This window comes from Mytilus edulis, chromosome 4 (genome assembly GCF_963676685.1).
Source record: "Mytilus edulis chromosome 4, xbMytEdul2.2, whole genome shotgun sequence".
NCBI lineage: Eukaryota > Metazoa > Mollusca > Bivalvia > Mytilida > Mytilidae > Mytilus > Mytilus edulis.
In genome coordinates this window covers 63,150,540-63,294,718 of record NC_092347.1, presented here as the reverse complement: position 1 = coordinate 63,294,718, position 144,179 = coordinate 63,150,540, and the positions used below count along the sequence as shown (strand labels likewise).

General features: G+C 31.9%; 5 protein-coding genes and 1 pseudogene across 5 annotated transcripts; 2 read left to right on the top strand and 4 right to left on the bottom strand.

The window, feature by feature from the left end:
• Window positions 1-969: 969 nt before the first annotated feature.
• LOC139520188 (protein Wnt-4-like) lies at window positions 970-16,557 on the bottom strand. The gene is made up of 4 exons (XM_071312660.1): window positions 15,753-16,557; window positions 3,630-3,886; window positions 2,892-3,160; window positions 970-2,294 (listed from the first exon to the last, which is right to left on the bottom strand). The coding sequence occupies exons 1-4, from the start codon at window positions 15,830-15,832 to the stop codon at window positions 1,833-1,835; spliced, it is 1,068 nt and encodes a 355-aa protein (XP_071168761.1). The 5' UTR covers window positions 15,833-16,557; the 3' UTR covers window positions 970-1,832.
• A 51,932-nt stretch (window positions 16,558-68,489) lies between these two features.
• On the bottom strand, window positions 68,490-77,227 carry LOC139520187 (NADH dehydrogenase [ubiquinone] 1 alpha subcomplex subunit 13-like). Its single transcript, XM_071312659.1, has 4 exons — window positions 77,072-77,227; window positions 73,075-73,153; window positions 69,779-69,850; window positions 68,490-68,775 (listed from the first exon to the last, which is right to left on the bottom strand). The coding sequence occupies exons 1-4, from the start codon at window positions 77,160-77,162 to the stop codon at window positions 68,571-68,573; spliced, it is 447 nt and encodes a 148-aa protein (XP_071168760.1). The 5' UTR covers window positions 77,163-77,227; the 3' UTR covers window positions 68,490-68,570.
• A 3,865-nt stretch (window positions 77,228-81,092) lies between these two features.
• Window positions 81,093-100,606, bottom strand: LOC139520185 (vacuolar protein sorting-associated protein 45-like). Its single transcript, XM_071312658.1, has 14 exons — window positions 100,447-100,606; window positions 98,255-98,450; window positions 97,061-97,140; window positions 96,470-96,538; window positions 95,607-95,744; window positions 93,922-94,032; window positions 92,204-92,338; window positions 91,103-91,213; window positions 90,087-90,254; window positions 87,972-88,130; window positions 85,942-86,049; window positions 85,114-85,235; window positions 84,067-84,198; window positions 81,093-82,578 (listed from the first exon to the last, which is right to left on the bottom strand). The coding sequence occupies exons 1-14, from the start codon at window positions 100,537-100,539 to the stop codon at window positions 82,503-82,505; spliced, it is 1,698 nt and encodes a 565-aa protein (XP_071168759.1). The 5' UTR covers window positions 100,540-100,606; the 3' UTR covers window positions 81,093-82,502.
• Window positions 100,607-100,614: 8 nt separating this feature from the next.
• LOC139520186 (nondiscriminating glutamyl-tRNA synthetase EARS2, mitochondrial pseudogene) lies at window positions 100,615-107,734 on the top strand (annotated as a pseudogene).
• Window positions 107,735-109,308: 1,574 nt separating this feature from the next.
• On the bottom strand, window positions 109,309-119,260 carry LOC139520184 (sorting nexin-24-like). Its single transcript, XM_071312657.1, has 6 exons — window positions 119,140-119,260; window positions 116,961-117,050; window positions 115,288-115,398; window positions 114,581-114,660; window positions 113,702-113,790; window positions 109,309-113,105 (listed from the first exon to the last, which is right to left on the bottom strand). The coding sequence occupies exons 1-6, from the start codon at window positions 119,197-119,199 to the stop codon at window positions 113,026-113,028; spliced, it is 510 nt and encodes a 169-aa protein (XP_071168758.1). The 5' UTR covers window positions 119,200-119,260; the 3' UTR covers window positions 109,309-113,025.
• On the top strand, window positions 119,254-128,224 carry LOC139520182 (zinc finger protein 354B-like). The gene is made up of 2 exons (XM_071312656.1): window positions 119,254-119,540; window positions 121,010-128,224. The coding sequence occupies exons 1-2, from the start codon at window positions 119,390-119,392 to the stop codon at window positions 123,568-123,570; spliced, it is 2,712 nt and encodes a 903-aa protein (XP_071168757.1). The 5' UTR covers window positions 119,254-119,389; the 3' UTR covers window positions 123,571-128,224.
• The last annotated feature ends 15,955 nt before the right edge of the window (window positions 128,225-144,179 follow it).

Here is a 144,179-nt window from a genome sequence, read left to right as displayed (position 1 = left end):
GTAAAGAAATCTTTTACTTGTAAATAAACTCTACTCAAGAATTGATATAGACCAGGAGACATCTCCGTAGTTTGTTCTTTATACCAAATTTATTAACGGGATTGTTACATTTAAAACTCTTTTTCAAATATCTCAACGTCAAGTTTAGTTTAGCAGATCGTATTACAGTGTTGTTATTGTGTATAGATACAATATTGTCACTTCCTATTTGAATTATAATTTGATATGGTAATCCATCAACATAGGCCGCGTCAAGTCGGAACAAAGACGGAACAAAATCCTAAATAAACTGAACTTAGAACTTACTTGCTAAAATAACTAAAACAACAAAATAACATATAATTTACCTCTTATCTACATTCGCATCTACCTGTGAACTTAATAGAATATTTGATCCTTAAAGAAAAGAATGAGATACCTTTTCATCGCAAAAATTGATTTTTGAAATGATAGGCTGTGTGTGCCTATTCCTAAAATCAACATGCCTGTCCTGAAAAGAAACGCATTCAGTTATTTTGTTATTTTTTCATTAGATTTTAAAATTAATCTGTATTTATGTTTTTAATTTGAAAGTTTTGTTAATGATGAAGCTTTTTTGTGGTTGTAGTTGTATGGACTAGATAAATGAATATTAGTGTCTCCTATTATAAAATCATACTTTTCTAGTTTTGTTATTTTATACATAACCTGTATTATTCTAGTAAGAATATTGTCTGTACATAAGCGACAAGCTGACTTAATTTCCATTTTAGTTACATGTAGGGGTTAAGCCATTGGATCTTGAGTTGTCTTGTACTTATGTGTCTTTATTGTTAATCTACATCGGAAGAGCAATCCGTTATTTGTTTTGAATCATTTCACTTTTTTTTCTAAATATTGAACGCATACTGTGCGATATTGGCCACCGTACATTGTTCAATGCACGACTATCTTCATTTTTCTATGGCACCACATTAAACAAAACTCTTCTCATTAATAATGCTTTACTTTTACGTTTAAATTTGTCAAACGCATGTTATGTATATATTTACTGTACATCAATGTAAAGAAACTAACATAAACATTAATATAGTTTATTAAATTAAAACAATGAAAGAAAAACATGAGCAAATATGTGAAAGATAATGTAATTTATCTGTACTTTTACAGTTTATGCACAAAAAGCACAATTTCATTTAACAATATTGCTCATTGCATTTTTTAATGTAACAGTAGACATTTTCATTAATAATGTACCTCTAACATCAAAGGAACTTTAATTAAGGAAATTATAACTAAGTGATCGTATAAAGAATGAAAATAAAATATATACTGAACATTTTTATACATTGATGTGAAAAATACAACAAAATGTTGTATACAAGTGTCTACGTAAAATAATGTGTAAAGTGTAATTAATTTTTTATTTTAAGCTTGATCTCTGCTGGTGCCAGCAGGTGTACAAAATATATATATATTTGCAGTGTTACTTCTTAGCGGGGAAAACACAAGCAGTTGATGTTACCCACATTTAGAGCAAAAAGTGAAGACGAAACGATGTCCTCAGATTATGACAAATTTATATATGTATAAAACAGTGCACTGAAAATTCAATATAGTAGGCAAAATTAATGTTTAAACATGAAAATTTACCAAATACAAAAACATCAATGCGCTTAGAAAAAATCGTACCCGTTTCAATATATTATGTTGAATTTATATGACTGTATTTACATATTTAAAAATGTCTTCATTTACAAAAAATATCAGCAATTTCATCTATAGCACATATACATTAGCAGTTGTATTTATAACTGCAGTTAGTTCTACTGACGTCACATAATTTGTTTTACTTAATTGCAATAATTCTCTTCCACAACTTGCGTGCATTGTTTACAGTCTACTCGACAACACCATACAAATTTACAGTCACAATCTTCTTTGATTTCTTTTATGATGGTATAATACCCTCTTCCACAGCACATTAGGGTACATCCATCAAGTCCGAAACTTGTTTTATTACACTTTCGTCCTTGAGTGCCTAACGACCCAAAATTAGGGTTCTGGTTACAAAAGTCTGGAGATTCATGAAGATAAACTAAGTCTTTTTTCGTAGGTTTTTTCATATCTCTATTTATTCGCTTTAGTTTTCTTTTATTTTTAATAAAACGGACTAAACTTGCACCGTCAAATTTGTCTTTTAGTGCTTTTCCAATAGCTTGAAAGTTTTTCAATTTTTTCCAACAAATTTTTACACTGCAGGATCCGGATACTCCATGGCATTTACATAGTAAATCCATCTGTGATTTAGTGGCCTAAAACACAAATAAAGATATATATGTTTAGTTATTTTTTAAGAACGTACATGTACAAAACAACGAATAAAAATTACTTCAATATAACGGGAGTCAAGCTCAAAGTGTTTTCGTTGAAAAAATTATCATAGTTTCCATTTTCTTTGGCAGCCCCAAGAAACTTCTGACTTTCTAAGATGAAGTTTTGACCCTCTTCTTTCGTCATAGTTTTATACAGTGTATATTAATGTACTGCAATTTTGATTTTTTTTAATAGTATATCCTGGTATTCATTCCCGATTGAGCATGCAACAATAGCAAAATGATTACGTAAAAGTTCATTGTTAGTATTGTCGCATTCTTTTCGAAAGAATGAAAACACCAACGCCTTGGAATTTAGAACTAATCGTTAAAATGTAATTTTAAATTCCCAGGATATAAACAGTATATTGCATTTTTGGCAGAAAGTATAGAATAAAACTGTACTTGCAGCGAACTTCGCTTTTTTCCTATTTCGAAAGCCCCTATTAAAAATATATGATTTACAATTTCCTACAATGAACACGTGTTGTCTGTTACATGTTATGCTTGCAAGGTTTAAACATTTTATATGGTTACCTTTCGACCAGCTTCATTGTTCCACAAATTCATAAGTCCATCTTCTGATGTTCTGTGTTCATTGGTGTCTACAAATTCTTTAGAAAATTTACCACCATATCTTGTGTTTTCTGAACAACCTCCCCATTCAAACTGTCCATCTGTGTCTTTTTGACGCACTTTTGTATCGCAGCCACACCTTTCTAAATCTCCTCTTGCACATGCCCTAGTAACAGCATACATGATACCAGCTGACTGGATTGCATAGATATATGCTGTTTCTCTCGTCTCTGCAGGAAAAAGGTATAAATCTTTATTCAACTCAATGCAGTTATGCTTATATATGGCATAGTATTACTTTGAAGAAACATTATGTGCAGTTTAAGCTTATCTTAAAATATGAACACAACTATAATTAATTCAGGTGGGTTTTTTTAACCTTTAAGACGAAATTAAATTTAAAGTACACCATCAAATAGATTGGTTGATTGATTATTGGTTTATTAACGTCCAGTGGTTGATTGATTATTGGTTTATTAACGTCCAGTGGTTGATTAATTATTGGTTTATTAACTTCCAGTTGCAAATATTTCAATCATTTTCAGGGCGAGTGACACTTAAAACAATGCTAACAACTACAGCACAGTAAGATTAATCGTAAAATAACTAGCTCTACTCGGAAATAGGAAGACGATCAACAATAACTAAGTAAACCAGCAGTACTCATACATGTTGTTTGAATATCTGACATTTACTTACTTAATTGTAAAACTTTCCCGAAAACATCAGTGGTATTAAACGTGGAACAGTTCCATCTTCTATTTGAGAACTGGTTTTGACATTCGGCAATGCCTCTTTTGGCGCCTTCACCTATGACTTTATGTAGCTGTACTTCCTTACTACATAGTTCTTTCTGTCTGGGTGCTAAGAATTTAAAATTTGAACAGTCAACATCTTCCTCATTATGTGGTTCACTGGGTAAATCTGTCTGCGAACTGCTGATCAGTCCTAGATACCTACAATACAATAAAAGTTTGCAATATGAATACAAAGAAATGTTGGGGTATACAGCAATCATTATAGGCAATCAATTATAAAAGTAACCAAAATAAATATAGAGGTTAACACTTTAAGTTCACTTGCAGCTTTTAGGACCATGCGAGATTTACTGTACTTTTGATTAAAAGATTTATATTGGTATTTTACATTCAGTGTGTATACCCAAAGTGAAGCTGGTATAAGAAATGTCTGACTTTACAGTCTGTCCACAAAACCCGTGCTACGGATGTGTCACATTCCTCACGTGGGTATTAATATCCAGGCAATGTTAAGTATGAAAGTATAAACATACATGTAACAAAAACCAAGACACTTGTTGCGAGAACCATTGGTAAATTTTGCAAAGTTTATGTAGTAGATTTCGTATTGTTTATCAAATTTCCTCAAGTTCATTTATATTTTCTTCATATATGGGATACGTTTTTTTGTGTGTAGTAAAATGGTAATATTTTTTTTTATCAATACTACAGTTGAAAGTCCCGAGGAGCATGCATTGCCAATTTTCCTGTTTTGTAATCTCTTTCAAACATTTTTTTGTTATACCGATAATGTACGTATATTTTAAATCCATACTTATCTCTATTTTTTATCTTATGCCTTAATTTTCATAGTTTGTATAAAGACCTAGGCTTTTTCCTTATCTAACTTCAATAAGGAAAGATATATGAAAACAATCCACTTCCTTTAACTATTTTTACAAATATATTTTTAATGAGTAAAATTTAGAAAATGTTTTTAGTCGAAATAAAAACACGCACTAGAAGAACTTACGCTAAACCAAATAATAAGTCAATATTGACTTTTGGCTACGATCATTGTTGTTTTTCTAGCCTGACCACCTACCAACCTTAGAAGTACTTATGAGGCTTTCAACCCACTTAAGATATTTTCCGAATGTCATTCCCAACTAATCCAGTTCTCAATTCAATAGTAAACCCATTTAAGACCTTTTCATACCTTATGAAAATAATGTCAAAATTTTAAAGGTATCTATACTCGAATTAATATTTATTGTGAAAGTATACAAACATTTGTCTGATAACGTAAAGATACATTTAAAGTCACTTTGCTGGCTAATTTAAAGTTTTAATTTTGATAGTATAGATTTAAACAACAAAAGGAAAAATGCTGTTTCTACTACTAATTGAATCAAGATTTTACAATAAATGAACTTTTAATATGAATATAAAGGAAAGATTGCACCAAAAAAATCTTATATTCAAATAAAAACGAAAAACGTTATGATTGAAAGGCTTCGCGTATGAAATAAAGTTTTTATTATTTAGACGCGGATTCAGATGGTGGTGCACCGAAAAAAAATGTTTTAACGAAAAATTAAAACAAATGTTGTGTCAAAAGAAGAAGGTCCTCTGATATCTAATTCTCACGAGCGCCTCTCCCTGCCACTTCTTAACATCAAATACTGAATCCGCGCCTGATATAAATTGTCATTACTCTTTCTTTATGTTGTAACAGAATTTTACAAGAATAGAAACAGAGCAGTAAGTCAAGTGCAGAAGTGTAAAAAGTTCTTATAAATTGTGATTATCCTTTCAACAAAGATTCTTCCTATATCAATACACATAGCTGTGAACATAAAACACATGTTAAGCTATCTTAGTTTTTTTGTTACAATTCCGTATCCAAAGAAAATATTTAGTTATCTTCTAAAAACACTTCATGCTTTTGAAAGTTTAACACGGTAATGACCTATATCACTAACGTGCGTTTTTCTGCGACAACCTTTATTCTATGTATAGTAGAGGAAAGGTTTGCTGAGAAAAGAAACCTGGGCTTATCTGTAGACTTTGGGGTTTATCTTTCGGATGGTTAAGTTACATTTACACTCTTTTAACTGTTTTTGAAAACATAGGAATCTAAAGTATGTTTCGTTTCTTCTTTCTTTAGTGTATCTTGTTACTTATGTATTAAAATATCACTTTCAAGGTACGGCATAAGTTTCTTTGTTTTATACTAATGAGAATGTTCCGTCAAATTTTAAATTATTTTGTTTTTGTTTTTATTGTAACGGTATCTTTTAATATATCTTATTACTTGTGTATACAATATCTCTTTCAAGTTACGGCATAAGTTTCTTTGTTTTATTATTTTAAGAATTTTCCGTCAACCTATACATTTCTTTCTTTTTGTCTGTATTTGTAGAATATTCCAAATATTCGTTGCATGTCCGACACAATTTAATAAATTTATAAATGTCAATACCATGCAGTACGTTTGGGTAAAAAATAAGAACAACATAATTAATGAAATCCTTCTCACCGCGCAGTGTAATTGAAATTTAAAATTCAAAATATGAATATTTTCCCTTGTACTTTGCGTAAAACTGTATTGGTTCATTCAAGATTCACATAACATAATGATTTTTACCAAATTTCAGAATCTACCTAGCATATATATATACATTTATTGGAAATGTAATATATTTATCAAATCTTAGACTTAGGTATCTGTTTGACTTTCTATACACAGTACTAACGTTAGAAAGGTAGAAGAAAACGCAAGCGTTGTGATTGTACAACTTATTAATCAGTCATCACCCTAAAAACAAGTAAACAATATTGGCAGCACCATCGAGTACTACTGACAACTGTGTCGTCCTTCTACATCTGTCAACTGCTTTGCCAAGTACGGAAACTCGAGTGCATACCGATATTTTTGCGATTCGGTTAATAACCACCTCTTAAAGAGGAACGTCGCATTCTGCAAAACTCGTTTTAATATGATGGCACTTTGTACACTTATGTACACTTATGTTCACTTAACATTTTACACACTTCAGAACAAGAAAAGATCTTGTAAAACCACAACCTTACATTAAAACTATCTGACCCAAGACAGATTCAAGTAGAAAGACGAAATTAGGCAGCCATCTTGAAGTGGATTGCATTGTGACGGTGAAAGGTTAATAGCACATCAAACGTTTCACTAATCAAGCTAAATTAAATGATAAGCATATAATAAGCAGTAAAATGAAAATCATGTACATTATTTTCAACTACATATTGCATCGGCAGCAATCATTATAAACCATTTTCCAATTCAACGGAAAACAATTATGCTAAGAGACTCTTTATGTTTTGATTAGAATTAACACAACAAATATTTTACAGTTTTTGTATTTTATTTGTTTGTTTATGAAAATAGCATTGAACTTTCACACATCGGACGAAGTTGGTGCTTTATTTTTGGTAAATAATTAAAGATTTGCAGCACGTAAAAAATATGTGTACCTGCTCCTCTTGCAGGAGTGGTTAGTTAAATTTCTTCCATAGCCTATCGTTTGGTTTAAATACTTATATGTTTTGGTTTATTGAAATTTAAAAGTGAAAGAATTAAAGGTCTTTTTTTCAATGGATATTTTTTAAAGTGCACACATCTATTGTATCATAAAAATCAACAGCTTTCGATTTAATCTTCATTTAGAAACTATAAGATCATTGTTCATTGATACTTGAACCGTTTGAAATTAACACTGAGTTATCCGGAGACGAGATAGTATTTACTTTGAGTGATGGTTCGTATCAGAAAGGGATAGTTCAGGACAATTAGCAGTAACCCATTCATACAAAACCCATGAAGGTTATCAATTATATCTCTATGTAAAACGATTGTTCTCAAGAAAAAGTTCATTCATTATTTAAAAAGAAACAATTAAAAACTACGTTGAAAGTCGTTTGAAAAGTATCATCAAACACGCAGTTGTAATAATTATTGAACATCTGTTTCTCATATTAAAGGTCATTTTTCGTTAAGAAAGTGAACCCGTTAAGTGAAAAAGGTCGAACCCGTTAAGTGAAGAAGGTCTTTGATCACACACATACTTAGTTTGCCAAGTCTTTAATTTAACAATTTGCTTCTTCTTTTTTTTTTTGTATCACGGAAACTGTGTCAAGAGATTTATTTTACTTGTTAACAGATTTACGGTTTCTCACCTAGATAAAAAAAAAATCGATCAATAAAAAATAAAGTTTCTAAAAGATAAATGTCGTAGGATTGAACTAAGATTCCTGACAACTTTCATGAAAGAACACCATCCATCATAGATTGAAATTGAGAAAAACAATACTTTAACAGATATAGATATAGGTCAATGTGGATTCACTATTTCAATATTATCATTATTATATTCCTTTAAAAGGTGATTTGCTTATTCCCGGTGTAGATACAGGGATATCTTCTTATTGTTTTCACGCACCCTCCAATCTATTTTTTTTTATGTTTTATCCCCTCATAGAAATAATAGAGGTGAAATGATGTTAAAAAAATACATTATGTTGTGATAGGACTTGTCAGTGCCCATCATGGCGACAAGAGAATTTTATATCAGTCAGAATGACCGTTTGGAAGCTTTGGCTAATGAGAAGGAATTCGGACAATATGAAGCACCGGTGCACTTAACCTTCAGTACGAGAAAATTCTCAAGTTCCCTCAATAAATGAATGTCTTTTCGATTAAACTATATATGACGGTTAACGTGTTTGGTGTGGGGTCTAAAGTGCAACCCACCTTATTACAATTTCTATGTTGCAAAAGGAGATCTTCAGTTTATAAATATCGGTTAAACGGATTTCTTTCATACTTTTCTGATATTAAAAATATTATACAACATATGCTTCGACTAATTCAGAAAATTACCATCAACAATCAAATGTCAAAAATATTGGCAACAATTTCACTGCTGAAACACATAACATGTGTTCCTATAATTTATTTTACAATAATATTAACTATCGTTTTATCATATCAGCCCTCGACAGTAGTTAAGTTTACGACCATTTCGGCAATTTCATGTTGGTTGCTAATGTTGTTATTTCTTTTTCTGAGTTCGGAATTGACATGACGTTTATATGGCAGAACGAGTAAAAATGGGATATCCTCAAATTATCATGCCATTATATTTGACATTTATTTCAATATATAATTGCCGAATGAAAAGCGTTGTATACTGGAACATAGTGTCTGTCAAAAACCATCATTTCCGGTTATGTGCTTATGTTTCCGCTGTTTAAGCCGATGTTTTTTGTCAGAAAGAACATATTCAATGAAAGGTTTCCATTTTTATATGATTTATGCAGATACTTAAATAAGCACTCAATTCAGAAAATAATCCAAATATGAGTACAATCGAGTGCACCGATGAGGTCGTACGCACAAACCGAGTGCACCAATGCGGTCACACGTACAACCGATTGCACCAATGAGGTTGTACGGGCTTGTACGTACAATTGAGTGCATAAATGAGAATTCACGTGAAATATCACAGTTTTCAGAATACATTGTATAACGAACTAGAGATAATTTTATTGTTTATCCGCAATTTATTAGATTCTGAAACAGCTAAATTTGACTCAATAAGGCCAATTGACCAGCAATCTGCATTTTATTAAAATCTTAACTAACTTAAACATTGACAAAGTTCATGTTGGTATCCAATTCAGTTTCAGGGTTTAAGTAGAGTCTATAGAATAAGAATATTATAAATAAAATTTAAGCCTACTATCTTTATCATATAGTTTTCAATGACGCAGAATGAAGTGAAAATATATCATTTTGTTATCATATCCTTTAACGCCTTGTGAGGGATCAATATTTGTCAAACTTTTTATCAGATAAATTTTTAAAACAGCTTGATCTGCACGCGCTAAGATTTTGCCTGTAATGCAGCATGAACGAAGACAATCTTAAGTGTTGTATGTTGTTATGTTGTTTTTGTGGCCTGTTGTCGCTGCGTTTCAAGAGCGTCTTGGACTAGTTTGAATATCCCTTGGTAACTTAGCAACCGTGCAGGCTATCCGGGTGCCATTCCCAACCGACATACTGACCAAATTTTACATATTTTATCATCAACATTCCAAATAACTTTATATATACAACACGAGTGCTGTTTTTTTTTCAAATTTCAGTTGTTTTCTCGGGGCATCCTCTTATTTTGTTCATTTTGAATGTATAACAAAAACTCTTTTTTCCAATAACATACAAGAATGTTTTTTTAAACCATTTTCTTTTTTTTTTTTTGCTTAATTAATTTCAATAGAAACAAACTATTTTTTTCATTAAATTTTGAAAGATTTCTTTTTTCAAAATATCAGGCCCTAATCCGACCTAATCATGTTTATCAACCCAACTTCCCTTTCCTCCCCCTCAATATAAATGTATTTGTATAAATTTAAGAGGATGAATGGTCGGTGCAATATAATTCGATAAAAGCAAAATCCTACTATAAAAAATGTATTTCAGGAAGAATTGCACTTTTGCAGACTGTACTTTTTTCTAACAATTAATCGAGTCAAAAAGTGCAGTTCCGGTCTCTTCAGAGGTGTTCTATTATAGATTAAACGAGGCAACTAAATTTTACCTTGAAGTTTTATTAAATTTATTTCGTTTCCTATATTTCTAATTGATCATTTTCTTTAACACAGAGTTACTAAAACCCTGCAGTCATGGTTTTGATTTATTAAGGGAAATTTGATATGACCTTTGAAATTATTTAATAATTTAACACGAGAGGTGCTATCTACCTTTCAATTCCTATCTCTCACCTTTATGGCCAGGTGCAAAAATTTAAAATTAGTTCATTTTAATATGTATCATTTTAACCCCCTGGACAAATGGTCGTCATTTTGTTGTAACTTTAAGGTACATTCGTATAAAATTTAATTATACTATACTGTAATTACCCTTCGTGGAGTTAAAATGAACGCATGAAGTTTCAAATTTCATAATTTTAAGATAATTTATCAATTTACAAAGTAAAACATCTAATTTACTTTAACACATACATTTTTGTTGGAAAAAAGATAGTACCTTGTATAATGATAATTTGACAATAATCTCCTGTTAATTTACACGTTCTTTATGTGAAATTTTTGGCATCTATAACTAGAAAACGTTACTTTATAGCTTTTCTGTATCAGTACTGGTTTATTAAATCAAATAATTTTGAAGTGTGTCGGTTTCATTTCAACCTCCCACATCAATAAAAACGTCCCTGTACAAAAAAGAAAATAATTTAAATGAAACGTTATGCTATTTGTTTCATGAGTTAGAATTATATGCTGTAATTTAATTACATTAGATTTTGTCGGGAAGGGAGTGCATTATCAAACTAGAGCAAACGCATATCAAATTAAGGCAAATGCATTTTTTAATGTCTCGTTTAAGTACATATGAGTAGTACATTTCCAATAGAAATAGTGTTGAGAAAAATAAGCGTTACTGATATATCGGTGTTTAATATCCAGTGACAAATATAACATTTAGATAAGGATTAATATCAAATGAATATGAATCGGCCTGTTTTGTACCCAGACGAACACGATAAGCAAGATTTTCTACTTGCCTTTCCACAATCCAAGTCCACAAAAAGACAACTAGTCTTATATGAATATATATATATACCCGAACTTATATTGTTCAGTGATTCATAGTGAAACAGTCTTTGCTCTGACAATTTAATGCCACGTGCTAAGCGGAGAAGCAACCTCGAAGAAGCAACAAATATATTTGCAACTCTTAAGTTTGCAACGGCTGGGACGGTGATAAAACATCTAAACCAGCAAAAGGTACAGGTCTTTATACCACTAAAATGTATGCGTTGTCTTATTTAGTGTTTCACCTATACGTATGGTAATTAGGCTATTGCCAGTCCTATTTTAACCTATAACGTGGGGTTGGGGTAATTCTTATGATACGAAAAAATTGATCATCGTCTTATGAGTTGCATAGTGTATATGAAGTTATATGAGTGTTATAGACTAAGAGTGGGAGGCATCATTTATATTACGGTCATATTCTATTCACAATACTTGATACCATGTAAACTAAAAGGCAATCTAGTTCTTTACTTTACATTTGTATTATTAATATAAAGTAATGGTGTGTAACTGTTGATAGTAGACTTTGTACTTTTAATCTCTTATAAAGATGTTTGATAAAACAACAATAACGATTTAACAAAAAAAGTCATAAAAAAAATTATGCCAGTTTTTCCAACATCAGGTTCCTTTTCTAATTTTGTTAAATTTCTTTTTTTTCTTCTTGCTAGATCTACTGGATTGTATTTTGTACTCTAACCTGTGAGTTAATCTTGATGTTATATGTTTAATTCGACAATATAGAAATGGGAATAATGTTGGTCTTTGCATTGTTCCTATCTTAACATGTGTAGGCGATATTCCTAATACAGCAATAATACATGTTTCTAAATTATGCAAAATAACTTAAAAGTGAACCGTAAAACACAGATAGAAATACATGTTTTGAATGTTCGCGTGTGTTTCAAATGCATGAACAGAAAATGAAAAATAATATCTTAACGATCCTATTTCTTATGATAGACAGGTACGAAATTTAAAACAATATTCCAGGTATTGTTTAGTTTATTTTCATCAAGATGTTCAAAATATAAATGTCTGTAATTGTCTGATTTCGGGATGATTGATAATTTACAAACAACCAGATTGTATGCAGCTGGCTTTGTTATCAAAATCTGTACAACTGTTTTAAAGAATTGATTGATTATTACGAGAATGGTCCATCCATCTTCTTGTTGCCACTTAAGAAATTTGCTGTAATAATGATTATATGTTCGTTTCATGTATTTTGGATGTCTTCTGTCATTAGGGGTTCCTTGTGTTAATTAATTATGTTTTCGTACCCTCTCCCCCTTTTTTTAATACGAAGAATGCTTGAAAATGCTTTTAAAAGAAATTTGTATCTGACACCCCTTCCCCTTTTTAATACTTTCTGAAGACTTATAGATTATGATTTTAAAGAAATTTGCTTTCTTTTTTTAATAAAAACGACAACAAATTTAAAAATGAACAAAAAGTGTCAATTTCAGTTAAGAATTAAAGTTTAATTAATCACTTAATGGATTATTGTTACAAGAAGGAAAGGATTACCTAATCCTATTTTTACATGTTAGTGACATTTTAATGGATATTTATTCAGTGTGGGAAAATATTATCGATAGTCTTAAATTGAACAAGATGGCATTTACAATATATTATAAAAATATTGTTATCTGATAGCATAATTGGAATTTAATGGTAATCATGCAAATGTACATATGATAAGTTCTCTTGACATATTCAAATAGTCAAGAACAGTCTTGCAAAACCAGCATTGAAATAACGTTAGCATCATTTTAATTTGATTTCACGACGGGTATATCTCGACTCATTCAAACAAATTTACACAAGACTGTCGCCTTTGGTCTATACATCTGCCAAACTACCCTGAAGAACTTATCATCCCTTCTATATTACATAACTCATAATCCAATAATTCTGTTATATCGCACATTCCAAATAAACTATTGTAATATACCAGGTTTGGTGTAAAATGATATCGGCTTCTGTGTGATAAATCTATTTGTTCAATTTATCTATATTATAGTGATATATGTATGGAAATAAACAATATACTCCAATATTTATCAGGGGGAAAGTTGAAGTGTTTGTCGACAGGAACCTGAGGCAGATTGGTAGCGTTGATCGCGTTCTTTAGCATTTTTAAGTCAAAAAAAGTTGAAGGTAGTCTTAAGATAAATCATGGCTTCCCCTCAAAACACGCGACAATTCAAAGTCTGTTTTATTCATGATCGGGTAATGTGCAGGGAACCTTATTTCAATCGGCAGAATTCCACTTCGCATGACGTTTTGGGATTATTTTGAGATTATGAAGTGAACAATACCAGTTACCCACCCTTTTATCCTCCAAAGCGCATAAATTTTACATTCATCGTTAACCGTTCTCTTCTTCTTGTTTGCAGCTGGACATTAAACTAGCAACATTCAATCATTAAATTGAGAGGCTCGTCACCGACATTGTGATGAGGAGGTTGGGGAGGGGCTGTGATCTCAAATATATATGTACTATTCAAAGAACGTATGCGGAAAAAAATGACAACAGCATGATCCAATTTTGAATACTTTTTGTTAAATTTACCAAACTTTTCTGACAGTTTACATTATACGCCTTTATTTCGCCAAGACGTGAATGCATATATATTTATGCATTCTTCCCAACCGAATGGAAGATCCTCTTAAGTGTGGGTTTTACTGTCGATTCATTAAACTCAGAGTAACATGATAACTAGACCCTATTCAATCCAAAAATAATTGATGAACAGGAAAACGGAACATTTGTTTACCTTTTATATTGGAGTGTTCCAAATCTTATCTTGGCAAATCTTAGGTCGCATTAAATATGATAACTCGTTACAGCTAAAGAATTATGAAACCCACGAAGAAAGGATTTATGAATTAAACACAGGACATACCATTGCAATTATGGAGTCTTAAATAATTATGAAAAGTTATCATACGATACATTTATCACTATACATGCTTTTTTTATTTTCCGTTGGTAAAATAATTTGATAAAACATTATATTATTTGCATCTGGAATCTTTCAATAGATTATGAAAATATTATTTTGGTAATTGGTAATTACAGCGTATTTGGTTTCGTTGTTTTGATGCAGAAACAAGCGAAACGTCTAGATGAAAGAGAAATTATACATGTTTCTTCATCTGTTCAAAGATTTCAAATGTTAATCTATATTTTGAATAACGTGCAGACAGCCAGAATGTGTAGTGCATTTGCCAGAAATGTAATCTCAAAAGCCAATAAGTTCACAAGCATTCATTAAAAAACGATAAAATTTCAAAATTAATAAGTCACGAAAAATATTTCGAAATTTTCCAACAAATGGCCATTATTCTGAGATAAACTTTTTCATCTTATTTAGAGTCTTAACTTATCACGTTTTCCTGTATTTCACAGGTTTTTTTTATAGACAAAAATGATTGATGCTATAAAACTGCATCTTAAACTTTAAAATTTCAGTTGAATTATTATTCACATTTGAAAATTGCCTTTTTTAAACGATGAATTGCACTAACATTGTTATTTTGAATGTTACATAGTCCAGTTTATTAATAATTATTGATAATTCGTTTAGGCGTTATGATAATATAGTTATCATATCATATTTATTATTCTAGGTCTAGATGTTTTCAATATCTTAATAATGTTAGTTTCAAAATATTTTAATAAAATGAATTCACACCTTTCTTTTAATACAATTTCAATGATTAAAATTTACTTAGACGTATTTCATTAACATTGAAGTTTGAAAAAGGGGTACTTGAAATATTGCTTTATAAATTTCAAGATGGTTTATATCAGTGAAGAGTACCAATAGTACCTCAATTAGGAACCCATATCACCAATTCAATTAAAATTAAAAATTAGAAGCCTTCAACATAGAGAATATTTATTGGGTTTGACAAAAATAATTAAAAACAAGGACAAAAGTAAAATAGAATTTTGGATGACATAAGTCTGTACCGAAAAATCTGGCTATACCAGCAAAACAATCATTCGGAAAATTCATTGAAATGAATAGAGAAGACTGTATACATATTAATAGATATAGGAAGATGTGGTATGAGTGCCAATGAGTTTCAACAAATAGTCCAAGTGTAGTTCAAAAAATTAATCAGTATCCAAGATAAAACTCAACAATTCACTATACTGCAAAAAAAATCAAAATGCCTTTTTCATATGATTTACACGTTAAACGTCCTCTGTACTAAATAAAGTCTTCTGTTTGATAATACGCTTTCAAAAGTTATTTTTTCAATGTATATTTCATTTATTTTACTTATCAGTAGTATTTTTCAAGAATAAGATCGTTTTATTGAAAAAATATTTCGGACTCAATTGTGATTAAAAATAGATTCATACATTTTAAACGTTTAAAGATAAAGTAATTTAAAAATGTTAACTTACCACCAAGACGGTTGAACTGTCTTTATTAGGAGAATAAAGAAAAAAAGAATTCTCTGGAAGTCTTGTAGTTTAGGCCTCATTTTTTCCGATACGAGCACATTTAGTTATTGTTTTAGTATATATTCACATTTTTAAATTTAAGTCATTAAATTAAGACATTTGTTTCAGTATAACACATCCACTTATTTAAATAAATCTAAAAATCCTTTTCACTAATAGGTTGCAATCCTAGAGTTGGAAAATTACATTTAAGAAAGCGTCCATGTAGTATATTACTTGTATATTCCACTAATGTCTTATCTAAAAACTTTCGGTGAATAAATAGTCAAATACTATATTTTTTTAGTTATTCAAGTCCTATAGTCAAATAATGCTGAACCGCGACAAAGGATCTAACTAATCCTGTTTGATCGTCTTGAAACGGACACTTTTGATTGGTTATAACAATCCCATAAATCCAACGTGTAAAATGTACATCAAACTTTCTTCTGTGATATAACAAACTTTTGATGTTAAATAAAGGTTTAATTTATCGGAAGTTTTTAAGATCACTAATTGATATTGGTACTACCAGCACATATATTACTCACTGGCTGTCAAAGAGTGAGTAGTAAAGTACTCTAAAATTAAAGTAATATTTAAGCCGTACGACTGGCGCATGTCCGTTTCAAATGAAATGGCTGGAACGCCAATGTTTTTATAAGAATTAGGGAAAGTCTGATAACGTACTCTAGCGAAAGCCTTAACCGTATTAAAAAGACAATCTGATTTAACAAGATTAAAACTCGGCGTTAGAGTCGTGTATGTTTATTTTAAATTTTCTACCCTTTATATCCCGCTAAGATAAGTAATTACGCTTTGACAAGATAAACTATTTCAACCTGGTTTGACGAGTGATTGTAGCGTCGGTACCCTATAGTAATTTGTAAACCCAATCATGTAGTTAGGGGTATCAGATAAGTTAATTATCTTTATTTCGATAATTAACCGCAACTGATAAATAACAAACATTTCTTGTCCTCACATTTTGAGGAAATTCAGTGAAACTTTTAAATATAAATCAACTGCGGTTTGGTATCGGATTTCCATACGGCTGCATTTTTTTTTATGAATTATTGAGTTTGGGTTTTCTGTTTATAGTCGTCGTTATGTGAAATTGACACAGGATTTTTGGTTAAATATTTTCAAAACTATCAATCGCATTCATTTAGGATGACGTTTTTCACTAACTGGTTAAATAAAATATTAAAGATTTTTTTAAACAGTAGAAATAAAATTTGAAATGTAAAACTGAAATAAGAACGCATTTAAGAGACGTAAACTTGTCATTACGCAGTGGCGGATCCAGAACTTTTCATAAGGGGGGCCCTCTGACTGACCTAAGGGGGGGCACTCCAGTCATGCTTCAGTGATTCCCTATATAATCAACAAAATTTTTCCCACGAAAGGGAGGGGGCGGCCCCTCAGGGCCCCTGGATCCGCCTATGTTACGTCCTCCTTAAAAGTATAAAATAGGCGTACCCTCTTACCAAAATATAACGGGTGTATTTGCTTCATTTATCTATAATTTCTAGTCGTGGTTTGCTACAATTCTTCTTCTATTTGATTTTAATTCTTTTTTGTAATTTATTCTGATAACAACTTATGAACATTTATTTTGAATATAACAAGACTGTCTCGTTGTTTCGCGTGTTTTCAAAGTCATTTTCTTGTGATTGTAGCAATTACAGGTACTACTCAGATGTCTGCAATTTAACAGCTAAATTTAATTAATTGAGTTTTACGATGTATGCTTATTAAATTCATAAAACACCTTGTATGTACAACAAACACATCAAAGATATAAACAGACATTTATGGTACGATATACATGTCTGTGGTATGTTGATTGAACCGATGATAATTGAGACAGCTACCCAACGCTTCAAAAGTCACAACAGTAAAGATAGCGTGCTATTTACTTATAATGATTTTATTGTCCTTGTACTTAACTACTTTGAAGGATAGATAAAGGTCAGTACGTGAATAGTGTAACCTGAAACGCTAATTAATCAACGATAATTAATAAGACCAAACTCTAAGTATTTATGGTGATATTACTTTCAAGTAAAGTTATGTGAACATTTTGTTTTCACGTAATTTTCCAACATTCCTGCCAACTTTCCTTCAATTGTGCCCAATTATCGAGATATTTTTTTATTTTTTTTGTGATTTGCAATCGGTATCACCCTTGTGGAAATTAAACTATTTAAGAGATAATTTAACTACCACTATATTTATACAAATTCTTCCACCTCATTGAGTGTAAACAAGACAAGATTAGTTCACTATCATCGATATCTGATTCAACAATGCACATCTGTCGACATGCATTCATGCATTGCATTAAGTTTGAACCGCTAAATGAAGAAACAACGTTATGTAGATATAAATAGATATAAGAAGATTTGGTGTGAGTGCCAATGAGACAACTCTCAGTAACAATCTACAAAAGTAAACCATTATAGGCCAAGGTACGGCCTTCAACACGGAGCTTTGGCTCACACCAAACAGAAAGCTATAAAGGGCCAGAAAAATTACTGTTGTAAAACCATTCAAACGGGAAAACCAATGGTCTTATCTTACCTATATAAAAACGAAAAACGAGAAACACTTATGAGCCATATAAATAGACGACAACCACTGAACATCAGATTCCCGACATAGGACAGGTGCAAACAATAAATGAATGATTAACGCATCTAAGATAATAAGAGTTATCTTAAAGATATTTGACAGAAAAACATCACACCCAAAATCCGACTCCCCGGCGTAAACACAAACAAAAGAACATATATATATGTATAACACGTACATGCATGTCACAGATAACGCAACTTGGTCATACATTTTAATCCCTTTATTAATAGGGCTCTACTTGTTTAAAAAACCCAGTTCCGTATTATAGAATTGAGATGTGGTATGATTGTCAGTGACACAACTAACCACCAGAGATAAAATGAAGTGGTGGTAAGCAGTTGTAAACCATCATACGACCTTCAAATATGGGAAAAACCCGTACCGTAAAGTCGACTTTAAAATGCCTCGACATGAAAACTGTGCAACAATTCAAGCAAAGAAACTGATGGCCTATATGTCTCTCTTCCGGAGAACATGAGATCACCCCAGTTTGTGGTGGGGTTTCTTAGTCTTTAGTTTTTTACAGTTGTGTCTTCTGTACTATTATTTGTCTGTTTGTCTGATTTGTATATAGCCATGGCGTTGTCAGGTTATTTTCAATCTATGAGTTTGACTGTCCCTCTGGTATCTTTCGTCCCTCTTTTATAACAAAACTTTACGAAAGCAAATATGAAGGCATAAAACAATGACAAACTCTTTACTACAGATTCATGACTTGGGAAAGACACACAAAGAATGTGGCGGGGTAAACCTATTTTTTGAGCGCTCACCCCTTACCTGGGATAGTTTTATAACGACACAACAAAGTGTAAAAATCAGTTGAAATTTGACTAAAAAGATCTTTGCGAGACACAAAACCACTAACATAAAAAGTGGACACAAAACATCGAAATAAGAGAACTTGGAGTTTCCGAAAGCTAGTTCAAAGCCGATTACAACCCAGCATGGTATGAGGAAGAACCGGAAATGGTTAACAGATACGATGTGTCTGTCTCGATTCACAAAACACATGTTTTCGCGGTCTTAGATCTTTAGATCTCAGAAAAATAGTCTGGTTTTGAAGTCATAAAACATTTCGAGTTATTTTTTTGTACTCATACTCTAAAATCAACCAATCAAAATGTTCAATTTCATGTTTCAAGCATTATTTTTGTGCTCCAAAGTTTTATGACTTCAATTTCAATCGAGTGGCTATTTTCTTATTGTGTGACATTTTGTTTGAGAATATATATTGATGCGTATGGCGGTTGATGCCGTTTGCATCTACAGTCTCCTTTACTTTAAATGCGATATTTCTTATTTGTTCGACCACAGAAAGAGTTCACAAAATTTCGGAGCTGTTGACATTTTCATTTTACCAATTCGGAATAAAGAGCGACATGGCTTTCGGTTTGGCTGTAAACATCATTTAAGGTAGTTGTAAGGTGACAAAAAACTGAAAAAAATAAAAATTATCAGCATGATTGTCTTTATAAATATGTTTTACAATCCTTTTACTGTTTAATCTGTTGTTTTGGAGGTATCCGTTTGACGTGGCTCAGTACTTGTACATCCCGTCATTGTGTTATTGTTATATGATATTTTTTATATTCTTGTCTTTCATTTTTGCTAATATGCTTTTTCTGAATGCCTTTTTATGTTTCTTCGTTACATATTACGTGGTTCTGTACTTAAACATCCCGTCATGTGTTATTGTTCTACGATACATTTCTGTATTCTTGTCTTTCGTTTTTGCAAATGTGATTTGTCTGTGTGCCTTTTTGTGTTTTTCTTTCTTGCATGTGACGTGGCTCTGTACTTATACATCCCGTCATTGTGTACTGTCATGGTAAATGTTTGTTTGTATATCTATTTTTTTATATAGTGATTAAGATAAGTTCACAACGTTGATTACTGTACCCCTATTTTTTTACTTTTTTACTTATTATGTTTGTTTGGTTTTTTTCATTCATCGTTGTCAATATAATGGTATTTCATGCGATTGTCATACAAGTGAGAGGTTTAAGAATATTTCATGATTATTTAAAACTTACATATTTACAACCATACCAGCTTTGTTTTAAATACATTTTGAGGACGGATTTTCGATAAAACGCTTTTTAAAGATAATAAAATACAGTTAAAGATCCATTTTACAAATTTTATCTTGATTTTTTTTTTACATCTTTGGGGTCATTATTGATACTTTTTTTTCTCAGGTTTTAGATGTATACACAATTTTATAAACATACGAAATATTTCCAAATTGCGTATACGTTGCCTTTTAAATTTATCTCTTTTTACGTATACCCAAAAATATTCGTTTAATAATAATTTTGAAAAAAGCTGAGAAACATTCATGTTAATTGTGACTTGGGTGGAGAGTTGTCTCATTGGAACTCATACCACTTCTTTCCATATCTAATTGGATGGAGAGTTGTTTCATTGTCACTCATTCCACAATTTCCTATATCTAATTACATATCTTAGACAGTTACATTATAGTCCATAATTCAGTTTTGCGCTTTTCAAACTATTACGTTTAGAACGGAAAATGACAACGAAAAAAACCTCGGGTGTTTTACGATGTACAGTGATTCAACAAGCAAACACATGATGTCTATAAAATCATATATTTTCTTCTTCTAATAGTTATCAAAGGTACCAGGATTATAATTGAATTCGTCAGACGCGCGTTTCGTCTAAATAAGACTCATCCGTGACGCCCAGATCAAAATAGTTATAAAGCCAAACAAGTACAAAGTTGAGGAGCATTAATGACCCAAAATTCCAAAATGTTGTGCCAAATACGGCTAAGGTAATCTATTCCTGGGATACTAAAATTCTTACTTTTTCGAAAAATTTAAAGTTTTGTCAACATTAAAATGACCATATAATTTATATTCATGTCAACACCGAAGTGGTATCTACTGTGCAAAATTCATTAGAGGTTTAATTTACGTTTAGACAGGAATGTGGTTAAAATAACCGCTACCGCAGTTGCTTCATGAATTAAAGGGAATAGCAGCATTCGTAAACACGTTAACCCCTTGCCTTTACACATCAAAGAATAAGATAAACAGTATACTTGATTCTTTTTTATGGATTTTGGGTGCTTGCCTTGTCACCCGCGCCGCACTAATTGCAGGTGGGACGGACATAGATACTTGACGTCTGTGTCATTTCGTTCGGTCTTGCCAGCGCTTTTCGTGTACGAATCTTCAGTGTCAGATGTTTAAGAAATCAATAACACAGATGGTTTTGTGTAATGTTTCGAACAAGTTCTAATATCGGGGCCGATTTAATACTTTTATATATAAGTTGTGCCAATGGAAATGTTAATCATAGTGTATGCAACATTTCATATCAAGCGTTCTCAAATCTCCATTTCTTGTCTGAATTTTATTAAATTTATATCAAAGGATATATCAGGAATTTCCTGGACTAATTTTAATTTTTGATGTCCCTTGGAATATTAATATTATTGGAAATTGCATTGTATGCGTTCTCTAATCTCCTTTTCTTCTTGTCTTATTTTTACAAAATTTATACCATCAAAGGCTTGTATCAGCAATTTCTTGGACGAGATTGAAAATGTGTGTTGTTCAACAATATTTACAGGAGTAATCATTGTGAGAGATCTCACGCCTATTTTTGAAAAAAAAAGTTTAAATGAAAACAATTACAAAAACATATTAGAGTTGTTGCCCTTGGACTAATAAAATGTTTGCATTTGTTGCAATAGGATATTACCTTGTGTTCTATACATGGTTGTTGTGGATCCTTCGTGGTACGAGTATGCTCTTGGTTTCAAGATCTTGGGCGTTTATACAGAGTTGTTATATAGATTTTACTCGTTTACATGTAGAATATTATCACTTGCACGTCTATCCCATATCTTAAAATTCCGCCCCTAATTTATCAATAAAATTGAGAATGGAAATGGGGAATGTGTCAAAGAGACAACAACCCGACCAAATAAAAAAACAACAGCAGAGGGTCACCAACAGGTCTTCAATGTAGCGAGAAATTCCCGCACCCGGAGGCGTCCTTCAGCTGACCCATAAACAAATATATACTAGTCCAGTGATAATGAACGCCATACTAATTTCCAAATTGTACACAAGAAACTAAAATTAAAATAATACAAGACTAACAAAGGCCAGAGGCTCCTGACTTGGGACAGGCGCAAAAATGCGGCGGGGTTAAACATGTTTGTGAGATCTCAACCCTCCCCCTATACCTCTATAACCAATGTAGAAAAGTAAACGCATAACAATACGCACATTAAAATTCAGTTTAAGAGAAGTCCGAGTCTGATGTCAGAAGATGTAACCAAAGAAAATAAACAAAATGACAATAATACATAAATAACAACAGACTACTAGCAGTTAACTGACATGCCAGCTCCAGACTTCAATTAAACTGACTGAAAGATTATGATTTCATCATATGAACATCAGGCACAATCCTTCCCGTTAGGGGTTTAGTATCATACCATCATAACATATATGAGAAGAACATAACCCGTGTCATGCCAACAACTGTTTTTAGAATAAATGTGTTTAATTCCGATGCAAAGACCTTATCAGTGACTCAATATTAACGCCAAAATATGCAATCTTTAATGACTTGACAACAGTATCGTAATTATATCCCTTCTTAATAAGCCTATTCAAAGATTTTGTAAGTTTCTGAGGTGAATACTGACACCTTTGTGCTTTAAAAAGAATATTTCCATAAAAAATTGGATGTGAAATACCTGAACGTATTAGAAGTCTGCATGTTGAGCTATATTTAGGTTACTTGTTAAAAAAAATTATCTCACCCAACGGCTTCGTAAAGGAATGTATAATAAAGACAATTTGGAAAAGTTAACAAGGAAATTGTTCTATAAAAATGCATGTAAACCTATAAATATTGAAAGCAATTTCTTAATTACTAGATATCTGCTGAATAACTTATTTTTTTACATGTATGGATTCCATACTGAATTGTCATCGTTTTCAGAAACGACACTTACAAGGCATATTGTCAAATGTAGGAACACACTAACAGTTGCCTAAATTGTGATAGAAAATAATACATCCTATAGATGTAATGCGGTAACACGAAATCTCAGACTTGTCAGAGCCATAAAGCTTTAGTGTTGTGTATTTTGTTTGTTGAATAAGCAATGAGATAAACTCTATGTTTTAGTCACCAGCGATTCTCATCAAGCTTCAAAGCTTAATTCAGACATTTGGGAAATTTCTTCAAAATAAATGCAGAGATTGCATTTAATAAATCGAGCATATAAACTTGAATTAGACTATAATACAGTATTAAGGCGATTTCCAAATCTCGTTAATCGATTTAGAAGAGACAAAATCAATGTAAGTTAAACGCACAAACACTGGGAAAGTGTCTCCTGCTGTGCATGCATGAACCGCCAAGACAATTCACACCCAGCCAAAATGTCAAGCTGGATCAGGAAACAATCGATTAAGTAATAATGATTGTCTTTATTGTTTATGTAATGTATCTGTATTTTTCGATATTATATATCATCGCTATTTTGTGCATTTTTCCTTTTTTAATATTATGCTACTCGCTTGAGACGGAAAATTATCGCTAGAAACTAAGGTGGCACGTGGCGTTGCTTATGAAATTGACATGAAATTGACAACGTCGTCATGGGAAAAATAGAGATAAGCAGATTATCATTGGTCATCTCAACTCGATTGCTTTTCTCGCTTTCGCCGTACTGGCTCAAGCAAGAAAATCAATCTCGTTGAGATGATCAACGACAATCTATAAGTATTTTAATTAATTCATTACAAAAATCACATCTAAATTATAAATAATGGAATTTGTTCATATTTTGCCAAAACGTAGTATATATTGATAAATGTTCAAAAATATGATAAAAATGTTAGGTCACCGCGCAATTATTCAAGCAACAGATTATGACAAAATGACAAATTTTGTATGGATTATACAGGAAAACATCATTATGAGATTAGAAGCTAAACAAAATGATATAACTATTAAATAAAATACGAAAAGATAGCTTTAAGAAATGCTTTGAGAATATCATATGAAAGATAGGGTCACCGTGCGCTTTTTTCGGCTAAAATTCAAAAGAGCAAAATTCCATGTAGATTCCTTCAGAAAATGCACTATTTCAGAGTAACATCCCCTTAAAACGACAATTTAAAAAACATTAAAAATAAAGCTAAAATAATTTACACTTGTAAAAATATTAATATTTATAAGTTATAATCTTATAAGTTGCATGGTTCTTTTAAATGTGAATTCACATTAGCATTCCTGCATCAAATTGTACTAACTAGATTGGAAATCTGGACCTTAGATCTCTGTTTTTCACAATCCAAGATGGCGAAAGACACTTATACCACTTTAAATACACAGGAATACAAAAACAAACTCTTTTATTGCATTTATGCAGTAGCATGTATCATTTTGAATTGACATTTACCAACTTTTTGTATCCGTTTTATTTTTACCGCTCTCAAGTCTTGTCAGACAAAGCGGCATAACTCAAAACCTGTATATATAGGGTTTTACTTATACTGGTGTTGAACTTAATTACCAATAAAAATAAGTTCAGCCTACCAACTTGATGCTTTAATAATCAAACTCTGTAAAGGAAGATAATAAGATTGTACAGTTGATCGATTTTTTTTCTTTTCTTTTGGCCATGGAACACAGGGTTGATTAAGGTATAGACATTTAGTTATTCTTGCATTTCTTTAATCCGGTGATTAAACCCTTACTAAGTGGGGTATTCTAAATTTCTCAACATTTTGTTTCCGGAATTCTGTTCCTCTAATTATAACTGAGAATATTCTAGAGATAACAGTTTACCCTCTACTGTACGGTATCCAATCATCCCACAACAATACCGTGTCACATGGATTGTTAGATTTTCCAAATCACGTTACAATGATATAACTCTTCCAATAAGGGACGATAAAAAAAAACATCAATGAAGGATACTACAACTTAATTCAAATAATTTGGGGTAAAAATTGCTGCAAGTTTTGTTTAACTTACATCGGTTTTACATATATCCTTATTGGTCAATCATTTTTTCCCAAATTAAGTTAAGAGGAGGGTAGGGGGTAGGCGGGGGTCAGTAAAAAACTATATGAATTAAGTTAATTTATCCTACATTGAACTTTTGATGTCGTCCCTTACTTGTGCTAACTAGAATGAAATTCAAAACAGTGTGGCTGTGGCCATTGATTGACACATTAAATTCATCCATTGACTGGGACAATTAAGGTGAACGTTTGTCTGAAACGACCACTGTTCACGACGTACCTACGATAGACATTTAAACTGTGGGGACACCAAAGGTTTCTTAACGCCTTTAAATATAAAATAATTCGAAAAATTAATCAGGAATAACCTTTATGTTTTGATTTATATAATTGATGTTAATTAAAACATCGTGTTATTTCTGATTAATTTTTCGAATTACTTTATTTAGGTGTTGAGAACCTTTGGTGACCTCATAGTTTAAGTGTCTTTAAAATGTACATAGTGAGCAGTGGTCGTTACATACAAACGTTCACCTAAATTGTCCCAGTCAATGAATGAATTTAATGTGTGAATCAATGGCCACAGCTACACTGTTTTGAATTTCATTCTAAAAGGATTAGTTCAAACATCGTATCGAAGCCATTCAGCACATCACGCATTCCTCTATCAAGGATTTATAATATTAATACTTCGGAGGACTTCCATATAATACTCAACTATTAAAAAACGAGACAAAATATATTAAAAAGCATTCAAACTTAGTCGAAAATAAACTTGACAACGCCATGGTAAAAAAGGAAAACGATCAAAAGACAAATAAAAGTATACAAAATACAATATTGATTAAAACTCAGCTTCACGAATCCTTAAAGTAACGGGGATGGTCTCTTCTCTTGGAGTGAAAGCGGGTCCTTCTCAACATGTTGCACCCATCGTGTACCTCAATTGAGTAAAAACCCAGTGATGAGTCTAATTCAGTAGGTATCATTCGAGGTAAAGAGGGTGGTATTGTGGGTATGACAATTTGAACATATCCGTCGTTATCTGTGAAGTATATAGACAATAATAGTGCATTGACTTGACATATCAACGATATAAGGATGAGGCTTAGAAACGGGGAAATGCGAGGCTTTTTCTCGGTTTCGGGCCGAAACCTTATATAACCGTTGATATGTCAAGTCAATGCACTAGTATTGTCTTTATACTGCAATCTAGAAAAAAAAACGTTTTCAATTGTTGTTTAATGTGTTAATGTTACTTATTTGATATAAATATTGGGAAAATATTCTCTTTAAAGAGGCCTCATACCAAGCGGAGAAATATACAACACAATGAAATGTACATTACCTGTTGAAACCCGCAATCGATGGTGTACGAATTCGTTTTTGAGTATGGAGTAAAATATCAACAGTAAGCATAAAACATAATGATTTATAGGTTTCAAACAAAACATATTAACCAATGAAATATGATTTTCCCAAAATTGCAAAACAAATCAGTTCGAGTCGTTGTATACATTGGAAACAAGAACAGGTTGAAGAGGACGTATGCATTATTAAATATTTTAGGCAACTTCTATTTAAATATTCATGAGAAAAAGTGACATCGAGTCAGTGACTGTATATAACATAGAAATATACAGCCAACGCATTTTGACTGCTCAAATAGAACGAGTGCAGTATAAGTATTCTTTCAAGGTCAACCAACTCGTGATGTAGTCCGTTAAATTGTCAAAGGTAGGATTTAAACTTAAACAACTGAAATTCTTGGTTTGTCAGCTTCCTTATGAGCAGAAAGCCTCTATCAAAAAAATCACTTAGGAAATGCAAGGTATAAAGTATTGTGTCAACTGGGCGGTATACACTACACATGTTGCTAAATAGAAATGCGATTCCATAACAATCGTTTAGATAAGGAACTATGTTCATCAAATTTTGTTCTCCAAAAGTTCTCGTCTATGATCACGAAAGGATCGCTGAGTACTGCATTCTATTTTTCCATTATTCGTCAGTTTTACTTGTTTAAAGTGATATTCGTCGGACAATATGGAATAACTCAGAATTATAGTGGTAAAACCATATGTGTTATTCTAGCAATATTTTTGTTCTCTTTGTTATAGGTATCCAATAAAAAAAAAAAGAAAATTTGATACTTATGGTATTTTTGGTGATTGTGCTGTGTGTTTACTATTCATGGTTTTCTGATTCTTTTATTGTTTATTATGTCACCCTTTTATCTGGCTGGAATATTTTATAACCCTTTTTTATTCACTCACTGTAAAACAATGAAATCAGAGCATCTACAATGATTCATTATCAATTATTGAAAATAGATCTCATGAGCATCATGTCTTTACAAAAAACGCTTTTGAGGAAGAATCTACAATACACTCAGTTATGTGCATTTCTTACTCTAGCTTTACTTGAAAAAACATACGAGAGAAGACACTTAAAATAAATAAAATGTACGAATGTAATCCAATTACATAAGTAGTTCATAAGTATATTATGCGACGTATAATAAACATTTTGTTAAATCCGGTTTCTTCATACACTATTCAAAAGAACCAAAGTCGAAGCTTTTGCCAAGCCATTTGAACATCGTCCTTCTCGATCGGCCATTGGATTAAAAGTACATCTTTCCAAATAGCGGAAAATTCCATTGGAATATCATCTAAAGGGATATCTCTTGTAATAACAACAATCTTTTGCAGATTTTTGGTAAACTTTTCATACTTTGCCCGCTCAATTTCAAATCGAGTCCATTCATTTTTTACAATTGACGGCGTTACTAGAAATATTATGTGTCTACATCTGTTAATAGACGTAGCTCTTTCACTAGCAATTGATTCGCCTATAATGAAATCTCTATCTTCAAAGCAGATTTTGAATCCCCATTCGTTCTCTACCTTCTCTTGTAATTCTTTCACGAAAGAAACGCAGTCATCGGAATATGAAACATAAACGTCATAATCAAAAGTTAGCTCGAGACCTTTCTCAGCAAATCTCCGAAAATTTCGAAAGAAAAAGAAAACTATTCTCCATCTAAAATTGTATAAAAGAGCAATACAAAGTACACTAGATAAGACACACACTAATAATGACATGCCTAACTTGATCCAGACGGTAGTATCACATTCAACGAAATAATGATGAAAGTCTTCAGCGACATTTCTTGTATAGTTGATACTTTTTCTTGAAGAAACCCAACAAGAGTAATTACCATTATAATCTAATACTTTTATTGTCAAAATCCAACGTAGAAATGGCCTGGTGTCACAAGAACATATTAATGGGTTATGACTTAGATATAATTTAAACGTTCCATGTGTGTGATTCTGGGAATTAATCCACTCTAGTATATTCTTTCCAATTGTTGTTAATTGATTGTATGATAAATCGAGTTCGACCATGTTATTAAACGATGTAACTACATCCGGAACAGTTTCAAGCAAATTATGAGATACATTGAGCTGTTTCAAATTAAGAAGTTGTCCAAGTGAATTTGCTTTGATTTTCCAGATATAATTATATGATATATCCAAATTCATTATATTTGGACAAAACCTGAATATTGTTGTATTAGTTTGTAAAATATCATACAAGTTTGTATCTTTCAAGATAAGTGTTTCAAGATGGATTAAAACTGGAATCTTGCTTTCTCCAATAGTTAATACTGAACTGATTCCTGACAAATCTAAATGCTCCAAACTATTGAATCCATCAACGGTTAAGAGTGGAAAGATATGTGTTTCAAAGTAGGATATTTCAAGGTGACGAAGAGAGCTGTTTATTGTTTTTATTTCCCTAAATGCATTTATACCCATAACATGCGTTATTCTCACAAACTGAATTTGACTCGGAATGATTACTGTTATTGGTATGACCTTTCGCCTCCATTTGCCCTGAACATGTTCCACTGTTGTATGATTATTTCTTGTTATGACGTCAAGGAAAACTGGATTTTTAAACCGTAATGGAAAATATGAATAATCAATCATTTTAATGTTCGTCAGCGTGAATAAGAAAATGAAGAAATCAACTGCCCAGTTATCCAAACTGAAACTGTTCGCAGACAACATAATGTTTTCAAAGCACTGTCGATGTTGAAAACTTATTAACGACCTGTTTTTAACTAGTATAATGTCATTGTCGGAAAGATCAACTGTTTTTATACATATGTTTTTTATATATTTCATCATCTCAGGCGTAAGAATTACTGCGTCTAATCCATGTTTATAATCAGCAAAAGTTATTCCACGAAAGAGAAGTGCGTCCATGGATTTATTCTGAAATGGATGTAAAATATTCAGAGCCTGTGTTAAGTGAATATTGCTGCTAGTAAGATTCAGGACTTTTAGATGTTGAAATGGAACTAAGACGCCACCTTCAATGACGACAAAGTTTTTACAAGTGGTCATGTGGAATTCCTTTAAATTTATCGGCATTTCTAAGAATGTTTCATTGTATAAATAATTTACATGGCAATAATCAAATCTCAGTATTTGTAAATTGTACAACTTCTTGAACTGCCGTCCAAACGTTGCATTATATACAAGATCGATACTCAGCTCATGCAATGTACTGAGTTTACTGATAGGAACTTTATACGGGCTGTTTTTTGAACGTTTCATATTTTTACTTATGTCTAAAACTGATAAATTCTGTAGAGACTCAAACACTTTATGATGATACGATTTAGATACATCTAGATTATTTTTGGACAAAGACAAATGTCTCAATAATGATAAGCCATAAAAAGCATTAGAATGCAACATTCTGATGACGTTACTATCAATTATTAGCTCTTCTAAATATTTATATCTATAAAATTCGTCGGCATCCAGTCTTGTCAGTCGATTATAACTTAAATCCAGTTTCTTTATGTCACGTGGTAAATTCCTCGGAACTGATGTATATCCTTGGTATTTGCACAAAGCTTCCTTGTTAGCAACATTTCCTGTGAATTTGCATTTTGCAAGCACATTTCTATACGGATAAACTAATGTAAAACACAAAACTATGAAAACGAACATGTTATCCATTTGTCAGTATAAGCGATTGCAATTTAAATACTTCCTGATTGTAAGAATGTATATTTACTTTCATCTAAACTTATGTTACCATGATCTGATAACAAAATATATAAATTGATCACGTGATTAAATTTAGCGACTTTAATTCTAAACACATATTAATTTATTAGACCTTTTAAACATCTCTCGACACCGACTAATGACACCTACAGTTTACAGGTAAAATGGATGGGTCGTCTCAAAGACAAAAAATCATCATGATTATCATTACGTAACATATGGGATTGGCGGTTTTATACTGTTTTGACTATATAGTTTAAGAATTTATATCAACCAAATAAATAAATAAATATATGTATGGAGGCCGGATGCGGCCATTTATTTCGCCTTTTCGTGTTTTCGTTACTTCTCCTTTCATTTTGCAAACGCGAAATTGGGAATTCGAAAATTCGAGAAATCAAAATCGAGAAATTGAGAAATCGGGAAATCGGGAAATCGAGATATAGGGAAATCGAGAAATTGGGAAATAGATGAGATCGGGAAATCGAGAAATCGAGAAATCAAGAAAGCAAAAACGCCAAAACACGTAAGAGAAAACACGAAAACGCGAAAACGAGAAATGAATTCTCGATTTTGCGTTTTTGCTTTCTCTATTTCTCGATTTCCCAATTTCTTGATTTCTCGATTTCTCAATTTCTCGATTTCGCTTTCTCGATTTCTCGAATTCCCCGAAAACACGAAAAGGGGAAACGTCCGCATCCGTCCACCATACATATAATATTCTTATTTTGTATGTATCTGCACGACATTTCATGTTAAATTGATTAAACAAATATTCCAATCATTCAGAACCCTAACCCATTTTCTCTTCACTTTTGTGATTATGTGAGTCTTTCGCCAAATATTTGCCGCATGCCAATAACGATTTAATTTGTTGGTGTAAAAGCTTTTATGATTTTTTTTCAAAAATGAAAAGGAATACTGGAACGTCCGTCCGTATCACACTTGTGAACACGTCCAACATTGTGTTTTTCCACCGATCTTCACCTTAGTTGATGTACATATCAATTTTTACATAATTACATATTGATTTTTTAGGTCGAAGGAAAATATCACGTTTTTTTTTGGGGTTTTTTTTTTTTTGGTTTTTTTTTTATCAACGACGGTCTTCTCCGCTTCAAAATATCTTGTTAGAGGTAAAGTTTTTCCTTGATGAATTTTGAAAAAAAATATAATTGACCCCTCGTTTTAATGTTACAACATTTAAGCAGTGATTGGTGAATACAGAATTCTAGTGGAACACCAAATTGATGAATTGAAATGATACAAATTATTGAGTACATTATGGAGGCATTCAAGGCCAAAACTAACAGACATGTGCCACCCTTGTCAACCGACATAATCATTGTTTAATAAATATCAACTACAATAAAACATGATTTGTTCTTTTCGTTTTCCAAATTCAACCAGAACAGCTAGAAGATAAACGTCTAAAAGATGAAATGTGACTTAAAGTCTATCATTTTCTTTATAATAAATTTTAAAAAAACATGTCATTTGGACTCTGTAGGAAAGTTTTATTATTGTCAATGATTGAAAGCAATAAATCAATAATGATCTCATTTTTTTTTTTTGATTTTTGAGACGACCCTTCACATTTTACCTGTCGTAGTCGTTCTCAACTGTAGGTGTCGAGAGATGTTGAAAAGGGCTTATACCAAATGATATAATAAATACCGATAAGTGTTTTGTTCGCAGAATATTGATTGTTGTTATCATCAAGGGGCAAACTTTTAAAAACGAAAAATAACTTATTCAATACTATTTTCCTGCAAAGTATGTTTTCATAGACGAATTTCGAATACAATTTTCATATATCACTTTTACTTCAGTAGATTCCTCTTTCAAAAAATTCCAAAGCTTACCATATAAGTAAAGTGATTGATCACGACCATTTGGTCGGGTCAAATAAATTCTGTATATATATATTTATTGATTCTTTATGGGTCCGAACACAGAGGATAAATTTGGTAGTTCTATGAACAATAAACTGGACTAATTTAATTCTTTATTTGGGGATTCGAAATCAGAAGTCGTTAATGCATTTACATAAAATTGATCAGAATTGGCATGTATGCTAGAGATATGCTAATCAAACATCTGATTAACTTCAACGTCAAAGCAACACTAATTGTTCCTAGATGGGTTTATTCCTCATTATGGTGCTTGTTTTTTAAGAGGAAATTGATATATCAAACATATGTTAGAGAAGTATTTGATTTTAGTGATCATCATAGAATAAATACAAAGGTAAATTACTCTAATTCTTTATGGTATGGAAAGATCTCATATTTTGGTTGTGGGATTGGATGGAAGCATAATAAAATGACATGATTAATACGCCAATACAGCTTTCTCGTGAAGTTAATCAGGTGTTTGAAGCATTGCCATATTTTCAAACGGATATTTGATCAACTACCTCAGAAAAGTTGACATTAGGTGTATTAGGCGAATTTTTAGGTTCCTTTTACCTTTGCCATATTTTGGCACAACTTTTTTGAATTTTGGGTCCTCAATGCTTTTCAACTTTTTACTTGTTTGTCTTTATAACTATTATGATCTGAGCGTCACTGATGAGTCTTATGAAGACGAAACGCGCGTCTGGCGTATTGAATTATAATCCTGGTACCTTTGATTACTTTTTGATAACAAAGTTCTTCATTTATTTCTTTTCGATCATTATACATCCTTGGCTTTCAAATATTTCGCTTCTTATGTAGACGAAACGCGCGTCTGGCGTATTGAATTATAATCCTGGTACCTTTGATTACTTTTTGATAACAAAGTTCGTCATTTATTTCTTTTCGATCATTATACATCCTTGGCTTTCATATATTTCGCTTTGAGTGTTCCTGATGAAGGTAATCCAGAAAAGCGCCTCGGACGTTTGAAATTTACATGTTGTATTAAATTGTTTTAGTTGATGTTTACTTTTTAATATTTAATTATGCGTCAATATTTTATTATATTATCATCAGACGTGGACGATATATTTAGAGAAATTTTAAATATAAGGTGTGTCATGGCATGCACATAATATCAATGGATATTTTAAAGACATAGCACCATGCGTATTTGCATATGAAAAAAAATAAATATATAAGATCATAGAAAACTGATATTTCAGTATGAGTATTGTGAATAGAAAGATTATCAAGAGTAACCAATTGATAGCAAAGTCAATGTTATTTGCAAATTTAAACATTTCTTTTCATTCAGATCATGTAAGTCATTTGAAAAAAAAACCTATTTAAAGAGGGAAAACCGGTTTTATTTATGAGACTAGCAAAATAACAAGTTATGTGACCTGTGATTACTATTTTACAAAACCGTTTATTGGCACCAAAGATGTCTAGAGACAATAACAAAAAAGGAGGTGTAGACAAACGATAGTCTGTAATTAAAAAAAAAGTTAAATTGGTTTGAGCCCTATCTTAAACATGAGTGACATCAAATGTCATACGCGGAATGCACCCTAAACTATTGATAGGCATTTGTTTCTTAATAATTCTTTACAATTCTGTTTTCAGATTTCGGTGAAAAATGTAGTTTCTGTTGTTTTGTGGGCGGTAAGGTGCTGATTTTGTTTTTGTTTTCTTCCTGCAATCAAGGAATCTCTTTCTCTATCGTTACTTGCCGACGTTCGTATGTGTTTTGTTCAATTTCAGTCGATTTATGTTGAATGAGAGGAAATGTTAAAATAATGTCCAGATTATGCAAGCACAATTACATACCACAATTACTTACACAAGTTGTTTCCATTCAAATAACCTAATAAGTACACACATTAACAATTGAAATAATTTTTACTTCCCATTATATGTTTCCCTTTATCACTAATTTTAACAATATTTGATACCGCATTCTTATACTTGATTTCTACTTAAGTTAGAATTAAGGTTTGAACTAACTTTGGGTTATGCCGAATACTAGTATTCTCAGATCGTTACTTTATATCTTTTGTCTTGTCGCCATATCGATCTGATACCTGCAGGTCATGGAGTTATGAACATACTGACGATAAAGTTGCTCTTATTTTATGTTTTACACTTATATCATCGGTTGAACGCTCACAAAGAGGTTAATCCATGCCAGTGTTCAATACAAATTTAAACGTAAAGTCCTTTATCGCATGGCATGAAGTTCAAACTCATCAAACGAATGGAAAACAGCAGTATTGTGTGCACAATTGGTTGCCTTTTTAAATGAATGTCATATGATAACTTGTATCGTAGGAGTAGTCTCTATTCTCCGTTTATCCACACTGGAGTAATCGTGTTCAATGATGACTGCTGTACCCCTATTTTTGACATTTTTTCTTATTACTAAAATTGAGAATGGAAATGGGGAATGTGTCAAAGAGACAACAACCCGACCAAATAAAAAACAACAGCAGAGGGTCACCAACAGGTCTTCAATGTAGCGAGAAATTCCTACTAGTATGTTTATGTTTGTTCACAAAGTGTTGTCAATATAAAGAAATTGTATTCGACTGTCATACAAGTGAGAGGTTTACCTGGCTATAAAATTAGGTATACCAAACCATTTTCTGCATAAGAAAGTGTCTGTACTAATGAAGTCAGGAATATGACAGTTGCTATGAATTCGTTTGATGTGTTTGAGCTTTTTATTTTGCCATCTGATTAGGGATTTTCCGTTTTAAATTTTCATCGGAGTTTGGTATTTTTGTCATTTTACTTTTTTTTAGACTGCTCCCTTAATATTATTGTCTGCATACATTGTTTAAACTACAAGACGAATATTTCACTAGAAGAAGGCAAAACCTATGCTTTCTTAATTAAAAATAAAAAGAAATATTTTATTTAGTTTCCCGTATATCAAGATAGTATGTTAAAATACACATGTCCAATGGTTCTAAATTTGCTCTTTCTTCCCGAACCTTGTCAATAAAGTTGCTACTCTTGTAACGACGAAGAAAACTACAATCGGGCGACCACCAGGCATGTTTATACCAAGGATTATCATCTTTTTTCCAGTTTCTTACACCATAACCACAATGGTAACACACCACTTATCTTCTAAATGTGTAAAATAAAACCCAGCTCTTGCCAAATTACTTGGGTAATGACATGATTTAATTGGCCAGTTATCAAATGTTTTCAATCGGTTGTCATGCTCTTTATACTCCACATTGTAAACATCATTTTGTTTCAATTTTGAGAATCTACACTTATTTATAAATTCTTCATTTTAGAAGCACGTACGTATGGACAGTTAAAATACCACTTTGCATGTCTTGCCCATCGTCAGGTTTGAGATCCCATGACACACCATCGCAATAAAAGTAACGAAGAATGGTATTTTTAGGGTCATAAAATTAGCCAGCTCCTGCCAACGTTTCCTTTTTAGGTTCTTTATTTTTTTGCCAGTTCACAAACAAATCAATTCTTGCATCTAGAGATGAATTTCGAATGGGAAACTGTTTGTACATTTTGATTTTCTATCAGTGCATCATGAACTAAACTTCTACATTCGTTACGGATCGTCTTAGTTTCAGTTCCTTTCATCTTCCACATTATACCCCAAAGTTCGTTCTTGGGTGGCTTTAGAACACACCTTACTAGTTAATTAAATTCGTTTGTTTCCTTGACATCATCTCTATGTAGAATATTGGCTTGTTTTTCCAGAATTAAACTTCTTTTTTTAATGTTTAATTTCTTAGTAAATTCTTTGAAGCAATGTGCTATTTGATATGGCTTCTCTATAAACTGTGAACATGTTTTCATAGTTAAAGATACCTGATTATCTTTAAATGTAATACCACAAGTATTCATGGCAGACGAAAAAATCTCAAGTCTGAGTGTTGTGACAAAAAAATGTAACAGATCATTTGCTTTTGGTTTTGCTAAAAAAAATTGAGAAGACTTCATAAACTGGTGCCCAATGCAATTTTTGACATAATGATGAAGCTACTTCCTCTATTTCGTTTTCTGCACTTCGGCTGTAATCTTCTGCAAAAGAACTAAATCTATCATTACTTTCTATACCTCAGTCTTGTTTAGAAAGCCATGTGCTTTCGTTTTCTGAAATGTCAAACACATTAAGTGGTTTTAGAATTCTAGGTATGGTACAGTTGTCCAATACTGCAGGAATTAGTACAACAGTTTAGCCATCTTCACCACGATTTAAACATTTCTAAATCTAAATCGTATATGCAACGAGGACTTTCTAAAAATGCCTTACTCAGAATAACTATAACTTTCATTGATTGTTCTCAACTTTTTATACTGTATTTGCATACGAATGATCCGCTAAAAATCTTGTCCACGATACCAACAAATAACCCCTGCAGACTATCATATGTTGACTGTAATGTTAATCTACTGTCTATTCATTTCAACACCTCTGTAAAGAAAGCATGCATGATATCTTTTCCCAAATGCCAAAAGCTTCCATTGTCTGTCAGGAATAAAGCTTGAATTAGTGACTATAAAGTTGAATAACCAAGAGCTGCCATTTATTTGGGGTATCTAATCTAAAACGTATTTGAATAATATCAACATGATTATGTTTTTTAAGTTACATAATCATTTATGCATAATTATTTAATTAATCACAATAAATGTCTTTAAGAGTCAAACAAACATATTTTAATTCACTTAGAATTAATATTTTAGCCTGTTTATACATGTTACCATCGTCATAAGTATATACTGCAGACATTTACCCAAAATATAGCATACTTTGAATAAATCAGAATAATTGTCCTTTTCTAGATTTCCAGTATCACACGGAAAACTGTATCAAAAATGTATGACAAAAAGGAGATTTTTCACGAGACAATATTTTGTTTTACCACATAGATTTAGATAGTTCGTTTCCCCACATAAATTTCAACACCCCCTTTATAAGTTAAAAAGGCTACATTAGTGGTATTGTGAATCAGGCCATTACTCCTCAATGGTATTAATGCATACGTTTCCAAGTTATTGGGTTTTATATATTAAAAAGGGGAAATTTTCAAGTTTCTGATAATGCTATCAACAATTATTGTTAAACTTTGGTGAATTGTTAATATCTATTGATGTAAACTCACTGTTTGATTTTCATAAATTTCTAATATGACGTCATTGAGAAGTAATCGAACTTTATTCTTAGTACATGTGATGAGCCTATCATGCGCTCATGGCGCAGCTGTTTATTGAAGGTGGAATGCATATGGATGCCTATAATTTCTTACATCCATTTTATTTGAATTTTTTTCAGGAATAGTTGTTCTTATACAAAAAAAAATCCCACATTGATGTATAACATGTACAATAATCAGACATCAACCCAAGTCAACCTGGATGTAATTGAAAAACATCTAGAGGTCAATATACAGTCTCAAACAAAAGACAAAATACGGAAAAATATAGCAAATTTTTTAGAAGAATTATTATGAAATGTATTAGCAATATTTAGATCATATCGTTTAAAATTTTTGTTCCACCTATCATTTTAGAAAACTGGTATTTCATTGCGGCTAGTCTATCAGAGGGATATTTCAGCGGTTGTAGATATGGAATCTTATTTTATCATGAAGTCAGATTTGAACATCGATTAGAGAAATGAAGGTGGAGTAAAGACAGAATGTCAGTTTTAGTCTTATATATGTATGTCAATTTTACTCTTATATATGTTTACATTCAGTGGTGATGGTAAATAAACACTCAGAAGTCTAAGATAAAATTTATAGTTTTGAATGTTTCTTCATCAGTTAACTAAAATAAGGTGGAGATATGTTCTTATTTCCAACAGAGGAGCACTCAACCTATATCAATTTGTGCATGAAGCGAATGATAGTTGATATTCAGGACTTCTGATCCAACCATGTAGTATGGCATGTTATTGAGATATGGTTTTGGTCGATGGATGTTCATGAAAGACCTGTAGTACAAAGTATATCACTGGATTGAGCTCTTTGTCTAAGTGTATTATGAAAGTGCTTTGCTTTGAGCTCAGTTCATTGTTATGCAATTCATTCATTTGGAAATAAAGATTTGACAGACAACTCTCATGTACACGGAATGATCAAAGTAGTATCCATTCTTTGTACAATGTCAGTAATAGGGAGATAATAGCATTTTATTTAGAGTTGAATCAAACAATTTTTGTACATTAGCCAAATTAAAAAAGAACCACAAATTTACCAAACAATGCTACTCTTGCTTTTAGCAATATGATGCTAGATTGTTATGTTACACTTTATTTTTATACATCTGTACTGACTACATGAGGCCTTAGTCCTGAGTGTAAATGGTCAATCAGTATGTTAAAAAAAAGACAAATTTATAAGGCATATCTGGCCAAAATGAATTCTAAAACTATATTTCATTGTACATGTTCAACGCATGAAATTACTAAACGTGTTGTTTTCAAGTTTTTACATCACTGGGTCGATACCTCTGCTGCTGGACTATCAGTCCACGAGGGTATCATCAGCTCAGTAGTTAGTACTTAGGTACTGACATGATTTAACAAACTTTTCTGAAATTGTCCGTTTAAAATTTTGAAATTATTAAGAAACTAAGGTTTCAACTCCCTCAGGCAAAGTTGACATTAGATGAATTTGTCTATCATTGTAATGTATTTTTGTCATATAGCACTTCAACGGTTTTGGTACTTATGCATCCTCGGATTTCAAATGTTTGGCTTTGAGCGTTCCTGATGAAGGTAAATCCAGAAAAGCGCTTCGGACGCATGAAATTATTAAACGTGTTGTTTTCATTTTTTTTTTAATCATTCATTGGTTTATTTCTTAATTTGTGTGACAGCAATTATTAATTACTACAATACACTTTTATACCACAACAAAACTGCCTCACTGTATTGGTATTACTTATATTTGTATCCATATAACAAAATAGATTATAAAGAGAATATTTTTGCAATACCTTTTTCATATTGAATACTAATTTTTTTTTAGATCTTTAGACATATTAAGTAGATGTTCATATCCACTTGAAATTTTATCACATGACTTCTGTAGCAGTTATGAGTCTTTGAAGCATGCTCACAAAGGTTCTTTTGATGATATCATTTTCATACTGGCCAAATTTATTTTTGCTTTGACCTGTTTGAGAGGAAATATTTTCAAATGATTAATAAAAAAACACAGAAGTTTGCTTTCTAGCTCATCTAGCCCCAAGCATCATGTCAGGCATTGTCATTACTAATGTCTTCTAATCTGATTAAATTGATTACTAAAAACAATTAAATGTCTTCTAATCTGAGAAACAATTTCGACATTTAAACGAAATCCTTTACTTATGATAATGATGATCCACCACAAAGTAATATCAATAGAACCATACAAACATTAGAATGAAATTCAAAACAGTGTAGCTGTGGCCATTGATTGACACATTAAAATCATCCATTGGCTGTGACAATTTAGGTGAACGTTTGTATGTAACGACCAATGCTCACTATGTACTTTTTAAAGACACTTAAACTATGGGGTCACCAAAGGTTCTCAACACCTAAATAAAGTAATTCGAAAAATTAATCAGAAATAACACGATATTTTGATTTATATCAATTATATAAATCAAAACACAAAAGTTATTCCTGATTAATTTTTCGAATTATTTTATAATTAAAGGCGTTAAGAAACCTTTGGTGACCCCACAGTTTAAATGTCTATCGTAGGTACGTCGTGAACAGTGGTCGTTACAGGTAAACGTTCACGTAAATTGTCCCAGTCAATGGATGATTTTAATGTGTCAATCAATGACCACAGTTACACTGTTTTGAATTTCATTCTAAGCAAAAACATGTTCTCAGATACCATCTCCCATATAAAAAAAATCATATAATGAAAAAATGAACCTGTTATGTGTTCCTCTCCTGGCTTCAAAATGTTTCCAAAGTCAAAGATGTGGAACATATTCTATCATAATCATTTGGTAATTAATGCAATTAGTGTCTCTTTCATGGCCGTCTTGAACATAAAAAAAACAAATATTAAATAAACAACTCCCCTAATGCGCAGGTTGGTTGTCATATTGTGCAACACAGTTAATAATATAGTACCCTATGGGAAAAACATAGAACTTCTTTTGTCATACAAAACACTGTCAAACATCCAAACATATTATCCACACTGATCTGTGTCCACACTTGTAAATATATAAAGATAACATTAATGTAATAGCAACTCAACAGCATAAAAAACAAGAACAATATTAGTGACTTTCAAGGATATTTATTGATGTTCAAGTAAGACATCATTATGCAATGAAATAACCAGAAAACATTGACCAATCTTTTCCAATTATAATTTCTCCACTATGACTGTCTTTTTCATGAAAATCCTGTCTCCTGTTTTTTAATTGTAAGACGGCATTTACAGTTCCAGCCGACAAATTGGTGCCAAAGAGTTTTTCTTTCATAGCATCATTGATCCATAATAGCTCACAATGCAAGTGCTTTGAACCATCTGATCTCATTGTTGCTATTATCATATAAGGCCACACCAATTTGATTCCTTGTTCGACGGACCCGCCCGCACCTATTTTTTTCAAAACAGAATTTTTTTAAATTTTTTTATATTCCCGCTTCCCGCATCCGGAAATGTAATCATGTCCATTTCCCGCACCGTTTTTTTTTTGTAAATATTATAAAAAGATATCAACATTTGTTTTTAAAATCACTGTCTAACCTGTATATTACGATTTTAAACACAAAAGCACCCCACCACACTTTGTAAATATCTGTGAGAATATTTGTTTCAGCATGAAACCTATTTTCCCAAAGCGGGAGTGCTCCGATATAAATTTATTACAGCGGAAATACCTGTAAAGAACAAAAAATTGGTTACTTCCCCCCTTACTTATATTCCCTATAAAAAAATGTTCGTTGTTAGAATAAAGTACATAGAACTTCTGAAGGATTTGCATTCAACTGCAATTATATTGTATGCTTGCGAAACAAAACTTTCCATAGCCGCTGCATGTTTATGCACCTGTCCTAATTGATTTAGGGCCTGTCGTTCATCAGTTATCGTTTGTTGATGTTGTTCATTGGTATTTTCCCGTTTGGATATACATGATATATAAATTAGATCGTTGGTTTTCCTGTTCGAATTGTGTACGCTAATAATTTTGGGGTTCTTTACATCCTGCTGTTTGGTCTGTATCAAAGCCCTGTGTAAAAGGCCGTAATTTGACCTGTGTTTGTTATTATCAGGTTGAGAACAACCCTCCCTCAGACAAGGGGTCATTTTACTGATGTAGAAAAGAAAATAGAAATACCAAGGATTTGTATAGTTCTTCTATACAAAACCTTTGAAAACTTAGAATTTTGTACTAAAAAAGAGGAGAGTTACATCATATTTTAAACAACTTTTTCTAAAAGAGGGGTCCACTAATTTTGAATAATATTAAACTGTTACATGTGTTAAAGTAAATGTGTTAACATGGTTAAAGTCCAGAAATATTACAAAATTCTTGGACCTGTTTTGACCATTTTATACCAGATAGATATATAGTTCTTTGAGAAAATATGAGCCCTTTTGTACAAAACTTATATTGTTCCCTCATAAAACATGTAAAAGGGATATTTATAACATTAAGGGGTTGTCCCCAAATTATGACTTGGATGGAGAATATTGTCTCATTGTCAGTCACACATACATAGACCAGATTTAATTATTTCTTGGTGAACAGGGAAAAAATACTTCAGAAATTAAAGAAATGTCAAAGTACAAGTGATAAATCAAGCTTTAATATTGTCAAAACCTACTATTTTATGTTTACACAAAAAAAAATATAATCGCTCGCCTTTACTTTTCAAGCTTCGCCTCAAAAATTTGCAAATTAAATATTTATTTATTAAAATTTTCAAATCGCTCGCTCGCCCCAAATTTTGGAGTCCAAAAATCCGTAGAACAAGAAATTAAATTAGTGTGGCCTAAAGTCCGTTCCTTGTGCCGTAAATATTCCAGTACTAGACGAGTAATGTCCACCAACATTTGTCTCTATGGAGTCGAATTTTATGATTTGATTAACTTGTGGAGTAAAATGTTTCGATAAAGTCGCAGTAAATACTAGTAGTTATGTTTATTTATACTGTATCAAACTATAAGATTGTAATTATAAATTTCCGAAACAGCAACACGTGGAAATTTCATTGGGGGTGTTTTCCTAAATGACAATTTCTATGCAAAAGGGAATGACATAGAGGCCATTCATTTCATGTACATGTTTTGATATTCGACAAACATGTTCCATTTCAAATCTAAATGTGTTTCCCTCTTAATATTCGTTATCTGGTGTAGAACAATGATACTGCTTAAAATACAATGAATTACCTCCTCCGAAGCCTCCATTCTTCTTTATTTTAAATATAATGTTTAGTAAATCTTCAACTATCTCGTTTTCTGTATAATAAAAACAAATCACAAATATTCTAAATGGTGTTTTAATGAGAATAGATGTTATCTATTATTAAGATATGCTATTATGTTGTGTGAAATTGTTTAGAAATCTTATTATGAACGAAATTAAAGATAGATGTAAAAGAAAAGAAAAGAGGGACGAAAGATACCAAAGGGACAGTCAAACTCATAAATCTAAAACAAACTGACAACTCCATGGCTAAAAATGAAAAAGACAAACAGAAAAACAATAGTACACACGACACAACATAGAAAACTAAAGATAAACAACACGAACCCCACCAAAAACTTCTCAAAGAATATATATGAAAGTCGATCTTTTAAAAAGTTTTACATGTTTGATTGGTCCGTTAAAAATCGACATTGACTAGAAAATAGAAAGCTATCTATACTGATAAAGAAAAGAAAATATAAACTAGAGGCTCCCAAGAGTGTTTTCTACAAAGTAACAACACTTGGTCAACACCTCGTTAGGATATTCATGCCATGTTTGGTTTCATTCCATTCAGTGGTTCTTCAAAATAAGACTTTTGTATGTATTTCACATAGGGTCCTATATTAAACTAAGTTTCCCGCTGGCAGCCACTTTGAATGATTATTTGGCTACAGCAATACTTGGCCAGCACCTCATAATGAATTAATGAACATCTATGCCATGTTCGGTTTCATTCCATTCAGTGGTTCCCTGAAAGAAAACATTAGTATATATTTCCAATATGTCCTATCCCGCTGGCGGCCATCTTGGATGAATGATCGCCTACAAAGTTACAACACTTGGTCAGCACCTCAAAAGGAACACTCTTGTCATGCTTTATTTCATTCCATTCTGTGGTTCTCTAAAGGAAGTTATTTGTATGTATTTCCCATAGGGTCCTATGTTAAACTAAGCCCCTCTCGGGCAGCCATCTTTGATGATGGATCGGCTTCATAGTAACAACACATGGTCAGCACCTCATATGGAAACTTTCATGCTATGTTTGGTTTCATTTCCATTAAGTAGTTCTCTAAATGAAGACATTTGAATGTATTGTCCGTAGACTCCTGTGTTAAACGACGTCCTCCGCTGGCGGCCATCTTGGATATAACATAAGGCAGTTGCAATGAAGCAATTTAGCTACGATAACAAACCGAGAGTCCACGGAAAGCCAGAGGTGTCCTATAATTCCAACTTTTCAATTCTTTATTTTTAGCAGTGCAACTCGATGGTTGAAAGTTAGAGAATTGCAACTCAAACTATGCAACTATGTTCATAAAAATTATAATTCTAACTAGATAATGTTTGAATTACGGTAAATGCAAATTTGACACCACATCAGATCAGCCGATTCAATATGTATAAATATCTCTAGTACTCGGTATAATAAATAAATACAAATGGAGAGCAATACAAAGATTAAAAAATATCTATGACACTTTTTTTTTTTATAAATTATGTTATTCATCTAAATGAAAAATGTTCACACGACGTAAACGTACACGAGGTTTACGTACACAATAAAATATAAATTACTTTAATAGACCATGTGTTATTAATATGTTTATACCTGTTAAGAGTTCACAGTTGTAGATGTGAATATTACAAACAATTGAAGTACAAACAACATTAAAGCGAGTCAGTGTTATCCAGGCATGCGAGAGATTAATCCTGTTTGAAAGTGTTTGTTATAATTCTAGAATACATTGTGTCTTTTTTTTTTCTTTTTTTTTAGTTTTAGTTTTTGTTGCGTCGTGCAGATCTATTGAATCTAGTTCTTTCGGTTCGTTCTTATATTATTCTCTTGCATTTAGGGGAGGATTGAGCGCTTGTTAACATGTTAAACGCCGCTACATTCTTTATGTGCTGTCCCAAGTCTGAAGCCTGTAGTTCAGTTAATGTTTTTTAGTTGCTATATGTCATATAAGTTTTCACTGTTCTATCACGATAAATCGGGCCGTTGGTTATCTCGTTTCAAAAAGTTATGTTGAGGCCATTTACATATTATTATACGGTATGGGTTTTGCTTATTCAAGAAGGCCATATGGTAACTAATAGTTGCTTGCATCCATGTCTTTTTGGTCTCTGGGCAATAACTGTCTCATTGGTAATCATATCACATCTCTTTTTTACATTGTCAGTTTATACTGACATTTGGAAATTTTACCCGGGAGTTTAATACATATATTTTCTAATACCAGAATCTTTCTTTTTCGTTGTTTCATAGTTAGATAATAATCATTTTGTACTTACTATGGCAATGCACAATATTTCCAAAACAAACCAAAATAGCAAGGAGAACACCAACAATCATGTCTGCAGTTGTACAATGTACTGTCTCACCAATAAAACATAGACCCTTTTCCAAACCATTTAAACCTGTGAGTTATAGAACTGTAGCAGCTGTGAATGAATATGATATGATTGCATGTTAACTTGGCGTGTTGAAATAGTTTGTTGCATAAAAAAATCACCTAGTCACGATTCAGCTAGCGTTTTGCTGAATTGTTTTGGGGAAAATAACTGTCAAACGAGAAATTTATAAACAAATAAAAAAAAATTGAAACCATTGCTTGATGGTTTGAATTTAATCATCCCGATGTGCATGAAATCAGTTTATGGTTTGTTTAAACATATTATAATTTTTTAGATAGCAAACTTGATGTGTCCAAATCAGCTCTGAATGGTTTTCTGTATTCTGTGGTAGATTATGGTGAATTCATTCATGTCAGAAAACCACGTCAAGCCGTTAAAAACAATAAGGAAAACAAACGCTCCTTATTGTGTTTTACGTTTTGCAAACATAATTTGGATCCAAGTAATACCGTTTTTCATTTTTTATCCCACGAATAGATTACCTTAGCCGTTTTTGGTACAACTTTTTTGAATTTAGGGTCCTCAATGTTCCTCAACTCAGTACTTGTTTGGCTTTATAACTATTTTGATCTGAGCGTCACTGATGAGTCTTATGTAAACGGAAGGCGCGTCTGGTGTACTAAACTATAATCCTGGTACCTTTGATAACTTTTAATATAGCATCATTGTTCCCTTAGCATTCTAAATTTTATACCCATAATACCGACAAATCTTTATTTCAGAACCTACCTGTTGTTTGAATTGTAAATTTCTCGTGGATCTGCATATACATGACAATTAGCCACTTGAGGTTAAACAAGCAACAATCAATTAATCAAACTCGCAGCTGTTATCTTCGACTTCTGATTTTTTTTTATTCCCTGTGGTTTCTTGTCCCCTGTATAATTCTTATTAGCACCATGTTTTTGTTACAAAAGTAGTAATAAAATACAAAAAACAAAATCCGAAGCGACACTAGTGAACATTTATCCGATGTTGTTTATTAAATGGTAAATTAAACCCTAGATGCAAATTAAGTCATTCGTTTTGCTAATGTATAAATAACCACATCATGTCGTAATACGGAAGGTAAAATACTTTAAGTGGTCAATAGGTGACAAGTTACATAGCACAATGTATGTCCTTTTCTTACAAACCTTCATTTTCAAATTGTATAAGAAAATTCTGCAAGTCAATATATCTTGCATTACTATTGAACCGGATGATAAGTAAAAACAAGTTTTCTATTATTCGTAAATGAACTAGTAAACAAATCGGTATTTATTCTAAAATGTGATAATTCAAAACTGGTTTAAAATTAAGATCGCACGGTTAATCACGTGATCGACGTTCTAGATTGTGTTTCCGGATCATGGTTCAAGAGGTAACTATATATCCATACCAGGAAGTATTTTAACTTTGGATTATAAATTTGTATCGGATTTTCTGATAAATGGATGATATGTTCACCTTCATGGTTTTGTGTATTACATTTGTTTGTCCATATAGAACTGTGTTTGCAAAATGCAATATTACTCTTAATTTGTTTGGCCATAAGGAGGCTTTGTGTAAATACCAAGGCTTTACATCGGTCCCAACAAATTTACCAACCGATATAATGAAATTGGATTTAAGTTTTAATAGATTGAGCAGACTGGATTCCAACGGATTTTATAGATATAAGTATCTAGAAGATCTCATAATTGATCATAATTCCATCAACATGTTGCATCCTAAGGCCTTTTATGGTTTATCACTATTGAAACATTTGTCTTTGTCTAGAAATAATCTGTCTGTATCTCATTCGTACCACCATGAAGTTTTTGAATCTCTACAAAATTTATCAGTTTTAGACATAAGTAGAAATATAAAAACTCTTAACTATAGCCCGTACAAAATTCCGGTCGGCGGACTTAGTAACTTCCGTGAGCTGAGCATCGATCTTGTGTTTAATGCAACGTTTGGACAGCAGTTCAAGAAACTGCACAATTTACAAGTATTGAAACTTGATTATTGTCACGTTACCCATCTTTACAATGAACCATTTTCAGAAATGCCGGTAAATATACGGGAATTCCACATGACAACGTGTAAAGACTTTGTTGTCATTGAAGGTGGCGTTTTAGTTCCATTTCCACATCTAAAATTGCTCAATCTTACTAACAGAAATATTCACTTAGCACAGGCCCTAAACATATTACACCCATTCCAGAAAAAAATCAATGGATGCGCTGCTGTTTCACGGAATATCTCATCCTGATTCTAAACAAGGCTTAGATTCAGTCATTCTTACATCAGAGATGATGATTTATATATCAACTATTTGTATAAAAACATTAGACATCTCTGACAATGACATTATATTAGTTAAAAACAAATCGTTAGTTCTGTTTAAACATCCAGAGTGCTTTGAAAACGTTATGTTATCTGCTAATCGATTTAGTTTGGATAACTGGGCAGGTTATTTCTTTAAATTTTTATACACGATGACTAACATTAAAATAATCGATTTTTCATATTTTCCTTTACGTTTTAAAAATCCAATTTTCCTTGACGTAGTAACGAAAGACAACCATACAAGTGTTGAGCAGGTGAAAGGTAAATGGGGGAGAAAGGTTATTCCAATTGCAGTGACAGTTCCGAGTCAAATCCTTTTTTTGAGAATAACGCATCTTATGGCTAAAAATGCCTTCCGGGAAATAAAAACAATAAACAGCTCACTTCGTCACCTTGAAATATCCTACTTTGAAACAAATATATTCCCACTTTTGACTTTTGAAGGATCTAATAGTTTGGAGCATTTGGATTTGTCAGGCATCAGTTCTGTACTAACTATTGGAGACAGAAAAATTCCGGTGTTCATTCATCTGAAAACAATTATCTTGAAAGAAACAAACTTGTTCAATGTTTTACAAACTAATTCATCAATATTCAGTTTTTGTCCAAATATAATGAATTTGGATATATCATATAATTATATCTGGAAAATCAAAACAAATTCGTTCGGACAACTTCTTCATCTAAAACGGCTTAATCTATCTCATAATTTGTTTGAGACTGTTCCAGACTTTGTTACTACGTTTTATAGCATTATTGAACTCGATTTGTCGTACAATCAATTGACAACAATTGGAAAGAATATACTAGATTGGATAGATTACCAGCATAAAAAACATGGAAATTTTGAATTACATCTAAATACTAACCCGTTCGTATGTTCTTGTGACGCGACGAAATTTCTACGTTGGATTTTGACAACTAAGGTAAAGTTAGATAATAATGGTAATTACTCTTGTTGGGTTTCTTCAAGAAAAAGTATCAACTATACAAGAACTGTCGCTGAAGACTTCCATCATTATTTCGTTGACTGTGATACAACTGTGTGGATCAAGATAGGTATTTCATTATTGGTATCTGTTTTATCAAGTGTGCTTTGCATTGCCCTATTATACAATTTCAGGTGGCGGATAATGTTCTTTTTCTTCCGAAATTTCCGTAGATTTGCCGAGAAAGGTCTTGAGCTAAATTTTGATTATGACCTTTATGTTTCATATTCCGATGACTGCGTTTCTTCCGTGAAAGAATTGCAAGAGAAAGTAGAGGACGAATGGGGGTTCAAAATATGCTTTGAAGATAGAGATTTCGTTGTAGGCGAATCGATTGCTAATGAAAGAGCTACGTCAATAAACAGATGTAGACATATTATATTTCTAGTAACGCCATCAATTGTAAAAAATGAATGGACTCGATTTGAAATTGAGCGAGCAAAGTATGAAAAATTCTCAAAAAATCTGCAGAGAATTGTTGTTATTACAAGAGATATCCCTATTGATACTATTCCGACGGAGTTTTCAACCATCTGGAAAGATGTACTTTTAATTCAATGGCCAGTCGAAAAGGATGCAATTCAAATGGCTTGGCAAAAACTTCGACTTTGGTTCTTTTGATGAAGTATTATGGTACTAGCGTCAACCGAATGGTTAGTGAACCATGCATAATCTGTGTACGTGTAAACCTTTTTTTTATTACTTTTGTATACTTTACATAGTTTTCCTTCGTATGTTATCACCGTTTAAGGTATGTAGACAAAGGATCGCTGTACATTCAAGATAAACTATAGTTCATGTACAAGATGGGGATCACTATTGAAATAAACGTATACATACAACTGAGTGTATTGCAGCACAATCTATTTTTGTATATTTGTTACGAAAATTCAAGGCTTATAAGACATTGTCTCATATAAGCATTTTGCTTTTTTATCAAATAAAAGACTATATAATATTATAACGACATATTCGGTGTATTAATAATTGAAAGCGTCATTTGAAGTATCGATATAAAGGCACCAATTTATTTAAGGCAAACTTATCGAATTGTAATTTTTAAAAAAATGATAAATTCAGTTAGCAAAAAATTTGTCAAAAGAACTTACTTATTTTTTTCAATTTGTGTTTTCATTTAGATATGATTATGGTGCATGTCTCCAGACCACCTGACATGCGAAGAGTGACAGTTTTCCTGCAGTAGTTCGCAAAACAAAATCTCGTTTATGCATTCGATATGGTACATAAATTATAATTTATTTTTTATCCCATTGATGCAAATCTATAGAGCAGCCACTTTGATTTTTTCTATCCATTTTATATGAAAATAAAAATATATTTCACTTCGAACCATAACGTTTAAGAAGCCACGGTTAAGTGTTGACTGATGTATCCCTATTTTGACAGTTTTACCTTTACAACGACCTTTTTACGTGCACCTGTACATTATTAAAGTCGTTTTCCTATAGATATCATAATACTCCTGGGGGTTACGTCGACTTTTTTCTGATAGGTGTGTTCCGTTTTTGCCTTAAAAACGTATCGATTTCTATATAGCATTCCCTTAAATTCAGTAAGTATAGTGAAATAGATATTTAAGAAAGAGCGCATCTATACTCATATGCAATATTTAAAATATGATACATGCTTATATTAGCACTAAATCTATATCATCACTAATAATTTTTAAATGAAGCTACCCATAAGTTTTTACAGACATATGCATATGATTTGACATCGGTTGGTACACATAGATGTAAGATTCCCAATAGCGTATTTACATATGATATGTAGATCATGCCCCAAATCAATATACAGTTATCAAACGTAAAGGCATTTTAATATAGAAAATGTCATTAAAAAAAAAGAAGAGTAATTTCTATATTAAATCTCAAACAATTATGAACGATCTTTTTGCCACATCCACGTATACTCAATAATAGAATTTATCTAACCTACTATTCATTTCTAGGAATATGATTTGTTAAAAGGCGTCCGCGTGGAGACCGTGTATAGTACAAAGTAGGTTAGTAGGGAGGCGGGACTTATTTCAATATACGGTTAGTAATAGAGTTATAACTCTGTGACTATTTGATTATCTAAATGTATTGAAAGTTCTGTCTAATATTGTTATATCAAGTTTTTGATATTAAATTGTTATTGTTGACATTAGCTTTTTGTGCAGACCAATTAAAGTAGGTTCTTCAAATTGAACACTTGAACACTTTTAAATAAAAATAAGGAGAAGTGGTATGATTGCAAATGAGACAACTCTAGTCTAAATTCAACAAATAAAGATAGTTAGTTAGATAAATTCGTTCTCACCCCATATGCAATTTACTGACCCTGTATATATCATATTAGGTTACTAACACACTATGTAACAAATAGTATTCCCCGAGTTAATACTTAGCTGTTTGTAGATAAACTCCTCATAGATACCAGTATTTCATCTCTACGCAAGACGCGTGTTTCGTCTACAAAAGACTCATCAGTGACGCTCGAATATAAAAACGTTAAAAAGGCCCCCCAAAAAAGTACGCAGTTGAAGAGCATTGGGGACCAAAAATCCTTCAGGTTTTGCCAAATACAGCTAAGGTAATCTATTCCTGATGTAGAAAAGCCTTAGTATTTTAAAAATTCAAAGTTTTGTTAAAACAGTCAATTTATAATTATGAACATATCAATGATAACTCAAGTCAACACAGACGTGCTGACTTTTAGGCTCGTGATACCATCGGGGTATTAAACATCCACAAGGAGTGGCATCTACCCAGTGGTTGTAAATAAACTCATCTTACATAAATGACAGTAAACATTATAGCTCAAATGTATATTAAAAACAATATCATTTGAAAATTATAATCTTGGATAATCCCAATTGGTCAATTAACAAATTAACAAATATTGGTCAATATAAAATAATATCTTTGTTCTCAAGTAATACATATCATAGAATATATACATTAAACACATCCCATTGACATTAAGGGTTCAACTTGTAATTATATACAAACATTATAAAATTACAACAGCAAACAATAAAATCAGTTCACAGTAACGGGCTGTTTTATGGCAATATATACATATTTTAAAAGTATAACATTCTTTGACATTATTACCGTATAATAGTTTGAAACAAAGTGATGTTCTTCAATAAGTAGAGTAGCTGGAATATAATTATGTGTAATTGTTTCATTTACAAGATTAAATGTTTGTAAAACAAGTTTCAATCTTTCGGTTTCTACATTTCAACTACAAAAAATAACTGTATTTTCAAATGGACGATCTGTAACTATAATTAACTCAGTGATATAAATGAAATTCCTAATAAATTGGACTTTAGATGCTTGAAAATGACATTACTTTATGATTTGTCTATCAGTAGGTGACTTCAAGAACGTCATAAAAAACTTTATTAAATCTCATAATTTTGTAAACCAGAAGCGAGTTTTGTATCAGTGGCGATGGAATAAATCAGTTTTAAGTTTACATCAAATAAGAAGTTGAAAAGAATTGGAAACAAAAATTGTTTAAATATAATCATATATAAAGATAATGTTAGCAAGATATCCCTAGTTGTACTGAAGTTAAACATTTGATCATATAAAATGAAGAGATGTGGTATGATTGCCAATGAGACAAATCCGATTGGACTTTAGATGCTTGACAATACATTACTTTATTATTTTTAAAGTAGTAGCTAGGTGACTTCAAGAACATCATACGAATTTTTTTTTAAGTTTATGCTTTGGTAAACTAGAAGCGAGTTTCTTATAAGAGGCGCTATAGTAAAACATTTTTTAAGTGCACATCAAATACAAAGTTAAAGAGCTTTCAAAACAAACATTGGTTTCAAATCATCAAATATAAAGATAATGTTATCATAATTTAGCTGGTTGCCATGAAGTTAAACTTCATATAAAATATAAAAAGAGCTGTGAAAATGATAGAGGAAAAAGTGGAATATTAAAGGATTTTGAATTGGCGATATTTCACCTACAAAAGATAAACAAATATATTGATTTCTGGCGAGCATATGGGTAATTTGTCTCATTTAATTTTGTCTGTCCAAAAATTAAGGAAGATTTTTTTATATGCTTCGAATTGTTGATTAAAAGATGCATGATAATCAGCTGCCATTATAAGATGCATATTTCAAAAGAGAAATAATGAAGTGAGTAAATCAATTTCGGATGGCATCATTTGATTGTCAAGGATAAAACGACATCTTAGAATAATTTAAATCGTTTAGTTTCATTTCTAGAAGGTGCCTTGGGGGTCTCAGTGGACTAGCTAGTAGAACTACTGTATCGCTGGTCAATCACCACAGAGGTTGTGATGTCGAATCCCGCACTGGGTATACTCGACTTCAAGCCTAATTGTCTAGGATTGTCAGTTTTCTAACCGTAGGCTGATAGTTTTCCGGGCACTCTGTCTTCCTCTGCCATTAAAACTGACCGCCACTAAATAGCACAATAAGGTTGAAAGTGGGGATATCTTCAACTAAATGTCTGTCGGTACAAGACAAAAAAAGCTAGGTTACAGTTTAAAGTATCTACAACGCAACTGAAAACTATAACATTTGTTCATCTAAAAGAGGGACGAAATGAGGAGATGTGTAATGATTGTAAATAAGCCAAATAACAACCACAGTTCAAATGGCGTACATTTAATATACAATGAATCATTATGGTATATTTCAGCAATTAACGGTGTTGAATATCTTATTATGATAATAGCTTTATTTGTAAGCAATACAGTTCGTAGAATATAGTCATTTTACTATTTACAGCAAAATATCATTCAGGGTCCAGATCATAACAATGTACAAATAATATGAAATCACCACAACAGAAAGGGACTTTTTGGAAAGATATAACTATTCTTGTTAAGTCACTTAGTATTCAATCCTAATATATCATGTAGATATTACAACAAAAATATCAAATATTGCAACAAAAACAGCAAAACGGTGTTAAAAGCATGTTGCATAAAACATACATAAAGACTACTAGTATTCAAATTTAATTATTCTATATTTTCACATATATTTTGAATATTATAAAGGTATAAATTTACACTTTGGTGTCAATTTGTTTAGATTGGATACCTGTATCAAAGGGAACAACATTACAACCGTAATTATAAAACACATCCCGTTTTTTACCAATAAAGAATTGAGTTATTCCTCATTGTCCGACGAATATCACTTTAAACATTTAAAACTGACGAATTCCATTTTCACTTTTCAATGTCGTCTGATTAGTAATGTCTTAATTTCAGAGCGGTAGTTTTCGGATACTATTTTTTTTTTTCTCAAAATGATCATTATATGTTTTATCAAATAAACTATAAGCTATTTATTTTCTTCAATTTATTCATACAAATGATCAAATCTCTGAGAGAACGAAACTACTCTTATTTATCTAGATACTACAACGAGACAATAACAATCAAAACCAAGGAGTAAACAAGAACTCACAAAACCAAAAGACATTTACATCAACAGTTATAAATAATAAATAAGAAACAACATGAACTCCATTAAAAACCGGGAGTGAAATCAGGTGCTTCGGAAGGGTAAGCATTTCCTGCACCGTATACGGCACCCGTCGTGTTATTTCTTTGTTCAGTTCGGTAATGGTGGATAGTTATTATAGTACGGTGACCAAACCCAATATTTTTAAAATTTAATCGTCAAACATACTATATGGCTATATTATATATCATTGGATTCGGAAAAATGAGTACTTTTGGAATATCGATGTCGTCAAAAAGAAATGTGGTAACAGTTTTGCATCAATTAAGGTCAAAGATCAACATACTGTTTTCTTTTTTTCTTTTAATATTTTCAAAATTGAAAGATATCAGCAGCATGTTGTATTAAATTTCAAATCAATTGACAATGAATTATCTCTAAAATGTAAAAAAAAAAAAAAAGGATCCTATTACTTAAAACTCGATTATTTCTGAAAATAGGCGTTTTTCAAACACTTGTTCTATGAGCCCATTCTATTATACAAGATCAATACAAATTCCGTTGAAGTTACCTTGCCGGGTGACATTCAACCTCAGCAATAAATGATAAATGTTGTTTTCGATTAAATAGATCAAAAGTACCAGGATTATAATTTTATACGCCAGACGCGCGTTTCGTCTACATAAGACTCATCAGTGACGCTCAAATCAAAATAGTTAAGCCTTCTATCCCGAACGTTTCTTTTGCAAAAGTTCATGCATGTAATTCATTGCAACCAAAAACAACTTATTACCTCTCAAAAACAGTTACAATTAAAAAATCCGATCAAAATGATCCATAAAGCAGATTTCTTCCAGGAATATCTTCCGATTCGTCTGTCAAGGAATTTCTACATAATTCTGACCCTTGACAGGAGCAAAGCTCGGTACATGTAAGGTTTTAATTGTTGTGAACACACACTTTACACATGGAGATTTCCCCTCACATGAACACACAAGATCCTGCAAGAATTTTGCTGAAATATGCCCTTCAAAATAAACGGTGTGTAAAGAATTAATCAATTTTCGCCAACCTTATTCTAAAGATGACGGAACAGGGGGTTTAGCAACGTGTGATGCGGTCAAAATTGCCGATTCAAAGAGCGGTAACCTGGCTTAACCTACATCTTTACTGGTGGCAAGCTTGACGCGCATTTTATTCATATCATGATGGAATGATTTAAAGATATTCTTCAGATCATGCATCTTCGGAACTAAATTCTTGCACAAACAAGGGCTTCATCTTCGTCAGTACTCCCAATGCTCTGTAACTACAATAGTCGTGCGTGTCCTTTAAAGTCCTGTATACTATTTTCTCACTACTCCAAACAGAGACGAAGTTGTGTCGCATCTGGTAAGAGTGTACAGTAGGAGTCAGTTTATAAATTGTTGGGGGAAAGCAAGCACGTAGTTGGTGAATGGGTAACATTCTCCAACTATTCTTTACACTGCTAATGTTCCCCATCTGCACCTACAACTCGCATGCATGTGTCATCTGTTTGTAGTAGTGAACACACAGAACAGTTACATTCGTATTAGAGGTCCGTATGATTATTCTGTCGCTCTTTCCTGGTTCTTTTCTGTTAACTTCATGTCCATGTATAAGTCATTATTTATTATATGAGTATTGGCCCTTGTTGAGTGCTTACCAAGTTACGACAGTCATTAACACTATTGTCTGAAATAACTTCGACAATTTCGGATTTACAACCTTTCCGACTAAGTAAAGCTCACTATAAGGTGGAATCATAGGGGATTTGTCATAGTTTTGAAGAAGAAAAACCACCAAAGAAATTAGGGAGAGGAATCCTTCTCCCTTCAATAATCTGATACACTTTGGTGGAAGCTGTAATCTTTGTGCGGCTTTATTGAGTTTTTCATGTCGTAGCGGTAAAAGAATGTCTGCTACTGTGTGCGCTAGAGAAAATCATTGGGTCATATTTTTATAATAGTCAGCTGCAAGGTCACCAATTTTTTTACTTTTCTGTTATCATCAATACATTTAAGCAATACCATACCACCTTTCAGACTGGTGTAAGTTGTGAGTGATGGGCCAAATGAAGGTAGGGAAAGTGCACAAGAGACATTATAATCGAATTAGATCACCAAATCAGGAATTTCATCAAACAACCCATACTCTTAATCACATTGCTACCAGATTCCATCATTAAGTCTTTCAACAGAACTTAAGAAGAATGTATTCAGATTTGGTTCTTTCTTTTTAAAAATATATCAAAAATTAAAAAAAACATATCAAATAAACATACGAAAATAAGAAATCTTTTAAAAATACATAAAAAGACACGATAAACAACACGAAATAGGACTATTAACTAACAAAAAAGATCGAATTGAACAAATTTTGGCAATGAAAAAATCGTAGTTATACGCAATATCATTTATAGATTAAAATAATAGTATCGGTCCGATTCAATACTTTTGTACAAGTCGAATTTCTAGGGGAAAACTTGTAACCTGTGTCTTCATTTTGTAGTGTATATTTTTTCCAATGCACAAGTCGAAATAATGCTTCTGAGAGTAATGATTTTGAAATTGTTGTTTGATAAAGGTTTGACATATCATTTAAATGTTGATTATTTTACGTTTTGCGTAAAAATAAATGACGAAAATGAATTGAAATGTACTCTATTAAATGCAAAATATTCGTTGCGTTCAATTTTTACAAAAACTCTTCAATAACAGATTGATTTTGCTAAACCTTTTTTGAAATTGTTAAAATAAGGTTTTACAACAATTTATATAATAACAAAAAGCATATCACGAATGTTCTTTAAGAATGTTTGCCTAAATTCTTTTGAAAGTAATTTTTTCTTTAAAGTAAGGGAACAAACTTCAAAGCCCATTTTACAAAAATTGCACCGTACGATTTTTTGACGACAAGTCAAAATGTGAAGTGTAACCTTTGAACTACCAATACTGTGATTTATAGCCGTATAGTCTGAATGACGATTAAACTCCTTAAATAAGCGACTTTTCCTTACTTGGTCACCGTACTAATAGGAATACAAAAAGAAATCTGCAAGTAGAGGAGAGCAATTGGTAGCCATCTGGATTCCAATAGTCTGTTGGAAGACCAAACCTCCAAATTCAACAAATATGTTGTCCATTAGAAAGTCAAGCATGGCAGTGATATCCTCTTCTGTGTATTTTTTGCTTGACTCTGTATGATATTTTACAAAGTAAGCTGAATTCCTGTCCAAAACTAGATATTTAAAACTTCTAGTGCCCTTTTTGTTAAAGAAACATAAGCTGACGAGTTCTTTCAGTCGAGCTTTCAGTTTAATATGTGGAATAGTGGTATAAAGAGTTAAAAGATATACAAATTGTTCACATGATTCTATTGATTCACCATTAAAGAAAAACATGTGATACGTATTCATAGGCAATTTGTCTCTTAAAATAACATATTTTGTATGCTTTTCGTATTTATTTTGTAAAGATGGTAAAGCGCAAAATGTGTTTTGTGCCAACATTTTCGATAGAAGACTATCCTTTATCTTATACGAACATTATTTAAGCTTCGTCTGCAAGTCAGCGCATTTGGAATTAGTCAACGATTGTCAGAATGGTTTTACATATGGTTTAATCTCAATCGATTGTACAAATACTTTATCTTTAGAAAAAATAATGTTAAAAAATCAACTTTTGTATTCCTCGTTGGTTCCATTTGATAAAATTGATAAAGCAATGTTATTAGAATTGTATTGACGCTTTCAAGAGTTAAGTGTATAACAGTAATTTAATGCGAGTGTCATATATTTTGTATGAATCATGACTGCGCAGAATTGCTCATGGTATTTAACAAGGCGTTGTTTAATGTCCCTCCTATAATGCTGTGTTAAATGATATGGATGGTCAACGGCTTGATATAAAGCACTGAACAAATATATTTAAAATATGTACAAAAAACGGAAAGCAATTAGGTATAAGTATCAAGTTCAAGAGTCTGTAAAGATAGATACATGTAGTCATACATTAAACAATAGCTGTCTTAAGTTACGGAGATCTTTAAATCACAAGACTTTGAAAGATATGGTAATAGTAGTGATAATTTACCTAAAGGAGATGATATGTCGGAATTACAGGAGTAAAAGTAGGATAAAAGAAACTATTTGTTTAAAAACGCATGTCTGTTGAACAGTTTTACAAACCATGTTATTTATTATGAAATTTTTCGCCTTTTATATGAACTTAATCTAAGCTTATAATAAGGAAGTACATTCATAAATGTTAAGTACACTTTAAATACTGAACCCTAAATTTTATTAAACCTTCCATTACGTCATTGTACTGGGTTTTCCATGTTTGATATCCATTCAGATGTTCAAAAGGGAATTTTGTTAAGCTATTGCTTGTAGTATTATATCTTGGAAAGTACAGGATCTGTGATTGAAAAATGGATGAGGAAGTTACTCGCTTGCATTTTTTTTTACCAAACCAAACAACACAATTAATAATTTAAATGTGATGCACGGGATTTCAAGATTTGGTTGATTTGTATTCTAAATTGTTATACTAAAAACTAATTGCTCTAATAAATAAATTATGTGTACCTAGCGTTTTTTTAATGAAGTTGATACTAGGCAATAAAAAAAGCTTTTGAAAATAAATCAGCATATGAAAATGATGTTTAAATGCTTTTGATTTTTCAACCCTAATACAAAAAAAAATTGAAGATACCAAGTGTTACTACAATTGGAACATATCAGTGACCATCTGTGACACAGATATTTCATAACGATCGACCAACCTGTAACAGCATCCGTCTTAAACTTTGTCACTTTGAATTGGTGCAATAGCTTTATTGTGAGTAGTAAACATCATGATAGGAAATGCAAGCTATGAACTAGGAGATAAATACTCCATATACATTCTCTGTTTTAATGTAGTAACATAGACAAAGAAATTGTACAAATTGAAAGCTGAAATCATTCTTTCTCAACCAACCCCAGTTGTTAATCATGTTTGATTTAACATAGTCACTCAAAAAACATATTTTATTGATAAGACATCATCTTTATCTAAAGGATGAAGCTAGCTTCCTTTCATTCTTTTAACAAACTCCTATATAAAGTCTGTCTTATATGAATAATAGCATAAGTCGACCCGTCGATTGGTACAGTATGTTCCCATACGAATGCCGATTGTTTTGTTAAAACATAACAAATATGTTGGGAAAAATACCAAGCATCACGATGATGTCATAGTTTCACATAATTAATTACTTGTTTAAATTAACGTGGTTATTTTTCTTTCTTTTTTTTTTTTTTTTACAAGTTATGAGTAATCCTTTCCTTAAACAATATATTTGTATCTACGTTTAACAATGTTTTTATGAAACAAAGATCTCACAGAATTTAAGTTTAACATTGGGTATACTAGTGTTATGTTTATGTTATTGCAAGAGGAAAGAAAATTAGATTGTTAATATATATTCTTACAGATGTTTCAATTTTTAAGTATCCACATTTTAATTACCTTTTACCCCTACCCCCTTTTTCCTGGGAATATGTGCTATGGTTCACAGTTACTCTGGAATCCGACTTTTTTAGAATTATATAATTTGAACAACCGCGCAATATAACGTTGTGTGAAAGGTCACTTCTTAATTTATAGTATTCGGTACAATGAATGAAGATCAAGTTCTTCATCTTTGGTTGAAATTTAAAAGAAAATTGGACGGACCTATGATTAATCGAACGTCCTCTTTGGTTAGTATCGTGAGAGTATATGTTGATTGTGAATACAAATAAATAAAGTTTAAAATCTACGCTGACTTTTTTCTTGCAATTTCGATATAACATTCGTAAATCCGAACAGGTTGCACCACTTCTGTAAATATAGACAATGCAATTTCATATGGTAATTCCCTTTACAGCTAAAATTGTGACCCATTTGCTTTGGAGTTTCGTTAAAAAAAATATCGTAGAACTAAAAGTTGATATGCACTCCTATTGTATTCAAATTTCAAACATGTATATGGACCATACTTCTAAGCGTTTAAACTGATACGACCCCTCTTTTCAATTTGGAATTTCCTCAGAATTCAATTTTCGTCGCTGCCATATGTATCTCCACTGGTAACATTTCCAAGTTATGTCTCTATGGGATGAAACATAGAGAGGATAGCAGTCATTCAATTCAAAAACAAAACAAAACAAAATATCTATGAATTATATATATCTCCCCAAAAGAGGCGTGGTTTGTGAAATAGTTGTACCGGTATTTGGATACTGCTAACTACATAGTCAAGTGCAAAAAAATAAATAATGGGAGTTCATGGGTTCATTCTTTAGCTAGTATCTCTCGTAGTTCAGATCACTACATACGATAATTATTATGTGACCTTAACGAAACCCTCACACAATATTTCTTCTTCTAAAAATTTTCAAACATGAGAATGTTTTTTAGGATGTTTGAAAGCAATTGTAAGTTATAACAATCAATGTCATTGTCCTTTTTATTCTGTTGTTAGTCACTACTTTGGTGTTATCCTGTATATCTATAATATAGTCAATTTTTTTTTTTTAATTTACTGTTGCAAAAGTATGAATTATTCCAAATAATAAGGATGTTCTTATCCCAGGCAGAAGATCTTAGTCGTATTAGGCACAATATTTTAGAAACTTTGGTCCTCAACGCTCTTCAACTTTGTTCTTGTTTTAACTTTCGAACTTTTTTATCTGAGCGTCACTGGTTAGTCTTGTGTAGACGAAACGTGCGTCTGACGTATTAAATTTTAAACCTGGTACCTTTTGATAGCTATTACGTGTGTGTTTTTCTGTCCTATATGTTCTCCCATTTATTTGTATTGTAGTCCTGGCATGTAGTGTTGTCCTTTTAATGTATATTTAACATTGCCATAAAAACGAGAGGTTTGACTAGTCACCAAACCAGGTTCAACCCACAATTTTTTTTTCTTAAAATGTACCAAGTCTGGAAAATGGCCATTGTTATATATATAGTTCGTTTCTGTGTGTGGTACATTTTAGTGTTGCGTTTCTGTTGTGTCGTAGTTCTCCTTATATTTGATATGTTTCCCTCAGTTAATGAATCTTATGTAGACGAAACGCGAGTCTGGCGTACTAAATTATAATCCTGGTACCTTTGATAACTATTAATATATAGTAATAGATAACCTCAGCCGAATTTGGCACAACATTTTGGAATTTTGGATCCTCAATGCTCTTCAACTTTGTTCTTGTTTGGCTTTACAACTATTTTGATATGAGCGTCACTGATGAGTCTTATGTAGACGAAACGCGCGTCTGGCGTACTGAATTATAATCTCTGTTTCTTAGCCTTATGTTTGTCATATTATTTATATATAATTACAACTAGTACATATTATTATCTCATTAAATGTTATCTTCATAACTTCTTTTAGGAAAAATCCAATGTTTTCTTTCTGTCATTGTTTGTCCTGCAGAAACACTGACCCAAATCATGTGTCTAACTGCACTAAATCATGACAAAATCACTATACTTAACTCTTCTCGGTAGGATGATATCACTATCTGCGGAAACAAAAGATACCCGGTTGTAAAATATTTAATGTCTTATCATTGTGTTGAAAAATAGTATCAGTATTTAGTTTCTATCAAACAGGTTATCGTGATCATAATATTTAAATAATCACAATTTTAAACACTTGAGTGGCTTTAACTTTTAAATTATTGCACCTTTTTTCGACCATGACAACATTGGTTTGGTCAATAATTAAATATTTAACATAAAGTATTTAAGCATTGAATAGATATCGCTTTTACTAGTGAAAGGATAATATGTGGAAATTCATAGTTGTGTGTATTACATGTGTGTTTCCATATAGTACTGTGTTTGCGAAATGCAATATCACACTAAATATGTTGGGCTATAAAGAGGCTTCGTGTAAACATCAAGGGTTTACATTGGTTCCTATGGATTTACCACCTGATATAAAGAAATTGGATTTAAGTTATAATAGATTGACCAGACTGGATTCCAACGGGTTTCTTAGATATAAGTATCTGGAATATCTATTAATTGATAACAATGATATCAGATGGTTACATACTACTGCTTTCAGTAGCTTATCATTTTTGAGACATTTGTCTTTGTCCCGAAATTATCTAAATGTGTCTGAATCGTATCCTCAAGGAGTGTTCGAGCCGCTAAATAATTTATCTGTTTTAGACATAAGTAGAAATATGAAATCTCAAGACTACAATCCTTATAAAATTCCCGTCAGCGGACTTAGTAACTTGCGTGAGCTGAGCATCGATCTTGTGTTTAATGCAACGTTTGGACAGCAGTTCAAGAAACTGCACAATTTACAAGTATTGAAACTTGATTATTGCCACGTAAACCATCTTAACAATGAAACATTTTCAGAAATGCCGGTAAATATACGAGAATTCCACATGACAACTTGTAAATACTTTGTAGTCATTGAAGGTGGCGTTTTAATTCCGTTTCCACATCTTAAAGTGCTAAATCTTACTAACAGCAATATTCATTTAGCACAGGCCCTAAACATTCTTCATCCATTTCAGAATAAATCAATGGACGCACTTCTTTTCCGCGGAATAACTCGTCCAGATTCAAAACATAGCATTGATCCAGTTATTCTTACACCAGAGATGATGAAATATACATATACTATCTGTATAAAAGCAATGGACTTATCCGCAAATAACATTATATTAGTTAAAAACAAATCGTTAGTTTTGTTTCAACGCCCAGAGTGCTTTGAAACAATTATTATATCTGCTAATAGTTTTAGTGTGGATAGCTGGGAAGTTGATTTCGTCTTGTTTTCCTTCAAGATGACCAACCTTAAAATAATAGATTTTTCATATTTCCCATTAGGATTCAAGAATCCGACTTTCCTTAACGTAATAACAAAGGATAACGTTACAAGAGTTGAAAAAGTTCAAGGTAAATGGGCAAGACAGCATAATTCAATGACCGTGTTAATTCCGAGTCAACTTCATTTAATTAGAATAACTCATATGATGACTGAAGGTTCTTTTTTAGAATTGAAGGCAAAAGATAGCTTCCTTCGTCACCTTGAATTATCTTACTTTGAAACAGATTTCTTTCCACGTATAAATATGGAAGGATTTAACAGTTTGGAGCATTTGGATTTGTCGGGTATAAGTTCAGTAAAAACAATTGGAGATGCAAAAATACCCTTTTTAATCCATCTAAAAACACTTATCTTGAGAGAAACAAACTTGATCAATGTTTTACAAACTAATACAACAATATTAAGGTTTTGTCCGAACATTATGAATTTGGATATATCGAATAATTATATCTGGAAAATCAAGGCCAATTCGCTCGGGCAACTTCATAATCTTAAACAGCTAAATCTATCTCATAATTTGCTTGAAACTATTCCAGAGGTTGTTACAACATTTTTTAGCCTGGATGAACTCGATTTGTCGTACAATCAGTTAACAACAATTGGAAAGAATATACTAGAGTGGATTGACAACATGCATAATAAACATGGAACTTTTAAATTATATCTTAGTAATAATCCATTAATTTGTTCGTGTGACACAACCAAATTTCTCCGTTGGATTTTAACAACTAAAGTAGAGTTAGATAACAATGGTAATTACTCTTGTTGGGTTTCTTCAAGAAAAAGTATCAATTATACAACAAATGTCGCTGAAGACTTACATCATTATTTCGTTGACTGTGATAATACCGTCTGGATCAAAGTAGGTATTTCATTATTGGTTTCTGTGTTATCGAGTGTGCTTTGCATTGCTCTATTATACAATTTCAGATGGAGGATAATGTTCTTTCTGTTTCGAAATTTCCGGAGATTTGCCGAAAAAGGTCTTGAGCTGCAATTTGATTATGACGTTTACATTTCATATTCAGATGACTGCGTTTCTTTTGTGAAAGAATTGCAAGAAAAAGTAGAGGACGAATGGGGATTCAAAGTTTGCTTTGAAGATAGAGATTTCATGATAGGCGAATCAATTGCTACGGAAAGGGCTACGTCTATTAACAGATGCAGACACATTATATTTCTAGTAACACCGTCAATTGTTAAAAATGAATGGACTCGTTTTGAAATCGAGCGAGCAAAGTATGAAAAGTTTTCCAAAAATCTGCAGAAGATTGTTGTTATTACAAGAGATATACCTTTGGATACCATTCCAATTGAGTTTTCGACTATTTGGAAAGATGTTCTTTTAATTCAATGGCCTGTTGAGATGGACGAAGTCCAATTTGCTTGGCAAAAGCTTCGACTTTGGTTCTTTTGATGTAGTGTAAAAATAATTTTTTTAACAGATATAAACGTTTATTTCCTAAATATGTCCTATATATACAATAACATCGTCCAGATAACAGGTTAAGAGTCTTTTTAAAAAGCAAGACATCGTCAACAAAATGTTGATACACATGATAGATTAATGTAGGTATGTTTTCTTTGTACATATCTTTTCATTTAAAAGTCTTGTCGCAAAATTGCGAGTCATTCAGAATTCATATTTCATTTCCCGATCTAATGTCAGCTAAATTACAAATTGTGATAGCACGTGCTCTCATTACAACGTCGCTACAAGGCAAAAGAGTACAAATAAATATTTTATTCAAGTATTAATTTTATATAAATAGTCCAAGCATTTAAAGGTAATTATAAAAATTAAGTGATTCTTTTGTCGGGTACATCAGTACCTTTAAGAAGTTTTTATGGGAATTTTAATATGTGTAGTAGAGCATTACATTGAGAACATAAAAACTACTGAAGTAAGCATATCACAGAGTTACTTTGTTCCGAATTTTCCAATACGTCATCGTAAGGTTTTTCCATGTTTAAGGGATTCCCTCGATTTAAGTGTGTAATATATTTTTACATTTAATGTAATGTTGTATTATATATTATTGAGAGATGAGACTTAAATAAAATATTGAATTGAATTGTATTCAAGTTTCTATTCTAGTTCCCGGGTTTCCTTATCGGTTGATGTTCATACATCATTATCGCTTTAGGTTTCTTTTACGTTTTCTTTCCATTACACAAGAAAAGAAAAATGAAAATCACCAATGCAGAACAACGAAACAAGATACACCACATCACTATTCTTGATTGAAGGCAATTGGAAAAGTAACAAAGAAAAAACGATGAAAAGCATTTCCCCAAAAATGTATTTCTTCACATCCTATCTATAGAATCGAGGCAAATGTCCATCTTTTTAGGCCGTATGTAGATGTGTGTTGTTTGGTTACTAGTCTATCTTATTGACATTTATCTAACCTTTTTTTTTAATAAGAAAAGTCGAACAGACTTTACTGAATCGCATGAACGACGTGTGCATGACTTTATCAATTATTTCAAAATTGTAGTCTCATCATCTCCTGCTTATTCTATCAATTAATAATTGTTCCATATACGTGGTCATCTCTGGTTCAAAAAATTCAATAACAGTCAATTAAATAAACTCTTCATAAATACATCCCCAATGGTGACTGGGGTATAGAAATATGGTCACTTGGTCTTCTCCCGACCGGCAGTAAAACGCTTGCCGAAGTGGGGCGTCCGTTTGGCTGTGCGGGATGTATCAAGTTCGCAGTCACGTCCGGTCAGAAGGGGGACGTTAAATCCGATGCCTTGTGTAAAGAGAGTGCCACGCTCTTTGCACGTTAAGAACCCTTGCAACAACTCTCTGAGGGGTCCGTAGGTGGCCTGTTGCAAGGCAAAGTGTCTGTCCTTATCCAATACATCCTCATTTTCCAGTGGCAGTCCAAATTTCTCCAACCATCATCCCAGATGGCCTCTATTGCATCAACCTACCTATTGTATTTATTGTGAACTTGTTCTCGTCCTGAATATGCATGAAATATTTGCCACTGGACGTTAAGCAACCAACAATCAATCAATCAATCTTCATAAATACCAGCCTGAGGATTGAAATTTTGAGTACACGACAGACACGCGTTCCGTCTACAACAGACTCATCAGTGAGGCTCGAATAAAAAAAAAAGTAGCAATGACGTTTATCAAACCTTCGAGTGGATAACTTCAACTTTATAACTTTACGAAACATTGGTTCAATATCTTCCTCGTAAGAGAAACATGATATAAAACGAAAGCTTTGGAATATCGTATTAACTGGTATAGCTACATAATCCATATGCATCGCTGTTGTAATGATGCTATATAAATGGAAATATTCAGACTAATTTCTTATTAAGAGCTGTAAAATACCGTCATGTTCCTAACCGTCCCGAGATGTAAGTAAACAAATGAAGCAGGCTTTAATATTCTTTATTTCAACTTGGCCCAAGAAAGATGGGTTTTTTTTTAACTTAGTCAACACACTTTGCTACCGTGGAAAATTTAAGGTAAAATACTAGCGTTAGGCAAGGACGTATAACTAATATACGTCCTTGTGTTAGGGTAGAAAATGAAATTCGTTCATAAAAAGTAAAATAACAAAAATATCGACAACCAAGGAATATTCATATCAGAAAGTCTAAAGTCCAAATTCAACAGATCGAACACATCAAATGAGTGAAAAATAACTTTCGTATTCCTGATTTAGTACAGGCATATTTTTAACGTAGAGAATGGTGGATTAAACTGGGTTTCATTGCTAGTTACACTAACCCTACATCAGGTAGATTCATGCCCTCATGGTAACTTTGAAACCCGGATTTAACTGATAAAAGTATGTTTATAGTTATATATATTTCGTTGGGCACTTGATAGATCGAGCAATCTAATGTGGTGTGTAAGGACACCCATGTAATTTTGGTATCCAGCAAAGTGATGGAAGATCAAGTTTTCATCTTCGGTTGAAATTCAATATCATAAATTGTTAATCTGTAGCCAGATTGTAATCAATACATTGTATGTTTCGCATTCTGTGCAGGCGAGACAAAAATGAAATAATGGATCTGTTCAAGGGAGGCAATTAAATACAATGACACATCAAAAGAACTTAATATCAACACTGCATTTAATTTCCAGATGCTTTGAAGATTCTAATTGGTCAATATAACCAAGTCATTAATCTATGATAGTACTGCAAACTAATGCAAACCCACAGGAAAGATTATTTTTTTTTAAACCCTTGCAGACAATTGCTTGATGTTCCATATTCATTATTCACATGTTTCCACATTATATCAACTATTCTTTCAAACATTTTTTACCTTTGATTGTTTAAGAAAGAAAACCCAAAACATATCCTGTGCTTGCATCAACTTGCACAAATAACTATTAATTCAGAGCCTGAACATTTTGCCACAGTTGATATTTTTAATTTTACCTGTTTTTTTTATTATCATAATTTCGGGTTTAGATTTGAGTTAGTATCCATATCACAATATCATCAGCTACAGTTGCTATATGTTGCACTGTTAAACCACGGCCCTAGGTTAGTGGAGGCTTGCAAACATGTTTAACACACCATCTGTATATGACTGTCCAACATCATGATATCATTGGTTGCCGTCTATCATGTTGTTTTTCAGGTGTTTTTTTTACATAAATCAGGTTGTTGGTTCTTTCATTTGAATAGCTTAATATAATGCCATATAAGGGATGCTCAATGTTGATTGCCTTATTGAACATCTAGTTGCTCAAATTATCATTAAAGATTTGTCATTTGGCACTCCTACATTATGCTTTCACAGCAATGGCAATATTGTTTTACTTTTAAACTGTAGCTTTTAAGCATGCATAAGTTGTCATTTATGGAAGACGCCCGCGCCATAGCGGGTCCGTGACTGAACTAAAGTACAAACACCTTATTTTATTTGTATTATCCTCTGATTAAGTCGTGCTTGTCATAAGGTGCACAGTTTTCTCTGCTTTCAATATCTTGCTGTTTGAACCTGTCCTGGTTTTCTGACAACAACCGGAAAGATTGAATTTATGTGTGATTATGAAACATGTATATAGCAAATCCTTAATACACTACTTGGTGGTGCGCCTCTGACAGGGGCAGAACCTACAGAGTAGGTAACAGGTAACAGTCGACATATACTATTGGTATCAGTATTCATGGTATTGGGATTCAACCTAGAACTTACTGAGCATGCACGAAAGTGCATGATAAACAGACCGATAAAAGTCTCAGAATCTGAATATTTTCTAAAAAATGGGTGTTTTCTGTTGAAAAAAAATGTTTCAAAGACAAAGGAAGTACCAAACACTACATTTAAACATGATGATGTCATATCACAAATATATCCGACTTTGTATGGTGTCAGTGGAGTTGTGGCTCAATGACATTGGTCTCTTCCTATAGTAGAACATGTATATAGAAGTCAACATTTTGTTAAACATTTGGTTTTGGATTTGGATTAAATAAACATCAAATAAAAGTATGTCATTTTGTATTTAACAAACATTTATAATTACATTCATACATATAATTTCAGAAACTAAGAATTAGCTTATTTAATGTCTGCGTGCTTCATTTCTGTGGTTAACAGCTGTTTTTGAACTAACATGAGCATAGTATTCTGCAAAATTAGGTTCCACCCATCTGCCCAGTTTATTGTAAAAAACTGGTTCTCCATATAAGGTACCAGTTTTCCAATGTGGGACATTTTTCATCAGTTCATTCTCTTCATCTCTGACTTTCCTCCAATGCATCATTGTACTGAAAACAACATTTGTATATTTGTCAATGTCATATTTCAAAAAATCAGAAATTGGACCTGAATTTCGAAGTTTTGTTTTGAATGTTTTCCTAGCTGTTCAGGGCCTAACCTAGGATTTTGGAGAGGGAGAAAGTGACTTCTCCTACATGTCCTATAAGAGAGTAGACAGAAGTGGTCAATTTCTTGAAGAATTGAATTTCCATTTCCGTTTAAGTCGGGTTTTTTCCACTAAAACAAGGAATTATTTGAATCTGGAATAATTTTGAATTCTGGAAAATTGATTAGAAATGTATGATGAAATCTAACCCAACTAAATAGGATTAGCCATGCACGCATGGCTAAGGTTAATTTTATGCTCACTATCATTTCAGTATGAACTAACTAACCCCATTTAGCCTGCACGCATGGCTAACCCTATTTAGTTGGGTTATTTTTCATCATAAATTACTTATTAATTTTCCAGAATTCAAAGTTATTCCAGATTCAAATAATTCCTTGTTCTAAGGAAATTTGGCTATATAAGATCCTCTTGTTACAAACAAGATCAATGCTAAGTCTAGACATCCTACTCTAAATTATGTACATGTTGTTATTGCTTGACTTTTTATATGTTTAGTATGAAGTCCATTATCATTGAACGTGTACACATTTTTGTTTAGTGGCCAGCTAAAGCACGCCTCTTGTTGCATGATTTATCGCTGTAATGAAGACACATTGGTGGCCTTTCGTCTGTTTTCTACTCTCATATTGGGTTGTTGCCTATCTGACACATTCCCCATTTCCATGCTCAATTTTATATTGGAGCATTACTGATAATTCCTTTTCACAGAAGCTAAGAAAACGTTTACGAAAATTTTTCCTTGTACAGTTAGTACAAATGTAAGGTCAATCTCCTTTGTACATAATATGGACAACTTTACACATTACAGAAATTTTGTCTATATTTGAATAAAATTTTGCAAGGAACAGGTAATAATACATTTATCTTCAACTTCAAAATACCTTCTTTGTCGCTCTGCAGCAATGAGTGGTTCTACAGCAAATCTAGCATCATTCTGTTCCACCCTTCTTAATCTGAAAGAATTAATTAAGCAGTCAAATATTGTGGATTCATTAATATTCATTGGATCCTAATTTACGGTAAGTGGATTTTGTGGGTACAGGAGAACCACAAAATGAAATGTTCAACGAATTACATATTTTCCAAAGGCATGATTCAGACTTTGCCAAAACCAAGAATTTGAATATACACAAATATGCAAGTTTTCCTCAATCGAAGAAAATTGGTACCCACAATAATAAATGAATCCACAGTACCTACTTTTTCAGATTTAAGTTTAAAAACTGACTTAATTACAAGCAGAACTGGTTCTCACAAACTTTATGCAAGAAGCTGTTAGGCCCGCTGCTCATCTATTTAAACCGCAATAATCTTTTTGGTCTAGAAATTTAAGAGCTTCTAAACTTTCAACCCAATTTTGACTGTCCATGCAGCTATTTTTCAAACATTGCAGTATTTGATTTAGGGTAAATTAAATTCAGAAATTATTGAGATGTTTGAAGAATGATTAAACCAGGTGCTCCGCAGGGCGCAGCTTAATACAACCGCAGATGTCAAACCCTGAACAATTGGGGCAAGTATGGACACAACATTCAAGCTTGATACAGCTCTGAATTCGGATTGTGATCAAATTTTTGACATAATATAAGTTTCTGACACAAAACAAATGTCAAGATCTTACAAATCTATTGCACAATATTGTGCAATTAAAGATTTTTTCTTCAAACTTTTCAAAAATTTGGAATTTGAGAAATTTGGAAAAAAAAAAATTAAAAACTACTACCACCCCTTCTTTTTTTGCAATTAGTCCAAAACCTGACATTTTTTTATACATAATTTACAAGAAGTGTAAGGGAGGTATATCTGAACATTGTATGTTAAATGTTTTTGACTTACCTCCCTTACACGGTTTTTAAATTGTCTTAAATGTCCGTTGACCAGTAAAACCTACTTTTTCCCCCTTTTTTGCCCCTAATTCAAAAAAAAATTTTGAGCCATAATCCCCCAAAGTTAATATTAACCATCCCTTCATGGTAAGGAAACTTGTTAAATAATTTCAGAGAGATTCATACACTTGAACACAAGTTATTGTTTGAAAACTGCAAAAATGCTCATTTTTGGCCCCTAATTACTTTTCTTAACTATTGAGATCATAACCCACAAAATCAATCCCAACCTTCCTTTAGTGGTGTTGAACCATCTGGTAAAAATTTATAGAGATCCATTGATTACAACTTTAGTAATTGTCCGGAAACTAAATGCGTCTTGGGACGACGACGACGCAGACGACAACGCATACAACGACAACATGACAGCATTATACATCGCAAAAAATTTTTTGCGGTCGTATAAAAAATGCAAGATTTATTATTTTGATTTCAGGAAATCTGCATACAAGTATATGTATCAAATATGAGTTCTTATTATTGAGAATATTCATCCTGCTGCATAATTGGCATTAATAAAGAAAACATCAAAATATGAATAATTTCTGAATTTATAGTACCTTCTGAAGAATGTTTGCCTATCTGTTTCAAAATAACAAGCTTTTTACAAGACTATGTTAAATAGGTTGTATATAAATAAAGGAACTAAAAAAGATGTATATCCTACTGGTGATTGACAAAGAAGTTGGTTCAATTTGGTAATGAAAGATTGCGATGCTCTCAGTAAAGTATGTGTTTGGTCATAAAATGTGAATCACTCATCTGATAATCATGCAAGCAATCTGAACCCAAGCACAAAACTTCTGACTATAATATATATAAATTATCATATATATACTTTAGGCTGAATATAACTATGAATTAGACTAAAAGTTTATTTCAAACTCAAGTAAATTTGCCAAATTGATAGTATGATAACAAGACTTCATAGTCTACTTAAGACATAACTATTCAACCCTTAAGAAATTGTTTTATTTACACAAATATTTATTAATCTTATTGTGGATCTTTCCTGTAGCATTATATTATTTCTGAAGTATTGTAAAATGTCAGGAAGCAAAATTTGTTCTGTAACTTTATCTGTCAAAAATAATGACAAAAGCAACGTATATATGTGGTCTGACAATAGCAACATTGACTTAAAAAAATATGCATTACTGTATATACAAGAGGGTGTAACTTTTATAGGTAAACAGACAGAAAGTCACAGGACAAAAAGCCACAAATTTTATAGGACAAAAAGTCACAATATAATTTGTAAACAATTTTGTGAATATGTATAGATATTCAAATAATTTCTTCGTTTTTTTACATTTATAAGTACCAAATCACTTTGACATTTTGTTATCATAACAATTATTTGATCATATTGATATTTATTGAATAATTTAAAATACAAAGTTGTTTCAAATATAATAGTTCAAGAAAAAAATCTAAAATTTATTTTTAAAATTAGTGTTTTCTTGTTCAAAGAATAGTTATCTCAAAACTGAATTTTTGCCTTTTCGTCCTCAACTTTTTGTCCATGACTTTTTTACCTACGGCATGATTGGTATGAAGACACCTGTCACAATGACTGATCTCGTGATTTTTACTTTTTTACAATCCATACAGGCTACATTATTGTAATGTTGTGACTGTCATTATATGACAGAAGTATATTTTTTGTACAATCATTAATGTACAATGTACCTGTCCCAAGTCAGAAGCCTGTAACTCAGTGGTTGTCGTTTGTTTATGTGTTACATATTTGTTTTTCGTTCATTTTTTTATATAAATAAGGCCGTTAGTTTTCTCGTTTTAATTGTTTTACATTGTCTTATCGGGGCCTTTTATAGCTGACTATGCAGTATGGGCTTTGCTCATTGTTGAAGGCTGTACGGTGACCTATAGTTGTTAATGTCCGTGTCATTTTGGTCTTTTGTGGATAGTTGTCTCATTGGCAATCATACCACATCTTCTTTTTTATATTATCTATTGTGGACATCAATATTTGAATTTTGAACATATTGACAAAACTATTCAATGCAAACATAAATTATGTTTAAAGATTAATTTGTTTGTAAATCTTTTGACAGAGGATTTTGAGAACATAAAAATAAAAGGAATGTATGAATAAATAAACTTCAAATCCATGATTTCACTGGAATTTTGTTGATCACTATACTTAAAACTTCCATAAATCATGAAAATGTTAAAATAACTTTGCTCAAAAGATTAATATGAACATGATGAACAGGCATATAATCAAGCAGATTTGTTACATGATAAATATCAATTCTAAACCATACCTCCATATTTTTCTTGTTTGATAATAGGAAACTACTCCAAATCCAGTGAAGCCAACCAATCCTGCTAACTTTATAAATGCTAAAAAATGATTAAAGAAAATATATATAAGTTTGACAGGAAAACTTGAAAAGAAACAACAATCAGATTGTGAAAGGCATTCAAAATATATATCAGGCCATAAAAAAGAATAGGTTTGTTTGCCCAAACCCTACCTACCCAGAAAAAAGCTGACTACTCAAATTCTTTTATTGTCCTAATTTGAAGAAGTTTTTTTTTAATCAGATAAGCATGAAGACTAATAAACACCCGATGCTTCAATTTCTTTAAAAAAAAATAAAAAAAAAACCACCTACCTACAGTTTTGTACCTACCCACTGTCTCAACCTTGGGTAGGGTTTGGACAAACCAAAAGATTTTTAATTCTGGTCTTATATAAATAAAACAAAATTTGGTATTTTACCTCCTGTTTTTTTTGTAACATAGAACAATTCTGACCTACATGTTATTACTTAGTATACTGTAAATTCAGAATTATTACTTGCATTTACTATTGCTAATTTGTCATTTTAGACTAAAATGCTATTTCAATATTTGCGATATTAAGGAAAATTGCGTCAAGTTTTTTAATTTCATGAATTTCTTCTTCCTTAAAATCAGTTGCATCCGTCCCGGATATAATCCTTATTTTCATTGTAATAATGTAACAAAAGATAACATAACTATCAAAGAATGACTTATTACTCTCCTCAGTCAGGGGACTTATTGATATAAGTCACTTATTTGAGTAGTAAATTTGTAGTCTTGTCACAAATTGTGATTTTGTAGTTTTACCAAAATTTTAAACACACAGGTTTAGATAATATCTTTTCATCATTAAAATTGAAAAAAATAGACTTTTTGCTTCTTTTAAGTAGCAAGGTTTATGCCTTTGATGCTATCAATTAGCTGCTAATTCTATTTTAGTTGAAAAAATTCTATAATTTTGGCTTAACATAATGAACTGATACTTTCTTAACAGATTTTTCCCAGCAGTGGAAGTATTTTTTCCTGTAAGTTTCATCTTTCAGATTATGTACATTTTGTACATTTTGGAATAAAACTCTACTGTTCCCGATCAAAATTTCACTGGTCAGGGGTGTTGAAATGAGTGGGGGTTATTAAAATAATGATACATGTACTTAAAGAAGTGATTTTTGGAAAGGAAATTGAGGTACAAATGTATCTAAACTATTAAACGAGAAGACCTCATTTTTGGTGTCGTTTCTCTTCTTTCCAGAATAAATTAATCAACACGCCTCTGTGTCCTATAGGTACAGTGCATAGTCGCATTTGTCATCCATTCATATGATTATTCAGATTGAGTTATTTTAGGAGAAAAACAAGAAAAAAGGCATCCGGATATTGTCCCGTCATTGTACGAAATTTTAAGTCAGATTAGACTTCCGGTTTGCGTTTTTCTGTATACTTTGAACATACATATACATGTACTACGAATAAAGTGTATTTTCAGAATTTTATGTGCTATCATTTTCAAGTTTACTATCCACGGCGGTCACAGAGTTTATTAAATAGAGAGGGTCTGTATACTATATCAATGATCACCATGGATCGATTAGTAAACTTAGAATTGAAAGTAAATACGCTTTATTTATATAGTAGTGAATGTTCATAATATACAGATAAGCGCTAAAATTATTCATGTGAACTTTTGATACTTTTTCTGAAATTCTTCAGTCATTAAATCATTAAATCTTTTACAAAATTCATTGATTACATAAAAAAAAGAAGATGTGGTATGATTGCCATGTTAAGACAACTCTCCACAAGAGACCAAAATGACACAGATATTAACAACTATAGGTCACCGTACGGCCTTCAACAAAGAGCAAAGCCCATACCGCATACTCAGCTTCAAAAGGCCCGAAATGACAATGTAAAACAATGCAAACGAGAAAACTAGTGGCCTTATTTATGTACAAAAAATGAACGAAAAACAAATATGTAACACATAAACAAATGACAACCACTGAATTACAGGCTCCTTACTTAGATAAATGTTCATAACATACTAAATGTATGTTCATATCAGTGGCGGATCCAGAAATTTTCATAAGTGGGGGCCCACTGACTGACCTAAGAGGGGGCCCGCTCCAGTCACGCTTCAGTGATTCCCTATATAAGCAACCAATTTTTTCCCAAAAAGGGGGGACCGGGGCCCCCTGCCCCCCCCCCCCTAAATCCGCCTCTGCATATTGAAATTTATAGAAAACCAAAAATTGGGAACTTTGGAAATAAAGGTGGAGGGTAAAAAAACATTTTCCTGTCCCCAATAACCTATGACTTATGATACTTTTGCTGAAATTCTCCAGTCATTCTGTATTTTACAAAATTCTTCCAACAACACTTTACATGTACTTTAAACTACGCTCTGAATGCCCGCGATTTCGCGGGTGTGTTCTAGTAATACTTAAAACAAGTGATTTTTATGTCATTATCCTAGATTCAGTACAAGGTCATCACCTGAAATGACCCGGTCATCCTATCAACACAGATGTTGGTTTTGATAATTTTAGCAACATAATTAGTCCCTGGATCATTAGTGTTCTATATTTAAAGTACAATAAAATTAAATCACTCTTTCTAGTGATTAATTTGTACTACTTAAATAAGTGATTAATAAAGAAAGACAACCCTTTCTTCCAACCTTTATGGACATAATGTTACTTGAATTAGTGATTTAGAAAATCACTCATTGAAGTAAGTCCCAGGCTTAGGCCTTTTCAAAATTTGATAGATATTGATTGACAGCAATTGCCAATGAAGACTAATTAACTGTAAACACCAAGTGTGATATGTATATAAGAAGAGTGTGAATAAATTATGGCAATGCAAATATCATCGGCTGTTGATGTGAGTTTAGTACTTTATATAACTTTATATATGGCTATTAGCGTAACGGTACCCAAATTGCACCTATTTAGCAAAAATAGCAGCGGAAATCTCACAAGATCTCCTAGAGACTAAACAATTTGTATTTTTATGATTTGATACTATATGCATGTCTTTCAACATAGGTAAACATATTAAGATATACACAAAACGTTCACGATATTTATCAACAGATGAAGTGTTTACTGAAAAAGCAAAATGTACCGAAACGTCATCAAAACGTCTTCTTTTAAAAATTAGCAAATACATATATGTTTCAAGTATCCATTTCTTAAAAAAAGAACCTGAGTAGGCATGGACCAATATCCAATTGTTCAAAACATTTGAAAAAAATAAACAAAAGCTTTGTTATTCGACTTTTGTCGATGCTAATTTAAGCATGGATGCATTTTGGGTACTCCTCATTACAGAATCATTGATGGTTTGGAGGTTAGTTCAGGTCAATTTTTCTATGATTCCATATGAATTGAAAATCAAATTGGTGTACCTATATAATAAAGAAGGATACAGCTACAAAATAAACACAAAATTGAAATTTTTGTCTTGATCATAAAAAAACGTAGTTGAAAAAACTATCAAAATAGGTGCAATTTGGGTACCGTCACGTTAAATGTATTATCATCAAATGATCAAGATTATAATTAGTAATAAAAAAGCAGGTGAAGAAATTGTTTAACCATGTACTGTGTGGGTCTACGCAATCCTTAAAATTTTCATTAGACAGGTACACACACAGAGTAAGTTTTTGATGGCAACACCGTCATATTTTGATAATACTTTAAAAAGTCTTTATGTATCGGTCTATTTTTGACATTGTTCATGTCATTTTGGTAACTGGTAAAAATCTTTGAAAAGATGTATATCAGTGGACTAGCCTGGGTCCTGGCTCAATCTGTGATCATAAATGCATTGTTGAACTGAATCAGAATCACCAATAACTGAATTATAATGACGATTTAAAAAATAAATTTGATTTATTCAGGTGTGTTACCCAGGCTAGTCACGAATACATGTTTACTATGACTACATTAAAGCATTTAATAATACCATTTCCTTGTTTAGGCATTAGTTTTTCATATTGTATCGGCTTGTATCCCCCAGGCGGGGGCATATCTTGAGTGTACCCGATCCTCGACATCCTCGGAGACTCCAAAATTTGGAGGTCGCAAGGGAGATAACTGAAGGCACATATAGAATATCTTGACCAATTTCGGACCAAGCAAGTTTTTAATCCGTGTAACATTGAAATTAAGCAAAATAAAACAGTCGAACAAGGACATTCAGACAGTCACTATTGATTTTATCAAATATTTTCTTTCTAAACCAAAGACTATGAGTTAATATTCTAGAAAAAAACTGAAGTGACCAAATGTCCTATAAATGGGATTTAGGTCCTGTAGAATTTTTTTTTTAATTTCTTACTCTTTCAATGCAGAAAAATATGATTTTTATATAGTCTTTACATGGGAAAAAAAGTTCCACCGCTGTTAAAATCTTTTCCTTTCAGCCAAAATTGTTAAAAGTTGGTCCTTTAAAAGCAGTCAACTTCCCACCACCTATTTTTATAGGTATCAGGTCCGTTCGCGCCCAATATACTTTCGCACCCTACACGTTCGAACCTCGCATGTTCGCATCCAAGGTCCGTTCGCACTCTACACGTTCGCGCCCAATTTTAATTCCAATTCCAGTTTAATAGTTGGAAAATCATGATGGTTGTTTTAATTGCTTTCGTGTAAATACTGAGGTATTTATAACTTGGTATGAGTAAAGAGGGGGGATAGGACCTTTATCGGGACTCCGGGATCGGGTGTTTTTAAGCTCGGGATTTCGGGATTGACCCTTTTGGGATCCGGGAATCCTTTTTTTCGGATTTCGGGATGTCGGGATTTGCTTTATTTAAATTCGGGGCCTCGGGATTTCGTTTTTTCAAGTCCGGGATTTCGGGATCAAGACCCCTCCTATCCCCCCTCAGTAAAAGATTTTAAATGAAAAACACAAAAGATAATTGTTTTTAACAGCTTGGTCCCTTTGATCTGAAACAATGAAACAATAAAATATAGCAATACACTATTATAACCAAAACATGATAAAATTTATTCAACACACCAAAAAAGAAAACGTAGTCAGAATCTCACTTCATTTTGAAACAAGTCAATGAAACAAAGTTATGCAATACACTAACCAAAACATGATTAATAGTAACTTATTCAACACAAAATAAAACGTTGACAGAATCCCACTTTATTTAGAAAGGAATATTATTTTTTTTAACAATACACTATCCAAAACATGATTAAGATTTATTCAAACCACAAAAAATGCTGTCTCATTTTATTTTAAGACAATGAAAACACTTATACTTATAAGAATACTACTTGCCAAAACTTGATAACAAAGTTATATTAAACACAAAACCAATTAAAATTGGGCGCGAACATGTAGGATGCGAAAATGAAAGGGGGCGAACATGAGTGGGTGCGAACGTGAATGGGCGCGAACGAACCCGGATTCATTTTTATACCACACCACATACTCAGGATGGATTCAGCCATTTTAAAAGGGGGAGAGGAAGGGGTGTGTCAACCAAGATTAAATGGGGAGTCCAACCATGTCAAAATTCAAAAGCATTGATTGTAAAAAAAATGGGATGAGTTCCAACCCATGACCCTCCATGATCAGGAGGATGATATCTAGGATTACATTATTATTACAGAATATATGCAATAAATGCCAAAAAAAATTGGTGAAAATTAACTTTAAAAGGCAATAACTCCAATAATGAGTTAACTTAAGTTTCAGCTGTCATTTTTTTTCATAGATCCTGTTGAACTTATCATTTAAGCCATTTAAAGTTTCTATCTATTTATTATATTATATAGCTTTTGAGATAAAAGGCAACAATGTGAAAAAATGAAAAAAATATTTATTAAAGGGCAATAACTTCATATAAGCAGTAGACTAAGAATTTCAGTCAAGTTTGATCATGTTTTGCTGGTCATTTTTTTGCTAGTTTTTATATATTTATAGCAATTTTCAAGAGAACTGACAATCAGCCATGTTTGTCAGCAAGCCAGGTCATTGGACACAATTGTATACTTCATACCCCATTGATGATTGTGGCCAACTTTGGTTAAATTTGCTCCATAGGCAGTAGTTTTAGAGAAGATGATTCCATAACAAAACAAGATGCAAACTCATTCCCAATTGACCTATACATATGGAAAAAGTATTGCAACACCTTGATTTTTTAAAACTTGAAAAATCAGCCTCTTTTTTTAGATGAAATATAATAAAATATATGTATAATATTATTGAAACATAGTTAATGATAACATTGGCATTGAAACGAACAAAAAAATATTTGAAAAAAAAATGATTAATATAACCACAATTTTAATAACAAAATCAAGGGTTTTTGTACAAAAAAATGCATTTTACAACTTTTACTGTAGTCGAACTTTACAATGTCAGACATTTCAAAATTAATGTTCAGATGACTGTTCACATCATGGTTGTTCGTTTTACGCCAAAGAATTAGTGCTTTGTAAGCAGCCTCCATTCAAACAGATAACCGCATCTTAACGTCTTCTGATTCCTGCCATAAATCAACTAATTTGTTGCTAAGGTAGCAGCAACCATTTCTGATGAAGGGCATTGTTTATTTCATGATGTGTTTGAACTGGGGTGTCCTTTCGCGCACTTTCCGCCCAATAGTGTCCCAAATATGCTCGATATGGTTCAAATCCGGGCTACGATCGGGCCAAGTAAGATGAAACGAATTCCATTTGAACATTGGATCTCCCTCCGTGATGCTAATTTCCAACTTTGGCAAGCTCTGCACTACGTGTCATACGGAAAACTGTGTGTCTGTTTGTTAGCAAAGGTCTCCGAAATGGTCTTGTCGCACGATAACCAGTAGCGATGAGTCGATCTCGAACAGTTCTTGCTAGAAGGCTCCTGTTTGGCCACCGCTCTCTTTTCAGGATTGTCCTGTATGCAATGGGTTTCCTTCTGACCAACCTTCATTATACTTGATTTCCCCTAGCAAATGATATAGGGGGTCTTCATTATCTTGGAAGGTCTTTAACAGCGTTTATTGCCTGATTTTTATTCTCAAAACGACGAATGGTGATGACCAACAATATGTGCAGTTGTTACAGCTACATCCCTGCTTCTCTTATGCTGATAATCTGCCATCTTGCTGCAGTTAAGAGTTGTCAAGGACCCATTACAAGGTGTCAATCACATAACTTTAAAAACTTGGTTATTTAAAATGTTGAAAACAATGAGGATGAAAACATCTGTTTTGCTGTTTACGGGTACAGTAGCTGCACGTGCAGATAAAAACTTATCGAGTCGATATCTATTGATGAAACTCATGTGATACTTAAATAATGTTTAACTAGTTCTATTTTAACAAATTTTATCACAAAAAAATAAAGAGTGTTTTTTTAATTTCAATTTCAATTTGGTGTTGTAATACTTTTTTCCATGTGTATATATATGCAATATATCCCAACAATGAATAGTGTTTGTTTAAAGTTATTGTATCAGGAGTAAAATGAAGGAAAAACCATTAACAATGAGCACCCTCTAGAAACTAAAATCTTGAGCACTATTCTTGAAATTCTTTATTGTGTGAGATGCAGCACTCTAGATTACCACAAATGTACAACATGTATCTGAATTATCATGTTTTATTTGCACTCTATATACTGCAGGGTGTGTTACTTGTGCTGTGTGGATGCAGTTGCATGTGGCCCCTGTGCCTGAAGTGTATGCCCTTATATTTTTACAATTAGGGGTTTTTTGCTTGTGAGAGAGCTGTCTACATATTCCATTATCATGATTAATGTTCTATTTCATTTATGGTATTTTTCTGTGTCATTTGGTCTCTTTTGGAGAGTTGTCTCATTGGCAATCATACCACATCTTCTTTTTCATATCTCTCATATGTTGACATTTACATCATTTTCTGTATCATCTCATTTAATTCTAAAAAGAGTTTTCAATAGATCTACATTATAAACAGGGATTATCATGGCCAAATAATTAATATAAACATAAAGCTTTTAAATATATTTATTGAATTTAATAACAGACATTTATTGCACCATCCCTTGCTTAACATTCAAACTCATTCAACAACACACACACACTATCTAATGTGCACAAGAAAACAATGAATAATCAAATAATAAAATTCACAAATAAATAATTGTTCAATGTAAGTACTTTATGCATAAAACAAAAATCCTCACTTTGGAATGATCAGTAAACGAAGTAGAGCCAGTAACCCCAATAAATAACCCTGAAAAGATGTTTTTTTTTAAATAAATTATTTGAGTAAATCTTATGTGCATGCATTACTAAATTTATTATTATTTTTAAAAGTGGAATGAGAATGGTTGTATAGCTGCTTCATATTTATAAATATCTTAGCCTGAAATTGGAAGGAGTCCATTTTAGACCCTTTTTCTACTTATTTTCATGACTTCATATGTGATGTGCCACTCTTCACCTATTAAAATTTAGGGTGAAAAGTAAAAATTATGGTATATGAAGAAAATTGCAGCAAAAATATTTGTTGGCAAAGGGTGGCGACACTGTTGAAAAGAGGAACGAAAGATACCAGAGGGACAGTTATACTCATAGATAGAAAATAAACTGACAAGGTCATGGCTTAAAAATATTTTGCCAGAAAATCAGGTTTCACAGGAATTGGCCTACACTTAAGACATCATAAAATAAATCATTAAAGATGCAATTGGTGAAAAAATAATCCAATTGAAAGAATTAGACATTTTAAAACATGTTTTCATCAAATTTCCATAACAACACCACAGATTCAATATTTTTGATTTTAAGGGCCGAATAATCCTGCCATTCCATCTTGATCATTGTGATGAAAAGGAAAAGTATGCTTGAACCTTGATGACCTTCAGGTTTAAAGTTTTAAAAAAAATATAAAATCAATTCAGTATTAATGCTAAGAAATACTTTTCCTTTGAAGTCAACTGATTACTTAAAATAGTTTCAGATGAAATTAAAATTCCAACAGTAATGCACTATAAATATTTATACTGAAAAAGTACAACCAAACGTTAGATATACATGGACCTATTTTTATGATATATGATCTTGAAGTGATACTTATAGATCAAAATGATTTCTTGGCAAAATTCTCTTACAAATTCGATACAGGACTTACATTTTGTAGGGCATTTGTTCTAGACCTAAATCTGAATAATCAAACATAAGGTAGTTTAGTACATATCGATGCTATAAATAAATAACATCCATCTCAGCGAACAGTATTTACTGCAATTATCACAAAATGTTCGAATAGATTTCAAGCAATAACATCATCTAATAAATACTCCTATACTTTTCAACGATGTCATTTTAATCTATTTTATAAAATCTGATTTTGTTCCTGAAATTGTAAATGATATGCATTGTTTTAGTTGTAATTAGTTCATCTTCTGTGATATCTTGGTCCTACATTACTTGAACTCTGACCTTGAACAGCTTGTGTGACTTCATCAAGAAAACTGAAAAGACAAAGTAATGAAAATGTATCTACCAGTATTCCTGATATCTAATACACATCTACATTATATAACCTTATCTATGCACATGTACATTCATGTGTATTTGTTTATTTATTTTAATATAGTCCAAATTGGACATTTATCTAATATGATAAATTTAGAGGTTGAAGTTGTAACTTTATATCTTGTTCAAATTTCAAAAGCGAGAAAGTATTTTTCTGTATATTAAACTAGTTTATAATCATTCAAATCTTTATTTCCATGCAGCTTACCCACCCTCCCATGTATAACTATTTATATGGAGAATGTGTATATTTTTTTGTATACTACTGACTGTTTCTGTTTTGTCTATGTAGATATTTCAACAAGGCAGCAACTAGTGCATATTTAATAACTGCATTTTTCTTTATATTTTTTATTTAATAAAGATGCACAACTGGTGAACTGATCTCAAAATGATATACAGTTGTATTTCCATTTATTTGCCTAAGTGTTGTGTATAAGGATTAAATAATTTATGTTTAGTTGAGGAACAAATGAGAACATAAAGATGGAATGATGTTATAAATAACATATCTGACAACAGATATCACACAATTCAACGTTTCAGAATCTAATGCATTCTGGGTAATATTTTCAAAAGCGTACACTAAATTGTTGTGATTGGTTTGAAACATAATTAACGATGGAAATTCAACCAATGAAGGACATTGTTTTCATTTTGATGTACAAACAATGAGATTACCCATAGTCATCTAGATTAAGAAAAGGTGAATTGTGCGACAATTCTTGTGTAATAGAACTTACAGTTACTTAAAAAGGTTGTGTATCTTAAGGATGTACTTAGGTGAGGTTTTAGAATTTGTGTCAAATGTTCGGACTCCTTGGTGTTTTTCCATACAACACAATGTAAAATATTTTGCCCCATAACACCGATTTATTTTTTCATATAAGATTTAATACCTCATGAAAGGTCATTTACCAAAATTTTAGAAGATTCTTAATTTTCCTTCTTTTGTTTTGAGACCCGATAATACTAATGCAAACATAAGGTAAAAGTCTGAGTCAGTCTTTTGCCGCCATATTTTAAATCTCAAATATCTCCAAAAGGAGGTCCATGACCTATAAATATTTTAGCTCATATTTATCCTTAATTGATGCTCTTCCAGGTTAAAGTATCAATTTTAACTTCTTAATTTATTGATTTTCACCTAACCTCACCTATTAAAGTACACCCTTAAATTGAAAACATGACAAAATGATGTACATCTTTGAATAAAGCTTTTCTGTTTATGTGTCTTTTTCTATACACTTAAAAATTGTTTAAACATCATTTCAATGAAAGAAACTTTTTACGTAAGAAAATGCATACTATATCATTGGGTTCTATATTAAATTTAACATAATCAGGTCTGAAATATGCATTCCAACATCTGAAAGTAAAAACTAGAAAAGTTATAGCAGCCTGATTTACTACTAATATTTTACCTCTTGAAATTATGAACAGTTGTGCCCCCAATTATGATACGAATCCCTGGACTACTCCTGTTAAGAGTATGTATAGCTAAAGCTTCTTCAAACGTTGTTCCACCAATTACAAAAACAATTATATCTTGTGGTCTGAAATAGAATAAAGTTTTGAAATTTTTTATTTTGCAGTTTTACAATTTGTGAAAAATTTAATCTCACTTGGTACTATGAAAATTTAAACACATCTGTAAAAATATTTTAGCTTTAAAACAAGCTATGTACAGAAAAACGGATGACAAATCTACCATTATTGAATACTGGAAATAAATTGTGCATTCTGACCCAGTTGATAGGCACTGATTTTCAAATATATCCAAGACATTGCTGATATAAACCTATGTACACATGAAAGCACTTGCTATTCATTTTTTCCATAGAATTTACATTTCTAAGGGAAATATTTTTTTATTTATTTTTTAGATCTTTGCTAAATTCACAGTAACTAAGGGACACTTTTGTTAATAAATAAGCATAGAGGAATTGTATTGCTCCAAATATTCTTTGACAGTAAAAAGTAAACACTTTAATATAATTTACTGCATAAATGTCCTTCAGAGTAAGGGTGGTGCTCCTTTTTTTGTTTGTGCAAAATATATGACTCAAAAAGTCAAGACTTGTGTAAATTGACAATTCTACTTCATGACTCTGCATAGTCAATTATAAAGGAAATATTTCAAACAAAACAGAAGTGATGTATTGTACAAGTACATTGATTAAATTTTATAATTAAATAACATTTAATTCTGCAAATTGGTGAAATTTTTAAATACAGTCGTTTTCAGGGCCATTTTGATACTGAATCATACCTTTTCCTTTCCAGAATAAATAGTCTTTATCCTTCATAGATTTTTTTTTTTGTATTTTATAAATGAAGAATTTGTTTGCATATTGATTTATTCACACAAATGTTTACATTTTCTTATTTCAAAGCAGATACAATGTATATCAATTGTCTTCTCCATTTTACCCCTAAACAGTCAAAAACATTTATAACATAAATTTTACCTGTCTTTCAGCTGACTGACTCCTAAGTAGGGATAAGCTCCTTCTTTTAGTTTGCCCTTTATCAATTGGTCTAACAAGCTGTATAACAAAGGTTTATGTTGTGTATAAACATTCTCCACACCCTGCAAAATGGTAACAGATTTTTTAAAGACTGAACTGAATATCTTAACATTAACATATCCTTACTATAAGATAATGTTTGTAATATAGGAAAGAAGGAATAAGAACAAAAACAACTGTTTATCATAACAATTTATATGCATAGTGCTAAAGGTTAGATATACAAATTAATATTTTGTTACTACCCTCCATTCTCTCTGAAACAGTCTTTACACATACAATAATCTTGTATTTCTTGCATTTTAAACTTTATGGTTGTTTTTGTAGATTTAATGTTTATATGTCAGCGTTTTTTGCTGGAAAGTAAAATCTTATTGGATTATTCTGTTATAAAAGATGTTTTTGTGATAAAGTGTCACATTCAGAAGAATATAGGGTCAGTAAATACATGCAGGGTATCTGATAATTTCAATGAAATTCGTGTTTCTCTCATAAAATTGAGAACAGAAATGAAAAATATTTCAAAGGGGCAACAACTTGACCAAAGAACAGACAACATATAGCTTCAAAGATTAATCTCATTTCTCTATCTTAATTAAAGTTTTATAAGAAAAAAATTAAGTCAGTTTAATAAATTCTTTATTGCACTGCAGTTATGGCTAAACAGACCATTGTGAAAGTTTCATATGTATAAAATGTGTTGCTTTTACATGTAAAATAGTCTCTTTCTTAAATAATATCATATTTTCTAATATTTATGTGTTTTACCTTAACACCTTTAAAAAATTTCTTTGTTAAAGAAACAATGTCCTGGTTACCAAACAAATCACTTCCTCTGGACTTCTTCCCTCCATAATCTAACACAGCATGAACCATCTACAAAAGAAAATTTAACAACCATTTGATTTACGGTATCTTGTGAAAGTTATTGGTAAACTTAATAAAGGTTACCTCCTCCTGGTCAATTCTGGTTACCTTATTGACTGTATATGCAGGTCTTTTTTAAATTATATTAAATAGCTAAAACAAACAATGTTTGAATTCAAAAACTCAAAAGAAAAAGTATTCTGGTAATTATCCTTATGCAAAAGTTTCAAAGTTGACAGACATTGACTGATCAGGTACAGCCAAATAATTTCCATGAAAATGGGATGTGCAAATGCTATTATAATTTCATATCAAATACAATTGATCTACCACTAGTAGTTAAAACTGAACTAATCACAAACTTTTACATGTATACTATTAAGCAAAAGTTTCGAAGACAATAGACCATGACTAAGGAGCTGTCCAATTATTTCTCCATGGCAATGAGATGTGCTAATACAACTGCATACTAAGTTTCATTGAACTACTAGTAGTGCTTCTACTTAAACTGACTTGATCACAAACGTTATGCATTGTTGACTCAACTGTCATTACTCAAACATGATACTGTATTCCCACTTTTTTAAATTCATGTGTTTAGATAAATACTTAAGTTTTTATCCTGCTATACCTAATTTTCTGGCACAAAAAGATGTTGTGATTGATTTTGATTTTTTTTTAAAAACATAACGTACATTGTAAAGGCAGGGCTCACGCTACCAGGCGACTTGGGCGAAGAAGTCGCCTTCCCGGCCGTCACTTCGCTTTCCCCCGACCCCCAAAAGCGAAAACAAGTCGCCCTGTTCTTGACGACAGTCGCTTTCAGTCGCTTCCGTCATCGGACATTTTCAATTTTTACCAAGTTGATGAAACATCAAATTTTTATTGATAATTAAAGAAATTCAGACATAAACGATTCATTATCTTTTGAAAAGAGGTTGAAGCATTGTCTTCGCAGTGTGTAGCAGGTTATTTGATAAAAATACAACTTTTTATCACTTCGTGCATTTCCGCAAGTACCGGTGCTTGTTACTCAAAAACGTACATCAACCTCAATTTCGGCGGCAAAATAAGTTTGTTACTTCATTTAAACGTGATAGAAGTTGCCTCCAGTAAATTTTAATCCATTTATTGCATTAAAAACGTCATGTTCCTTTCCAAATAACTTGTCAAACATCGTTTATTTTTGTAAATTTTCTTGCATTCGTCCGCCATTGACCGATTTCTAATCTCCGGATCTGAACCCGACCAGCTATGACCGCAATCCGTACTTTTACAATAATTACTACGGACGCACGGATGGTACAGCTGACAGAAAAATATTGATACTAAAGGGGAAAATTACGCATTCCACACGCATTAAGAGACTTTTGGTTACATCTAATTGATTGGTGTATATAATTCCTTATATTTTTTATGGATTTTTTCAAACTATTGATTAAAGTTGCTTAACTCTGAGACTGTTATACTAATATCAATATATTATGGCCCAGCTTAATAACTTTTATATTTTTTTTATGAGAAACACTGAATGTCATACACAAGATAATTTTTAATTAAATTGTAATTGATATATTATAATTTCTTTAAATTTTTTAAATATTTTTTATTTTTTTAGTGCTAGATATTTAGTTGGTAGTTTCTCACAAGCTTAAACAACTTTTAATTTCAAATGTTACTTTAATTGTAATTTTTTTACTCAGATATGAATTGAACAGTATAAAAAGAACATTATTTACATATGGCCCTTTATACTATTGTAAAATCCAAACATTGTATCGCACCGTGCGAATGAGCACTTCTCTTTCAAATCTCACCACTTCTCCCTATCAGTTTCAAAAAGAGAAGTCACTTCTCCCTATAATTCTGAAGTAGTGTGAGCCCTGAAAGGTACATGTTATTAATACAGCTTTTTAAATTATAATGTTTACCATTCTGAGTCTGTCACTGACACCCCTCTTCCGCAAAGCATCAACTAATCCTGATACATCATTGTTACTATGGCTTTCATATCTCAGAGCATACAACATAACTAAACGTAACATATCTATATGCTGAATTTTCTCAGAAGCTATTAAAGTTTTGATTCTCTGTAAAAAAAAATTAAATTAAACACTCATAAGGCCACACCAATTTAATTCCTTGTTTGACAAACCCGCCCGCACCTGTTTTTTTCAAAACCAATTTTTTTATTTTTTTTTTATATTCCCACTTCCCGCATCCGTAAATGTAATCATGTCCATTTCCTGCACTGTTTTTTTTTGTTTTTTTGTAAATATTATAAAAATATATCAACATTTATTTTTTAAAATCGCATTCTAACCTGTTTATAACAATTTCAAACCTTTAAGCACCCCATAACACTGTGTAAATATCTGTGGGAATATTTGTTTCAGCATGAAACGTGGGAGTAATCCGATATAAATATATTACAGCAGAAATACCTCTTCAGAACAAAACATTGGTTTCTTTCCCCCTTACTTATATTCCCTATCAAAAAAATTTTGTTGTTAGAATAAAGTACAAAGAACTTCTGAAGGATTTGCCTTCAACTGCAATTATATTGTATGCTGAAACAAAACTATTATACATAGCCGCTGCATGTTTTTGTACCTGGCCTGATTGATTCAGGGCCTGTCGTTCATCAGTTATCGTTTGTAGATGTGGTTCATTGGTATTTTCCCGTTTGGATAATAATTATTATATATAAATTAGATAGTTGGTTTTCCTGTTCGAATTGTGTACACCAATAATTATGGGGTCCCTTAAAGCTTGCTGTTTGGTCTGGATCAAAGCCCTGTGTAAAAGGTCATACTTTGACCTGTGTTTGTTATTATCAGGTTGTGAACAACCCTCCCTCAGACAAGGGGTAATTTTACTGTTGTAAAAAAGAAAATAGAAATACCAAGGATTGGTATAGTGCTACTATACAAAACCTTTGAAAATTAAGATTTTTTTACTCAAAAAGAGGAGAAATACATCATATTTTAAACAATTTTTCTAAAAGAGGGGTCCACTTATTTTGAATAATATCAAATAAACTGTTTATAAAGTAAATGTGTTAACATGGTTTAAGTCCAAGAATATTACAAAATTCTTGGACATGTTTTGACCATTTAATACAAGATAGATATATAGTTCTTTGGGAACACATGAGCCCTTTTGTACTAAAAGATGTTTTTTACAAAGAAATATATTATGACTTTAATATATTGACCCCTCATAAAAGGGATATTTACATTATAACATTAAGCGGTTGTTCCCAACCTGATTATGACTTAATGTAGATGGAGAATTTGCTCATTGTCAGTCACACATACATAGACCAGATTTAATTATACAATTATTTCTTGGTGAACATGGATGCATGGTGAACAGGGAAAAAATACTTCATAAATTAAAGAAATGTCAAAGTACAAGTCATAAATTGAGTTTTAATATTGTCAAAACCTACTATTCTAATGTTTACAAAAAAAAATTATAATCGCTCGCCTTTACTTTTCCAGCTTCGCCTCAAAAATTTTCAAACTAAATATGTTTTTATTAAAATTTTCAAATCGCTCGCTTGCCCAAATTTTTGGAGTCCAAAAATCTGTAGAACAAGAAATTAAATTGGTGTGGCCTAAAAAGAATTTTTCGCAATATTGCATACTAAATTGCATTTTAGTCTAAAATGACAAAATGGCAATAAAAATGCATGCAATAATTTCTACATTTACAGTTTATATCATATTTATTTAGTCTCAGTTTTATTATTTTCAAATATTTGAAACAAATTTTGTAATTAAAAAAAAAGTTAAAAAAAAACAATTAATGTGTTTGAGAAACAAACTTATATCAAATAAATTGTATATGATAAGACATTTCAAAATCAAGCTCAGAATGTTACAGCAAGGTAAATAGGTTTTTGCGTCAGTCTGAATTGTGGATCAGAAATCTCCCATATACGTATCAGAAACTCTATATTCTCCAAAGAAATCTTAGTGACCATATTTCTTTTCAACCCATGTGATTCAACCCATGATTAATCTAGTTCTAAGATTTACCTGTAATATTGCTGAGTGATCTCCTTGACATACTATATCTTGCTCTAGTTCAGAGACTTCTAGTAGATGATGTTTGTTTGTAAGTCTAGATAACTCTCCTACAACTGTTACATGCTTGGATACCGTTCCAGACATTTTCTTAAATTGTGGATATTGTTCTAAAAATTGCTGGAAAATGAAAACCAATACAGGTTAGTTTTGTATATTTTTCTGGCTAAGTGAATATTTCTATAAAACACAATGTACAGACAATTAATTTCCACCACTAATTACTTAAAAAATTCTGAAACACCCACTATCTATGAATCTAAACTCCATTTCTTAATAAAAATATCAAATCTGGAAAAAATATTTAATCTTTGAAAACTGATTCTGTAAATTTCAACTGATTTAAGCCTTTTACAAACATTTACTGTTTAACCCCGCCACATTATTTATGTAAGTGCCTGTCCCAAGTCAGGAGCCTGTAATTCAGTGGTTGTCGTTTGTTTATGTGTTACATAATATTGAGAATGGAAATGGGGAATGTGCCAAAGAGACAACAACCCGACCATAGAAAAAAAACAACAGCAGATATTTGTTTTTCGTTCATTTTTTTACATCAATAAGGCCGTTAGTTTTCTCGTTTGAATTGTTTTACTTTTTCTTATCGGGGCCTTTTATAGCTGACTATGCGGTATGGGCTTTGCTCATCGTTGAAGGTCATACAGCGACCTATAGTTGTTAATGTCTGTGTCATTTTGGTCTTTTGTGGATAGTTGTCTCATTGGCAATCATACCACATCTTCTTTTTTATATTTTTTTTCTTTTTATGAACATTGAGCTTGTTATGACTTTTGATTGATTGAAATTTAATAACAACATCTTTTTTAATCTTTTCGCTATTGTGCATGAAAGGAAAAGCAAACATAACTCATGATGTAGTAAACCAAATCCTTTTTTTTAGAAAACCTCAAATATGACAATTTGCTTTTAAACACCATCCACCTGTATAAATAAATACATTCTAAACAAACCTTCATATCACTGATAGATTCTATTTTTTCATGACTTTTAGATTTAGTTTGGAACTCATCCATTAGGTCTTTAATGTTGTTTCCAATTTCGCCAAAATTACTATACATGTTCTGAAAAGACAAATAAAAAAAAATACATCAAATAAAAAGTTACAAGATTTGACAAAAGTTTTTATTACTTTTGAGTCAATCATACTATAAAAGACTATTTTATCACTTATAAGACCCACAAAGAAGTAGAGTATTGTCATTACTTCGTGGACTATTTTCATCAAGCTTTAGAAAGTGTACTGGTATTCATATTGTGTGGATTCATTTATTTTCCTGGATATCAGTTTTCGTGGATTGAGGAAAATTCATGGATATTTGATTTTGTGGTTTAACAATCTCTGTATATAAAGTTTATATAAAATTTGTTATTCGTTGAACATTTGAATTCATTGTTCTTCTGTACCAACAAAACACACAAAAATTGGTATCCAATGAATAATAATGAATCCACAGCAAACAGATTGTAGAAAATTTTGTTAATGCTAAATATCATTTTGCAAATCTGCAATTTTATGAATACTACAAACTACAGCTAAATCAAAATGAACATGTATAATTAACAATAGTATATACCGGTATGTCATTATACAATGTTTTTGTAAAAAATAATGACATTATTTGGCTATGCATACTGATTGCCAATGAAACAAATATCAACTATAGATCAAATGAAATGAATGTTAGCAATTATAGGCAAACATAAAGATTTTTACACTGTAAATTCAGAAATTATTGCATGCATTTATTATTGCGATATTTTCATTTTAGATCAAAATGCAATGTTAATTTTTGAGATATTGAGAAAAATCCTGTTAAATTCATGTAAAATATCAAAATTACAGGTTAAAATTATTGCTATTATAACCCTGTCGCATTTTTCGCAATAATTAGAAACATCGCAATAATTTCTGAATTTTCAGTAATTAGAAAAACTCATATTGTATATTGCGACCTTATGCTCCACCAGGAGCGAAGAGGATAGGTAGGTATATTGTATATTAAAATGAAAAAATACCAATCAATTTAATTGAGAAAACTAATTGTACTTACATTTGCATAAAATTCATCATGTTCAGGAGACAGAACAACTTCCTGTAGTTCTTTACTTATACCAGGAACATTACTGAGGTTTATTCTGCTATTAGCAATACCTATCAACTCATGTACCATGGCTTGGTATGTCCACTTTAAAAAAAATATCACATATATTCTATTCTATAAACATGATGAATATAGATTCTTCCACTGCATTGAGTGTAATACAATATTTATCCACTCAAGACTGTTAAATTATCAAATTTAAAACTTGAAGCTTGCTGAGTGTTTTAAATATTTAAAATTTAACTGTCGAGAGTGGATAAATATCGTATTACATAAGATTTGGTGGTGGAATCTGTTTCTCTAATGATTTTCAAATAATAAGCAGGCAAAATTTTTCCTTCTTTTTGAGTGATCTGCAAAATAATGTGTTCTTTCTACATGACGTCATCAGACATGGTCGCCTTTTTTCATGCCGTCATAATAGAAAATTCACAGGAAAGCAAGAAAATTCGAAGTCATAATCCGATTTTCACCAATGAAGAACTGAAATCAAAGGAACCACACGTTAATTAAATTTTTTTTATACAATGGGTGCAGAAAGGGATAAATTGACGAAGAATTAGAGAAAACAAATTTAATACATTAAAACAATCTAAAACTTATACTGCAGAATTTTTTTATTAAGTACAGAATAAATATATTCTGTATAAATTATGTTTTTTTTTAAATTATAGGTACATGTATACAATTAAAGTTGTGGTAATTGAAATATTTTAGAAAGATGAATGTAATATGCAGTATTTAGTGGCAATAGGGAAAATTATATGAAATTTTTTTTATTTACAAATATATAAATATTGCCTTTAAGATTAACTTCATATTGATGAAGGGCCTGATGTCTCATCACAATTCACGAGTTGATTTTTTTATCAATCATGATTCACAGAAAATAAATTCCCATGATCAGGGATCATGAAAATATAAAAAAAAAAAATCTGTAGAAAAACGGATCACAATAGCAAAAATGTGCCGAGATCACAAAGAACACAAATAACCCATCAGGCCCCTCATTGATAGTTACATATATACTATTTATGTTTTAATTTTTAGGTGTTACATAAAGTAAGGCTAGCAGCGTACATAAGACACAAAAGTTATTGAAAAGATTTGCATTTCTTTGTTTGTTCTACTTTGCATTTTTTTTGTAAGTCCAAAGTTTTGTTGTTGCTACTTTAATTCTTTAATCTTTAATAATATAAACACATGCTAACAAAGACATGACAAATACCAAGCTGAAAAAGTAAATCAAACTTCATTTGGTTAGAAAAAACATAAAAATATTCCATAAAGCTAATTAGCAATACATACTAAATAAGAAATATTATAGCATTCATGATCATTTTTATCTGATAAAAAACCTTAAGGTGGTAACTAACACTACAGGGAGATAAATCTATAAAATCAGCAAAACGTTTAAAGGAAATATTAAGCTTCTCAATGATAAAAATTAGTGTTTGTCAAAATGTTATATATCCAATAAGATTTTTCAGAAAAAAGTGTGTGGTTCAAGTTTTTTCAAGTTTTATTATTTTTGTTAAAGGTTCAAAATAAATATTTTGTCAAAATTTTATTAAATTAAATAAGCCAAATTAATTTAAGTCAAGGTGTTTGGTACCACCTTCAGTAGATTAAACAGATGTCTTAATCTTTGACTAATGTCTGGTTACCTGATTCAGAATAGGAGTAACAGCATCATCTCTCCTATCAAGTATTAACAATATAGGGGCTACATCGGTCTTCCTGAACTCAAATAATGCTGCTTCTTTATTGATTGTTTGCTGAAATAAAGACAAATTGTTATTTTGATAATCATTGGAATATAATTAGTTATCAAAGGTACCAGGATTATAATTTAGTATGCCAGACGCGCGTTTCGTCTACATAAGACTCATCAGTGACGCTCATATCAAAATAGTTATAACCCAAACAAATACAAAGTTGAAGAGCATTGACGATCCAAAATTCCAAATAAGTTGTGCCAAATACGGCTAAGGTAATCTATGCCTGGGATAAGAACAAAGAGGTATATTAAAAACTAAATGTCAAAGATAACCTGACAACACCAGTACAAAAAACTATAATAATAAAAAGACAAGTCCACAATTCAATACACAGTAAACTAAAGTCTGAGCAACAAGAACCCCACACTAGTAGCACCCTTCATGTTGGTGAATACAAATTTTGTAAATGATCTCACTTGGTGATGGGTATCAATGTATCATAGAGATCTAAGTGTAACACAGGATTAGCAGATTTTTATTAAGCATTACATGTGAAAGTTGAATAATTAAGCATAACTAGTGTCGCTCACCTTGGTCTTTGTGCATATTAAACAAAGGACACAGATAGATTCATGATAAAATTGTGTTTGGTGATGGTGATGTGATTGAAGTTCTTACTTTACTGAACGTTCTTGCTACTTACAATTATCTCTATCTATAATGAACTTGGCCAATTAGTAACAGAGGAAAATATTTTGTAAAAATTTACAAAAATTATGAAAATTGTTAAAAATTGACTATAAAGGGCAATAACTCCTAAAGGGGTCAACTGACCATTTCGGTCATGTTGACTTATTTGTAAATCTTACTTTGCTGAACAATATTGCTGTTTACAGTTTATCTCTATCCATAATAATATTCAAGATAATAACCAAAAACAGCAAAATTTCCTTAAAATTACCAATTCAGGGGCAGCAACCCAACAACGGGTTGTCCGATTCATCTGAAAATTTCAGGGCAGATAGATCTTGACCTGATAAACAATTTTACCCATGTCAGATTTGCTCTAAATGCTTTGGTTTTTAAGTTATAAGTCAAAACCTGCATTTTACCCCTATGTTTTATTTTTAGCCATGGCGGCCATCTTGGTTGGTTGGACGGGTCACCGGACACATTTTTTAAACTAGATACCCCAATGATGATTGTGGCCAAGTTTGGTATAATTTGGCCCAGTAGTTTCAGAGGAGAAGATTTTTGAAAAAGTTAACGACGACTATGGACGACGACAGACGCAAAGTGATGGGAAAAGCTCACGTGGCCCTTTGGGCCAGGTGAGCTAAAAATGGGAAACCAAGTCTGACGGGACACAGGAAATTACATGCGCTATAATGGAAACAAGAAGGAGGATAAGGGATTCTCACTAAACAATAAGACTATGTTTTACATTTGTCATTTTGAGGCCTTTAATAACTTGCTGTGTGGTATGAAATTTGTTCATTTTTGGTGACCATATATTGACCTACAGTTGGTACCTAGAACGACATCTGGTAATTGTGTATCTGGTTGACAGTTGTCTCCTTGGCAATCATACTGAATATTTGTATGTTCAAATAGTTCTGATTTAGACTTACCCTGACACTCTCAGCAAGTCGTCTGGCTGTTTCTGATGAATTCTGGTATCTTATCATTGGACATTTCTTCAGTGACAACAGTACTGATGTTAAACCCTGTGTACTTCTAGCTAGTGAATCTGTTGACCAATTCAGACCCTAAATCATAAATTTTTTTTTTCCAATGATTGACAAGTTTATTTTACCATTGCCTGCAAAAGTTGTATTTGTAAACACAAATCAAATTTTTTATATACCTTTATTTTATCAACCTTTTGATTTTATGTTTATGATAGGAAGATTTCCTAACAACTGTTTTGCAATAATTTACGTTTCAGTATAAGCTGATTCTCATAAATTTTAACTGCATGCAAAGTTTTGAATGTCTACCCCCAAATCTGTGCTTGCTTTTGGGCCACAATTAAAAATATTTTGGCTTGCCCAAACCCTACCCAAAGGTTGAGACAGTGGGTAGGTAGGTAGGCATTTTCTTATTTTTTTTCAAAAAGAGAAATTGAAGTATCGGGTGTTTATTAGTCTTCATGCCTATCTGATTAAAAAAAAAACTTCTTCAAATCAGGACAATAAAAGAATTTGAGTAGGCAGCTTTTTTCTGGGTAGGTAGCATTTGGGCAAACAAACCTATTCTTTTTTATGGCCTTGTCATAAAATTTCATAGTTTTGACATTGAAGCAGGTTCAGCAGTAAATAATTTTCTCAAAACTAACATTTATATAAAAATAAGGAGATGTGGTATGCTTGCCAATAAGACAATATTTCATCTAAGATTTACATTCTTGCTTCTAGCGGACACTTTTTTGTAAATTTTTAATTTGACTAAATCAACTAAATACATCATTTATAATGTTTTTAAATTTACAAACCTGACAACATCCATTAATATTTAAGGTAAATAAATGTGGACTGACAGCAACATAGTCTCCAAAAAATTCCTGCAATACAATAATATAGACATTCTAAGCAAATTTTATCTTCAATGCATGTCTACTAAACATAGTTACATGATTCCAATGACAAAAGTCAGATATAACCAATTGTGTTTTTATACTTTGTGGCATGAACTACTTATGGATGTTTATTTTTGAGGTTTTTAAAAAAATTGCTTGTTCAAGTCTTGTTTATAGGTCCAAATATCAATAAAATTTCATATTTTCCTATATTATTGTCATAATCTGCTCCAAAGGAAAAATTTAAAGAAATTCTAATTAGTAATTGATACCTAATTATCCCACGCCAAACTGATAAAATATTTAAGTAGATATACATGTAACTAATCAAATCTGGTCTACTGTAATAAGTGTTTTTGAATATTTTTTGGTAATATTTTAAATTTTGACAGCCTGACAGTCCAGTACCTACACCAGCAGTATTTTCTTACTTTTTCAACTGAAATATTGTTTGCTTTGAAATATTTAATATTTTGTTTATAACACAATATTGTTGACCTTCTTTACCTGAACTTCCCTCACAACCTCTTGGTCATCTGCCTCGGCTAATACTTTGACATCTTGTTTGCTTATTACATTACTAAAATCTGAAACAATAAAAGTTATTCTATTTTCACTGTCAATAGCTGTAAAATCGTATTTTATAATATGACATTTTTTGTATCAGAACAGTTTAAATTCGATATTGAAAGGAAAAGTGTAAAAAAAAATATCAACATTAATTCATAAATCAAGTTTAATTTGATTGTGTTGTATATATGAACATTTTCAATATTTGAAATATAGCATGTATAAAGTCAATATACAATGTACTGTAGTACATTAAAACATTTTACACTTTGGTAACTTTTCCTATTCTGTTTTTATTATCTTGTTTTGTTTTGTTTGAAAAAAACTTTATAATTCCCCATGATTACATATTACATAAAATGTACATGACTTAGTTATTGGCAATATATCTTGACTTGTTCGTACATTTTGTACATTAATATTACATTTCAATCAAGCTGAAGCTTTGTTATAGTAAGGCTAAATAAAAAGTATGCGTGGTTCCAGTTACATCTGAAAAAAAGTTAGGGTAGGTAGGTAGGGATTTTTTTTTATTTTATGTTTATTTTTTACATTGAGTCTATGGGAGCAACATTCTGACTTTAACAGTGCTTAATGAAAAATGACAATAAAATCTTTAGGGTAGGCTATTTTTAAGCCGAAAAGTAGGGACGGTAGGGTTACTGGAACCACACATATATTTTTATTTGGCCTAATGGTCCAATACAATATCATAATATGGAATTATATATTTGTACTCATGTGTGTCATTTGAATTGGAAAATTATATATTGCTATTATGTATGTGGGTTATTGTTAAACATTTTATTAACATTAAAAATGTTCAGAATTTGTTTTTCTCTATTTACGTTAGAGGTGTAAAGTGTTCATTAGAAAAATGTTAGACAAACTTGACATATTTCTCGTTTATACAATTTTTCAATTTTGTAGTTAAATTAAACCATTTCATTGAATTTAAAGTTAGCCTAGGCAAATATGAATTTATTTATTTTGGCATTTGTTTTCATAAAGTTTGAAAAGGTTATCATGGTTATTATAGGTCTGTATTTTGATAAATATATATTAACCAATTGGCAATTATCTTAATTTAGAACTATTATTTGCATTATTACCTGCACTGAAATTACTTACAAATATAATATAAACCATATTTAGACATTCTTAGCTCTTGTGCTAATAGTTCTACATTTTCTTTGGTTGGTCTAACAAAAGCAATGCATTTCAAATGCTTCATGGTTTCCCTGCCTGCAGAGTCTAATCTTTCAAATAAGTATACTTCTTTCTGTAGGATTTCTGACTGTGCATAAACCATACTGACAATGCTGGTCTGTAAAAATCAAATAAATAAAAGTAGTCATGGTAATTGTGTCCAAATTGGTACTGGTAATGACTTTAATTGAGAGAAACCACAGGCGCCTGAAGATTTCATGTTTAGCGAAACAATGGGGGAAATATTTTATTTCCTCCATTTTTTCGCTATAATTATGAAATCTTCAGGCGACTGTGGAGAAACATTTTAATATACACAACAGCCAGTGTGGATTTTGCTTTTTCCACCTGCCCACCCGTGCCCACTCTAGCTATAATCTCTTTTTTGTAAAAATATTGATTACAAATGCTTATCTGCTTTTTTCAAGTGATTGTACTGATTGTCTTTAGATTAAACAAAAGAAATTGCATGCCCACTCCTACGGGTGGGCAGAGTGGACAAGGTAGAAATTTTGCCCACCCGGTGCCCAATCCCATGGTGGGCCGGTGGACAAAGCAAAATCCACCTTAGCTGTAGTGTACTTTAAGTTTAAGTGTTCTGTATGTGTAAAAGGTGATTTCTGGACAGTCAAATAATAACGAGTTCATTTCATCTTAGTCTAGGATGCTAGGGTTCTTTATTCAACAATGATGTAATCATATAATTATAAACCAAGTTCGACAGTCTAACTAATAATACTAACAATAACGATCTTCATACTTCTACAGTAATGGTAACAGAGATTGCGGTTCACATCAAAATTGGTTCATATAAAGTCATGATGTCCTGTTCCGGAATGAATTCCATCACTATACTAATCCATAGAACTTTTGGAAAGTTCTACTAATCAAACACAATATAAAGTCTATGAGCACAAAGTCTCAGCACAAAGTGCATCAAAACATACGAATATACCAAGATCACAACAAAGACATCAATTCTCCATTAATGTTTTCAGAACAACCACCAAAACTGGGGGCAAGGCTCTATAAACCAATCAGAATACAAGCTTAAGAAAAACTATAAACTCTAATGAACAGTGAGTACTGATAGTAAAATCTGCAAATGAAAGAATATAATTAATGGTGTCTCAGAATAACTTCCTTTTATAATTTTATAGTCGACGCCCGCATATATACCTGCCAAGTTTTCAAAATGCCCATGGGGGTTTTGCGTGCAAGATGGCTGCCATTCTCCTAAAAAACCTTCAAGGGGCCCTTCAAATTCAGTGTCATGTTGTTTTTTGGCTTCTTCATACTTTTATATGCCTCAATTCATTGTAAAAGTAATTGTTTTGTTAAAATTGTGGACACAATTGCTCTTTAAAAATTTCAATTTGGGAGCCTCCATGGGGGAAATTCCCCGCTAATAGTGACAGTTGGCAGGTATGCGCCCGGCAAATAATCTTCAATAATTGAAGGATCGCTGGAAACTTAAAGAAGAAGAAGAACCTATAAAACATATCAAATATATAAATGATTAATATGATAAAAATCCACACTACCACAGTCTGCACCAAAAACTTTTTCAACTACTAGTCCGAAGACCTATATTCTGACATTTTTCTTATTGGTCCAAACAAAGTTTTGCAAAAATTTACTAGTCCGAATGAAATTTTACTAGTCTGGGGCATTGGACTAGTGGTTAACGGTGCAGACTGCTACCACATACATTGACATATGTATTGTCACATTCTTGGTTACTTCATGTAATGCTGCTATCTTATTTAGATTCCAATAAACATTCTATTGTTATATTCATTTGTAATATTACACATGTTATATTTATAACAAAAAAACAGACCATTCTTTGTACATGTTCATGTGAAATTCTGATGCAAAAAATTATCAATAACTATTTGGCGAACTAATAATCATGATAATAATATCAATTTTGTGACATCAGGACCTTCTGGCAGAGGGTTTTCAGAATCTTACTATTGAGACCTATTCATTCCAAATAATGTCAAACTTATTGTTCTTTTAAACGTCATATTTTGTTCCCATCAATCATTTAAAAAAATCCTACTGAATAACACCTGTGATCTGACTACATTTTTTGTTGATTTACTCACAGTGTCTTTATCCATCAGCAAAACTTTCATTCCAGGGCCACTGTCTTCAATCATTTTACTGATATACTGCTTTATAGCTAAAATAACATTCATTTTCACTGTTTATATAGACTTCAATAAAAATGAAATTTTTGACAGTTTTGACAATTTGTACACCGGAAGCTGAATAACTATTCTAAAATTAGAACCGACCGGATAAGGCCTGATTATCCGGAATTGAAATGTGTTGGTACAGATCAGGTAAATAAAAAGATTAAAAAACACATGAACCCCTACCCCAAGGCTGAAGCCCACCAAAAAATTAATAAATGGGTGATTAATTATATCTCTGCAGTATTTAGTGATGAGACAGCAACCCAAAAATTAAGAATGATACAGGTTTCATCACAATACATGTATTTCAAGCTCTAAAAAATCTTGAGTTTTTTTGTTAGAACAGCTGCATTTAAATTGATTTAACATAAAGTATAAAGGACCTGTCATAAATACCAACTTCTCCAAATAAATAAAAACATCAAGATGGGTAAACATGACCAGTCTGATGACTCTTAAGGTAAAAATTCTGGCTTTGTTGAGGTACATTAATATTATTCTGTTATTATGGCAGGGTTAAGCTAATTATAATACCAGTATTATACATGATATAAGAGATTGGAGCCCTCCGGTTTTTAATCTCGATCAGTCATGTCAGTAGAATAACAAATAATCGGACAACAGAACAATCTCAAACTAACCTATACATGTAGTCCGAGATTACTCTGACGTCCAACGGCTGTTTTGCCAGACAAGCTGGGGATGTCCCACGGCCCCAGCTTGTCTGGCAAAACATCCGTTGGACGTCAGAGTAATCTCAGACTACTATACATGATACATGTACAAATACATAGGCCAGGTTAAATAACAGACTGAAAGATTTCCGGTTTTAGTTTAGATCAAAAAGATTGAAGATTGTCCTTATAACAGCAGTCTGCAGGGTAATTAGCCACTAGTCCAATGCCCCAGACTAGTAAAATTTCATTCAGAGTAGTAAGCTTTTGCAAAATTTTGTTTGGTCTTGGTCCAATAAGAAAAAATGTCAGAATATTGGTCTTTGGACTAGTAGTTGAAAAAGTTTTTGGTGCAGACTGTAACAGTTATTGTTTCAATGCAGATTAATTATCATCCATGATCATCCACAGGATATCAATATTTGTGTATTTTATGGATATTGCAGTAACCACAAATTCAAGCATGCAAACATCATGAACATGAACATGGCAAAGAAATACACACAAATGCGGGTACTTAGTGAGAAACGGAATGGAAACGAAACGAAACGAAATATAACGAAACAAAACGAAATACAACGAAACGCAACGAAATACAACGAAACGAAACGAAATATAACGAAACGAAACGAAATGTAAAAATGAAGAAACGAAACCCTCTTCAAAAGCATCAAATATATTGCCCCTCCCCAGCCCTTTTAGTTCAAAAGAAATTTTCCTCAATCATAATACAAATACTTCAAAATAAAACTATTATATAGAAAAGATATTTTCAAATTCAATTATACAAATGTCATGTATAAAGAAGTCTTTTCAACGACCCTGTAATTGGGCAGGTCCATGATTTCAATACGGGTGGTCTAAAAGGGATTGAATTTGCCGTGCAGAAAGAGTCACGAACACAAATATTTAAATGGTGACGCCCCTCACAAGAAAAAATGATCTCCCCTTTCTCAAGTTTCTTGGATTTACCGAGTTTAATAATGCAATGTAAGGTAGCACTCCACAGTTAGGTGTGTAGTTTCGCATTTTGGCCCCTGTGGATTTTTCAAATATAAGAGCTAGTGTGCAATAAAATTCATTTTTGGATAGCTGAGTACTAAAATAGCCTTTGTATTGGGTTTATATGAACATCAAGATTATGTAATGTATGTAATATAGGCTGTTTTCTGTATGACAGTCCGTATTTGCATGTCCCTACCATACATTGGTCCGGCAATTATTGTAATGTTTTTTTCCAACTTTTTATCGCACGAACTTTGTGATTGGATTTTACGAAAAAATGAGGCGAAAGACACCCATTTTTTATTTGATCATTAGGAAGATTTATGAAAACAGTTTCTAAAAAGGTATCACTCAAAGGCATTGAAATTCTAGTTTGATCCAAATTTTTGGGGGGGTACGTGACATGTCCACCCCCTTTTTGCAATATTTTATGGTAAATAAATGCAGAATGTTGCCATGGATACACATAAAAGAAATTAATTTTCACTCTTTTAACTTTTGAAAATCAAATCTATGGAATATACTGATTACATACATATGCACATGTGCAACACAAACAGTTAGGTTAATGTATTAGAAATCCAGGAATAGGAGATGATAAAACATTTTGTGGCTCATTTTTAATTTTATTTTCTAACTGTGGAGTGCTACCTTATGGCACATCAGAAAGCACAGAAATGCACTTTTTAAGATAAAATTGACCACAAATCTTTCGTCTTTTATGTTCTTGTTTTAGTTCTGAAGGTAAAAAATCTGCTAGGAATGCAATTTATGTTTATTTTATTGTTTACTGTCCTTAGCAACCAAATATACACATTTTGACACTTAGACATGTTGCGGTCTTAAATTTGTACTCCATTAGCTTCGCCATTGTAACCAAAGATTGCGCTTTATATGATATCCTCAGAATGTATCGCTTTATATTTTTGAATGCGAATAAGTCAAATAAACATTTTTAGCAGGATTTTATATTATAATTTGGCATTAATTAAATTTAATGATGCCAGTACTGCTAGAAATTTATACCCTGCTTGAGAGCTTCTAAACCAAGGTTAGGTATGCTATTTACAGCAAAATTGACCTATAAGTGCTTTCAAATACCTAAAAATTGTACAATTTGTCCTCTTTTAAGGTAATTTTATGAGTTTAAATAAGATAATGGGAAAAGTTTTAGAAATTTACCCCAAAAATGAGACAGACTTGAAGTTTTTCACTATTATCCAGCATTTATTTTTGAATCACTTTTTGTCGCGTTTCAACATCAACTGCTAACCTTCATAAAATCTTTATTACTGAACCAATTTTAAAAACTAAGGTACCATTTTCATCGTAACAGCTAGTAGAACACAGAAAATATAATAAAAATTGAGGCAGGAGGGGGAAAATTTCACCTTAAGGTAGCACTCCACAGTTAGGTGTGTAGTTTCGCATTTTGGCCCCTGTGGATTTTTCAAATATGAGAGCTAGTGTGCAATAAAATTCATTTTTGGATAGCTGAGTACTAAAATAGCCTTTGTATTGGGTTTATATGAACATCAAGATTATGTAATGTATGTAATATAGGCTGTTTTCTGTATGACAGTCCGTATTTGCATGTCCCTACCATACATTGGTCCGGCAATTATTGTAATGTTTTTTTCCAACTTTTTATCGCACGAACTTTGTGATTGGATTTTACGAAAAAATGAGGCGAAAGACACCCATTTTTTATTTGATCATTAGGAAGATTTATGAAAACAGTTTCTAAAAAGGTGTCACTCAAAGGCATTGAAATTCTAGTTTGATCCAAATTTTTGGGGGGGTACGTGACATGTCCACCCCCTTTTTGCAATATTTTATGGTAAATAAATGCAGAATGTTGCCATGGATACACATAAAAGAAATTAATTTTCACTCTTTTAACTTTTGAAAATCAAATCTATGGAATATACTGATTACATACATATGCACATGTGCAACACAAACAGTTAGGTTAATGTATTAGAAATCCAGGAATAGGAGATGATAAAACATTTTGTGGCTCATTTTTAATTTTATTTTCTAACTGTGGAGTGCTACCTAAGTACTTATATATTCGAAAAAAATTATTAGGACAGGAACTTGTTTTTCCCCAATAGTACCGACCGTGCAAGGGCTTTATAGCCAGTCAAGGTCGTTAAAAACTCCTGTAGTACCCAATAGTTCTCCGTTTCTGATATAAAGGCCAAAAGAATTTTTTTCAACGGCTTTTTATAGTGCGTTCCTATATTGGACGGTCTTCAACAATGAGCAAAGCCCGTACCGCATAGTCAGCTATAAAATGCCCCGAAATGACAAATGTAAAACCATTCAAACGAGAAAACTAACGGCCTAATTAATGTACAAAAAATTAACGAAAAAAAAACAAATATGTAACACAGCAACAAACGGCAACCACTGAATTACAGGCTCCTGACTTGGGACAGGCACATACATATACACATACATGCATACTGTGGCGGGGTAAACATGTTAGCGGGATCCCAACCCTCCCCTAACGTGGGACAGTGATGTAACAGTAAAATATAGGAACGAACTATAAAAATCAATTGAAAAGGGCTTAACTCATCAGATGGATACAAATAGAAATACATAGACAAAAACCAGAGTGGAATCGTTTTCGAAATTCTTGCACAAAACAGGGTAAAACATTCATATCTTATTATATTATAAATGTTCTCGTCCTGAATATTTATTAAACTTACCACTGGACGTTAAAGACCATTTATATACATTAACCCTCAAACCCCTAAAATACTCTTAAAATAAATCATTTTTTTATTCACAATTTATTATGACCTGGGCTATTGAAATATTTTGCCATTATGGTCTATAAAGATATCATTTATCAGCTGGTTAGCTACTAAAAATTGCAATGACTCAACATCAAAATGTTTTTAAGTTCTGTTTCCTTAACTACTAACACTGTCGAAATAAATTTTAAAATGTAAGGGTACTTACATTTTCTTTTCCTTCTCATTGGGCTCCATTTTGCGTAATAACGGTTGAATAAATAATATTGCTTTTATATATACCCGGCTGGAGCCCGTGCAACATCTGGTGCTGAATGCGTTTTAGAAGACTTCAAAGACCTTTGATTTTTTTTCTCACGCTCACAACTTACCCATATATAAACTCAGGCATGATAAAGGGAGCCGACAGGATGAAAGACAATGCCTTTAAAAAGTATTTTTGGAACATCAAAGTGTTATATTGTACGTCAGAACGGGTAGCACGTCCACACGGGGTTGTAGAAAAGTATGCAGTCTTTCAATAAACAATAAATTAATTTACAATCCTCAATTAAGAGATCAAAGGAGTTTTTCTTTTCATCTTACATACTGTTTTAGCGTGGTTGTAACAATGATAACTACATCAACAGCACCACACAATTGCATAACATAAGGGTCAGATTCATTTCGTTGTATTTCGTTTCTTCATTTTTTCATTTCGTTTCGTTTCGTTATATTTCGTTTCGTTTCGTTGTATTTCGTTTCGTTTCGTTATATTTCGTTTCGTTTTGTTTCGATTCTGTTTCTCACTTTATAAGTACCCCACAAATGCTCCTCAAACCAAAAAAATAGTATTCACAAAGAATGAATGATTTCACATGTTAAGTAAATCATTGATTTAATAGCCATGACTATTATATCTATGAGTAAACAAAGATTATTTTAATACTCTGCAATAGTATACATGGTATACAATGTATGTCTGTATTTATTTATATTAAGTTTAATTTATGTCTTTTCAGGTGATTAAGTTGTTTGAAGAAACAAAGAGAATATAACAGCAATGGTTCTTATGAAGTGTTTCTATAGTCGTTTTAAACATTTTAATAGGTGGACTATATTGAGATGTTTTCATGTATCACAGTCAGTTAATTGTGTTAGAGTAAGATTTGCTCCCTCTCCTACTGGTCAACTTCATCTTGGATCATTACGAACTGCATTATACAATTTTTTATTTGCAAAGGCTAACAATGGCAAGTTTATTCTAAGAATTGAGGATACTGACCAGACCAGGAAAGTGTCAGGGGCTGTAGAAAACTTGTGTAATATTCTTCAGTGGGCTTCTGTTCATCCAGATGAAGGTCCATTTTCGGGTGGAGATTGTGGACCATATGTACAGTCAGAAAGGCTTCACTTGTACCAAAAATATATTGAGACTTTGCTGGAGAATGGTACTGCTTACAAATGCTTTTGCAGCCAAAAACGTTTAGATTTGCTGAAGAAAGAAGCATTGAGAAATCGGGAAACTCCTAGATATGATGGCAAGTGTCGCCATCTATCAAATGAAGAGAGGCAAGACAAATTACAGCAAGGGATACCGTATGTAGTAAGATTAAAACTTGTACAACTCGCTGAACCTTTTGAAGATTTGATATATGGACCTATAGAAATTGATTTAACTGAAAATGAGGGTGATCCAGTCTTAATGAAAACTGACAATTATCCTACCTACCATTTTGCAAATGTTGTGGATGACTATCTGATGAAAATTACACATGTTTTACGAGGAGTAGAATGGCAGCTATCAACTCCAAAACATTTAATGATATACCAAGCATTTGGTTGGACACCACCAAAATACGCTCACTTACCACTCATAATGAATAACGATGGAACAAAATTATCCAAACGCCAGGGAGATATACATGTCGAACATTTTATGAAGTTGGGATATTATTCAGATGCATTATTAAACTATATCACTCTTCCAGGAGGTGGATTTACTAAGGGAGATAACGAAGTTCTGAAACTTGACGAATTGGTAAAAAATTTCGATATAAGTACAGTGAAGAGATCGTCTGGTAGACTTGATCCAGCACATTTAGATAGACTTAATCAGTTGTTTATTCAGAGAAAAATTGCAGATGGAGAAATGAATGAACTTACTGAAAAAATTAGAAAAATAGTTATGAGTAAGTATTCTGGAAACATTTCTTTAGATGATTTGTCAACTGAATACTTGGAGCAGATAATGTGTTGGTGTCAAAACAGAATTAGCCGTCTGGATGAGCTAGCTGGCAGTGATTTTGAGTTTTTATGGCTTAAGCCTGATAAGATCGATATTTCAAATATAGATATTTCTAATCCTTCGGAAGTTTTACAGTCATGTAAAGAATGCGTCAGAAATATGGATACATTTGATGAATCTAGTGTTGGGTCTGAAATGAAAAAGAATGCTAAACGTATGAAGGTGAAATTTGCTCCATACATGAAATTTTTAAGAATGTGTTTATCAGGATTGATGGAAGGTCCGTCTGTTGGAGAGATCATGACAGTACTTGGAAAATCAAAAACTTTAGAAAGACTTGAACATGCAAGTTGTATTTGTGAAGAGAAGGAATCAAGAACTAGAACTGAAAGCTAATTCTATTTGTTTATTCTTGAAAAGTTTGAAAAATTACTATACTATCAGAAATTATTATGTTGACAATGTTAATATGATGTTATAATTTTTGATTATCTGATATAAAATTCAAGAAAAGCTCATTTTGTTTCATGTTTGTCATATTTGGTTTTTCGTAAACTGTTTTGTTATGAATTAAAAATGATTAGGTCCTTTTATAGCAGATTTTATAGTATGGGTTTTTCTAATGTTGAAGACCTTACATTGACCTACAATTGATTACTGGTACATCCACATAATTTGAACTCCTGTGGAGAGTTGTCTCATTGTAAATCAAATCACCCTTATATTTTTGTAACACATACAAATTATTTTAATGGGAGTTAATTGGTAAAAGTTCAATATAGAAATGTGGAGATGTGGTACTTCTGCAATTGAGACTACAATCTAGTACATGTAGTATATATTATAACTATAATCCAAATATATGTGGCATTATTGCTGATGAGACAACTATCTACAATTGAACAGTTGGCGTTATTGCTGATGACACAGCTGTCTACCATTTAACAGGTGGAAAGATTGTGAATGAGTCATCTACAGCTATCAGTTTAAACATTTATATATATAGTGGATTGGGAAACCACTTTGCTACAACTATCTATCATAGAGATGTTAATTAGACAACTTTCTACCATTTTTCTAAAACATGTCCATTGATTCAACACACTACTATAGAACCTGTGACAAGATTGCTAATTATTTAACTATAATCTACCATAACATTTGGCAAAATGGCTAATGAGACAATTATCTAACATAGAATATGTCAGATTATTGCCAATGAGTCAACACTCTATTGTAGAACCTGCGGCAAGATTACTCTACCACAACTTGTTTCATATTTGCTAATGAGTCAATAATCTACTATAAAACCTGTGACAATATTGCTTAATATTCAACTATCTATCATAATATATGGCATAATTGTCAATGAGACAACAATCCACAAGAGACCAAATGACACAGAAATAAACAAATATAGGCAGCATATAGGTCAATGAATGGCCTTCAACAATGGGTAATGTTCAACACTACTAAAGAACATGTGGCAAGATTGGTGACATAGTTCATCTTAAGACACGACATATAAATTAGCCTAAAATTTTACTTCTAGCTGTTTGACATCTACCTATATATACAGTAACGACAGAGATTTATTTCATGTATTTACAAAATAAAATAACTAGGCAAAAAATTATCCAATAAAGAATGTGGAATTCAAAGCAGGAAATATAATATAGTTTTGCTAAAAGAAAGTCTTCTGAAGAATCGTTGATAGTCTGTACAATGGCAAGTTTGCTTTTGGATTTATTGATGATGTATGTGTTTAAAGACCTTGACTGGCTTTACAGCCCTGGCATGGTCGACTCGGTGTCCGAGGCTTTGGTGAGTATTTAAATATTTTCTGCAGTTGGTCAGGAACAGGTGGCAGGCGCTATTTTGATAGGCAGCCATCTTGGTTTTGGTGAGTTGTTTTGGTTTGGTTTGTTGACAATTTTGTTGTTTTCTTGGATTCATTCTACTGTGTTGCTTGTTTTCATAATGTGTATAAAATAACACAGACATGAAATATTCATTGTAAGATACCAAATATAGAGGATGATGGTACCAGAATATTATGAATTATTTGTTGAGGCAAACTTAAATTAAAAGACAAAGTAGAAAGATTTATTGCATAAAAAAATAATTGACAACAGATATTCGAGACATTAACAATAACTCATTTGATGGTTTGAGTAAATTACAGGTTGCACATGTAAGCAATAATTATGTATGAAAGTATAAATATTTTGCATCCTATTCGTAAATCGTAAAACACAGGTTGTTGTAGCAAGCATAGATTAAAACAACATTGGTCCTTTTGATTGCATGTGACACCTTAAGGCACAACAATTACCTATATTTTCATAGTTTATACAAATTGTTCTAGAATAGACATAAAACATACAATGTTCTGTATCTATGTAAGAAATTTTAAAACATATCAGAAGAATTATGTATAAAGTGTATTTTTTAAGACATAACACTAACAAAATCATACTAATGCTTATACTAGTATTAGTACCGGTATGTGCTATATTTATATTTTGATGGACATTTTTTTATTTCTAACAAAAATACAGTGAAGGCCTTGTTTGACCTAATTGTTCAATGAAATTCAGACTTTCAATTTGATATTTCTATTCTTGTTTTAATTTAAATTTGGAAAAATTGAAAAAAAACTATCACAGTAAATTTGGACATGATATAAGAGACAATTCATAAATAGAGGTTGTGTTCCAAACGGTTTTGATATGTTGAAAATGCATAATTTTAAGGTTTTCGTCTTCATGAACAACTCACTCATAACATGGTTCTTGCATTTTCTTGAGAATCCTAGCAATTTGAAATTACATTTGCATCAATTAAAAAAACAAGAATGTGTCCCCAGTACACGAATGCCCCATCCACACTATCATTTTCTATGTTCAGGGGACCGTGAAAATGGGGGAAAATCTCTAATTTGGCATTAAAATTAGAAAGAGCATATCATAGGGAAAATGTGTACTTAGTTTCCAGTTGATTAGACTTCAACTTCATCAAAAACTACCTTGACCAAAAACTTTAACCTGAAGTGGGACAAACGAACGGACGCACAGACCAGAAAACAAAATGACCATAAATGGGGCAAAAAAATTTACCAATACTTTACAGATATGGAATATATGTTGATTGAATACAGTTTCATATATAAATGGTTGTTAACAACACATTGTTTCATTTAAACATAGTTCCTTTAATACATTTTACAAAGAAAACAAAATACAATTCCTATTCAGGACATGTCAGGGCTGATAAGGACTACTATTGAAATCAAAAGATGATTTAATATTAGTCCACACATTATCCTGCTGGCCCTCGTAATCGTTGTTCTATTTGAGTAGTAGCATACATGTATAAATATGAAGGTCTAGATGGCGTGGGTCATAATTTCTATATTCTTTAATTGATAAGCTGTCTTTTCTGTATTCTTTTTATTTTTTTGCAAATTATTTTATATTCTTTGTATTCTAACACCACATTACTCTCTATTCTTTATTTCATTGGCCCATTTTAATTCATTTTTTCTGTAAAACCCATCCAAACCCTCAAATATGAGAATCTTTAGAATTTATGTGATAAAAGTTTTGTTCTTCGTAGCAAGTAGAAAATACAAAAGCAAAAAATAAATGATATTGATATGCTTTGAACACAAAATAGATTATCATTGGTCAGTAGCAGTAAAATACTACAATTTCACATTAATGAAAGCAACTCATTTATTGATACTTAGAGCATAATAGTTATAAAACAGATACAACCTTTCAAATAAAAAATACACTATAAATTGTCTCCCTTTAAATCTTCACATATTTTAGAGATAAATAAATAAATATTTTAACAGTATACAAAGCTGATTTTGTTTTAGCATAACTAAAGTAATAATTTACAAAACATCAAATGTATATAACATGGATTATTCTATGTATATTATCATCATCATAATAAAAACAAAGAAGGAATTCTGCTTTTTTTTTTTACATTTTTTATTTGTTGAATGATCAGATTCTTTCAACGGATTTTTTTCATGTGGGATTGATATTTGATTGCCATTATTAAATAAACATATAAAAACAAATAAGAAAACAAGATATTAATGACATTAAGCAAAATATATATGAACATGTTTTTTAACACTAAATATTAGAAATAAATTAAAATTGACTAGAACTACACTTAATTTATAAGGAATGCAAATTATAGTATGAAATTGCATAGCTATTGCATAAAAAAACGAATGTCAATATTAAGAACAATATGATTTACATGTCAGATTTTATTACTGTTCCTGAGATATGTTTAGTAATGTGCACTTTTAAATGTATATGAATAGTTACACCTTGTTTAAGAACCATGGAATTCTGAAGCAAAGAGAATTGTAATCCTCAATTGTGATGAGGCATACAGCTACATGTATACTTCCATTGGCACATTATTTTTAACCATTTGATAATTATAAACTATTGACACATAGAAATTTCTTGTCATTACGTCCTTTTTATCGTACATATTACTTTGTTTAGGTAAGACAATAAAACTTTTTTGCTCTGTGTCTTTACAAAATTCTTAAAAAATAAAAAAATGAAGGACTCTATCTACAAAAAATAAATGGATTTTTGTATATCAATAATACAATGTTATAGTCCATATTGACATATACATGACCATTCAGATTGCCTACTATAATTTGACCTAAACATAGAAAATCTTATCAAAAGTGAACAAATTGCACTTTTACACTCCAAAAACATATGACTGTGGCTATTAAGAGTGTCTGAAGTACTCTTTTGAATATCAAGCTTATATGATAAACTTGGTGTTTATACTTTTTAAAATTAGCTTATAGGATACAATTTTTGAGTAAACAAAATTTTGAGGTTTTGTAATAAATTCATGATACAACTTTTTTACTGGAATCCTTATCTTTTTTGAGTACTAATGTCATATCATGAAACAGCTGCACATCATAATATGGTAAATATAGCTAAAAATATGGCACATTGATTCAATTTGCATAAAATGAATTGGTTTATTTTCTTTGCATTTATACCAATTTATCTTTTCATTTGATATCACAAATTTGCTACCATCGTTTAACTTTTGGCTCTTTGTCCAATTTTGTATAACAATATATACATCTAAATAATTTTAACATAGTCGGTGGATTCATTTTAAATCTGCATTAGAAATCAAGAAAAATCTATTTTCTATGTAAAGATATGATTTTTATAAATTATACTTCAGATAAAATAAATACAAATTCTCAATGTCCTTAACTTTCTTGGAGGTGAAACTGTACTTTCAAACTTAAATCTATACTGAGTAATGAATTTTGTTTTAATTTCTTGAATTTATATGGTTTACCCTTTTCCTCTAACAAAAATGATCTAGCAATGCACAAGAATTTAGATAAAACAATGCAAAATTGCCATTTTTTACAATTAAATATATACAACATTATTTAGTATATGACACCCTATTATTATGTATATGATGAATTAATATTAAACTTATTAACTAATTGTAGCTTGCCTCTTAAAGCTTTATTACAAATGGGAGATAACTCTTGTAACCAAAGAACTATCATTGTCAGATTGGAAGAGATAATTAATACAAAACTATAAAACTCATGGAATACAGTAAGTAATTTGATTTCAAGTTATTAAACTGAGACTTTACATGAGATCTTTGATTTAAAACAGACAATAATGGAATGATATTTGATAAATAACAATATCACAGCACCGTTCAAGTTTCGGAAGTGTAAAATGATATCTGTGTCCCTTGCTCATCATCCCAATAAATAATCATCTCTGTTAGTTGCATATAGACCCATATGAACACCTTGCACTATTATATCTGGTAAACTACCTACAATGAATGCAAAACATGAATCAAATAAAATAAAACCTTGCCATTGTACGTCCATGACTCATTTTAAAGTACTAGATAGAATAAATGGACTATAATTTCCACTTCCAGACCAGGAGCTTATAATCCAGTGGTTGCCTTTGATTGCTGTCTGCCATGTTGTTTTTCAATTATTGTTGTAGAATAATGTCTGTTGGTTTTCTCATTTGAATAGATTCACAAAATGTGTGGTCAAAAATTAAATAATTAAATGAAGATCATACATGTTGGTTTTCTCTTTTGAAATGATTCATAAAATGTGGTCCATTATTAAGGGGAGTTTGTTTTCTCTTTATAATTATTTCACATAATTTGGTCATACTGTGGTCTTTAAAGCTAACTATACAATACAAGCATTGCTCATTTTTGAAGGCTGTATGGGTCCTGTGTCTTTGGGTCTTTTTGGATTGGCCTCTCATCAGAAATCATACCACCTCTAATCCTTGTTTTTTATGCGTGAAAATTATTTCAAAGCAATTTTTGATTTGAATGTATAATTAAATGTGGAGTTGACATATGCATGTCATATCAAAGAAAAAACTTGTAAGACCACTTACTTCTATTATTCTCTTGTAGAAAGGAATCAGCTGTAAAACTTAACAAGGGATGATGGGAAGGAATGTTCTCATTGCTCTGTTCAAATGACCTACAAATAAAACAAGAATAAAATATTAAGTACACAGTAAAACTGAACAAAGGATGATGGGAAGGAATATTAAATAATTATGAGCACACAATATACTAATAATTGATCATTAGTGGATAATAAACCGACAAAAATAGAATGGATTTGTTTAAAAAGAAATAGATATACAGAAGTACATATAAAAAAAAATGGTATAAATGTGGCACTTTGAACATCAAAGTCTGTTGAGTTATACTTGAACAATCACCATCCTCACTGAAAAGAAAATGCATGGTTTAAACCTGAGACTACTTTAACAATATAACACAAATAGTAGTCTCAGTTAAAACGTTGTAAAACACAAGCTTTAGGAAAAATATATAAGCTAAGATAAATAAGATAGATAAGATAAATTAATTTTTATAAAGTGTCCTATATTGAATTTACACAATAGTAAATATTTACAAGTACAATCATATAAAAAAAAAATCAGCACCAATATTCTAGATCTTTTAAACTTGATGATTTTTTTGGTTGATATACCGGTATATAAAATCCTATCAGTAAATCAATTACAAAATAACAATAATTAAATTTTAAATGTAACCTTATAAATGAAACACCATAATGTTAAAACATAACTTTGGGTAGAAGTTGGTTGGAGTACGAGCTGGACCAAGTACAAGTTGGTAAAAATAGGGTACCAGTTGGTTCAGTACAAGTTGCAGAAGATACAAGTTGTTGAAGGTATGAGTTGACATGTATCCAAAATGAAGGACCCCACTAAGACCCTCATGTGTTTCTTACTTACTCTTCACTTTGACAATCTGGTAATGATATTTCCAAAAAATTCAACATTGACTTTGACAACCTGTCTCCCTGCAAAACTCCCTATAACAACAAATATATACTTTGTTAAGCTGAGTAAATTATTCACATAAATGTAAGAATCAAAATGGATGACAAACTTCTCATATAGTGTGGTCTCCAAATGAATCAATGATATATAAAAATAGTTCCTTTAAATTAAAAGAGATAAATAGTTTAATTTTGCTTGCAATGAATGTGGTATAAGGTAAGCCATAGGTGAGAAATAGTGTACTAGGTATACTGTATAATGTAAAAGAAGTAGAAATTCTTGACATTAGTAATAGGTTCTGAAGTTTTCCAACCCATGATTTAAATCTTTTGTCATTCACCATATATATGATCAGGTGACATTTTTATTGAATATAAGTAAAGTTTATATTTGGTTTATGATTGCAATGTGAACTTTGAAAGTTTGACATTGACCTTACATACTTTCGACATGTAATTTTCCAGACTGTAATCATGATTTATTTAAAGATTTTCTCTTTAACCTGTTCGTCTTGTTTATAGCTGTGAATTGCATAGAAAATCTCAACCTTAACCTGAGTCTAGGACAGAAATTTACATGAATTTTACTTAAAATTAGGTTGATATTGGCATGGTTTAGACTGTCATGGCTTTATTGAAAGTGAATATAAACGTTGATACCTGTACATAAGTTTGTAAACCGAGTCTCCTTTGTTCCAACACCTTAGAATTCCATTTCATGACTTTTTTAGGAGGAAACTCTGGTATTCTCATTCCTGGTATCTTTTTCACCTGAAATCAAATAAAAATGTATATTACGTTTTCAAAATTTTGGGCCGTTGGTGAGCTTTTATAAATTAATTTTATGATTTTTTCAAGTATAGTATGTATTGCAATACAAACTTTAAACTTTGACAGTCTAAAAAATTAAATCTTCCTTACCAATATCATAGAGTTATATTTTCCAGACAATATTTTTCCAATGGTTGCATGTATGTTAGTAAAAAAGTTGCTTCATAATCTTTCATTTATTATATTGGGGCAGCCCGGGTCATGCAAGTTGCTTACAAAAATAAAATTTACACAATTAGAAAAAACACATATTTTATGAGTGTATGAACAATGCCAACATTAAACAATGCTTGAATTGAAATAATATTATTATTATTATAAATGCCAGTGACCACTATCAAACTCGTATGCACAACCAGTAATTATTTTTTTTCAAATAGTTCCTGTGTTGTTTTTATTTATCTCTCTTATGTCATGTAAGTCATCAGATTTGTACTTCATAATTCACAAATTGTTTTTATTTTCTTCCTTTCTAATACAAGTTAATGTTTAAACAAACACCTTATCTAGCTAGTCTAGTACAATTTGGATAAAACATGTAAAATATTTACCATAACAATTTAATTTCATGTCAGCATGTTTAGAAAGATATGAAACTTTATCATATGTTTAGTAGTAAATACAGTAGTTTTGCATATGTGATAAATAGCCTGCTGTTTAATCCATATCGCACAACTTTGATGCGCACCCTTTATCGCATACCCTTTATCACACCCCTACCCTTTATCGCATACCCTTTATCACACCCCTACTTGTTTTTTTTTTTTTTTTTGCTTAAGAAAAATTTTCCTCAAAATAGGTAAATTTTTTGAATGATGTCATTGTTTGGTATGTGATGTCACGAACGTCGAGTTTTCATATTGTATGTGACGTCACGAACGTCAAGTTTTCATATTTTTTGGCACACTAAATGCAACTATGAAAAATACAAAACACACAAATTAATACAATAATAATCAAAATATTTTTAAAACAACAGCACGCAAATTGTAAGGTAACCCAGGTGCTTCGGATAAGTAATTGAGCAGTTCTTTTAAGACCTTTGAAACAAGACAAAAGTAGAACTGAAGGTAACCCAGTGCTATGGATCAGAAAACAGTTCATATAATATAATACTCTTCTGTTGAAATATATGATAAAGTGTATAATACATGGCAAAATCCGTATCACATGCCGTATCACCCTCGACCAATATCATCCCTCGGGCCTAAAGGCCCTGATATGGATGTCTCGGGATGATACGACATATGATACAGATTTTGCCACGTATTATTCTCTATGTCTCATATATCAGCATAAACTGGAAGAGTTTCAGGCTGTACATGATTTTTGTTGTGTTTTTTTTTATAATTTCGTGTTTTTCATTTTTTTCAGAAATCTTTTCAAAATCCCCTTTAAAACATCATAAGGAATAAACCATTCCCCTTACTATTGGTTGTAGAGTATTCTTGATTTGACATTCTCCATAAATTTGAGTCAAGCAATCTAGTGGATTCCCATACCTGTTTATGAATTGCTTCAAATTCAGAATAACGCTTTTCAATATGTGTCATCTTTCCAGAACTGCAGTCCAAAACTTCAAGACAGAATACCTATACAAATAAAAAGTGATAAATAAGTACAATAACATTATTATAATACAGATATTCCAAGGATAAACCAAGGAGAAGGATTATTAATATCATCACTTGAAAAAGTTGTTGCTTTGGTTTTTTTTCCCCTATTTGCCATTATTTGAATTAATATTATGTATGATGTTTTTAATTCATAATAAAATATTAAATGTGAAAGTTATAACCACTTTCACATTTTTTTTTTTTTTATTGTAACAACCCTGCATACCAGCGGCAGCCTATTTAGGGACTACTGTATTGAAGATTTACCAGATGTTGGTTCTCTGTTGTTTGTAATAGTAAAATATTGTTTACACCAAATGTTTCTGTTGTCAATATATGATAACAAAGGTAACATCATTATCATGTATTTTTGACCGTGGACTTGTTGCCAGAGGTTGTGATTAAATGTTCAATGTGTAATGTTCAATGTGTAATGTTCAATCATTGTATCTAGTTTTTTGTAACATATTTTTCCTTTAATACATGTTTGATTTTTTTCATATGTTAATTATTATTTCACTTGCACATGCACCAGTGTACCGTGCTTACATGTGTTTAACCCAGAATGATCAGAAAAAGACAATCTGACATGTCTGATAGACAGCAACACAGTCTAACTAAAACCAGTCCCCACTAACCAATTGTGATCGTCAGACTGAAATGCAGTTAGAAATGCAACTCTATTGAATATATCATTGTTTATCATACCTATAACAAAATATAGAATGCCCTCTTTATGATATTCAAAGGGAAGATTTTTTTCAAGACATTTCTAACAATTGTTATATTTTTATAAATTTAAATAAATCTTCTAAATTTTTATGGCTCTTGATCCAAGAAAATGTAATAACCCTTATGGAAAAACTAGGCCGTTATATTTGTGTTTTGTTTTGAATTAAGGAGATCAGGTATGAACACTGACACTAAGTCAAGTAAATAATTTGAGAATAAATGCATATAATGTAATTTTATTTTTTTATTCACAATATATATACCGGTATGTGGTTTTTGGCTCTGATTATGACCAAAGCTTATAAAATGTATTCCAAATATATATGTATATGCCGCTATTATTGTTGTTGTTACCAATTATACCAATTGTAATGATTGTATCTGATTATATGCCCTTTATGGGCCCTGTAATTTGGAAAATACAAATATTCTATTCTATTCTATTCTATTCTATAGGTTGTAATATACAGATAGACAGTACACCCAGCACAATTTTTTTTTTAAAGATTAAGTTAGAATTGTAACAGACTGTTGAATATGATGATGATCTACAAATGTTTGGTCTTTAAGTTTCATTCTTCAATAAGGGTAGTAATGATTGTTACCCTCAGGCTTCAAACAGTAATTATTGGCTATCATTAGCATCAAATTGGTTAAAGTTTTACCCTCAGATTTGTCCAAATATCCTTATTGTGATTCTTCAAGATAAATTGATCTTTTTATGATCTCAAACATGACCATGTCAAAGAAAGTGAAATTTTTATCGTCATGCACGAAGAATTACCATAAAACATCATTTTGCAAGACTTTTTACTGTTATTCTTCATGAAGGTACCCCCATTACTACCCTCTTCCATGTAGTGTATGTGTTGTAAAATATCCCTAATGAAGAGAGGGAATTTCTATACTAACTTTGTATAGAACATTGTAGAATAATTAATGTCCCTGGTCATACAAGAGCATGATGTGAGTCTTGTTGGGTCTAAGGGTGACACAGGATTGCTGATTTTTTGTATCTGTGACACATGAAAGTCGAATTATTGTGCCCTGAAAACGGGAAAGGAAGTCTAGCAGGACATGGGAAATTACAAAAAAAATGAGATTGCTTACATACATAGTCATGATAGTGCAAGCGGGATACGGGAATCTAACAAAACAATAAGCGGGATCCAGGATCAGAACCCCCAAGTGAGACCCCCCATAATCTGTCATATTTTTCAATTATGGGCCAATCCCCCAAAAAAAATTATATGGCTAGTTTCAGTTTGCTTAATTGTCATTTTAGAATATAAATGCAGTGAAATGAAATAAATTGTTAGAGAAAGTTAAAGACCGTGTAAGTGTTCTGTCCATCTTCTACTTTTTTGTGATTGGGTATTGCAACTCGAATCATTTTGTGCAACTCATACTGCAATCCACCCAGATGATGACTGTTTTCAACGTGTCCGGATTTTACAATCGCCTTAAACCGGAAGTGCTTGTTTCTGAAACTTTCCAAAAAATATTTATCTTATCGTCCAAAAATGTAAATACAGGAAGGGAAATCCACCTTTTTAATGAACTTTTCAATTAAGAAGTAAATAATGGAAGTCCAAAATATGGCTAAAGCTGATTACAACATTGAAAGAGATGAAGTCACAATTCTGAGTAAACATAGCTTCTGTGGTACAGGAAAGAGGATTGTTGGTGCTATTTCAGTATTGTTTATACACTCAGACAACAACTACTCTGCTGGTAAACTGAAAACAATATAATAACTTACAAAAATCTTCTGAAAAGAACAGAAAATTATATAGATAGTCTAAAATCCTGGTAGTTTTGGGGACTTTCCACCCTGATTCCCATTGAATTTGAAACCTGTGCATCTTTACCCTGCAGATTTTTAGTTTGCCTTCAGTTTTTTATGTCAAAATATAAATAACAGGGGTACCATTATCATGATTATCAGAGGGTAGGAATACTCTCTACTGTTAGGCATCAAATGGTCAATTTCTGCTACTGTTTGTGTCAAATTGGTTAAAATTTTATCTTAATTTGTCAAAACACAAATTCCCTTTTAAAAGTGATTTGTCTGAGAGGTCTTCATTATTTATTTGTCATTATTTCGGGAAAGAACTTACTGTAATTCTTAAAATCAGTTGATTTTCTTTTAGTCTTGAACAGGTTAATAGAAAATGTCCAAAAATTACTGTTAACAATGTCATCTTCATGATCTTGCCTGATTTTTCAACATTATTGATCATGAAAGTACCCCTGGTATGGTCCTCTCATCATGCTTATCATTGTTTACACTTGATTGACCAAAGTTAATTAAATCAATTCCCCCATCTTTATTGTACATGTTGATATATATCATGTATATGTATACAACATGTAATAGATTACCTTAGCTGGATTTGTCAAAAAATTTAGGAATTTTGGTCCACAATGCTCTTCAACTTCGTACTTTATTTGGCTTTTTTAACTTCGTACTTTATTTGGCTTTTTTAACTTTTTTGGATTCGAGCGCCACTGATGAGTCTTTTTTAGATGAAACGCACGTCTGGCGTATATACAAAATTTAGTCCTGGTATCTGTGATGAGTTTATTTATTACATTATGGATTGTCACGATATCAACTACATGTAAACATGGTAAATGCACATCAGGATATCACATGCACCAGGAGCATCTTTTCACCACAGACATGACAGAATACCCCAGAACAGCCAAAATAATCCCCAGAACTACAAACAAATACAATTAAACTATTACTAAATGTACATCATGTACTCGCAATTTTAAACAGAATTTTAACTGAAATTAAACCATAATGATACTTAAAGACACTGAAACGTCTTCATTGGACTTCTTGTGTTGATTCAGTGAGAAATCTGTTTCATGAAAAACTTTTTTTTTGTTCAGCATAGTTTGAATTACATGTAGAGTAGGACAGTATTTTTGTAACTTTACATATTAAAGATAATACTTCAATGTTCTTTAAAAATGTTAAATTTTTTTTCAGTTCTAATTATTTACTTGTCTTCATAGATGTATATGAAAGGTAATCTTTACAGAATCATCTGATGTTTAGGTAGCAATTTACCATGTTAACTACTTAACATGCTTAAATAAATTTGATTAATTGTTTCAATTCAATTCTGAATCAATGTTTTATTGAAGTCTCATACTTCATTCTTTAAAGATTTTATCTTTATTTTCAGTTGAGACCTATAACAGGGATGAAGCACCAGAGAACAAATTACAACTTGAGATTCCTGCCTCCTTATCAATAATCAACCTACCTCATTTCAATGACTCTGTTTTACACAGATCACACATAACAGATAAATCCATTGGTAATATTGTCACAAAGAAGTTTATAAACAATTTAAATTCTTCAGCTGAAGAAAAACACGATGACTCTGAATCTGCATCAAACAAAAATGAAACAGATAAACAATCATCTGAAGATGTGTCTTGTATTTCTGTGCTGTTACAGTCACAAAATCAAGACGAAGAAGAAAACAAAGAAACAAATAGGCATTTAGTGGAAAACACAAACATTTCTAATGAAAGTACAGAATGTACAAAAGTTTTGATTGATGCATCAACAAACACTGATAAACCAGTTGAAACTGGTATACACCATGAAGAAAAAGATTTAAAGATGTCTGTTGATGCATCAACAAATGAATCAATCGATGCATCAACAAATACAGATATACCAATGGTAAGTGCTTTACATGAGACGGAAAAAGATTTAAAGATGTCTGTTGATGCATCAACAAATGAATCAATTGATGCATCAACAAATACAGATATACCAATGGAAAGTGCTTTACACCAGGAGGATAAAGATTTGAAGACATTTGTGGATGCCGCTACAAATGTATCACTTGATGTAGAAATGGACAGTGGTATACCATTGAAACGGAAGAGGACAGCAAGCAGTGAATCAAAAGAAACCATTGATCTTAGTGAACCTGAAAGTGCCAGTATGTTTATTATAACTGAAAATAAATCCTCTAGCGAGGAAGATTCGGAGTCGCAGGATTCAGTTGAACTTAAAAATACTAAACCTGATACCTTAATAAATAAATCAAATACAGAATTATCTGAACAAAGAGAAATGGAAGTAAGCCAAGTCTCCCCGATAAGTGAAGATGTAATTAATGTTCTTGAGACCAACAGCACAGATAACGATTGTACAAGCAAAGATATTGACTTAGATAATGAAGAATTTAAGAATTCTACAAATGTGAGTGTCGTTGATTTGTCCAATACTCCTGTGTCTTATGCTAATTTACCATCTGAGCAAGTGATGGGTAGTAATAAAGAACATGGGGAATCAGTCCATAGAGCTAGTGCTAATACCTTCAGCCCTGAAAATTTCAGTGGAAAAACCAATGAAGTGCAAAGATTGCCTCAGTCATCAATCTTAGGAAATCAACGTCCTAAATTTATGAGATCATCATCGCTATCGAAGGGATCAAACAGAGCTACGATTGAAAAATGTAAAATATGTAAGAGATCGGTTTCTTCATTAGCTGACATGTTTCATCATAGTAAGATACACAATATCGGTATAAAATGTTGCGTATGTGGAATGAAGGCTTTTGATTGGGGTGTGATGAAACACCACTATACTTGGCATCTTCAGAGGAACGCGTTTAAATGTCCCCAGTGTCCAACTACATTTGGTAATAGAGATTTGCTTGCCGCACATATCAAAACACATAGTACAGCAAAAAGTGTAGTACATATGAAAAAACCCAAACTTCACCCTCCGGCTTCAAAATTTGTTCTTCCTAAGTCCGAACATAGCAATTTACCAAACCTAAGTGCAATAAATAGACAAGATTCAAAGCCGAACATCTCACCGTTCAGTAATAATAAAGGAGGAAATTCTCACGGAAGACGAAAATTTACTCCATTTAGACAGCAAACTCCAGAACATATCTTTCAGACTGATCAGAATCAAAGACGTTCACCAAGTAATCAGCTTGCTGGTTCACAAAGTGGTACAAACATGATAAACGTAAATCATATATTGAATTATTCGTGTGGTTGTTGTGAAGAGAAGTTTGTCAATGTTGAGAAATTAAAAAGACATGTGCTAATGTATCACTCTGAACAAACCATGTCGGATTCAAGTTACACGCAAGACTTACAATCAAGTAGCTCATTTAATATCAGCAGAGCATCTACCTCAAATATAATCTTTGCTGATAATGAAAATTCTTCCTCTGCCATACCATATCCACCGGAAAATTCTGGAATGCTACAAATTAAAGTAGAAGAGCCTGAAATAATTGACATAGAGCAACTAGGCAAGTTCACAGAAAACTTGGAAAATTCTAGATCTAATACAGGCTCAGATCACTTTACTCAATTCAATAATCAGACAGCAGAACAGCTGCAACAAGAGGTAATGCAGTCCTTTATAGAGATATCTAACCTGGATCAGTCTCAAACGCCGGGACGTCAAAGAAAATCGGCATGTCGTCTGGCAAATGTTGTACCAGTTTGCCGTATTTGTGGCATTTATTTGAATTCTTGGAATGAAATTTTGGAACATAGATTTGCTCACCCAGATGAAATTGGTCAGCAGCTAGCATGTACAGTATGCTCATCTGTGCTAAGTACTCGAGACAGTCTTAAACGTCATGCTATAAACCATATGGGTATCCGACATCAATGCCAATTTTGTAACAATGAATATAGCCGAAAAGACAGTCTATTAAACCACATGAGAAGTGCTCATGGTTATTCTAATAATTGAAAATAAATGTTTTTACAAAATTTTAAATTATGTTTTACGCATGTACTTGATTTACTTGTCATAATGACATTTACATGATTTATTAATTATTTTTATAGCAGAACCAAAAAATATAGAAGAGGTCACTGCCCTTTATTCTCATTGCAATGTAATTTATTGTTAAATGTCAAGTTTGTGTGATACATGTATGTAATATCTTCATGATCTTATTTAGTTGATTTAACATGTTTAAGAGTGTACTAAAAAATAGAGATCCTTTTTCATCATTATATTTTATGTTGTCACATTTTCCTAGGTAAGGGTTGGTAGGAGGGTATATCATCCCAAATTCCTGGAAAGAAACTCTGAATTCCCAAATTCCAGAAAAAAAGGCCTACTCTACTGTGTCCTGAAAAAAATTAGTCATTAATTCTAGAGTCCCAATTCCTGTAAAGCCTTATTGCCACACGAATTAAGGCCTAATCCTGACATTCTGACCCTCTTTTTCATGATTTCTAGATCAAACATGTTTTTTTTTCAAATTTGACCCACCTTTCATATTTCAAACTCCTACAGACCTACATCATTTAACAAATCTAAATCCAAATTTCAAAAGACTGGGGTTTTTTTGGGGGGGTGAGCAAATGTGACTCCAGGGGTTATCAAATAAACCACGAAAATTCAATAAGCACTACTTTTAAATTTTTGAAGATGTTTTAGTTATAATCATATATAAAATGTTTTGCTGAGAAAAGCCTGATACAACCACAGAGGCATGTACATTCACAGAAAATTGTATTATATATTATATATATACACACCTTTGAGAAGCTCCTCTTTTAATTCAATTTCTCTGATTTCTAGTGTTTACCTGATTTAATGGAATCATGTCTTTCATCCATAATCCTTTTTTCCAAATGTTCCACTGGACAGAAAATTGGAATTCCCATTAAAAAAAAAAAAGGAATCTAATAACTCAAAAAATGATAGAATGACAGGCAATACGTATATATCTTCAATGACAGATTCTTCAAATGTTTATGTTTTCATTGTTTTACACATACAAATAAGCTTGTCAGTCAGTCTTTTTAGATTTTGTACTGTTATGTCACAATTACATTTATAATCTGTTGCATTCACATACATTTCATAATGCCCTATGTATTTTTTTAGCTTACAAAATTATGAAAATCAAAAGATCTAGACTATACTTTTAAAAGTCATGAGTTTTAATATTTTATTAGCAATTGACATATGTACATTTTACATGAAACAGGCATGATATATTTATTTAAGGTGGTACCTTACACAACAGGGAGATAAATCTGTAAAAATCAGCTCAACTTTTTGTTGAATTGTAAACGAAATATTAGGCTTCTCAATGATCAAAATTAGTGTTTGTCAAACTGCTATATAACCATAAAATTAAAGTGGTTGGTTCAAATTTTTTGAATTTTTTATATTTTTGTCGAAGGGTCAAAGTAAACATTTTGTCAAAATTTTATGAAAATTAAACAACCCAAATTGATATTAGTCAAGGTGTTGGCCTTGGGTGCCACCTTAAGTAGCTTTTGTTATTATTTCGAAGGTTTGATCTACACACAACTGTTTATATTGTGTATTTACACAGCACTGTTAGCTTTATTTGTTTGTTTATTAAATGTAACAGTCTGTATATTTGAGTTTTAAAATGAACAAATTCCAAAAAGCAAGTTTGAATATTCAACAGGGTTTACTGTTACCATAAAAATTAAATAAATGATCAGATAATACGAGGCCATATAAAATATATGACCTATGTATGAAATCCAAAATGGTTTGTGCCAAACATAGAAATTAGTCTTAGAATTGGTTGAAGTGTGTAGCCTCTGATTTTATGCAACTGTCATACAATTGAAAGGTTTAGCTAGTTACAAATCCAATGAAAACCAGGTGTTATCTAACATTTTATACATTTTTTTTTTTTTTTTTGGAAAAATGTATGTGTTTGAGCTTTTAATTTTGTTATTTGATGAGGGACTTTCCGTTTTGAATTTTCATTGCAACTCCATCATGTCCATCTTAATATTTTGGTAGAAATCAACACAAATTTTACAAACTGTTCGGCAAGTTAAGTTTTTAAAAATCTCTTATTTGATATACAGATATAGACTTTTGGAATTCCTGACAGTTAAAATAAGTTGTATTTTATTCAGTAGTTTATTTTTTGTAAAGCCTTAGCTTCTCTTCAACCATATATTAACTACAGAAACTAATAACGCTGTCACAAAGTGTTGTCAAATTCCTTGATGGAAGATTATGTTGGTTGTAACACCTTCCCCTGTATCTTTGGAATATGTATTTTAATGATATAAAAAGCTCAAATTAGGCTGGAACCTTTTGTCCTTTTGTTCCAGAAATGAAAAAAAGTTTGCCTCCACCTTAGTACATAATTTTGTATATCAAGATAGCTTCTAATATGAAGGGTCACTTTATGCTCTTCAATTTTGTACTTGTTTGGTAACTATTTTGATCTGAGCGTCACTGTCACTGATGAGTCTTATGTAGACGAAACGTGCATCTGGCGTATTATATTATAATCCTGGTACCTTTGATAACTTTTTATGTAAGGAAATTCATATTTTGTTCAGATGGACAGCTAATTTTTTCACACAAATTATTGTGATTTTTTTTTTGGCTAAACTAAATTTAATATGAAGATTTCTACTCTTCAGGTCCAAGTACACAGTTATTTCATAGTGCATTTCTTTTAGACAATAAATGGAAATAAAAAAAATCCCACCTGTGCTTTCTCAATAATATTTTTACAGGGTGGTGTACTACTTTTGGGACAAATTATATCAAAATTATAGAAAACTTCATCAGCTCTAACTCAAAATATGGACAATTTTATGTTCAGGCGGTCTTGAAATCTTTTGACAGCTTCCGAAATGCTTATTTTTAACCTTTTTCAGCTTGACCAAATCACTACTTTACTTTGAAATTCCTGAATCAAATTTTTTCAGTGTAATTTTTCCCCCTACTTGCTATTTGAACCATAAAACATAAAGAAATAAATTTGGAAGGGGGATAAAAAAAGATTGGCAAGTAACTTACTGTCCACACTAGGGACTATATTTGTGATAAAAGGACGATAAATGTGTACTCAAACCGTCATGTTGATTTCTTAAAATGAAGTGCTGGCATTGCATTACATTTTATATTCTGAATACAAACTTTTTTGTGTATCTATTCTATTCCTATATTATTTATGATGTTGTTCTATTATTAAAATCTATTTATAATATTTAATTTGTATATTTAGAATTAAGCATGTATTTATAGTGTGTGCAAGTTGGTACTGTAAATTCAGAAATTATTGCGTGCATTTATTATTGCGATTTTGTCGACCATTTTGGATTAAAATGTGATTTCAATTTTTGCGATATTGAGAAAAATGCTGTTTATTTCATATAAAAAATTTCAAAATGCGAGTTTAAATTATTGTGATTTCAACTTTAGAGTTGTGAACCCTATTCAATATTTCTAAGTTTTTGAAGATTTTTTATGTATGGTCAAAAATGATGGTTGTGTTTGCATCCTGTATAACATGTGTTTTTTTCCTTCCGGTCCATCATAGGTTAAAATGACATAAATTTCATATCTCAAAATGCCTTCTTAGCTATATAGACATAGCAAAAACAAAACTTTTTTTCAAGGGTGCATAAGCCATTGTCCAGATTTCCAACTAAAGTCACTGCTTTAATAAGAGTATTTGCAAAATGATGTTTTACATTTTTGTTTCATTCTCACTATTATGGTATATGTTTTGCTCAGTTAAAGGTCAAATCTTTAGTTATTTACGTCTTTTTCCTTTGACCTTTGGTGGATAGTTGTCATATTGGCAACAATACCATGTATAGATATAAGAAGATATGGTATGAGTGCCAATGAGACAACTCTCCATCCAAGTCACAATTTGTAAAAGTTAATCATTATAGGAAATAATAGGGTTTTTTTTTAATGAATTTTGTTGGTTGCATGTGAAGCCAATTGCTTGTGAAATAGTCTAAAAACCCTTCTTTCAATATGAGACTTGCCTCCTTTCTTGGCTGTTCTAAATTATAGGTATTTTCAAGGAAAAAAGGTTGTTTGATAATTTTTAGATAAAACAATTAATGTGCCCCATTTAGTTGGTTGAATTGTTGAGTTTAACATTATTTAAATTTAAAGCTGAATCAACCTTTGTTTTTTTCCCCCACTTTGATGGAGAAGACACACTGGTGTCATTAAGATGATGTTTAAATTTCACAGACAATTTTCTTTTTCTTTAAAGAATTTTTATAGTTTCAGTTAAATGATCATCTTGTTATTAATATCAATGGTTTGAAATATTTATAGGTATTAAAAAAAAAAACTTGAGATCTTAAAGACAGGTAAATACCTGACTATTTTGTATTTTTATCTATATATGTATGTTATCCAGAACATTATGTTTGTTAAAGTATGAATGTTTAGAATAGTAATTTTCATTTGTAAATCATGTTTGTATGATGAAAGTAAGTTATCATTATATTTTATAGAATGAATCAGAGCCATGAATCCAGCTTTTACAATTGTAGAATCATAACTGCATGTCAGAAGGTGCCAAATGTATCCTTTCCTGTTTTTTACAGTATAAACATTATATGTACTATATGCTGTGTTTAGTTTAATGTTTCTGCCAAAATCCCAGTAAGTTTGATAAAGCCTTGTTTCCCTAATCATTTGCAAAGATATAAGGAAAAAAATCAACAAACAGTCAAACATAATTCATAGATAACTCTTTCAAACAAAGTTAACCCGACACCATTTCTGACTCTTACACCCTTTGTTTTTGCTTCCTTATACTAGTATATGCTTATCGTGATATATTTAAAATTGTTTTTATGCCCCGCCTACGATAGTAGTAGGGGCATTATGTTTTCTGGTCTGTGCCTCCGTTCGTGCGTTCGTTCGTCCGTCCGTTCGTCTGTGCATCCATTCGTTTCAGGTTAAAGTTTTTGGTCAAGGTAGTTTTTGATGAAGCTGAAGTCCAATCATCTTGACACTAAGTACACATGTTCCTTATGATATGATCTTTCTTATTTTAAAACAAAATTAGACTTTTGACCCCATTTTCATGGTCCACTGAACATAGAAATTAAAAGTGTGAGTTTCAGGTTAAAGTTTTTGGTCAAGGTAGTTTTTGATGAAGTTAAAGTCCAATCAACTTGAAACTTAGTACACATGTTCCCTATTGGTTGATTTTTTTACTTTTAAGGCCAAATTAGATTTCAAGGTCCATTGAACATGGAAAATGATAATGCGAGTGGGGCATCCGTGTACTTTGGACAAATTCTTGTTCTTCTTAACAGGAAGTTTCAAACATAAATATATTATGAAGAATGAGTATACTGTGTTTGTCCATGTATATATATCCGTAATATACTGGACAATTTATTTTCACGTCAGACAAACTCCTTTGTGCATGTGACTTCATATTCGATTAATTTATTTCAAAACGCCTTTATCTATTGATGGGCATTCCATTCCCTTTTGAAATTACTTAATTCTTCATAATATTTTTATATTCGTACAGAGAAGCTCTAAACAATGAATTAACTAGTTCTGTTGGTTGTTAGAAAGAAATATGCATGGCATAATGTATGAAAAAAGTTAATGAAATATCGAAAGAAATTTATTATGATATATGCCTCAAATTCATTTTCTATCTGGAATAATTTTGAATTCTGGAAAATTGATTAGAAATGTATGATGAAAACTAACCCAACTAAATGGGGTTAGCCATGCATGCATGGCTAAGGGGGGTTAGTTAGTTCATACTGAGATGATAGTGAAAGTAAAATTAACATAAGCCATGCACGCATGGCTAACCCTATCAGGGGAGTAGCTAGAAAGAAACGATCTGCAAGCAACTGCAATTTTTGGGACCCTTTTATGCAGATTTTTTTGTTTTTCGGTTTTCGGTCATTGAACGGTTAAAAGAGGAGCTACATGTTGTGACGTACATTGGAGTTATAAACAATTCATGAATGCAAAACTATTTAGAAATCTTGACTTCTGAATAGAGTAAAGCATGATTAATTGAATATGTAAGCAACACATTTTTGTGATTCAGAATTTACTCAAAATTGTCCAAAATCTGCTCTTCGGGAACGTCTCTATTACTTTGTCAATATTCACACTGAAATCCCGATGAATATAATGCAGTAATGCTAGCGATAATAACCGAGCTGTAGTTGTTCATGGTTAATCATATATATGTTTTCAACAGATGTAGTACACTGAACGATCTCTTCGCGGTAGCACTCGTGTTCGCCATTGAGCGACCTCCCGATTGAATTTGACAAATTATATGCCAGGCCAGTTTCGTATGTGTCTAACAATGCAGAGATTTGTTCGTTTGTCGTATTACCGACAACACGAGGAAGCAGATAATGCGCATAGAAGCGATTTCCTGATGATATCAGACGCGACTCCAGTTCCATTATCATGTGGTCTATGAACGCAAAATATAATGAGACTTTCCAATACTGTTTTAGCGTGTTTGCTTTGGGGATTGGCTCTGGTAGTCTGTCGAACACATCGCCTCAGCATACTTTCAACAATATCAAAGGGTACTTATAAATCTAATGTCAATTGGTACATCGCAGTCCAAACAGTTAAACCGTACTCTGTAAAATGTGCCCCGAAACTACTAGAGTTTAACAAATTATTCAAATCTTGTAATAGATGCAAGTTACTGTTAGTCTTTTAATCTCCAATAAAACTTTAATTTTGAAACCAAAAAGCTATTTAATGACATTACATCATTAAAAAAAGCGATTACATATATGTGTTTCCTTTAAACATTTAATTTATAAATTTTTATTTTGCCATATTTTTTTTTGCTTGCCGAATTGATGTGCACGCAACTGCGTGTTGGCGTATAGGGAGCTACGCGCCTGCCTATTAAGTTGGGTTAGTTTTCATCATACATTTCTAATCAATTTTCCAGAATTCAAAATTATTCCAGATTCAAATAATTCCTTGTTTGAAGAACTTTAGCAAAGTGCCAAAGTGCCTCTTTATAGTAGGTACTCAGTTTTAAAAAGCTTAAATACATTTTAAATAAAATAGTCAGCTTTCTATAAGACCTAAGTCCCATATACGCCAGGTTATATATTTGTCATGATAGAGTCATTGTTTCATCATAGTGATCAGGTGGCAGTGGCATTAGCTTTCTTCTTAAAAGCTTTATGTTTTAGATGATGGAAGACCTGGATGCTTTATACTTTGTATATAGATGCCTAATGTTATGAAGTTTCCTTCTGTCACATGTCCATTGTCCTTGACCTCATTTTCATGGTTCATTGACTACTTGAAAAAAATTAAGATTTTTATACGACCGCAAAAATAAAAAATAAAAATTGGTCGTATATTGGTATCACGTCGTCGTTGTCAGCATTGTCCAAAGACGGATTGTTTCCGGATAATAACTTTTGAATAAGTGATAAGAAATCAATAAAATTTTAACACAATGTTAATAACCACTTAAGGATGCTTGGGATTGATTTTGGGGGTTATGGTCCCAAAGGTTTAGGAATTAGGGGACCAAAGGGGCAAAAAAACAGCATTTATCTAGTTTCAGGACAAAAAGTTGTGTATTAGTATTTCAATTGTTCTGAAATTGTACCACAATGTTTAATAACATAAGTAGAAGGTTGGGATTTATTTTAAGGGGTTATTGGGCAAACAGTTTAGGAATAAAAGGCCAAAAAGGGGCCAAAAACAAGCATTTTTCTAGTTTCCGGACAATAACTTGTGTGTAACTGTATGGATCTCTCTGACAGTGTACCACAAGGTTCCATATAACACAGGAGAGGCTGGGATTCAGTTTGGGGTTAATTTTCCCAAATATGTACAAAAAAGGGCCAAAAAGAAGCATTTTTCTAGTTTACATACAATAACTTGTGTTTAAGTGTATGGATCTCTATAATTTTTTACCAGAAGGTTCAATATCACTACAGGAAGGTTGGGTTTGATTTTGAGGGTTATGGTCCCTATAGTTTAGGAATTAGGGGCCAAAAAGGGGGCCCAAAGTAATAATTTTTGTAGTTTTCAAACAATAACTTATGTTTAAGTGTATGAATCTCTCTGAAATTAAACCACAAGTTTCCATACCACGAGGGATGGTAAGTATTGACTTTGGGGGGTTATGGCTCAAAACGTTTTGGAATTAGGGCAAAAAAGGGGAAAAACTAGGTATTTCTGGTCAATGGACAATTGAGACAATTTAAAGGCAGTGTAAGGGAGGTAGTTCTAAAACATTTAACATACAATGTTAGGTATTTTCGGATTTACCTCCCTTACACTACTTGTATATTATGTATAAAGAAATGTCAGGTTTTGGACTAACTGCAAAAAATATTCAAACTTATAAAGGGAGAGTTGATGTCTTTTTCTGAGTATTCCTTCTGGTCGTGTTCAAAGTAATTTTGTGGTTTGAAAATATGTTACCCGCAAGAATAATTCAATTAAAACATGATTCTCTCATTGAATTTTAACAAAGTCTATCGTTAAATGTTTCATCAATAAGGAAAATTTAAGTTTCCTCAAAATAACCCATACAAAATAGCTAATTCCTTAACTTAAATGTAATTTTTAAAACAAGGGGAAAAAGATCCGTGATCCCCCTTTTTTATATTGAGATTTGGAAGAACAACTGGCAGTTTTTGACAAAAATGTTAGAAAAATCTAGCATGGTTCAATAGCTTCTTTGTGAACAGTAACCGTCTATAAAGTAAATTGTGATAAAAAAAAAAGGCAAGTCCAGCAACATCGTATACCAACTTGGAGATATATATTACAAATGTACGTGTAAACTCACTTGTTACTGGAATGTGTCTACATAGAAATGGAAAGTTCATAATTTAAAAAAAATAAAATCAGACGTCTTTTTCGGTAAATGATATTTCCACCGATCCGTATAAGTCAAGATATGAAGCAGATAATCTGTATCTGTAGTATTGTTTATTTTAAATACAGTGTAACATCATTAAACTTTTGAATTGTACAAAAACGAACATAATAGATTTATTAGTAGGATGTCATTACTGGTATTCCAAACTTCCAAACGCACCTACATGACCTCTAGCATAGGAGCCGGCAGTGGGAAGTTACCCTCCTACCCACCCCCTAAAAAACACTCTAAAAGAGGGATATGTCTCCAATCTCAATTGTAGGGCCAAACAAGAGGGAAACCACTAACTCATTCGACCATATTCATGGTCACTTTCAAAAGTCCCTCAGAGATTCCGTAATATGTTAAACTATAAGAGCATATATATAATGTTGGAGAAACGTGGACACGGCATATGTAGCATAAATAGTAGTTATAATATAATCATAGCAACTAACCCTATAAAATCATCAGCTGCAAAAGATATAGTTTTAAGTAAAATGAGAATAAGAGAAGATAGGTTTTAGGGCAAGAAAATATTTCCTAAAAAGGTTTGAGGTCTGAAAAGACAAGGACTGGAAATATGAAACTGTTAGATCCCATTCTCGTTTTCCCGCTTAGGGAGCTACCATTTGATTTTTATGGGGGGGCTAGGATGAAAAATTTTGTCCTGCATTTTTTTTTAGTTGTAATCTCTGTCCTGCCTTTTTATTTTTCACTCTATTCGGTCCTGCTTTTTTTTTTTTAGTTTATCCTGACTTTTTTTACATAAATTGTCATCCTGACTTTTTTTTTTTTGCAAGTGTCTCGTCCTGCCTTTTTTTTTTTACTCAAAACTCCTGTCCTGCCTATTTTTTTCAAATTTTATCCTAGCCCCCACGCAAGCCTCGATTTATATAGTTATACCGGATCAGACTCATCCCGTGTGTGGAATTTGATATACTCATTGTCGCTTCCAGACTTACTGGTATCGTCTTTACCTGAAACAAATAACAGTTCAAAAAAGATATTGAGGTTCAAAAATACAATAAAAAAATGCAAACACAATATTCTCATATACAATTATTTAAGGGCAAATAGATCTAAAGCGAACAATACATTATAGTATTCAAGTTTTTTCAATAAAATTATATCATATGATTAACCAGATCAAAAGCTTTCTTGAAATCTAAAAAAATAACACCATTTAATTCTCCATTATCTATATTTGACAAGATGGCCGTCAGCAGGGGACTTAGTTTAACATAGGACCCTTTGGGAAATGCATACACATGACTTCTTTTGGAGAACCACCCAATCGAATGCAACCAAACATGGCATGCATATTCCTTATGAGGTGCTGACCAAGTGTTGTCACTTTGTAGCCGATCCATTATCCAAGATGGCCGCTAGCGAAGGACTTAGTTAAACATAGAACCCTTTGGGAAATACATACAAATGTCTTCTTTTAGAGAACCACTGAATGGAATAAAACCAAACATAGCATGAATGTACCTTATGAGGTGCTGACCAAGTGTTGTTACTTTGTAGCCGATCCATCATCCAAGATGGCCACCAGCTGGGGACTTAGTTTAACATAGGACCCTACGGGAAATGCATACAACTGATTTCTTTTAGAGAACCACTGAATAGAATGAAACCAAACATGGCATTAATATTTCTCATGAGGTGCTTACAAAGTGTTGTTACCTTGTAGCCGATCCATCTTCCAAGATGACCGCCAGACTTAGTTTAACACAAGACCCTATGGGAAATGCATACCAATGACTGACTTCTTTTAGAGAACCAATGAATGGAATGAAACCAAACATTGCATGAATATTCCTTATGAGGTGCTGACCAAGTGTTGTTACTTTGTAGCCGATCCATCATCCAAGATGGCCGTCAGCAGGGGACTTTAAACATAGGACCATTTGGGAAATACATACAAATGTCTTCTTTTAGAGAACCACTGAATGGAATGAAACCAAACCTAGCATGAATGTTTCTTATCTGGTGCTGACCAAATATTGTTACTTTGTAACCAAATTTTATCTTTTTTTATATGACTTCAAAAACCCAAGTAGAGTCAGGTGAGCGATACAGGCTCTTGAGAGCCTCTTGTTTTACTTTGTTCTGGATTTAATACTTAGGATACCACTGGTTTTAGCAATGAGAAAATTTTGCACCATACATATAGAACATAACTACCTTATGAATGTGTCGGTCCTTAGTAAGAAGCCTGTAAAACAGGGCTTGTAATTTTTTGGTGTATATCTTGATTGTCCGTTTGTACATTGATGTGGCCATTAGTATTGTTTAACATTTGTCATTTCATGGCAATTTCTAACTGATTTATGTATAGTTTGTATCTGATTGTAAAAATGTTGTATGGTAAGCTTTATTTCTTTTTCATCATTTTGTCTAGAGCTGGTGTCTGATTACCAATCATACCTCCCTTTTTGTTTCTTTTTTATGAATAATGACAACAGTTTGATTTTAATTTTTATGTATGTACATGTAACAATATAAAACAGTATATATACATGTATAATCTCATTCCATCATTCATATTGGTCATTGTTGGTATATATTTATCTTTAAGTTTAACAATGTACGGTGAAAGAGCTATCTTCTAACAGATACTTCATATTTTAGTTATTGTGAAACCACTGATTCAAAGGAAAAGTTTCACTTATTGCCCAAAATGGCCTAAAATATAAACTTTACCATAAAACTCCAAAAGGTTCACAATTTGGTTCGTAAATGGGTCTGTTTCAAAAGTCTCAACGCTCAATAAATCAGTTCTTTTTATAAAAGTACATTTTATGATCCAAATTTGTCAAAATGTGATGATTTGGGGCAATTTTCAGACCTAAAAGCTTTAAGCCTTTAGGAATAAAGATTTGGCAGCCACCTACCATCCAAAATGTTTTTCCAAATATGTAATTCATCAATATAAAAACTTTTTGGATCTTGGATGGCAGCCAAGGTTAATTATGCCAAAAACAATTAAAGTTTTACCATAGTTATCTGTGGTATAATTTTCACAATTATTCAATGGTTTTGTTGTGTATGATTTTCGAAAAGAAAAATAAAGATGGCACGACCTGAACGAGTCTGCCTGATTTTTTTAAGTGACATATGAACAACAGAGTCAGTGTGGGGCCACTAAGCTGAACTGCCCGCTTTGCACCAGCCAATATAAATGAATGCCTAGGGTGGGAATCGAACCCACATACACCAACTCTGTTGTCCCTTTATTTTTAAATGAACAAAAAATTGTCAAGAACAAATTAAAACAAGAATGTGTCCTCAGTACACGAATGCCCCACTCGCACTATCATTTTCTATGTTCAGTGGACCGTGAAATTGGGGTTAAATCTCTAATTTGGCATTAAAATTAGAAAGATCATATCATAGGGAACATGTGTACCAAGTTTGAAGTCGATTGGACTTCAACTTCATCAAAAACTACCTCGACCAAAAACTTTAACCTGAAGCGGGACAGACGGACGAACGGACGAACGAACGGACGAACGGACGCACAGACCAGAAAACATAATGCCCCTCTACTATCGTAGGTGGGGCATAAAAAAATTGTAAGGGTTCCGTGGAACCCAGTGTCTCGCCTACTTTTGCTGTAAGTCGCAGGCTTAACAAAAATGAGGAAAAAAAATCAATAAAAATATTCCTTTTGATACTATCTTTTGATTGTAAGAAGCTTCTGTCCAAGTTTGGTAAAAATCCAGGATAGTTTATGAATCTAATAAATGTTTTAAAATCTTTAACTGCAGACTGTATGTAATGTTAACTGGAAGAAAAACTAAGTCCATTTATAAGTAAAATACAGATACAAAATTTCCTTCTAGATACTAGCCTTTGATCATAAACAAGCTTCTGTCCAAGTTTGTTACATTTTTAAAATAGTAAAAGAAATTAAGTTATTTTTTTTAAAATTTTACCACAGAGTGCATAAATGTGTTGTTTCCTGGCAGAGAATCTAAGTCCATTTAAAAGTAAAATACGGAAAAAATGGATTTATTTTTTTACAAAATTTACTTCTTGATACTATCTAATGATCATAAACAAGCTTCTGTGCAAGTTTGGTGCAAACCCAAGATAGTTTGAGAAAGTTATTAAAATTTTAAAAACTTTAACCACAGAGTGAATGTAATGTTTCCCCGCAGAAAAAATAAGTCCATTTATAAGTAAAATACAGAAAAAAGGAACTTTATTTTTGCAAACTTTACTTCTGGATACTATCTTATGATCCTAAACAAGCTTCTGTCCAACTGGATTTCTACCAAAGTAATTAAAATTTCAAAAACTTTAACCACAGAATGAATATTTGTGGACGCCGCCACCGCCGCCAATGACGACGATGGAATGTAGGATCGCTTAGTCTCGATTTTTCGAATAAAGTCGAAGGCTCCACAAAAATGTATAAATGTGTTAAAATTTGATTATGAAATTATACATGAAAATATAGGTTGATTTTCGGTGATTCAGATGTCTACTTAGATTGTAGTCCCATATGCTCCACTGTACAGCTACATAAATATACAGAGTAAAAGGGTTTAAAATTGATGAGGCAGATTTTTTGGGGGAGGAGGGAGCTGAAGGCACACCCTTTTCAAGGAACTTCATGTATGGTAAATGCTTAGTCCTTTTTTTATATAGTTTTACACAAAATGTTGACTTGCTAGACCCCTGCCCCTTTAAAACTCCTGGATTCTCATCCAATTTGATATAAATCTAAACTGTTAACAAGGTTGCTTAAGTAATAACAATTATGTTTGGGAATTAAAAATAGATAGGTTCTTTTAAATGTAGCTTTTTGATTAAATTATCTAGAATATACATGTACATGTACATGTGATTATAATCGTAGATATTTTAAATCACTGTTAAGTTGTTAACTAATGTGCGACTTGGGCTTCTGGTAAAAATTAAAACATGGAATTATTCATCCAAACTCACAGAAAGATTGTTGAGATTTATATTTCCACAGAATAATAAATTGACAATAAAAATTTAAACGTTTCGAACATTTAACATTTTGATAAAATAAACTAATACACTAACCCTTTGCAATGTTGCAGTTCAACTTTTAATCAGGGAACTTTTAAAACATCTCTTGCAGTCATATACACTGCAGCAGAACATCCAATTTCTTTCTCTCTAACGTAACTCTTCAATGTATATGCGCATCCATCGCTGTGGAAAAATCTTGTCCAACCACCAAATTTTGAGCTTGTTTTTTTTTGTGGGAATGAGCACTGTTGAATATTTTAAGTATTACATTTGTCTGTGGCAAATAAGAGTGAGAAATATTATTAAAAAGAGAAACATTATTAAAAAGATAATCAGATGCTCCGCAAGGCGCATCTTTATACGACCGCAGAGTTCGAACCCTGAACATTGGGGCAAGTATGGACACAACATTCAAGCTTGATACAGCTCTGAATTTGGATTGTGATTAAATAGTCGACACAACACACAGGTTTCTGACACATAATGAATGTGGTCGAAGAACTTAAAAACTTTAAATTTTAAATTGGACATTACCTATTATGGTCCAATATCCAAAATCTAAATACATGGTTAGATTCAGCATATCAAAGAACCCAAAGAATTCAATTTTTGATGAAATCAAATAAAGATCAATTTTGGACCCTTTAGACCTCAATCTGATAATCGGGCCCAAACATCAAAAATCTAAATACATGGTTAGCATATGTCAAAGAACCCCATATATGCAATTTTTGTTGAAAAATTTTGGACCGCAATTTGGACCAACTTGAAAACTGGGCCTATAATCAAAAATCCAAATACAGGTTTAGATTCAGCATATCAAAGAACCCCATGGATTCAATTTTTGATGAATTCAAACAAAGTTTAATTTTGGACCCTTTGGGCCCCTTATTCCTAAACTGTTGGGACCAAAACTCCCAAAATCAATCTCAACCTCCCTTTTATGGTCATAAACCTTTTGTTTAAATTTAATAGATTTCTTTTTACTTATACTTAAGTAATGGTGCGAAAACCAAGAAAATGCTTATTTGGGCCCTTTTTGGCCATAATTCCCAGACTGTTGGGACCAAAACTTCCAAAATCAACCCCAACTTTCCTTTAATGGTCATAAACCTTGTGTGTAAATTTCATATATTTCTATTAACTTTTACTAAAGTTATAGTGCGAAAAACCTAAAGTTTTTGGACGCCGCTGACGATGCAAATGTGATACCAAAATATGACCAAAAAATTTTCAATTTTTGCGGTTGTATAAAAATGTTTGACACATGCTTTAAAATCTATCTACTTTGTCTTTGAACAGGTTGGGCACAAGTCAGGAAATGTGGGATACATGTACATCATGTATTCCCTGCTTTCAGGGAACGTCCCTGTTTTTTGGTGTAAAACAAACCCAGTTAAAATGGGGTTTCGTTTTTTAATTCATGGCATGAAAATTACAAAAGGGCACGTTATAACTGCATCAGTAGAATTCGTAAATACTTATTAACAAGAATGTGTCCTCAGTACACGAATGCCCAACTCGCACTATCATTTTCTATGTTCAGTGGACCGTGAAATTGGGGTAAAATCTCTAATTTGGTATTAAAATTAGAAAAATCATATCATAGGGAACATGTGTACCAAGTTTGAAGTCGATTGGACTTCAACTTCATCAAAAACTACCTCGACCAAAAACTTTAAGCTGAAGCGGGACAGACGGACGAACGAACGAACGAACGGACGAACGAACGGACACACAGACCAGAAAACATAATGCCCCTCTACTATCGTAGGTGGGGCATAAAAATATTTTAGGAAATACAAAACATGAATATAAAGTGAAACCTTGTTTCTTCTAGAACTCGAAAAAACATACAAATCTTTGTTTAGGAATCAATTGACCAAGCTGCGTGATGCATGATCAAGGTGTAACTGAACATAACTGAATTATGTTCACTTCTGTTGAAAATTTTTATTCATTGAATTTTAATTCACAATTGATTACATACATGTATCTTTTTGTCATTTCATAATTGATAATCAAGGTATGAATTGGTGAACAAAATAGTTTTGTTGTGAGTTATGCATCAAATTAGACTTGAAATAAGCTTGATTTTTTAACTAAACAAGAATGTGTCCATAGTACACGGATGCCCCACTCGCGCTATCATTTTCTATGTTCAGTGGACCTTGAAATTGGGGTCAAAATTATAATTTGGAATTATAATTAAAAAGATCATATCTTAGGGAACATGTGTACTAAGTTTCAAGTTGATGTAACTTTAACTTCATCAAAAACTACCTTGACCAAAAACTTTAACCTGAACTTTGCACTATCATTTTCTATGTTCAGTGGACCATGAAATTGGGGTCAAAACTATAATTTGGCATTAAAATTAGAAAGATCATATCATGGGGAACATGTGTACTAAGTTTCAAGTTGATTCAAAAACTACCTTGACCAAAACCTTTAACCTGAAGCGAACGGACGCACAGACGGACAAACGAATGGAGGCACAGACCAGAAAACATAATGCCCCTCTACTATCGTAGGTGGGGCATAAAAAACTCTTGCTATCATTAGGCATTGTTACCACAAGAACCCCCTATGAAGTCAATTGGATTGATTATCTCCCCTAAATACATTATACACAAAGTATAACCTACCGTTACCTCAAACCTGACAGCATAAAACAATCTTTTTGTTCACCCCCTATGAAGTCATTTGGATTGATTACCTCCCCTTAATACATTGTAAACAAAGTATAACCTACCATTACCTCAAACCTGACAGTATAAAACAATCTCTATTGTTCACCTCCTGTAAAGTCATTTGGATTGAGTATCTCCCCTTTATACATTATACACAAAGTATAACCTTCCGTTACCTCAAACCTGACAGCATAAAACAATTTCTTAGTTCACCCCCTATGAAGTAATTGAATTGATTATCTCCCTTTAATACATTATACACAAAGTATAACCTACTGTCACCTGAAACCTGACAGTATAAAACAAATTTTTATTGTTAACCCCCCATGAAGTCATTTGGATTAATTATCTCCCCTTAATACATTAAACACAAAGTATAACCTACCATTACCTCAAACCTGACAGTATAAACAATCTTTTTGTGCACCCCTATGAAGTCATTTGGGTTGATTATCTCCCCTTAATACATTATAAACAAAGTATAATCTACTGTTACCTCAAACCTGACAGCATAAAACAATTTTTTTCTTCAATCCCTATTAAGTCATTTGGATTAATTCTCATCTTAATACATTAAACACAAAGTATAACCTACCATTACCTCAAACATTTATACAGTATAAAACAAATCTATTTGTTCACCCCCTGTGAAGTCAATTGGATTGATTATCTCCCCTTAATACATTATACACAAAGTATAATCTACCATTACCTTCAAGCTGACAGCATAAAACAATTTTTTTGTTCACCCCATATTAAGTCATTTGGATTAATTATCTCTCCTTAATACATTATACACAAGGTATATATAACCTATGGCTACCTCAAACATGACAGTATCAAACAAATCTTTATTATTCACCACCTATGGAGTCATTTCAATTGATTATCTCCCCTTAATACATTATACACAAAGTATAACGGACCGTTACCTCAAACCTGACAGTATAAAACAAATCTTTATTGTCTACCCCCTATGAAGTCATTTGGATTGATTATCTCCCCTTAACACATTATAAACAAAGTATAACCTACCATTACCTCAAACCTAACAGTATAAAAGGCCAAAAATAAAATATTGTTTGTTTCCCCTCACACGACCGACCCAGTAAAATCAACAAGACCCGAAAAATTTTATTGGGCATTCTTGTCCACTATTTATTTTTTGCTATGTTGGTTATTAGTGATATCTTTCCGATGCTGTAGTCAACGAGCGTTTTAAATCAAGGTATTTTTGCATTGAAGAGTCTACATGATTCGGAATCAAGGAAAACAAACAAAATGCTTTCCACACGATTTGTTTGTGTGCAAGGGTGATCTTTTTTTGAAAATAAAATAAAAAACTGAAGCATCTTTGAACCCGCTGAGTGCATCTTGATTTGCTTTGTGTCTAACCTCTGTTCCTGTTTAAAGGATAAAATCTTAATATTTTGAGTAAAAATGGTCTGACTCGTGCTTTAAAATCTATCTACTTTGTCTTTGAACAGGTTGGGCACAAGTCAGGAAATGTGGGATACATGTATTTCCTGCTTTTAGGGAACGTCCCTGTTTTCTGGTGTAAAAAAAACCCAGTTTAAATGGGATTTCATTTTTGGCATGAAAATTACAAAATGACACATTTTAACGTTATAACTGCATCAGTAGAATTTGTAAATACTTATTAAAAGTATTTTAGGAAATACAAAACATGAATATAAAGTGAAGCCTTGTTTCTTCTAGAACTCGAAAAAACATACAAATCTTTGTTTAGGAATCAATTGACCAAGCTGCATGATCCAGGTGTAACTTAACATAACTGAATTATGTTCACTTCTATTGAAAATATTTATTCATTGAATTTTAATTCCCAAGTGATTAACATACATGTATCTTTTTGTCATCTCATAATTGATCATCAAGGTATGAATTAGTGAACAAAGGAATTGTTTTGTTGTGAGTAGACTTGAAATAAGCTTGATTTTCTAACTAAAAAAACACTTGCTATCATTAAGCATTGTTATCACAAGTAGAATGTGCACTTTTGTAGATTTCATTACATTAAATGAATAGGAAAAAAAAACGAAGGTCCCTGTATACTGTTTTTTTTTTTTTAACACCAGAAAACTGTGGTGTACACTGAATTAGAATACAGGGAATACCCCACTTTTCTTGACTTCAGCCTTACCTGTTGAATTTTGTACAAATTAAATATAGCAAACCATATCAAGAAATAAAATAAAATAATTTGCCTACCTCAGTGTTCTAGGATTTTTTTGGCACCTTGACTTACCACGGGTAAGATCAATAAAAAAATTACTTACCCACATCTAAAAGTTAAATCCGCCAACCAATGCGGACGGCGCAAAGCATACCCCCTGGTCCTTTTTTCAACATCATACAGTTTGTCTCTCTGCTTTTTGTCAAGTTTGGGCTTTTTTGGTGGGGGTGATGCTTGATTTATATCGTTTAGCCTTTTTGAAGTAAATCCAAACTTATGCAAACTCATGATCTACAGATTCAGTTTGAATTTTCCGCCATAATAACTTTGAATATTGTAATTTACTGAACAAAGCTGGATTCGGATATGATTGAATTTTGTACAAAATTTAAAAAAAACGATTTCTTACTAAATTTGACAAATATGTTATAGTTATTACTATGTCATTTATTAAGAGCTATAATAAATGCAACTGTAAGTTTATTTTCCTCCGATGACAAGAAAAAAAATCGTTTATGTCCCGATTTAAGCACCAGTTATCAATCCGGATTTTCCGATTTTACCGACACCATGACCGACTTTTAGAATGATAGGAGATTAATGTGGTCTCTTTTGCGCTTGATTACACCTAGTAAACGAGTGCTTGAATAAAAGCGCCGATAGACATGGACAAAATCTTCGATCTTTTATCAAAGTTTTTTCTCGTGATTTAATAAAAATAAAAGGCAGATATGGGAAAATTGAAGAGGACCGGGAAATTTCAAGAGTTTTTCGGCTTCCCCGAACTTGAAAATTGACTTACCACCGGGTGACAAAGGCTAAAAAATGACTTACCCGTTGTCCTTATCCACTTACCCCGGGTAACGGGTAATGGGAATCCTAGAACACTGCTACCTACCTACCCATACTCTAACAACCTCAGTCGGGAGAGGGGAAACAAAGATATTTTTAATGTTGGCCAAACAAATCTTTATTGTCGTCCCCTATGAATCATTTGGATTGATTCTCTCCCCTTAACACACATTATAAACAAAGCATAATTACCTCAAACCTGACAGTATAAAACAAATCTTTATTGTTCACCCCGTATGAAGTCATTTTGATTGATTATCTCCCTTTAATACATAATACACAAAGTATATATAACCTACCGTTACCTCAAACCTGACAGTATAAAACAAAACTATTGTTCACCTATGAAGTCATTTTGAATGATTATCTCCCCTTAATACATTATTCACAAAGTATAACATAATATTATAGTATAAAACAAATTTTTTGTTCTCAAACCCTATGAAGTCAATTGGATTGATTATCTCCCCTTAATACATTATACACAAGATATATATATTCTATGGCTACCTCAAACATGACAGTAACAAACAAATCTTTACTGTCACCCCCTATGAAGATATTTGGATTGATTATCTCCCCTTAACACACATTATAAACATAGTATAACCTACCATTTCCTCAAATCTGACAGTATAAAACAAATCGTTTTTGTTCGACCCGCATGAAGTCATTTCGATTGATTATCTCCCCTTAATACATTTTACACAAAGTATAACCAATTATTACCTTAAACATTACAGTATCAAACTAATTTTTCTGTTCACCCTCTGTGAAGTCAATTGGATTGATTATCACCCCTTAATACATTATACACAAAGTATAACCTACCATTACCCCAAACATTACAGTATAAAACAATTTTTTAGTTAACCCCTATGAAGTCAATTGCATTGATTATCTCTCCTTA

Bases quoted from the DNA above. Each gene is read 5' to 3' on its own strand.
- LOC139520184 (XM_071312657.1), bottom strand. From the start codon at position 119,199: ATGATTCGAGTTGCAATACCCAATCACAAAAAAGTAGAAGATGGACAG. The intron at 115,399-116,960 runs GTATGGGAATCC...ATTTGATTTCAG, and splicing joins TTGAAGCAATTCATAAACAG to GTGAAAAAGATACCAGGAAT. The intron at 113,791-114,580 runs GTAAGTAAGAAA...TTTTATTTGTAG, and splicing joins CCAGATTGTCAAAGTGAAGA to GTCATTTGAACAGAGCAATG.
- LOC139520182 (XM_071312656.1), top strand. From the start codon at position 119,390: ATGGAAGTCCAAAATATGGCTAAAGCTGATTACAACATTGAAAGAGAT. The intron at 119,541-121,009 runs GTAAACTGAAAA...CTTTATTTTCAG, and splicing joins AGACAACAACTACTCTGCTG to TTGAGACCTATAACAGGGAT.
- LOC139520185 (XM_071312658.1), bottom strand. From the start codon at position 100,539: ATGAATGTTATTTTAGCTATAAAGCAGTATATCAGTAAAATGATTGAA. The intron at 85,236-85,941 runs GTAAAACACATA...ACCATTTTGCAG, and splicing joins AATTTTTTAAAGGTGTTAAG to GGTGTGGAGAATGTTTATAC. The intron at 82,579-84,066 runs GTAAAATATTAG...TTGTCTTTTCAG, and splicing joins ACTGTTCATAATTTCAAGAG to TTTTCTTGATGAAGTCACAC.
- LOC139520188 (XM_071312660.1), bottom strand. From the start codon at position 15,832: ATGAGGCCTAAACTACAAGACTTCCAGAGAATTCTTTTTTTCTTTATT. The intron at 3,887-15,752 runs GTAAGTTAACAT...ATTGTATTGTAG, and splicing joins ACAGTTCAACCGTCTTGGTG to GTATCTAGGACTGATCAGCA. The intron at 3,161-3,629 runs GTAAGTAAATGT...TTTTTCCTGCAG, and splicing joins CGGGAAAGTTTTACAATTAA to AGACGAGAGAAACAGCATAT.
- LOC139520187 (XM_071312659.1), bottom strand. From the start codon at position 77,162: ATGTCGAGGATCGGGTACACTCAAGATATGCCCCCGCCTGGGGGATAC. The intron at 69,851-73,074 runs GTATGGTTTAGA...TAATTCTTTCAG, and splicing joins CAAACAAGAAAAATATGGAG to ATTAAGAAGGGTGGAACAGA. The intron at 68,776-69,778 runs GTATTTTGAAGT...TGTTGTTTTCAG, and splicing joins GCTGCAGAGCGACAAAGAAG to TACAATGATGCATTGGAGGA.